The sequence below is a fragment of the Procambarus clarkii genome, chromosome 33, assembly GCF_040958095.1.
Source record: "Procambarus clarkii isolate CNS0578487 chromosome 33, FALCON_Pclarkii_2.0, whole genome shotgun sequence".
In the NCBI taxonomy this organism is placed as follows: domain Eukaryota; kingdom Metazoa; phylum Arthropoda; class Malacostraca; order Decapoda; family Cambaridae; genus Procambarus; species Procambarus clarkii.
The window spans coordinates 8,552,168-8,690,667 of NC_091182.1; the positions used below are offsets into that span (position 1 = coordinate 8,552,168).

At 46.7% G+C, this 138,500-nt stretch overlaps 1 protein-coding gene across 1 annotated transcript; it reads right to left on the reverse strand.

Moving 5' to 3' along the window:
* Positions 1–54,065: 54,065 nt before the first annotated feature.
* LOC123747794 (endoglucanase E-4-like) lies at positions 54,066–98,321 on the reverse strand. The gene is given in 13 exon segments (XM_069335295.1): positions 54,066–54,283; positions 62,471–62,576; positions 63,706–63,854; positions 64,244–64,408; positions 73,929–74,097; positions 92,556–92,674; positions 93,207–93,265; positions 93,474–93,567; positions 95,206–95,294; positions 95,798–95,893; positions 95,994–96,095; positions 96,098–96,134; positions 98,265–98,321. Coding segments are annotated over 13 exon segments (1,317 nt in total). The 5' UTR covers positions 98,289–98,321; the 3' UTR covers positions 54,066–54,175.
* Positions 98,322–138,500: the final 40,179 nt, after the last annotated feature.

Consider the following 138,500-nt stretch of genomic DNA (forward strand, 5'->3'; position numbering starts at 1 on the left):
TGAAGGATAGGGAAGGTAGTAAAAGGTCGGGAAGGTGGTGAAGGGTAGGGAAGGTGGAGAAGGGTAGGGAAGGTGGTGAAGAGTAGGGAAGGTGGTGAAGGGTAGGGAAGGTGGTGAAGGGTAGGGAAGGTGGTGAAGGGTAGGGAAGGTGGTGAAGTAGAGGGAAGATAGTGAAGGGTAGTGAAGATGGTGAAAGTGTAGGGAAGGTGGTGAAGGGTAGGAAAGGTGGTGAAGGGTAGGGAAGGTGGTGAAGGGTAAGGAAGGTGGTGAAGGGTAGGGAAGGTGGTGAAGGGTAAGGAAGGTGGTGAAGGGTAGTGAAGGTGGTGTAGGGTAGTGAAGGTGGTAAAGGGTAGGAAAAATGGTGAAGGGGTAGGGAAGGTGGATAGAGTAGGGAAGGTGGTGAAGGGTAGGGAAGATGGTGAAGGGTAGTGAAGGTGGTGAAGGGTAGGGAAGGAAGTGAAGTGTAGGGAAGGTGGTGAAGGGTAGGGAAGGTGGTGAAGGGTAGGGAAGACGGTGAAAGGTAGGGAAAGTGTGGTGAAATGTAGGAAATGTGATGAAGGGTAGAGAAGGTGGAGAAGGGTAGGGAAGGTGGTGAAGGGTAGGGTAGGTGGTGAAGGGTAGGGAAGGTGGTGAAGGGTAGTGAAGATGGTGAAGAGTAGGGAAGATGGTAAAGGGGTAGGGGAGGTGGTGAAGAGTAGGGAAGGTGGTGAAGGGTAGGGAAGGTTGTGAAGGGTAGGGAAGATATTGAAGGAAAAGTGATACAGGGTAGGGAAGGTGGTGAAAGGTAGTGAAGGTGGTGAAGGGTAGGGAAGGTGGTGAAGTGTAGGGAAGGTGGTGAAGGGTAGGGAACGTGGTGGTGAAGGGTAGACGAAGGTCGTGCTGAAGGGTAGGGAAGGTGGTGGTAAAGGGTAGGGAAGGTTGTTGTGAAGGGTAGGAAAGGTGGTGAAGGGTAGGAAAGGTGGTGAAGGGTAGGGAAGGTGATGAAGGATAGGGAAGGTGATGAAGGTAAGGGAAGGTGGTGCTGATGGGTAGGGAAGGTGATGAAGGATAGGGAAGGTGGTGGTGAAGGGTGGGAAAGGTGGTGAAGAGTAGGGAAGGTGATGCAGGGTAGGGAAGGTGGTGAAGGGTAGGAAAGGTGGTAAAGGGTAGTGAAGGTGGTGAAACGTAGGGAAGATGGTGAAAGGTAGGGAGGGTGGTGAAGGGTTGGGAAGGTGGTGGAGTGTAGGGAAGACGGTGAAAGGTAGGGAGGGTGGTGAAGGGTAGGGAAAGTGGTGGAGTGTAGGGAAGATGGTGGAAGGTAGGGAAGGTGGTGAAAGGTAGGGAAGGTGGTGAGGGGTTGGGAAGGTGGTGAAGGGTAGGGAAAATGGGGAAAGGTAGGGAAAGTGGTGGTGAAGGGTAGGAAAAGTGGTGAAGGGTAGGGAAGGTGGTTAAGGGTAGGAAAGGTGGTGAAGGGTAGTGAAGGTGGTGAAACGTAGGGAAGATGGTGAAAGGTAGGGAGGGTGGTGAAGGGTAGGGAAGGTGGTAGAGTGTAAGGAAGATGGTGGAAGGTAGGGAAGGTGGTGAAAGGTAGGAAAGGTGGTGAGGGGTAGGGAAGGTGGTGAAGGGTAGGGAAAATGGTGAAAGGTAGGGAAAGTGGTGGTGAAGGGTAGGAAAAGTGGTGAAGGGTAGGGAAGGTGGTTAAGGGTAGGGAAGGTGGTGAAGGATAGGGAAGGTGTTGGTGATGGGTAGGGAAGCTGGTGAAGGATAGGGAAGATGGGGAAGGGTAGGGAAGGTGGTGAAGGGTAGGGAAGGAGGTGAGGTGTAGAAAAGGTGGTGAAGGGTTGCGAAGATGGTAAAGGGTAGTGAAGAGTAGGGAAGATGGTGAAGGGGTAGGGAAGGTGGTGAAGGGTAGAGAAGGTGGTGACGGGTAGGGAAGGTGGTGAAGGGTAGGGAAGATGGTAAAGGGAAGGTGATGATGAGTAGGGAAGGAGGTGAAGGGTAGTGAAGGTGGTGAAGGGTAGGGAAGGTGGTGAAGTGTAGGGAAGTTGGTGAAGGGTAGGAAAAATGGTGAAGGGGGTAGGGAAGGTAGATAGGGTTGGGAAGGTGGTGAAGGATAGGGAAGGTGGTGAAAGGTAGTGAAGGTGGTGAAGGGTAGGGAAGGTGATGAAGTGTAGGGAAGGTGGTGAAGGGTAGGAAAAGTGGTGGTGAAGGGTAGGGGAAGGTGGTGCTGAAGAGTAGAGAAGGTGGTGGTGAAGGGTAGTGAAGGTGATGAAAAGTAGGGAAGGTGGTGAAGGGTAAGGAAGGTTGTGACAGGTAGGGAAGTTGGTGAAGGGTAGGAAAGATGGTTAAAAGGAGGGGGATGTAATTGTGAAGGGTAGGAAAGGTGATGAAGGGTAGGAAATGTGATTAAGGGTAGGGAAGGTGGTGAAGGATAGGGAAGGTAGTAAAAGGTCGGGATGGTGGTGAAGGGTAGGGAAGGTGGAGAAGGGTAGGGAAGGTGGTGAAGAGTAGGGAAGGTGGTGAAGGGTAGGGAAGGTGGAGAAGGGTAGGGAAGGTGGTGAAGGGTAGGGAAGGTGGTGAAGTATAGGGAAAATAGTGAAGGGTAGTGAAGATGGTGAAAGTGTAGGGAAGGTGGTGAAGGATAGGGAAGATGGTGAAGGGTAGGGAAGGTGGTGAAGGGTAAGGAAGGTGGTGAAGGGTAGGGAAGGTGGTGAAGGGTAAGGAAGGTGGTGAAGGGTAGTGAAGGTGGTGTAGGGTAGTGAAGGTGGTGAAGGGTAGGAAAAATGGTGAAGGGGTAGGGAAGGTGGATAGAGTAGGGAAGGTGGTGAAGGGTAGGGAAGATGGTGAAGGGTAGTGAAGGTTGTGAAGGGTAGGGAAGGTAGTGAAGTGTAGGGAAGGTGGTGAAGCGTAGGGAAGGTGGTGAAGGGTAGGGAAGATGGTAAAAGGTAGGGAAAATGTGGTGAAGGGTAGGAAATGTGATGAAGGGTAGAGAAGGTGGAGAAGGGTAGGGAAGGTGGTGAAGGGTAGGGAAGGTGGTGAAGGGTAGGGAAGGTGGTGAAGGGTAGTGAAAAAGGTGAAGAGTAGGGAAGATGTTAAAGGGGTAGGGAAGATGATGAAGAGTAGGGAAGGTGGTGAAGGGTAGGGAAGGTTGTGAAGGGTAGGGAAGATATTGAAGGAAAAATGATAAAGGGTAGGGAAGGTGGTGAAGGGTAGGGAAGGTGGTGAGGAGTAGAAAAGGTGGTGAAGGGTTGGGAAGATGGTAAAGGGTAGTGAAGAGTAGGGAAGATGGTGAAGGGGTAGGGAAGGTGGTGAAGGGTAGGGAAGGTGGTGAAGGGTAGGGAAGGTGGTGAAGGGTAGGGAAGATAGTAAAGGGAAGGTGATGATGAGTACGGAAGGTGGTGAAGGGTAGTGAAGGTGATGAAGGGTAGGGAAGGTGGTGAAGTTTAGGGAAGGTGGTGAAGGGTAGGAAAAATGGTGAAGGGGGTAGGGAAGGTGGATAGGGTAGGGAAGGTGGTGAAGGATAGGGAAGGTGGTGAAGGGTAGTGAAGGTGGTGAAGGGTAGGGAAGGTGATGAAGTGTAGGGAAGGTGGTGAAGGGTAGGAAAAGTGGTGGTGAAGGGTAGGGGAAGGTGGTGCTGAAGAGTAGAGAAGGTGGTGGTGAAGGGTAGTGAAGGTGATGAAAAGTAGGGAAGGTGGTGAAGGGTAAGGAAGGTTGTGACAGGTAGGGAAGTTGGTGAAGGGTAGGAAAGATGGTTAAAAGGAGGGGGATGTAATTGTGAAGGGTAGGAAAGGTGATGAAGGATAGGAAATGTGATTAAGGGTAGGGAAGGTGGTGAAGGATAGGGAAGGTAGTAAAAGGTCGGGATGGTGGTGAAGGGTAGGGAAGGTGGAGAAGGGTAGGGAAGGTGGTGAAGAGTAGGGAAGGTGGTGAAGGGTAGGGAAGGTGGAGAAGGGTAGGGAAGGTGGTGAAGGGTAGGGAAGGTGGTGAAGTATAGGGAAAACAGTGAAGGGTAGTGAAGATGGTGAAAGAGTAGGGAAGGTGGTGAAGGGTAGGGAAAATGGTGAAGGGTAGGGAAGGTGGTGAAGGGTAAGGAAGGTGGTGAAGGGTAGGGAAGGTGGTGAAGGGTAAGGAAGGTGGTGAAGGGTAGTGAAGGTGGTGAAGGGTAGGGAAGGTGGTGAAGGGTAAGGAAGGTGGTGAAGGGTAGTGAAGGTGGTGTAGGGTAGTGAAGGTGGTAAAGGGTAGGAAAAATGGTGAAGGGGTAGGGAAGGTGGATAGAGTAGGGAAGGTGGTGAAGGGTAGGGAAGATGGTGAAGGGTAGTGAAGGTGGTGAAGGGTAGGGAAGGAAGTGAAGTGTAGGGAAGGTGGTGAAGGGTAGGGAAGGTGGTGAAGGGTAGGGAAGACGGTGAAAGGTAGGGAAAGTGTGGTGAAATGTAGGAAATGTGATGAAGGGTAGAGAAGGTGGAGAAGGGTAGGGAAGGTGGTGAAGGGTAGGGTAGGTGGTGAAGGGTAGGGAAGGTGGTGAAGGGTAGTGAAGATGGTGAAGAGTAGGGAAGATGGTAAAGGGGTAGGGAAGGTGGTGAAGAGTAGGGAAGGTGGTGAAGGGTAGGGAAGGTTGTGAAGGGTAGGGAAGATATTGAAGGAAAAGTGATACAGGGTAGGGAAGGTGGTGAAAGGTAGTGAAGGTGGTGAAGGGTAGGGAAGGTGGTGAAGTGTAGGGAAGGTGGTGAAGGGTAGGGAACGTGGTGGTGAAGGGTAGACGAAGGTCGTGCTGAAGGGTAGGGAAGGTGGTGGTAAAGGGTAGGGAAGGTTGTTGTGAAGGGTAGGAAAGGTGGTGAAGGGTAGGAAAGGTGGTGAAGGGTAGGGAAGGTGATGAAGGATAGGGAAGGTGATGAAGGTAAGGGAAGGTGGTGCTGATGGGTAGGGAAGGTGATGAAGGATAGGGAAGGTGGTGGTGAAGGGTGGGAAAGGTGGTGAAGAGTAGGGAAGGTGATGCAGGGTAGGGAAGGTGGTGAAGGGTAGGAAAGGTGGTAAAGGGTAGTGAAGGTGGTGAAACGTAGGGAAGATGGTGAAAGGTAGGGAGGGTGGTGAAGGGTTGGGAAGGTGGTGGAGTGTAGAGAAGACGGTGAAAGGTAGGGAGGGTGGTGAAGGGTAGGGAAAGTGGTGGAGTGTAGGGAAGATGGTGGAAGGTAGGGAAGGTGGTGAAAGGTAGGGAAGGTGGTGAGGGGTTGGGAAGGTGGTGAAGGGTAGGGAAAATGGGGAAAGGTAGGGAAAGTGGTGGTGAAGGGTAGGAAAAGTGGTGAAGGGTAGGGAAGGTGGTTAAGGGTAGGAAAGGTGGTGAAGGGTAGTGAAGGTGGTGAAACGTAGGGAAGATGGTGAAAGGTAGGGAGGGTGGTGAAGGGTAGGGAAGGTGGTAGAGTGTAAGGAAGATGGTGGAAGGTAGGGAAGGTGGTGAAAGGTAGGAAAGGTGGTGAGGGGTAGGGAAGGTGGTGAAGGGTAGGGAAAATGGTGAAAGGTAGGGAAAGTGGTGGTGAAGGGTAGGAAAAGTGGTGAAGGGTAGGGAAGGTGGTTAAGGGTAGGGAAGGTGGTGAAGGATAGGGAAGGTGTTGGTGATGGGTAGGGAAGCTGGTGAAGGATAGGGAAGATGGGGAAGGGTAGGGAAGGTGGTGAAGGGTAGGGAAGGAGGTGAGGTGTAGAAAAGGTGGTGAAGGGTTGCGAAGATGGTAAAGGGTAGTGAAGAGTAGGGAAGATGGTGAAGGGGTAGGGAAGGTGGTGAAGGGTAGAGAAGGTGGTGACGGGTAGGGAAGGTGGTGAAGGGTAGGGAAGATGGTAAAGGGAAGGTGATGATGAGTAGGGAAGGAGGTGAAGGGTAGTGAAGGTGGTGAAGGGTAGGGAAGGTGGTGAAGTGTACGGAAGTTGGTGAAGGGTAGGAAAAATGGTGAAGGGGGTAGGGAAGGTAGATAGGGTTGGGAAGGTGGTGAAGGATAGGGAAGGTGGTGAAAGGTAGTGAAGGTGGTGAAGGGTAGGGAAGGTGATGAAGTGTAGGGAAGGTGGTGAAGGGTAGGAAAAGTGGTGGTGAAGGGTAGGGGAAGGTGGTGCTGAAGAGTAGAGAAGGTGGTGGTGAAGGGTAGTGAAGGTGATGAAAAGTAGGGAAGGTGGTGAAGGGTAAGGAAGGTTGTGACAGGTAGGGAAGTTGGTGAAGGGTAGGAAAGATGGTTAAAAGGAGGGGGATGTAATTGTGAAGGGTAGGAAAGGTGATGAAGGGTAGGAAATGTGATTAAGGGTAGGGAAGGTGGTGAAGGATAGGGAAGGTAGTAAAAGGTCGGGATGGTGGTGAAGGGTAGGGAAGGTGGAGAAGGGTAGGGAAGGTGGTGAAGAGTAGGGAAGGTGGTGAAGGGTAGGGAAGGTGGAGAAGGGTAGGGAAGGTGGTGAAGGGTAGGGAAGGTGGTGAAGTATAGGGAAAATAGTGAAGGGTAGTGAAGATGGTGAAAGTGTAGGGAAGGTGGTGAAGGATAGGGAAGGTGGTGAAGGGTAGGGAAGGTGGTGAAGGGTAAGGAAGGTGGTGAAGGGTAGGGAAGGTGGTGAAGGGTAAGGAAGGTGGTGAAGGGTAGTGAAGGTGGTGTAGGGTAGTGAAGGTGGTGAAGGGTAGGAAAAATGGTGAAGGGGTAGGGAAGGTGGATAGAGTAGGGAAGGTGGTGAAGGGTAGGGAAGATGGTGAAGGGTAGTGAAGGTTGTGAAGGGTAGGGAAGGTAGTGAAGTGTAGGGAAGGTGGTGAAGCGTAGGGAAGGTGGTGAAGGGTAGGGAAGATGGTAAAAGGTAGGGAAAGTGTGGTGAAGGGTAGGAAATGTGATGAAGGGTAGAGAAGGTGGAGAAGGGTAGGGAAGGTGGTGAAGGGTAGGGAAGGTGGTGAAGGGTAGGGAAGGTGGTGAAGGGTAGTGAAGAAGGTGAAGAGTAGGGAAGATGTTAAAGGGGTAGGGAAGATGGTGAAGAGTAGGGAAGGTGGTGAAGGGTAGGGAAGGTTGTGAAGGGTAGGGAAGATATTGAAGGAAAAATGATAAAGGGTAGGGAAGGTGGTGAAGGGTAGGGAAGGTGGTGAGGAGTAGAAAAGGTGGTGAAGGGTTGGGAAGATGGTAAAGGGTAGTGAAGAGTAGGGAAGATGGTGAAGGGGTAGGGAAGGTGGTGAAGGGTAGGGAAGGTGGTGAAGGGTAGGGAAGGTGGTGAAGGGTAGGGAAGATAGTAAAGGGAAGGTGATGATGAGTACGGAAGGTGGTGAAGGGTAGTGAAGGTGATGAAGGGTAGGGAAGGTGGTGAAGTTTAGGGAAGGTGGTGAAGGGGAGGAAAAATGGTGAAGGGGGTAGGGAAGGTGGATAGGGTAGGGAAGGTGGTGAAGGATAGGGAAGGTGGTGAAGGGTAGTGAAGGTGGTGAAGGGTAGGGAAGGTGATGAAGTGTAGGGAAGGTGGTGAAGGGTAGGAAAAGTGGTGGTGAAGGGTAGGGGAAGGTGGTGCTGAAGAGTAGAGAAGGTGGTGGTGAAGGGTAGTGAAGGTGATGAAAAGTAGGGAAGGTGGTGAAGGGTAAGGAAGGTTGTGACAGGTAGGGAAGTTGGTGAAGGGTAGGAAAGATGGTTAAAAGGAGGGGGATGTAATTGTGAAGGGTAGGAAAGGTGATGAAGGATAGGAAATGTGATTAAGGGTAGGGAAGGTGGTGAAGGATAGGGAAGGTAGTAAAAGGTCGGGATGGTGGTGAAGGGTAGGGAAGGTGGAGAAGGGTAGGGAAGGTGGTGAAGAGTAGGGAAGGTGGTGAAGGGTAGGGAAGGTGGAGAAGGGTAGGGAAGGTGGTGAAGGGTAGGGAAGGTGGTGAAGTATAGGGAAAATAGTGAAGGGTAGTGAAGATGGTGAAAGTGTAGGGAAGGTGGTGAAGGGTAGGGAAGGTGGTGAAGGGTAGGGAAGGTGGTGAAGGGTAAGGAAGGTGGTGAAGGGTAGGGAAGGTGGTGAAGGGTAAGGAAGGTGGTGAAGGGTAGTGAAGGTGGTGTAGGGTAGTGAAGGTGGTGAAGGGTAGGAAAAATGGTGAAGGGGTAGGGAAGGTGGATAGAGTAGGGAAGGTGGTGAAGGGTAGGGAAGATGGTGAAGGGTAGTGAAGGTGGTGAAGGGTAGGGAAGGTAGTGAAGTGTAGGGAAGGTGGTGAAGCGTAGGGAAGGTGGTGAAGGGTAGGGAAGATGGTAAAAGGTAGGGAAAGTGTGGTGAAGGGTAGGAAATGTGATGAAGGGTAGAGAAGGTGGAGAAGGGTAGGGAAGGTGGTGAAGGGTAGGGAAGGTGGTGAAGGGTAGGGAAGGTGGTGAAGGGTAGTGAAGAAGGTGAAGAGTAGGGAAGATGTTAAAGGGGTAGGGAAGATGGTGAAGAGTAGGGAAGGTGGTGAAGGGTAGGGAAGGTTGTGAAGGGTAGGGAAGATATTGAAGGAAAAATGATAAAGGGTAGGGAAGGTGGTGAAGGGTAGGGAAGGTGGTGAGGAGTAGAAAAGGTGGTGAAGGGTTGGGAAGATGGTAAAGGGTAGTGAAGAGTAGGGAAGATGGTGAAGGGGTAGGGAAGGTGGTGAAGGGTAGGGAAGGTGGTGAAGGGTAGGGAAGGTGGTGAAGAGTAGGGAAGATAGTAAAGGGAAGGTGATGATGAGTAGGGAAGGTGGTGAAGGGTAGTGAAGGTGATGAAGGGTAGGGAAGGTGGTGAAGTTTAGGGAAGGTGGTGAAGGGTAGGAAAAATGGTGAAGGGGGTAGGGAAGGTGGATAGGGTAGGGAAGGTGGTGAAGGGTAGGGAAGGTGGTGAAGGGTAGTGAAGGTAGTGAAGAATAGGGAAGGTGATGAAGTGTACGGAAGGTGGTGAAGGGTAGGAAAAGTGGTGGTGAAGGGTAGTGAAGGTGATGAAGCGTAGGGGAGGTGGTGAAGGGAAGGGAAGATGGTGAAAGGTAGGGAAAGTGTTGTGAAGGGTAGGAAATGTGATGAAGGGTAAAGAAGGTGGAGAAGGGTAGGGAAGGTGGTGAAGGGTAGGGAAGGTGGTGAAGGGTAGGGAAGGTGGTGAAGGGTAGTGAAGGTGGTGAAAAGTAGGGAAGGTGGTGAAGGGTAAGGAAGGTGGTGACGGGTAGGGAAGTTGGTGAAGGGTAGGAAAGATGGTTAAAAGGAGGGGAAAGTAATTGTGAAGGGTAGGAAAGGTGATGAAGGGTAGGAAAGGTGATGAAGGGTAGGGAAGGTGGTGAAGGATAGGGAAGGTAGTAAAAGGTCGGGAAGGTGGTGAAGGGTAGGGAAGGTGGTGAAGGGTAGGGAAGGTGGTGAAGTATAGGGAAGATAGTGAAGGGTAGTGAAGATGGTGAAAGTGTAGGGAAGGTGGTGAAGGGTAGGGAAGGTGGTGAAGGGTAGGGAAAGTGGTGAAGGGTAAGGAAGGTGGTGAAGGGTAGGGAAGGTAATGAAGGGTAAGAAAGGTGGTGAAGGGTAGTGAAGGTGGTGTAGGGTAGTGAAGGTGGTGAAGGGTAGGAAAAATGGTGAAGGGGTAGGGAAGGTGGATAGAGTTGAGAAGGTGGTGAAGGGTAGTGAAGGTGGTGAAGGGTAGGGAAGGTAGTGAAGTGTAGGGAAGGTGGTGAAGCGTAGGGAAGGTGGTGAAGGGTAGGGAAGATGGTGAAAGGTAGGGAAAGTGTGGTGAAGGGTCGGGAATGTGATGAAGGGTAGAGAAGGTGGAGAAGGGTAGGGAAGGTGGTGAAGGGTAGGGAAGGTGGTGAAGGGTAGGGAAGGTGGTGAAGGGTAGTGAAGAAGGTGAAGAGTAGGGAAGATAGTAAAGGGGTAGGGAAGGTGGTGAAGAGTAGGGAAGGTGGTGAAGGGTAGGGAAGGTTGTGAAGGGTAGGGAAGATATTGAAGGAAAAATGATAAAGGGTAGGGAAGGTGGTGAAGGGTAGTGAAGGTGGTGAAGGGTAGGGAAGGTGGTGAAGTGTGAGGAAGGTGGTGAAGGGTAGGGAACGTGGTGGTGAAGGGTAGGCGAAGGTCGTGCTGAAGGGTAGGGAAGGTGGTGGTGAAGGGTAGGGAAGGTGGTGGTGAAGGGTAGGAAAGGTGGTGATGGGTAGGGAAGGTGATGAAGGGCAGGGAAGGTGGTGAAGGGTAAGGAAGATGGTGACCGGTACTGAAGTTGGTGAAGGGTAGGAAAGATGGTGAAAGGAAGGGAAAGTGGTGGTGATGGGTAGGAAAGGTGATGAATGGTAGGGAAAGTGGTGAAAGGTAGGGAAGGTGGTGAAGGATAGGGAAGGTGGTGGTGATGGCTAGGAAAGGTGATGAATGGTAGGGAAAGTGGTGAAGGGTAGGGAAGGTGGTGAAGGATAGGGAAGCTGGTAAAATGTAGGGAAGCTGGTAAAATGTAGGGAAGGTGGTGAAGGGTAGGGAAGGTGGTGAAGGGTAGGGAAGGTGGTGAAGAGTAGGGAAGGTGGTGAAGGGTAGGGAACGTGGTGGTGAAGGGTAGGCGAAGGTCGTGCTGAAGGGTAGGGAAGGTGGTGGTGAAGGGTAGGAATGGTGGTGAAGAGTAGGGAAGGTGATGAAGGGTAGGGAAGGTGGTGAAGGGTAAGGAAGATGGTGACCGGTACTGAAGTTGGTGAAGGGTAGGAAAGATGGTGAAAGGAAGGGAAAGTGGTGGTGATGGGTAGGAAAGGTGATGAATGGTAGGGAAAGTGGTGAAGGGTAGGGAAGGTGGTGGTGATGGGTAGGAAAGGTGATGAATGGTAGGGAAAGTGGTGAAGGGTAGGGAAGGTGGTGAAGGATAGGGAAGCTGGTAAAATGTAGGGAAGGTGGTGAAGGGTAGGGAAGGTGGTGAAGGGTAGGGAAGGTGGTGAAGGGTAAGGAAGATGGTGATCGGTACTCAAGTTGGTGAAGGGTAGGAAAGATGATGAAAGGAAGGGAAAGTGGTGATGATGGGTATGAAAGGTGATGAATGGTAGGGAAAGTGTAGAAGGGTAGGGAAGGTGGTGAAGGATAGGGAAGGTGGTGGTGATGGGTAGGAAAGGTGATGAATGGTAGGGAAAGTGGTGAAGGGTAGGGAAGGTGGTGAAGGATAGGGAAGCTGGTAAAATGTAAGGAAGGTGGTGAAGGGTAGGGAAGGTGGTGAAGGGTAGGGAAGGTGGTGAAGAGTAGGGAAGGTGGTGAAGGGTAGGGAAGGTGGTGAGGGGTAGGGAAGGTAGTGAAGGGTAGGGAAGGTGGTGAAGGGTAGGGAAGATGGTGAAGGGAAGGTGATGAAAGGTAGGGAAGGTGGTGCTGAAGAGTAGAGAAGGTGGTGGTGAAGGGTAGGAAATGTGGTGAAGGGTAAGGAAGGTGATGAAGGGTAGCGAAGGTGATGAAGGGTAAGGAAGGTGGTGAAGGGTTGGAAAGGTGGTGAAGGGTAGGGAAAATGGTGAAAAGTAGGGAAAGTAGTGGTGAAGGGTAGGAAAGGTGATGAAGGGTAGGGAAGGTGGAGAAAGGTAGGGAAGGTGGTGAAGGTTAGGGAAGGTGGTGGTGAAGTGTAGTGAAGCTGGTGAAGGATAGGGAAGATGGTGAAGGGTAGGGAAGGTAGTGAAGGATAGGGAAGATGGTGATATGTAGGGAACATGGTGAAGGGGTAGGGAAGGTGGTGAAGGGTAGGGAAGGTGGTTAAGGATAGTGAAGAAGGTGAAGGGTAGGGAAGGTGGTGAAGAGAAGTGAAGGTGGTGAAGGGTTGGGAAGGTGGTGAAGTGTAGGGAAGGCCGTGAAGGGTAGGGAAGGTGGTGGTGAAGATTAGGGGAAGGTGGTGCTGAAGAGTAGAGAAGGTGTTCGTGAAGTGTAGGAAAGGTGGTGAAGGGTAGGAAAGGTGGTGATGTGTAGGGAAGGTTGTGAAGGGTAGGAAAAATGGTGAAGGGGTAGGGAATGTGGATAGGGTAGGGAAGGTGGTGAAGGGTAGGGAAGGTGGTGAAGGGTAGTGAAGGTGGTGTAGGGAAGGGAAGGTGGTGAAGTGTAGGGAAGGTGGTGAAGTGTAGGGAAAGTGGTGGTGAAAGGTAGGGGAAGGTGGTGCTGAAGAGTGGAGAAGGTGGTGGTGAAGGGTAGGAAAGGTGGTGAAGGGTAGGGAAGGTGATGAAGGGTAGGGAAGGTGGAGAAGGGAAGGGAGGGTGGTGAAGGGTAGGAAAGGTGGTGAAGGGTACGAAAAATGGTGAAAGGTAGGGAAAGTGGTGGTGAAGGGAAGGAAAAGTGGTGAAGGGTAGTGTCACATGGAGGTGGTTGTGGTCCGGCCGGGGCTCTGCTAACACTCGGCTGCTAGGGGCTCAAAAGGCCCAAATACTCAGCCCCTCCGACTCCTGGGATTCACCGGAGTCTCCTTGGTCACACAAGAGAGGACCAACAATGCCCACCTCCGCAGGTCTTTGCTTCCACCACAAAAGGGGTGCCACTGATTCACCCTGGAAGCCCTTCAGTCAAACACGGGGAAACTGCTGTTAACAGTTCCGGCCTAGACCCGTGAGGGAGTGAAGGAAGACTCAGGCTTACCTTATAACCATAACCTCCCTGAGTCTTGCCTGCCAAACAAAAAAGGTTGCAGGAACTCCTTTCCCGCCTGTCTTCTCTATCTTCTTCTTAGCAAGGTCGCCAGCTGGGTTATTATATCTGCACCCCAGCAATGCAGTTCAGTGGGTGTATTATATATTGTGTGTAGCCAGAAGATTGCTACTCCCATAGATCTGCTACTAGACTGTTGGCCCAGGGTACTCTCCCAGGAAGGTCTGTGTGGCTTTACCTCTCTCTAGCCACTACGTTAATAGTTGCCACCATTCAGACACCGATACTGATCGGATGGCTAAGGGTACACTTTTATGTAAGTCTGTGCTGTCTTTACCACCCTCCAGGCAATAAGAACTTCTATGGAGAACGTTGTGTCCCCTAGGTGGTACTATGATAACCTTCGTGTATGCTCATAGAGAATTATCATAAATGGAGGCACACTTAAACACAGTGATAAAATGTGTGAATTTACTGATGCAAATTACATGAACACACACACAATCACAAGTAATACATGAATATGGAAATATGGATAATAAGTCTGGAGATCGTCAGCCTCTTCTTCCACGACCTCCAACACTCCTTCAACTGAGCAGAAAGACAGGAGTCCCACACTCTCACAGGAGGGCCTCTTCACCACGGCGGCGCCTCTTCTTCACTGTCCTGCCATCAATACACACTGTCCTCTCTGACAGTCCTGGACACAAGCTGCCTTGCAGCCTATTCTACTATTAAAGTATTAAAGTCCTGCTGCCACATACATAAGTAAATATTGTGGCCTAACTAGCCTACTCACACAAGGGGTAATGGGAGGGAAAATGATCTACCTTACAGTCCTGGCTCACGACGCCTGTCCCTCGATGGTGTGAGGTTCCCACGCTTCCTGATTCGATCCTCGACGATCCAGGAACGTCCCACAGGTCCTCAGGTGTCGTGGAGCCTTCGCGTCGTCGCCGTTCCAATCCCTGAGATTCAGCTGCCCCAATCCTGGTTCATCGATGGGCGCTGAGCTAATCACTATTTTCCCCACACTCGCCCCTTCCACAAGGCGTTGCTCCTTGTCCTAGGCACGGTGTCGTCCTTCCAAGACCCTCAATGGATGTGACCCGGTCACAGCTAGGCCTGCCCGCCGCACCTTCCAGACCTCAACGTCCAGCGGCGCCGCCCCAGCGTCGTCGCCGACTATTTTCCAAGTTGGGCACTTCTCTGCTCAATGAACTTGGTTCCCTTTTTACTTCCCAGAAGCACAGGGTCTCCAATAAGTTATGGTGGGCTGCGATGGCTAGTTTAATCCACTGAATAAGACTTGTAGAGCCTCTAATCCTTGAGAGCAGACCGAGGCGCGTCCTGTCGCTTCCATGGTCGGATCAACTCTGACGTTGGCGCCGCCCGGGGCACTCGGTGACGTCATGGCGGGCCCTGATTTGTCGCCCGCGACCTACGTCGGATGGTGAAGGGGTAGGGAATGTGGTGAAGGGTAGTGTCCCTTCCAAAAGGTCATATCTGCCTTAGGGGATAATCTTTCATTTTATAACAGGGCGCCAATTTCCCTTTATTTACAACTTATAATGTAACTTCCTTCCCTTAATTGGCAGCCAGTCTGGTCGCCACATATATCATTAGACTCCCTGAACCTCAGAGAATCAGTAGGGAGAGCTGATATGACTCTTTAAGCCGGCAAACGAAAGAAATAGGAGAGGGCACCGTAACATACCCCTCCCCTTAAAATAAGAGTCATATCGGAAGAGCAGCACTCAAGAGGGCAACCTATACTCTTGCTCCCTCCGTTCCTGAAGTGTCACTCCTCCAGTTGGTGACGTGGCTCGTACCACCTTGCCAGTCACTTGCCTCATTATATCTCCACCTCGCATAGGAACGGGTGTGATGGGTGTTCTCTGAACACCTACAAGAAATCCTCTCTCCGTGGCCACGAGTGTACTCCCTCGGCTCGTTACCACTGTAAGATTCAGTGCATGCAGCGCCTCCACCGCGTCGTGCACTCCGAGATAGTCTTGCACTTCCACCACGTCCTACAGGTACTCCATGTTTCCTCTCATGATCTCCTCTTCGCCAATCTTCTCTCTTCTCGATTCCCCTTCTCCCATAGGTGCGTTGTCTCCTCACAGTGGCACTTGTAACCTGTACTCCATCCAGCAGCTTCCTCTCTTCCACACTAGGCTTTTGCGATGGCCCAATGCCCCTCTGGTTAGGCTGGCGCCTACCCTGGGTGTACCTATTCCCTGCTTTCTTCGTATTGCCTTTCCTATACCGTTCACTCCTTCGTTCCGGACGAACATCTTCACTCCTCCATGAGATTCTCTTCCCTGCAGACGTCTTCTTCGGTTCGTGGTTGGGCTCATCCACCTCCCTGTGGCTCACCTCACCTCGGTGGTTCATCTTGCACCTACCACTATTCATCTGGCTGGCATAGGGTGCACTGCGTCGTGGCTCCTCCACTCTGCCCCTCACTGCCGTTCGCTCATCCACTGAGCTTACTTTATTCACGTTTCTGTATGGAGGGAGTGCGGCCTGCAGCCTCTTTACCGCCCCAGGCGTTTGTACAGCTGCTCCTCGCCACTCCTCCACACGCATCATCAGGCTTAGTCGGAGGTCCTCGTCGGGGTTTTCCACGACCTCCGACGACCTCTCTGCACTCTCGCCCTCGTCTCTGGCGACGTTTCCCTTGGCGAAGTCGGCTTCCTCACTACCATCTGGATCGACCGATACCACACCTGGCAGGGTTGTACCGCTGCTTGCAACAGAGGCACTCCTGGCCCAATCGGGTTGTATCCTGCCTCCTCCGAGGTCATTACCCAGCACCATCTGCACATGCTCTAGGGGTAACTTAGGGGCTACAGCTACTATAGCTTTCTCGACTCCGCAGTCGGCAATCAGCTGTACTTCGTGAAGTGGCAACCTGTATTCCTCCCCCACACTGCGTATCCTCACAACTCCCACAGGTGAATCATTAAATTCCTTGGGGAGAATACTCCTGGTCACCATACTTATGTCAGCACCCGTATCTCGAAGCACGGCAACCTCCACTGGGTCTGACTTTCCAAACTTCACGTTGGCCCCGAAAACGAAGGGATGTTCACCAAACTTCATTTCCCAACCACTCACGTTGGGTCCACTATAATATGGGGTGTGCACAAAAACTCTCTCCTCTTCCAACATTAGTCCTATACTCCTTTGGCGCTCCTCACACTCGCAGGCATAATGTCCTCTCACACCACAGTTGTAGCATCGGCCACCTCCCCTGGGCGGCCACTCGCCAGTCCCTCTGGCGGTACCACTTGCAGACGTCCCGTGGGTCCTCCTTGGACTCCCCGTCGTCGTATCCGGGACTGCCGCACCTGCTCCCGAGCTAGGTCCACTGCTCACAGCTTGGGGCTTCCTCCCCGCGTCTCTTGAGCTCTTGAACTGGGTTACTTCATCGTGCACACTACTCTTGGGAGAGTCCCCACCCGTCCTCGCTCCTCCTGAACTACTAAAGTTCCCTCCCGACCTGGGGTAAGGCGAGTGTCTGGGCGGCCCCTCCCTCCTGAGATGTAGTGCCTCCTCCAGCATGTCGGCTCGGTCCGCTGCAGCCTTCAGGTCCTTAATACCTGCTTCTCTCACCCTTACTCGCAACTCAGGATGGAGCACTGACATAAACTTCTCCATTACTATCAGTCGTTTGATATCATCCACCGACTCCGCTTCCTCCGCCTTCAACCATCGTAGGAATTTCCGTTCCATATCCCTGGCGGTCTCGGCGTAAGTCTTTCCCGACGCTCATGTATACTCTCTGAACCGCTTCCGGTACATCTCCGGAGTCAGCCGGAATGAGTGGAGCACCGCATTCTTAATCGCGTCGTAACTAGTACACTCCTCTAGGTCCAGCATGTTATAGGCTTCCCGGGCCTCACCAGTCAACCTGCCCTGGACCAGAGCAGCCCAATCATCTTCTGGCCACTCCTTCAGAGTTGCTATCCGTTCAAAGTGTTCGAAGAACGCCTCAGCTTCTTGTGGTTCGAACGTAGGTAAGTCACGTTCCCTTACCTTGAGGTCATCTCGCCGTGAAGGTAGTGAGGGCAGACCACGCTCAACGCGACGCAATTCGACTTCTTTCTTTGCCTTTATCTCCTCCAGTCGCAGTTGTCTCTCTCCTTCTTCCCGCTGCAGCCGAGCTTCTCTCTCACGCTCCTCTCGCTGCAGCCGTGCTTCTCGCTCACGCTCCTCTCGCTGCAGCCGTGCCTCTCGCTCACGCTCCTTTCCCTGCAGCTCGGCCGCACGTTCCTCTCGCTGCATTTGCGCTTTTCTCTCCTCTCGTCGCAGCTGGGCTTCCAGTTGCATCTTCATTATTTCCAGTTGCAGGCTCCTCTTACTACAGCTGGACCTTCCACTGCTCCCATGTTCACTGTGAATTCTCTCCACACTGGTAGGCGCTTGGGGTGGCTCTAGTCGGGACGGTTCACCTTGCGACGGCTCTCCTCGGGACGGCTCCTCTTGAGATGGCCCCTCTCCTGTCGCCTCCTCTCGAGCTGTGAGCTGTACCATGATCGCTATCCTTCACTCCGCTACCTTAGTCGTCCTCAGTCTGATCCCAAAGTGGTTTGCCACTTGTTGGAGCTGGGCCTTGGTACACTCTTCCAAAATTCTCTCGTCCCTTGTGTCAATAAATTTCTTTACTTTGTCCTCCTCCATCTCTATATCATCGAGCATACAAGAGAGCACAGACAAGTTAGTAGGCACTAATTTCACCGTTTCAGCCCCTTAGCTGGTTGAGTAACAGTACCACATGAATTCACTGGCCACACTGTACTAGTACCCTGGCAACACTTGTCATGAAATTTGGGCCACACTGTAGCTTGATCCGCGCTTCCTGGCGAAGTTCCCAGTTCTTGGCTACCGAGGTTCGAATCCTGGCGAGGTCGCCAGTTCTCTGTCACGTGGAGGTGGTTGTGGTCCGGCCGGGGCTCTGCTAACACTCGGCTGCTAGGGGCTCAAAAGGCCCAAATACTCAGCCCCTCCGACTCCTGGGATTCACCGGAGTCTCCTTGGTCACACAAGAGAGGACCAACAATGCCCACCTCCGCAGGTCTTTGCTTCCACCACAAAAGGCGTGCCACTGATTCACCCTGGAAGCCCTTCAGTCAAACACAGGGAAACTGCTGTTAACAGTTCCGGCCTAGACCCGTGAAGGGAGTGAAGGAAGACTCAGGCTTACCTTATAACCATAACCTCCCTGAGTCTTGCCTGCCAAACAAAAAACGTTGCAGGAACTCCTTTCCTGCCTGTCTTCTCTATCTTCTTCTTAGCAAGGTCGCCAGCTGGGTTATTATATCTGCACCCCAGCAATGCAGTTCAGTGGGTGTATTATATATTGTTTGTAGCCAGAAGATTGCTACTCCCAAAGATCTGCTACTAGACTGTTGGCCCAGGGTACTCTCCCAGGAAGGTCTGTGTGGCTTTACCTCTCTCTAGCCACTACGTTAATAGTTGCCACCATTCAGACACCGATACTGATCGGATGGCTAAGGGTACACTTTTATGTAAGTCTGTGCTGTCTTTACCACCCTCCAGGCAATAAGAACTTCTATGGAGAACGTTGTGTCCCCTAGGTGGTACTATGATAACCTTCGTGTATGCTCATAGAGAATTATCATAAATGGAGGCACACTTAAACACAGTGATAAAATGTGTGAATTTACTGATGCAAATTACATGAACACACACACAATCACAAGTAATACATGAATATGGAATAATGGATAATAAGTCTGGAGATCGTCAGCCTCTTCTTCCACGACCTCCAACACTCCTTCAACTGAGCAGAAAGACAGGAGTCCCACACTCTCACAGGAGGGCCTCTTCACCACGGTGGCGCCTCTTCTTCACTGTCCTGCCATCAATACACACTGTCCTCTCTGACAGTCCTGGACACAAGCTGCCTTGCAGCCTATTCTACTATTAAATTATTAAAGTCCTGCTGCCACATACATAAGTAAATATTGTGGCCTAACTAGCCTACTCACACAAGGGGTAATGGGAGGGAAAATGATCTACCTTACAGTCCTGGCTCACGACGCCTGTCCCTCGATGGTGTGAGGTTCCCACGCTTCCTGAGTCGATCCTCGACGATCCAGGAACGTCCCACAGGTCCTCAGGTGTCGTGGAGCCTTCGCGTCGTCGCCGTTCCAATCCCTGAGATTCAGCTGCCCCAGGCCTGGTTCATCGATGGGCGCTGAGCTAATCACTATTTTCCCCACACTCGCCCCTTCCACAAGGCGTTGCTCCTTGTCCTAGGCACGGTGTCGTCCTTCCAAGACCCTCAGTGGATGTGACCGGGTCACAGCTAGGCCTGCCCGCCGCACCTTCCAGACCTCAACGTCCAGCGGCGCCGCCCCAGCGTCGTCGCCGACTATTTTCCAAGTTTGGCACTTCTCTGCTCAATGAACTTGGTTCCCTTTTTACTTCCCAGAAGCACAGGGTCTCCAATAAGTTATGGTGGGCTGCGATGGCTAGTTCAATCCACTGAATAAGACTTAGTAGAGCCTCTAATCCTTGAGAGCAGACCGAGGCGCGTCCTGTCGCTTCCAAGGTCGGATCAACTCTGACGTTGGCGCCGCACGGGGCACTCGGTGACGTCATGGCGGGTCCTGATTTGTCGCCAGAGACCTACGTCGGCCAATCCGCCGATCGGCTAGTGTCCCTTCCAAAAGGTTATATCTGCCTTAGGGGATACTCTTTCATTTTATAACAGGGCACCAATTTCCCTTTATTTACAACTTATAATGTAACTTCCTTCCCTTAACTGGCAGCCAGTCTGGTCGCCACATATATCATTAGACTCCCTGAACCTCAGAGACTCAGTAGGGAGAGCTGATATGACTCTTAAGCCGGCAAACGAAAGAAATAGGAGAGGGCACCGTAACAGTAGGGAAGGTGGTGAAGGGTAGGGAAGGTGGTGAAGGATAGGGAAGGTGGTGGTGAAGGGTACGGAAGCTGGTGAAGGGTAGGGAAGGTGGTGAAGGGAAGTGAAGGTGGTGAAGGGTAGGGAAGGTGGTGAAGTGTAGGGAAGGTCGTGAAGGGTAGGAAAGGTGGTGGTGAAGGGTAGGAGAAGGTGGTGCTGAAAAGTAGAGAAGGTGTTGGTGAAGTGTAGGAAAGGTGGTGAAGGGTAGGAAAGGTGGTGAAGTGTAGGGAAAGTGGTGCAGGGTAGGAAAAATGGTAAAGGGGTAGGGAAGGTGGATAGGGTAGGGAAGGTGGTGAAGGGTAGTGAAGGTGGTGAAGTGTAGGGAAGGTGGTGAAGTGTAGGGAAGGTGGTGAAGGGTAGGGAAAGTGGTGGTGAAGGGTATGGGAAGGTGGTGCTGAAGAGTAGAGAAGGTGGTGGTGATGGGTAGGAAAGGTGGTGAAGGGTAGGGAAGGTGATGAATGGTAGGGAAGGTGTTGAAAGGTAGGGAAGGTGGTGAGGGGTAGGGAAGGTGGTGAAGGGTAGGGAAAATGGTGAAAGGTAGGGAAAGTGGTGGTGAAGGGTAGGAAAAGTGGTGAAGGGTAGGGAAGGTGGTAAAGGGTAGGGAAGGTGGCGAAGGATATGGAAGGTGGTGGTGAAGGATAGGGAAGCTGGTGAAGGATAGGGAAGATGGGGAAGGGTAGGGAAGGTGGTGAAGGGTAGGGAAGGTGGTGAAGAGTAGGAAAGGTGGTGAAGGGTCGGGAAGATGGTAAAGGGTAGTGAAGAGTAAGGAAGATGGTGAAGGGGTAGGGAAGGTGGTGAAGGGTAGGGAAGATGGTAAAGGGAAGGTTATGATGAGTAGGGAATGTGGTGAAGGGTAGTGAAGGTGGTGAAGGGTAGGGAAGGTGGTGAAGTGTAGGGAAGGTGGTTAAGGGTAGGAAAAATGGTGAAAGGGGTAGGGAAGGTGGATAGGGTAGGGAAGGTGGTGAAGGGTAGGGAAGGTGGTGAAGGGTAGTGAAGGTGGTGAAGGGTAGGATAAATAGAGAAGGGGGAGGGTAGGTGGATAGAGTAGGGAAGGTGGTGAAGGGTAGGGAAGATGGTGAAGGGTAGTGAAGGTGGTAAAGGGTAGGGAAGGTAGTGAATTGTAGGGAAGGTGGTGAAGGGTAGGGAAGGTGGTGAAGGGTAGGGAAGATGGTGAAAGGTAGGGAAAGTGTTGGTGAAGGGTAGGAAATGTGATGAAGGGTAGAGAAGGTGGTGAAGGGTAGGGAAGGTGGTGAAGGGTAGGGAAGGTGGTGAAGGGTAGGGAAGGTGGTCAAGGGTAGTGAAGATGGTGAAGAGTAGGGAAGATGGTAAAGGGATAGGGAAGGTGGTGAAGAGTAGGGAAGGTGGTGAAGGGTAGGGAAGGTTGTGAAGGGTAGTGAAGGTGGTGAAGGGTAGGGAAGGTGATGAAGTGTAGGGAAGGTGGTGAAGGGTAGGGAAAGTGGTGGTGAAGGGTAGGGGAAGATGGTGCTGAAGAGTTGAGAAGGTGGTGGTGAAGGGTAGTGAAGGTGATGAAAAGTAGGGAAGGTGGTGAAGGGTAAGGAAGGTGGTGACGGGTAGGGAAGTTGGTGAACGGTAGGAAAGATGGTTAAAAGGAGGGGAAAGTAATTGTGAAGGGTAGGAAAGGTGATGAAGGGTAGGAAAGTGGTAAAAGGTAGGGAAGGTGGTGAAGGATAGGGAAGGTAGTAAAAGGTCGGGAAGGTGGTGAAGGGTAGGGAAGGTGGAGAAGGGTAGGGAAGGTGGTGAAGAGTAGGGAAGGTGGTGAAAGGTAGGGAAGGTGGTGAAGGGTAGGGAAAAGGTGAAGGGTAGGGAAGGTGGTGAAGTATAGGAAAGATAGTGAAGGGTAGTGAAGATGGTGAAAGTGTAGGGAAGGTGGTGAAGGGTAGGGAAGGTGGTGAAGGGTAGGGAAGGTGGTGAAGGGTAGGGAAGGTGGTGAAGGGTAAGGAAGATGGTGAAGGGTAGGGAAGGTGCTGAAGGGTAAGGAAGGTGGTGAAGGGTAGTGAAGGTGGTGTAGGGTAGTGAAGGTGGTGAAGGGTAGGATAAATCGGTGAAGAGGTAGGGAAGGTGGATAGAGTAGGGAAGGTGGTGAAGGGTAGGGAAGATGGTAAAGGGTAGTGAAGGTGGTGAAGGGTAGGGAAGGTAGTGAATTGTAGGGAAGGTGGTGAAGGGTAGGGAAGGTGGTGAATGGTAGGGAAGATGGTGAAAGGTAGGGAAAGTGGTGGTGAAGGGTAGGAAATGTGATGAAGGGTAGAGAAGGTGGTGAAGGGTAGGGAAGGTGGTGAAGGGTAGGGAAGGTGGTGAAGGGTAGGGAAGGTGGTGAAGGGTAGTAAAGATGGTGAAGAGTAGGGAAGATGGTAAAGGGGTAGGGAAGGTGGTGAAGAGTAGGGAAGGTGGTGAAGGGTAGGGAAGGTTGTGAAGGGTAGGGAAGATATTGAAGGAAAAGTGATAAAGGGTAGGGAAGGTGGTGAAGGGTAGTGAAGGTGGTGAAGGGTAGGGAAGGTGGTGAAGTGTAGGGAAGGTGGTGGTGAGGGGTAGGAATGGTGGTGAAGGGTAGTGAAGGTGATGAAGGGTAGGGAAGGTGGTGAAGGGTAAGGAAGATGGTGACCGGTACTGAAGTTGGTGAAGGGTAGGAAAGATGGTGAAAGGAAGGGAAAGTGGTGGTGATGGGTAGGAAAGGTGATGAATGGTAGGGAAAGTGGTGAAGGGTAGGGAAGGTGGTGAAGGATAGGGAAGGTGGTGGTGATGGGTAGGAAAGGTGATGAATGGTATGGAAAGTGGTGAAGGGTAGGGAAGGTGGTGAAGGATAGGGAAGCTGGTAAAGGGTAGGGAAGGTGGTGAAGGGTAAGGAAGGTGGTGAAGGGTAGGGAAGGTGGTGAAGAGTAGGGAAGGTGGTGAAAGGTTGGGACGGTGGTGAGGGGTAGGAAAGGTAGTGAAGGGTAGGGAAGGTGGTGAAGGGTAGGGAATATGGTGAAGGGTAGGGAAGGTGGGGAAGGGTTGGGAAGATGGTGAAGAGTAGTGAAGAGGGTAGGGAAGGTTATGAAGGGTAGGGAAGGTGGTGAAGTGTAAGGAAGGTGGTGAAGGGTAAGGAAGGTGGTGAAGGGTAGTGAAGGTGGTGAATGGTAGTGAAGGTGGTGAAGAGTAGGAAAAATGGTGAAGGGGTAGAGAAGGTGGATATGGTAGGGAAGGTGGTGAAGGGTAGGGAAACTGGTGAAGGGTAGTGAAGGTGGTGAAGGGAAGGGAAGGCGGTGAAGTGTATTGAAGGTGGTAAAGGGTAGGCAAGGTGGTGAAGGGTAGGGAATGTGGTAGTGAAGGGTAGGGAAGGTGGTGAAGGGTAGGGAAGGTGGTGAAGGGTAGGGAAGATGGTAAAGGGAAGGTGATGATGAGTATGGAAGGTGGTGAAGGGTAGTGAAGGTGGTGAAGGGTAGGGAAGGTGGTGAAGTGTAGGGAAGGTGGTGAAGGGTAGGAAAAATGGTGAAGGGGGTAGGGAAGGTGGATAGGGTTGGGAAGGTGGTGAAGGGTAGGGAAGGTGGTGAAGGGTAGTGAAGGTGGTGAAGGGTAGGGAAGGTGATGAAGTGTATGGAAGGTGGTGAAGGGTAGGAAAAGTGGTGGTGAAGGGTAGGGGAAGGTGGTGCTGAAGAGTAGAGAAGGTGGTGGTGAAGGTGGTGGTGAAGGTGGTGGATGGTGAAAGTGTAGGGAAGGTGGTGAAGGGTAGGGAAGGTGGTGAAGGGTAGGGAAGGTGGTGAAGGGTAGGGAAGGTGGTGAAGGGTAAGGAAGGTGGTGAAGGGTAGGAAAGGTGGTGAAGGGTAAGGAAGGTGGTGAAGGGTAGTGAAGGTGGTGTAGGGTAGTGAAGGTGGTGAATGGTAGGATAAATGGTGAAGAGGTAGGGAAGGTGGATAGAGTAGGGAAGGTGGGGAAGTGTTGGGATGATGGTAAAGGGTAGTGAAGGTGGTGAAGGGTTATCTTGAGGTTATCTTGAGATGATTTCAGGGCTTTAGTGTCCCCGCGGCCCGGTCCTCGACCAGGCCTCCACCCCCAGGAAGCAGCCCGTAACAGCTGACTAACACCCAGGTACCTATTTTACTGCTAGGTAACAGGGACATAGGGTGAAAGAAACTCTGCCCATTGTTTGTCGCCGGCGCCTGGGATCGAACCCAGGACCACAGGATCACAAGTCCAGCATGCTGTCCGCTCGGCCGACCGGCTCCCCTTGAGGTAAAGATGGTAGGGTTGGATAAAGGGTTGGGAAGGTAGTGAATTGTAGGGAAGGTGGTGAAGGGTAGGGAAGGTGGTGAATGGTAGGGAAGATGGTGAAAGGTAGGGAAAGTGGTGGTGAAGGGTAGGAAATGTGATGAAGGGTAGAGAAGGTGGTGAAGGGTAGGGAAGGTGGTGAAGGGTAGGGAAGGTGGTGAAGGGTAGGGAAGGTGGTGAAGGGTAGTAAAGATGGTGAAGAGTAGGGAACATAGTAAAGGGGTAGGGAAGGTGGTGAAGAGTAGGGAAGGTGGTGAAGGGTAGGGAAGGTAGTGAAGGGTAGGGAAGATATTGAAGGAAAAGTGATAAAGGGTAGGGAAGGTGGTGAAGGGTAGTGAAGGTGGTGAAGGGTTGGGAAGGTGGTGAAGTGTAGGGAAGGTGGTGAAGGGTAGGGAACGTGGTGGTGAAGGGTAGGCGAAGGTCGTGCTGAAGGGTAGGGAAGGTGGTGGTGAAGGGTAGGAATGGTGGTGAAGGGTAGGGAAGGTGATGAAGGGTAGGGAAGGTGGTGAAGGGTAAGGAAGATGGTGACCGGTACTGAAGTTGGTGAAGGGTAGGAAAGATGGTGAAAGGAAGGGAAAGTGGTGGTGATGGGTAGGAAAGGTGATGAATGGTAGGGAAAGTGGTGAAGGGTAGGGAAGGTGGTGAAGGATAGGGAAGCTGGTAAAGGGTAGGGAAGGTGGTGAAGGGTAAGGAAGGTGGTGAAGGGTAGGGAAGGTGGTGAAGAGTAGGGAAGGTGGTGAAGGGTTGGGACGGTGGTGAGGGGTAGGGAAGGTAGTGAAGGGTAGGGAAGGTGGTGAAGGGTAGGGAATATGGTGAAGGGTAGGGAAGGTGGGGAAGGGTTGGGAAGATGGTGAAGAGTAGTGAAGAGGGTAGGGAAGGTTATGAAGGGTAGGGAAGGTGGTGAAGTGTAAGGAAGGTGGTGACCGGTAGGGAAGATGGTGAAGGGTAGGAAGGATGGTGAAAGGAAGGAAAAGTGGTGGTGAAGGGTAGGAAATGTGATGAAGGGTAGGGAAGGTGGTGAAGGGTAGGGAAGGTGGTGAAGGGTAGGGAAGGTGGTTAAGGGTAAGGAAGGTGGTGAAGGGTAGTGAAGGTGGTGAATGGTAGTGGAGGTGGTGAAGAGTAGGAAAAATGGTGAAGGGGTAGAGAAGGTGGATATGGTAGGGAAGGTGGTGAAGGGTAGGGAAAGTGGTGAAGGGTAGTGAAGGTGGTGAAGGGAAGGGAAGGCGTTGAAGTTTATTGAAGGTGGTGAAGGGTAGGGAAGGTGGTGAAGGGTAGGGAATGTGGTAGTGAAGGGTAGGGAAGGTAATGCTGAAGGGTAGGGAAGGTGGTGCTGAAGGGTAGGTAAGGTGGTGGTGAAGGGTCGCGAAGGTGCTGGTGATGGGTAGGGAGGGTGGTGATGAAGGGTAGGTAAGGTGGTGAAGGATAGTGAAGGTAGTGAAGGGTAGGGAAGGTGGTGAAGGGTAGGGAGGGTGATGAAGGGTAGGGAAGGTGGTGAAGGGTAGGGAAGGTGGGGTAGGATAGGGAAGGTAGTGAAGTGAAGGGAAGGTGGTGATGGGTTGGGAAGGTGGTGATATGTAGGGAAGGTAGTGAAGGGTAGGGAAGGTGGTGAAGGGTAGGGAAGGTGGTGAAGGGAAGGAAAGGTGGTTGTGAAGGGTAGGAAAGTTAATGAAGGGTAGGGAAGGTGGTGAAGGGTAGGGAAGGTGGTGAAGGTTTGGGAAGGTGGTGAAGGATAGGGAAGGTGGTAAAGGGTAGGGAACGTGGTGAAGTGTAGGGAAGGTGGTGATGGGTAGGGAAGGTGGTGATTTGTAGGGAAGGTAGCGAAGGGTAGGGAAGGTGGTGAAGGGTAGGGAAGGTGGTGAAGGGAAGGAAAGGTGGTGGTGAAGGGTAGGAAAGTTAATGAAGAGTAGGGAAGGTGGTGAAGGGTAGGGAAGGTGGTGAAGGTTTGGGAAGGTGGTGAAGGATAGGGAAGGTGGTAAAGGGTAGGGAACGTGGTGAAGGGTAATGAAGGTGGTGAAGGGTTGGGAAGGTTGTGAAGTGAAGGGAAGGTGGTGAAGGGTAGGGAAGTTGGCGAAGGGAAGGGAAGATGGTGAAAGGGTAGGGAAGGTGGTGAAGAGTAAGAAAGGTGGTGAAGGGTAGGGAAGGTGACGAAGGGTAGTGAAGGTGGTGAAGAGTAGCGAAGGTGGGGAAGGGTAGGGAAGGTGGTGAAGGGTAGGGAAGATGGAGAAAGGTAGGGAAGGTGGTGGAGAAGGGTAGGGAAGGTGGTGAATGGTAGGGAAGATGGTGAAAGGTAGGGAAAGTGGTGGTGAAGGGTAGGAAATGTGATGAAGGGTAGAGAAGGTGGTGAAGGGTAGGGAAGGTGGTGAAGGGTAGGGAAGGTGGTGAAGGGTAGGGAAGGTGGTGAAGGGTAGTAAAGATGGTGAAGAGTAGGGAAGATGGTAAAGGGGTAGGGAAGGTGGTGAAGAGTAGGGAAGGTGGTGAAGGGGTGGGAAGGTTGTGAAGGGTAGGGAAGATATTGAAGGAAAAGTGATAAAGGGTAGGGAAGGTGGTGAAGGGTAGTGAAGGTGGTGAAGGGTAGGGAAGGTGGTGAAGTGTAGGGAAGGTGGTGGTGAGGGGTAGGAATGGTGGTGAAGGGTAGTGAAGGTGATGAAGGGTAGGGAAGGTGGTGAAGGGTAAGGAAGATGGTGACCGGTACTGAAGTTGGGGAAGGGTAGGAAAGATGGTGAAAGGAAGGGAAAGTGGTGGTGATGGGTAGGAAAGGTGATGAATGGTAGGGAAAGTGGTGAAGGGTAGGGAAGGTGGTGAAGGATAGGGAAGGTGGTGGTGATGGGTAGGAAAGGTGATGAATGGTATGGAAAGTGGTGAAGGGTAGGGAAGGTGGTGAAGGATAGGGAAGCTGGTAAAGGGTAGGGAAGGTGGTGAAGGGTAAGGAAGGTGGTGAAGGGTAGGGAAGGTGGTGAAGAGTAGGGAAGGTGGTGAAAGGTTGGGACGGTGGTGAGGGGTAGGAAAGGTAGTGAAGGGTAGGGAAGGTGGTGAAGGGTAGGGAATATGGTGAAGGGTAGGGAAGGTGGGGAAGGGTTGGGAAGATGTTGAAGAGTAGTGAAGAGGGTAGGGAAGGTTATGAAGGGTAGGGAAGGTGGTGAAGTGTAAGGAAGGTGGTGAAGGGTAAGGAAGGTGGTGAAGGGTAGTGAAGGTGGTGAATGGTAGTGAAGGTGGTGAAGAGTAGGAAAAATGGTGAAGGGGTAGAGAAGGTGGATATGGTAGGGAAGGTGGTGAAGGGTAGGGAAACTGGTGAAGGGTAGTGAAGGTGGTGAAGGGAAGGGAAGGCGGTGAAGTGTATTGAAGGTGGTAAAGGGTAGGCAAGGTGGTGAAGGGTAGGGAATGTGGTAGTGAAGGGTAGGGAAGGTGGTGAAGGGTAGGGAAGGTGGTGAAGGGTAGGGAAGATGGTAAAGGGAAGGTGATGATGAGTATGGAAGGTGGGGAAGGGTAGTGAAGGTGGTGAAGGGTAGGGAAGGTGGTGAAGTGTAGGGAAGTTGGTGAAGGGTAGGAAAAATGGTGAAGGGGGTAGGGAAGGTGGATAGGGTTGGGAAGGTGGTGAAGGGTAGGGAAGGTGGTGAAGGGTAGTGAAGGTGGTGAAGGGTAGGGAAGGTGATGAAGGGTAAGTTAGGTGGTGAAGGGTAGTGAAGGTGGTGTAGGGTAGTGAAGGTGGTGAATGGTAGGATAAATGGTGAAGAGGTAGGGAAGGTGGATAGAGTAGGGAAGGTGGGGAAGGGTTGGGATGATGGTAAAGGGTAGTGAAGGTGGTGAAGGGTAGGAAAAGTGGTGGTGAAGGGTAGGGGAAGGTGGTGCTGAGGAGTAGAGAAGGTGTTGGTGAAGGTGGTGGTGAAGGTGGGGGATGGTGAAAGTGTAGGGAAGGTGGTGAAGGGTAGGGAAGGTGGTGAAGGGTAGGGAAGGTGGTGAAGGGTAGGGAAGGTGGTGAAGGGTAAGGAAGGTGGTGAAGGGTAGGAAAGGTGGTGAAGGGTAAGGAAGGTGGTGAAGGGTAGTGAAGGTGGTGTAGGGTAGTGAAGGTGGTGAATGGTAGGATAAATGGTGAAGAGGTAGGGAAGGTGGATAGAGTAGGGAAGGTGGGGAAGGGTTGGGATGATGGTAAAGGGTAGTGAAGGTGGTGAAGGGTTATCTTGAGGTTATCTTGAGATGATTTCGGGGCTTTAGTGTCCCCGCGGCCCGGTCCTCGACCAGGCCTCCACCCCCAGGAAGCAGCCCGTGACAGCTGACTAACACCCAGGTACCTATTTTACTGCTAGGTAATAGGGACATAGGGTGAAAGAAACTCTGCCCATTGTTTGTCGCCGGCGCCTGGGATCGAACCCAGGACCACAGGATCACAAGTCCAGCGTGCTGTCCGCTCGGCCGACCGGCTCCCCTTGAGGTAAAGATGGTAGGGTTGGATAAAGGGTTGGGAAGGTAGTGAATTGTAGGGAAGGTGGTGAAGGGTAGGGAAGGTGGTGAATGGTAGGGAAGATGGTGAAAGGTAGGGAAAGTGGTGGTGAAGGGTAGGAAATGTGATGAAGGGTAGAGAAGGTGGTGAAGGGTAGGGAAGGTGGTGAAGGGTAGGGAAGGTGGTGAAGGGTAGGGAAGGTGGTGAAGGGTAGTAAAGATGGTGAAGAGTAGGGAAGATAGTAAAGGGGTAGGGAAGGTGGTGAAGAGTAGGGAAGGTGGTGAAGGGTAGGGAAGGTAGTGAAGGGTAGGGAAGATATTGAAGGAAAAGTGATAAAGGGTAGGGAAGGTGGTGAAGGGTAGTGAAGGTGGTGAAGGGTTGGGAAGGTGGTGAAGTGTAGGGAAGGTGGTGAAGGGTAGGGAACGTGGTGGTGAAGGGTAGGCGAAGGTCGTGCTGAAGGGTAGGGAAGGTGGTGGTGAAGGGTAGGAATGGTGGTGAAGGGTAGGGAAGGTGATGAAGGGTAGGGAAGGTGGTGAAGGGTAAGGAAGATGGTGACCGGTACTGAAGTTGGTGAAGGGTAGGAAAGATGGTGAAAGGAAGGGAAAGTGGTGGTGATGGGTAGGAAAGGTGATGAATGGTAGGGAAAGTGGTGAAGGGTAGGGAAGGTGGTGAAGGATAGGGAAGGTGGTGGTGATGGGTAGGAAAGGTGATGAATGGTATGGAAAGTGGTGAAGGGTAGGGAAGGTGGTGAAGGATAGGGAAGCTGGTAAAGGGTAGGGAAGGTGGTGAAGGGTAAGGAAGGTGGTGAAGGGTAGGGAAGGTGGTGAAGAGTAGGGAAGGTGGTGAAAGGTTGGGACGGTGGTGAGGGGTAGGAAAGGTAGTGAAGGGTAGGGAAGGTGGTGAAGGGTAGGAAATATGGTGAAGGGTAGGGAAGGTGGGGAAGGGTTGGGAAGATGGTGAAGAGTAGTGAAGAGGGTAGGGAAGGTTATGAAGGGTAGGGAAGGTGGTGAAGTGTAAGGAAGGTGGTGAAGGGTAAGGAAGGTGGTGAAGGGTAGTGAAGGTGGTGAATGGTAGTGAAGGTGGTGAAGAGTAGGAAAAATGGTGAAGGGGTAGAGAAGGTGGATATGGTAGGGAAGGTGGTGAAGGGTAGGGAAACTGGTGAAGGGTTGTGAAGGTGGTGAAGGGAAGGGAAGGCGGTGAAGTGTATTGAAGGTGGTAAAGGGTAGGCAAGGTGGTGAAGGGTAGGGAATGTGGTAGTGAAGGGTAGGGAAGGTGGTGAAGGGTAGGGAAGGTGGTGAAGGGTAGGGAAGATGGTAAAGGGAAGGTGATGATGAGTATGGAAGGTGGGGAAGGGTAGTGAAGGTGGTGAAGGGTAGGGAAGGTGGTGAAGTGTAGGGAAGGTGGTGAAGGGTAGGAAAAATGGTGAAGGGGGTAGGGAAGGTGGATAGGGTTGGGAAGGTGGTGAAGGGTAGGGAAGGTGGTGAAGGGTAGTGAAGGTGGTGAAGGGTAGGGAAGGTGATGAAGGGTAAGGAAGGTGGTGAAGGGTAGTGAAGGTGGTGTAGGGTAGTGAAGGTGGTGAATGGTAGGATAAATGGTGAAGAGGTAGGGAAGGTGGATAGAATAGGAAAGGTGGGGAAGGGTTGGGATGATGGTAAAGGGTAGTGAAGGTGGTGAAGGGTAGGAAAAGTGGTGGTGAAGGGTAGGGGAAGGTGGTGCTGAGGAGTAGAGAAGGTGTTGGTGAAGGTGGTGGTGAAGGTGGGGGATGGTGAAAGTGTAGGGAAGGTGGTGAAGGGTAGGGAAGGTGGTGAAGGGTAGGGAAGGTGGTGAAGGGTAGGGAAGGTGGTGAAGGGTAAGGAAGGTGGTGAAGGGTAGGAAAGGTGGTGAAGGGTAAGGAAGGTGGTGAAGGGTAGTGAAGGTGGTGTAGGGTAGTGAAGGTGGTGAATGGTAGGATAAATGGTGAAGAGGTAGGGAAGGTGGATAGAGTAGGGAAGGTGGGGAAGGGTTGGGATGATGGTAAAGGGTAGTGAAGGTGGTGAAGGGTTATCTTGAGGTTATCTTGAGATGATTTCGGGGCTTTAGTGTCCCCGCGGCCCGGTCCTCGACCAGGCCTCCACCCCCAGGAAGCAGCCCGTGACAGCTGACTAACACCCAGGTACCTATTTTACTGCTAGGTAATAGGGACATAGGGTGAAAGAAACTCTGCCCATTGTTTGTCGCCGGCGCCTGGGATCGAACCCAGGACCACAGGATCACAAGTCCAGCGTGCTGTCCGCTCGGCCGACCGGCTCCCCTTGAGGTAAAGATGGTAGGGTTGGATAAAGGGTTGGGAAGGTAGTGAATTGTAGGGAAGGTGGTGAAGGGTAGGGAAGGTGGTGAATGGTAGGGAAGATGGTGAAAGGTAGGGAAAGTGGTGGTGAAGGGTAGGAAATGTGATGAAGGGTAGAGAAGGTGGTGAAGGGTAGGGAAGGTGGTGAAGGGTAGGGAAGGTGGTGAAGGGTAGGGAAGGTGGTGAAGGGTAGTAAAGATGGTGAAGAGTAAGGAAGATAGTAAAGGGGTAGGGAAGGTGGTGAAGAGTAGGGAAGGTGGTGAAGGGTAGGGAAGGTAGTGAAGGGTAGGGAAGATATTGAAGGAAAAGTGATAAAGGGTAGGGAAGGTGGTGAAGGGTAGTGAAGGTGGTGAAGGGTTGGGAAGGTGGTGAAGTGTAGGGAAGGTGGTGAAGGGTAGGGAACGTGGTGGTGAAGGGTAGGCGAAGGTCGTGCTGAAGGGTAGGGAAGGTGGTGGTGAAGGGTAGGAATGGTGGTGAAGGGTAGGGAAGGTGATGAAGGGTAGGGAAGGTGGTGAAGGGTAAGGAAGATGGTGACCGGTACTGAAGTTGGTGAAGGGTAGGAAAGATGGTGAAAGGAAGGGAAAGTGGTGGTGATGGGTAGGAAAGGTGATGAATGGTAGGGAAAGTGGTGAAGGGTAGGGAAGGTGGTGAAGGATAGGGAAGGTGGTGGTGATGGGTAGGAAAGGTGATGAATGGTAGGGAAAGTGGTGAAGGGTAGGGAAGGTGGTGAAGGATAGGGAAGCTGGTAAAGGGTAGGGAAGGTGGTGAAGGGTAAGGAAGGTGGTGAAGGGTAGGGAAGGTGGTGAAGAGTAGGGAAGGTGGTGAAGGGTTGGGACGGTGGTGAGGGGTAGGGAAGGTAGTGAAGGGTAGGGAAGGTGGTGAAGGGTAGGGAATATGGTGAAGGGTAGGGAAGGTGGGGAAGGGTTGGGAAGATGGTGAAGAGTAGTGAAGAGGGTAGGGAAGGTTATGAAGGGTAGGGAAGGTGGTGAAGTGTAAGGAAGGTGGTGACCGGTAGGGAAGATGGTGAAGGGTAGGAAGGATGGTGAAAGGAAGGAAAAGTGGTGGTGAAGGGTAGGAAATGTGATGAAGGGTAGGGAAGGTGGTGAAGGGTAGGGAAGGTGGTGAAGGGTAGGGAAGGTGGTTAAGGGTAAGGAAGGTGGTGAAGGGTAGTGAAGGTGGTGAATGGTAGTGGAGGTGGTGAAGAGTAGGAAAAATGGTGAAGGGGTAGAGAAGGTGGATATGGTAGGGAAGGTGGTGAAGGGTAGGGAAAGTGGTGAAGGGTAGTGAAGGTGGTGAAGGGAAGGGAAGGCGTTGAAGTTTATTGAAGGTGGTGAAGGGTAGGGAAGGTGGTGAAGGGTAGGGAATGTGGTAGTGAAGGGTAGGGAAGGTAATGCTGAAGGGTAGGGAAGGTGGTGCTGAAGGGTAGGTAAGGTGGTGGTGAAGGGTCGCGAAGGTGCTGGTGATGGGTAGGGAGGGTGGTGATGAAGGGTAGGTAAGGTGGTGAAGGATAGTGAAGGTAGTGAAGGGTAGGGAAGGTGGTGAAGGGTAGGGAGGGTGATGAAGGGTAGGGAAGGTGGTGAAGGGTAGGGAAGGTGGGGTAGGATAGGGAAGGTAGTGAAGTGAAGGGAAGGTGGTGATGGGTTGGGAAGGTGGTGATATGTAGGGAAGGTAGTGAAGGGTAGGGAAGGTGGTGAAGGGTAGGGAAGGTGGTGAAGGGAAGGAAAGGTGGTTGTGAAGGGTAGGAAAGTTAATGAAGGGTAGGGAAGGTGGTGAAGGGTAGGGAAGGTGGTGAAGGTTTGGGAAGGTGGTGAAGGATAGGGAAGGTGGTAAAGGGTAGGGAACGTGGTGAAGTGTAGGGAAGGTGGTGATGGGTAGGGAAGGTGGTGATTTGTAGGGAAGGTAGCGAAGGGTAGGGAAGGTGGTGAAGGGTAGGGAAGGTGGTGAAGGGAAGGAAAGGTGGTGGTGAAGGGTAGGAAAGTTAATGAAGGGTAGGGAAGGTGGTGAAGGGTAGGGAAGGTGGTGAAGGTTTGGGAAGGTGGTGAAGGATAGGGAAGGTGGTAAAGAGTAGGGAACGTGGTGAAGGGTAGTGAAGGTGGTGAAGGGTTGGGAAGGTTGTGAAGTGAAGGGAAGGTGGTGAAGGGTAGGGAAGTTGGCGAAGGGAAGGGAAGATGGTGAAAGGGTAGGGAAGGTGGTGAAGAGTAAGAAAGGTTGTGAAGGGTAGGGAAGGTGACGAAGGGTAGGGAAGGTGGTGAAGAGTAGCGAAGGTGGGGAAGGGTAGGGAAGGTGGTGAAGGGTAGGGAAGATGGAGAAAGGTAGGGAAGGTGGTGGAGAAGGGTAGGGAAGGTGGTAGTGAGAGGTTGCGAAGGTGGTGAAGGATATGGAAGGTGATGAAGGTTAGGGAAGGTGGTGCTGATGGGTAGGAAGGATGATGAAGGATAGGGAAGGTGGTGGTGAAGGGTGGGGAAGGTGGTGAAGAGTAGGGAAGGTGATGCAGCGTAGGGAAGGTGGTGAAGGGTAGGAAAGGTGGTGAAGGGTAGTGAAGGTGGTGAAACGTAGGGAAGATGGTGAGAGGTAGGGAGGGTGGTGAAGGGTAGGGAAGGTGGTGGAGTGTAGGGAAGATGGTGGAAGGTAGGGAAGGTGGTGAAAGGTAGGGAAGGTGGTGAGGGGTAGGGAAGGTGGCGAAGGGTAGGGAAAATGGTGAAAGGTAGGGAAAGTGGTGGTGAAGGGTAGGAAAAGTGGTGAAAGGTAGGGAAGGTGGTTAAGGGTAGGGAAGGTGGTGAAGGATAGGGAAGGTGGTGGTGAAGGGTAGGGAAGGTGGTGGTGAAGGGTAGGGAAAGTGGTGAAGAGTAGAAAAGGTGGTGAAGGGTTGGGAAGATGGTAAAGGGTAGTGAAGAGTAGGGTGGATGGTGAAGGGGTAGGGAAGGTGGTGAAGGATAGGGAAGATGGGGAAAGGTAGGGAAGGTGGTGAAGGGTAGGGAAAGTGGTGAAGAGTAGAAAAGGTCGTGAAGGGTTGGGAAGATGGTAAAGGGTAGTGAAGAGTAGGGTTGATGGTGAAGGGGTAGGGAAGGTGGTAAAGGATAGGGAAGGTGGTGAAGGGTAGGGAAGGTGGTGAAGGGTAAGGAAGGTGGTGAAGGGTAGGGAAGGTGGTGAAGGGTAGGGAAGGTGGTGAAGGGTAAGGAAGGTGGTGAAGGGTAGGGAAGGTGGTGAAGGGTAAGGAAGGTGGTGCAGGGTAGTGAAGGAGGTGTAGGGTAGTGAAGGTGGTGAAGGGTAGGATAAATGGTGAAGGGGTAGGGTAGGTGGATAGAGTAGGGAAGGTGGTGAAGGGTAGGGAAGATGGTGAAGGGTAGTGAAGGTGGTGAAGGGTAGGGAAGGTAGTGAATTGTAGGGAAGGTGGTGAAGGGTAGGGAAGGTGGTGAAGGGTAGGGAAGATGGTGAAAGGTAGTGAAAGTGGTGGTGAAGGGTAGGAAATGTGATGAAGGGTAGAGAAGGTGGTGAAGGGTAGGGAAGGTGGTGAAGGGTAGGGAAGGTGGTGAAGGGTAGGGAAGGTGGTGAAGGGTAGTGAAGATGGTGAAGAGTAGGGAAGATGGTAAAGGGGTAGGGAAGGTTGTGAAGGGTAGTGAAGGTGGTGAAGGGTAGGGAAATTGATGAAGTGTAGGAAGGTGGTGAAGGTTAGGGAAAGTGGTGGTGAAGGGTAGGGAAGGTTGTGAAGGGTAGGGAAGATATTGAAGGAAAAGTGATAAAGGGTAGGGAAGGTGGTGAAGGGTAATGAAGGTGGTGAAGGGTAGGGAAGGTGGTGAAGTGTAGGGAAGGTGGTGAAGGGTAAGGAACGTGGTGGTGAAGGGTAGGCGAAGGTCGTGCTGAAGGGTAGGGAAGGTGGTGGTGAAGGGTAGGAATGGTGGTGAAGGGTAGGGAAGGTGATGAAGGGTAGGGAAGGTGGTGAAGGGTAAGGAAGATGGTGACCGGTACTGAAGTTGATGTAGGGTAGGAAAGATGGTGAAAGGAAGGGAAAGTGGTGGTGATGGGTAGGAAAGGTGATGAATGGTAGGGAAAGTGGTGAAGGGTAGGGAAGGTGGTGAAGGATAAGGAAGGTGGTGGTGATGGGTAGGAAAGGTGATGAATGATAGGGAAAGTGGTGAAAGGTTGGGAAGGTGGTGAAGGATAGGGAAGCTGGTAAAGGGTAGGGAAGGTGGTGAAGGGTAGGGAAGGTAGTGAAGGGTAGGGAAGGTGGTGAAGAGTAGGGAAGGTGGTGAAGGGTTGGGACGGTGGTGAGGGGTAGGGAAGGTAGTGAAGGGTAGGGAAGGTGGTGAAGGGTAGGGAATATGGTGAAGGGTAGGGAAGGTGGGGAAGAGTTGGGAAGATGGTGAAGAGTAGTGAAGAGGGTAGGGAAGGTTATGAAGGGTAGGGAACGTAATGAAGGGTAGGGAAGGTGGTAAAGTGTAGGGAAGGTGGTGAAGGGTAGGGAACGTGGTGGTGAATGGTAGGTGAAAGAAAGGTGGTGAAGCGTAGGGAAGGTGATGAAGGGTAGGGAAGGTGGTGAAGTGTAAGAAAGGTGGTGACCGGTAGGGAAGATGGTGAAGGGTAGGAAGGATGGTGAAAGGAAGGGAAAGTTGTGGTGAAGGGTAGGAAAGGTGATGAAGGGTAGGGAAGGTGGTGAAGGGTAGGGAAGGTGGTGAAGGGTAGGGAAGGTGGTGAAGGGTAAGGAAGGTGTTGAAGGGTAGTGAAGGTGGTGAATGGTAGTGAAGGTGGTGAAGAGTAGGAAAAATGGTGAAGGGGTAGAGAAGGTGGGTATGGTAGGGAAGGTGGTGAAGGGTAGGGAAAGTGGTGAAGGGTAGTGAAGGTGGTGGAGGGAAGGGAAGGCGGTGAAGTGTATTGAAGGTGGTGAAGGGTAGGGAAGGTGGTGAAGGGTAGGGAATGTGGTAGTGAAGGGTAGGGCAGGTAGTGCTGAAGGGTAGGGAAGGTGGTGCTGAAGGGTAGGTAAGGTGGTGGTGAAGGGTCGCGAAGGTGCTGGTGATGGGTAGGGAGGGTGGTGATGAAGGGTAGGTAAGGTGGTGAAGGGTAGTGAAGGTAGTGAAGGGTAGGGAAGGTGGTGAAGGGTAGGGAGGGTGGTGAAGGGTAGGGAAGGTGGTGAAGGGTAGGGAAGGTGGGGTAGGATAGGGAAGGTAGTGAAGTGTAGGGAAGGTTGTGATGGGTAGGGAAGGTGGTGATTTGTAGGGAAGGTAGTGAAGGGTAGGGAAGGTGGTGAAGGGTAGGGAAGGTGGTGAAGGGAAGGAAAGGTGGTGGTGAAGGGTAGGAAAGTTAATGAAGGGTAGGGAAGGTGGTGAAGGGTAGGGAAGGTGGTGAAGGTTTGGGAAGGTGGTGAAGGATAGGGAAGGTGGTAAAGGGTAGGGAACGTGGTGAAGGGTAGTGAAGGTGGTGAAGGGTTGGGAAGGTTGTGAAGTGAAGGGAAGGTGGTGAAGGGTAGGGAAGTTGGCGAAGGGAAGGGAAGATGGTGAAAGGGTAGGGAAGGTGGTGAAGAGTAAGAAAGGTGGTGAAGGGTAGGGAAGGTGACGAAGGGTAGGGAAGGTGGTGAAGAGTAGGGAAGGTGGGGAAGGGTAGGGAAGGTGGTGAAGGGTAGGGAAGATGGAGAAAGGTAGGGAAGATGGTGGAGAAGGGTAGGGAAGGTGGTAGTGAGGGGTTGCGAAGGTGGTGAAGGATAGGGAAGGTGATGAAGGTTACGGAAGGTGGTAGTGATGGGTAGGAAGGATGATGAAGGATAGGGAAGGTGGTGGTGAAGGGTGGGGAAGGTGGTGAAGAGTTGGGAAGGTGATGCAGCGTAGGGAAGGTGGTGAAGGGTAGGAAAGGTGGTGAAGGGTAGTGAAGGTGGTGAAACGTAGGGAAGATGGTGAAAGGTAGGGAGGGTGGTGAAGGGTAGGGAAGGTGGTGGAGTGTAGGGAAGATGGTGGAAGGTAGGGAAGGTGGTGAAAGGTAGGGAAGGTGGTGAGGGGTAGGGAAGGTGGTGAAGGGTAGGGAAAATGGTGAAAGGTAGGGAAAGTGGTGATTAAGGGTAGGAAAAGTGGTGAAAGGTAGGGAAGGTGGTTAAGGGTAGGGAAGGTGGTGAAGGATAGGGAAGGTGGTGGTGAAGGGTAGGGAAGATGGTGAAGGATAGGGAAGATGGGGAAAGGTAGGGAAGGTGGTGAAGGGTAGGGAAAGTGGTGAAGAGTAGAAAAGGTGGTGAAAGGTTGGGAAGATGGTAAAGGGAAGTGAAGAGTAGGGTGGATGTTGAAGGGTTGGGAAGATGGTAAAGGGTAGTGAAGAGTAGGGTGGATGTTGAAGGGGTAGGGAAGGTGGTGAAGGATAGGGAAGGTGGTGAAGGGTAGGGAAGGTGGTGAAGGGTAGGGAAGATGGTAAAGGGTAGGTGATGATGAGTATGGAAGGTGGTGAAGGGTAGTGAAGGTGGTGAAGGGTAGGGAAGGTGGTGAAGTGTAGGGAAGGTGGTGAAGGGTAGGAAAAATGGTGAAGGGGGTAGGGAAGGTGGATAGGGTAGGGAAGGTGGTGAAGGGTAGGGATGGTGGTGAAGGGTAGTGAAGGTGGTGAAGGGTAGGGAAGGTGATGAAGTGTAGGGAAGGTGGTGAAGGGTAGGAAAAGTGGTGGTGAAGGGTAGGGGAAGGTGGTGCTGAAGAGTAGAGAAGGTGGTGGTGAAGGGTAGTGAAGGTGATGAAAAGTAGGGAAGGTGGTGAAGGGTAAGGAAGGTAGTGACGGGTAGGGAAGTTGGTGAAGGGTAGGAAAGATGGTTAAAAGGAGGGGAAAGTAATTGTGAAGGGTAGGAAAGGTGATGAAGGGTAGGAAAGGTTGTGAAGGGTAGGGAAGGTGGTGAAGGATAGGGAAGGTAGTAAAAGATCGGGAAGGTGGTGAAGGGTAGGGAAGGTGAAGAAGGGTAGGGAAGGTGGTGATGAGTAGGGAAGGTGGTGAAGGGTAGAGAAGGTGGTGAAGGGTAGGGAAGGTGGTGAAGGGTAAGGAAGGTGGTGAAGGGTAGGGAAGGTGGTGAAGGGTAGGGAAGGTGGTGAAGGGTAAGGAAGGTGGTGAAGGGTAGGGAAGGTGGTGAAGGGTAAGGAAGGTGGTGCAGGGTAGTGAAGGTGGTGTAGGGTAGTGAAGGTGGTGAAGGGTAGGATAAATGGTGAAGGGGTAGGGTAGGTGGATAGAGTAGGGAAGGTAGTGAAGGGTAGGGTAGATGGTGAAGTGTAGTGAAGGTGGTGAAGGGTAGGGAAGGTAGTGAATTGTAGGGAAGGTGGTGAAGGGTAGGGAAGGTGGTGAAGGGTAGGGAAGATGGTGAAAGGTAGGGAAAGTGGTGGTGAAGGGTAGGAAATGTGATGAAGGGTAGAGAAGGTGGTGAAGGGTAGAGAAGGTGGTGAAGGGTAGGGAAGGTGGTGAAGGGTAGGGAAGGTGGTGAAGGGTAGTGAAGATGGTGAAGAGTAGGGAAGATGGTAAAGGGGTAGGGAAGGTTGTGAAGGGTAGTGAAGGTGGTGAAGGGTAGGGAAGGTGATGAAGTGTAGGGAAGGTGGTGAAGGGTAGGGAAAGTGGTGGTGAAGGGTAGGGGAAGATGGTGCTGAAGAGTTGAGAAGGTGGTGGTGAAGGGTAGTGAAGGTGATGAAAAGTAGGGAAGGTGGTGAAGGGTAAGGAAGGTGGTGACGGGTAGGGAAGTTGGTGAACGGTAGGAAAGATGGTTAAAAGGAGAGGAAAGTAATTGTGAAGGGTAGGAAAGGTGATGAGGGGTAGGAAAGGTGGTGAAGGGTAGGGAAGGTGGTGAAGGATAGGGAAGGTAGCAAAAGGTCGGGAAGGTGGTGAAGGGTAGGGAAGGTGGAGAAGGGTAGGGAAGGTGGTGAAGAGTAGGGAAGGTGGTGAAGGGTAGGGAAGGTGGTGAAGGGTAGGGAAAAGGTGAAGGGTAGGGAAGGTGGTGAAGTATAGGGAAGATAGTGCAGGGTAGTGAAGATGGTGAAAGTGTAGGGAAGGTGGTGAAGGAAAGGGAAGGTGGTGAAGGGTAAGGAAGGTGGTGAAGGGTAGAGAAGGTGGTGAAGGGTAAGGAAGGTGGTGAAGGGTAGTGAAGGTGGTGTAGGGTAGTGAAGGTGGTGAAGGGTAGGATAAATGGTGAAGAGGTAGGGAAGGTGGATAGAGTAGGGAAGGTGGTGAAGGGTAGGGAAGATGGTAAAGGGTAGTGAAGGTGGTGAAGGGTAGGGAAGGTAGTGAATTGTAGGGAAGGTGGTGAAGGGTAGGGAAGGTGGTGAATGGTAGGGTAGATGGTGAAAGGTAGGGAAAGTGGTGGTGTAGGGTAGGAAATGTGATGAAGGGTAGAGAAGGTGGTGAAGGGTAGGGAAGGTGGTGAAGGGTAGGGAAGGTGGTGAAGGGTAGGGAAGGTGGTGAAGGGTAGTAAAGATGGTGAAGAGTAGGGAAGATGGTAAAGGGGTAGGGAAGGTGGTGAAGAGTAGGGAAGGTGGTGAAGGGTAGGGAAGGATGTGAAGGGTAGGGAAGATATTGAAGGAAAAGTGATAAACGGTAGGGAAGGTGGTGAAGGGTAATGAAGGTGGTGAAGGGTAGGGAAGGTGGTGAAGTGTAGGGAAGGTCGTGAAGGGTAGGGAACGTGGTGGTGAAGGGTAGGCGAAGGTCGTGCTGAAGGGTTGGGAAGGTGGCGAAGGATAGGGAAGCTGGTAAAGGGTAGGGAAGGTGGTGAAAGGTAGGGAAGGTGGTGAAGGGTAGGGAAGGTGGTGAAGAGTAGGGAAGGTGGTGAAGGGTTGGGACGGTGGTGAGGGGTAGGGAAGGTAGTGAAGGGTAGGGAAGGTGGTGAAGGGTAGGGAATATGGTGAAGGGTAGGGAAGGTGGGGAAGGGTTGGGAAGATGGTGAAGAGTAGTGAAGAGGGTAGGGAAGGTTATGAAGGGTAGGGAAGGTGATGAAGGGTAGGGAAGGTGGTGAAGTGTAGGGAAGGTGGTGAAGGGTAGGGAACGTGGTGGTGAATGGTAGGTGAAGGAAAGGTGGTGAAGGGTAGGGAAGGTGATGAAGGGTAGGGAAGGTGGTGAAGGGTAGGGAAGGTGGTGAAGGGTAAGGAAGGTGGTGAATTGTAGTGAAGGTGGTGAATGGTAGTGAAGGTGGTGAAGAGTAGGAAAAATGGTGAAGGGGTAGAGAAGGTGGATATGGCAGGGAAGGCGGTGAAGGGTAGGGAAAGTGGTGAAGGGTAGTGAAGGTGGTGAAGGGAAGGGACGGCGGTGAAGTGTATTGAAGGTGGTGAAGGGTAGGGAAGGTGGTGAAGGGTAGGGAATGTGGTAGTGAAGGGTAGGGAAGGTAGTGTTGAAGGGTAGGGAAGGTGGTGCTGAAGGGTAGGTAAGGTGGTGGTGAAGGGTCGCGAAGGTGCTGGTGATGGGTAGGGAGGGTGGTGATGAAGGGTAGGTAAGGTGGTGAAGGGTAGTGAAGGTAGTGAAGGGTAGGGAAGGTGGTGAAGGGTAGGGAGGGTGGTGAAGAGTAGGGAAGGTGGTGAAGGGTAGGGAAGGTGGGGTAGGATAGGGAAGGTAGTGACGTGTAGGGAAGGTGGTGATGGGTTGGGAAGGTGGTGATATGTAGGGAAGGTAGTGAAGAGTAGGGAAGGTGGTGAATTGTAGGGAAGGTGGTGAAGGGAAGGAAAGGTGGTGGTGAAGGGTAGGAAAGATAATGAAGGGTAGGGAAGGTGGTGAAGGGTAGGGAAGGTGGTGAAGGTTAGGGAAGGTGGTGAAGGATAGGGAAGGTGGTAAAGGGTAGGGAAGGTGGTGAAGAGTAAGAAAGGTGGTGAAGGGTAGGGAAGGTGACGAAGGGTAGGGAAGGTGGTGAAGAGTAGGGAAGGTGGGGAAGGGTAGGGAAGGTGGTGAAGGGTAGGGAAGATGGAGAAAGGTAGGGAAGGTGGTGGAGAAGGGGAGGGAATGTGGTAGTGAGGGGTTGCAAAGGTGGTGAAGGATAGGGAAGGTGATGAAGGTTAGGGAAGGTGGTGCTGATGGGTATGGAAGGTGATGAAGGATAGGGAAGGTGGTGGTGAAGCGTGGGGAAGGTGGTGAAGAGTAGGGAAGGTGATGCAGGGTAGGGAAGGTGGTGAAGGGTAGGAAAGGTGGTGATGGGTAGTGAATGTGGTGAAACGTAGGGAAGATGGTGAAAGGTAGGGAGGGTGGTGAAGGGTTGGGAAGGTGGTGGAGTGTAGGGAAGATGGTGGAAGGTAGGGAAGGTAGTGAAAGGTAGGGAAGGTGGTGAGGGGTAGGGAAGGTGGTGAAGGGTAGGGAAAATGGTGAAAGGTAGGGAAAGTGGTGGTGAATGTTAGGAAACGTGGTGAATGGTAGGGAAGGTGGTTAAGGGTAGGGAAGGTGGTGAAGGATAGGGAAGGTGGTGGTGAAGGGTAGGGAAGCTGGTGAAGGATAGGGAAGATTGGGAAGGGTAGGGAAGGTGGTGAAGGGTAAAGAAGGTGGTGAAGAGTAGAAAAGGTGGTGAAGGGTTGGGAAGATGGTAAAGGGTAGTGAAGAGTAGGGAAGATGGTGAAGGGGTAGGGAAGGTGGTGAAGGGTAGGGAAGGTGGTGAAGGGTAGGGAAGATGGTAAAGGGAAGATGGTAAAGGGAAGGTGATGATGAGTAGGGAAGGTGGTGAAGGGTAGTGAAGGTGGTGAAGGGTAGGGAAGGTGGTGAAGTGTAGGGAAGGTGGTGAAGGGTAGGAAAATGGTGAAGGGGTAGGGAAGGTGGATAGGGTAGGGAAGGTGGTGAAGGGTAGGGAAGGTGGTGAAGGGTAGTGAACGTGGTGAAGGATAGGGAAGGTGATGAAGTGTAGGGAAGGTGGTGAAGGGTAGGGAAAGTGGTGGCGAAGGGTAGGGGAAGGTGGTGCTGAAGAGTACAGAAGGTGGTGGTGAAGGGTAGTGAAGGTGATGAAAAGTAGGGAAGGTGGTGAGGGTAAGGAAGGTGGTGACGGGTAGGGAAGTTGGTGAAGGGTAGGAAAGATGGTTAAAAGGAGGGGAAAGTAATTGTGACGGGTAGGAAAGGTGATGAAGGGTAGGAAAGGTGGTGAAGGGTAGGGAAGGTGGTGAAGGATAGGGAAGGTAGTAAAAGGTCGGGAAGGTTGTGAAGGGTAGGGAAGGTGGAGTAGGGTAGGGAAGGTGGTGAAGAGTAGGGAAGGTTGTGAAGGGTAGGGAAGGTGGTAAAGGGTAGGGAAGGTGGTGAAGGATAGGGAAGGTGGTGAAGTATAGGGAAGATAGTGAAGGGTAGTGAAGATGGTGAAAGGGTAGGGAAGGTGGTGAAGGGTAGGGAAAGTTGTGACGGCTAGGGAAGGTGGTGAAGGGTAAGGAAGGTGGTGAAGGGTAGGGAAGGTGGTGAAGGGTAAGGAAGGTGGTGAAGGGTAGTGAAGGTGGTGTAGGGTAGTGAAGGTGGTGAAGGGTAGGAAAAATAGTAAAGGGGTAGGGAAGGTGGATAGAGTAGGGAAGGTGGTGATGGCTAGGGAAGATGGTGAAGGGTAGTGAAGGAGGTGAAGGGTAGGGAAGGTAGTGAAGTGTAGGGAAGGTGGTGAAGGGTACGGAAGGTGGTGAAGGGTAGGGAAGATGGTGAAAGGTAGGGAAAGTGGTGGTGAAGGGTAGGAAATGTGATGAAGGGTAGAGAAGGTGGTGAAGGGTAGGGAAGGTGGTGAAGGGTAGGGAAGGTGGTGAAGGGTAGGGAAGGTGGTGAAGGGTAGTGAAGATGGTGAAGAGTAGGGAAGATGGTAAAGGGGTAGGGAAGGTGGTGAAGGGTAGGGAAGGTGGTGAAGGGTAGTGAAGATGGTGAAGAGTAGGGAAGATGGTAAAGGGGTAGGGAAGGTGGTGAAGAGTAGGGAAGGTGGTGAAGGGTAGGGAAGGTTGTGAAGGGTAGGGAAGATATTGAAGGAAAAGTGATAAAGGGTAGGGAAGTTGGTGAAGGGTAGTGAAGGTGGTGAAGGGTAGGGAAGGTGGTGAAGTGTAGGGATGGTGGTGAAGGGTAGGGAACGTGGTGGTGAAGGGTAGGCGAAGGTCGTGCTGAAGGGTAGGGAAGGTGGTGGTGAAGGGTAGGAAAGGTGGTGAAGGGTAGGGAAGGTGATGAAGGGTAGGGAAGGTGGTGAAGGGTAAGGAAGATGGTGACCGGTACTGAAGTTGGTGAAGGGTAGGAAAGATGGTGAAAGGAAGGGAAAGTGCTGGTGATGGGTAGGTAAGGTGATGAATGGTTGGGAAAGTGGTGAAGGGTAGGGAATGTGGTGAAGGATAGGGAAGGTGGTGGTGATGGGTAGGAAAGGTGATGAATGGTAGGGAAAGTGGTGAAGGGTAGGGAAGGTGGTGAAGGATAGGGAAGCTGGTAAAGGGTAGGGAAGGTGGTGAAGGGTAGGGAAGGTGGTGAAGGGTAGGGAAGGTGGTGAAGAGTAGGGAAGGTGGTGAAGGGTAGGGAAGGTGGTGGTGAAGGGTAGGGGAAGGTGGTGCTGAAGAGTAGAGAGGGTGTTGGTGAAATGTAGGAAAGGTGGTGAAGGGTAGGAAAGGTGGTGAAGTGTAGGGAAGGTGGTGGTGAAGGGTAGGAAATGTGGTGATGGGTTGGGAAGGTGATGAAGGGTAGCGAAGGTGATGAAGGGTAAGGAAGGTGGTGAAGGGTAGGGAAAATGGTGAAAGGTAGGGAAAGTGGTGGTGAAGGGTAGGAAAGGTGATGAAGGGTAGGGAAGGTGGAGAAGGGTAGGGAAGGTGGTGAAGGATAGGGAAGGTGGTGGTGAAGTGTAAGGAAGCTGGTGAAGGATAGGGGAGATGGTGAAGGGTAGGGAAGGTAGTGAAGGATAGGGAAGATGGTGAAAAGTAGGGAACATGGTGAAAGGGTAGGGAAGGTGGTGAGGGGTAGGGAAGGTGGTTAAGGGTAGTGAAGATGGTGAAGGGTAGGGAAGGTGGTGAAGAGAAGTGAAGGTGGTGAAGGGTAGGGAAGGTGGTGAAGTGTAGGGAAGGTTGTGAAGGGTAGGGAAGGTGGTGGTGAAGGGTAGGGGAAGGTGGTGCTGAAGAGTAGAGAGGGTGTTGGTGAAATGTAGGAAAGGTGGTGAAGGGTAGGAAAGGTGGTGAAGTGTAGGGAAGGTGGTGAATCAACAGCATGTTCATAAATTTTAACATGCTGTTCATTCAAGACGGGAATTTTCTCAAGTATAAATTAATATTATAATATATTAGCATATTGTGCATATATAGGCATAGGTTAGGTTAGGTGTTTAGGTTCTGTTGGCGATTATTTGTATTTGTAGTACGTGGGTGAAGCATTTATAGCGTTGTGATTTGAACAAAATTCGTCAGTGAAACACTTGTTCCGGATATGTTCGAACGTCAGCAGTTTTGAGTCGTGTGTAAACCTCTTTTCATTCATAAACAGGGGGTTTGGCGGGTGAATGGAATCACTTTTGGATCTTTGTTTGGAGGACGGGCTGGACTCACAGCAACCCGTCCTCGACTCAAGTCCATTACATTCAGCGGTCAACCCCTCAGACGCATTCATATATTTTAACATGCTGTTCATTCAAAACGGGAATTTTCTCAAGTATAAATTAATATTATAAAATATTAGCATATTGTGTATAAATAGGCATAGGTTAGGTTAGGTTAGGTGTTTAGGTTCTGTTGGTGATTATTTGTATTTGTAGTACGTGGGTGAAGCATTTACAGCGTTGTGGTTCGAACAAAATTCGTCAGTGAAGCACTTGTTCCGGATATGTTCGAACGTCAGCAGTTGTGAGTCGTGTGTAAACCGCTTTTCATTCATAAACAGGGGGTTTGGCGGGTGCATGGAATTACTTTTGGATCTTTGTTTGGAGGACGGACTGCTCACAGTTGATTTCGTTCGAACACTTCCGGAACAAGTGCTTCACTGACCAATTTTGTTCGAACCACAATGCTGTGAATGCTTCACCCACGTACTACAAAGGCAAATAATCGCCAACAGAATCTAAACAGCTAATCTTACCAATACCTAAACATGCACAGTATGTTAATATATAACAATATTAATTTATGTTTGAGAAAATTCCTATTTTGAATGAACAGTATGATAAAAATTGATGAATGCATCCTTGGGATCGACTGCTGGATGGAATGGACTTGATCTGAGGACGGGTTGGTATCCAGGCCGTCCTCCAAACGAAGATTCAAAAGTGAACCCCTGCACACACCAAACCCCGTGTTTATAAATGAAAAACGGTTTACATACGACTCACAACTGATTTCGTTCGAACACTTCCAGAACAAGTGCTTCATTGACGAATTTTGTTCGAACCACTATGCTGTAAATGCTTCACCCACGTACTACAAATACAAATAATCGTCAACAGAACCTAAACACCTAACCCAACCTAACCTATGCCTATATATATGCACAATATGCTAATATATTATAATATTAAATAATATTTCAGAAAATTCCCGTTTTGAATGATCAGCTTGTAAAAATTTATGAATGCGTCTTTGGGGTCGACTGCTGGATGTAATGGACTTGAGTCGAGGACGGGTTGCAGCATGCCAGCTGATACTACTATTTGTCTGCCACGGGTCCAGCTTGAAATAAATCTCCCCTAATCTAAATCCTTACTTTTACACACAGAAAAAATTAAACTAATGTGCTTTGATACTTTTCATAATGTTTAATTTGAACTTACAATAATTGTGAGTGGTATTCATATCGGAAAATATGTACTTGTGGTAGATGAAAACGAGGCCGTCGTCGTCGGCAGTTGTTTTTACTGTCTCAATGACTGCAGTCGTCGAGACGTCGATTATTTGTACATCAACCTAAGGGCTGCTAACACGTTAGTGGCCTCGACGAAGACAAGAAGTCGGCGGCTTGTGAAAGGTCCCATTATTTGTCCTGATTATTTTTTCAAACTGGATTTTAAAATTTAGCAGTTTTAGCATTTGCTGCCTCGGCGAGTAGGCAGTTCCGTTGGTTTATAACTCTATGGGTGAAAAAACGTCCTATTTTCTGTTCTACAATGTGGCTTGTTGCTTTAAATTTGTTATTTGTTAAAGCTTATTTGTTTTAAAGACGTGGTCTGGAATACCACCCTCCAAATTGTTAAGTATTTTAAAAGTTTTGATGATATCCGCCCTTTCATGTCTGGTTTATAATGCTGTTAGCCTGAGGTCCTCAACAATTCCTGGTATGGGAGTCGACTTAGTTCTGGGTTGATGTTTGTTACCAGTTGGTGAACTTTCCTGGAGTCCCTGTTCCACCGCCAGAGGGTGCGGATGTCAGGCCAGGGCAGCCAGTCGTCAGTGGCCGTTGCTGTGTGGTGGTTGGTTGTTGGAGATGTGGTGCGCCCGCTAAGCCGGGGCTCCGGCTGGCGGCATGGAGGTAGACGGTGGAGGCCGTGTTTGACGAGTCGATCTTGTACGGCTGGATTTTTTTCGTGCAGTGGACTGACCCATTGTGGAGATTTCTCTCCCTGGACGTGCTCCGTTTTGACGTCTCCGATCTCCTAGGGCTCGAAAAGATCTCGCCTACCCGTGTGGCGGTGTCATTTGCCACGTCGTTTATTTACCAGGAGTTTGTGGCACGCTCGCTTCCTCTTCCTGCTTCGGCTGTGACTGTGGAGATCTCGGATACCAGGGAGCCCTTAACTTTTGTGAGTGTTCACTGTGTGCTGGTGACCTTCCCCGAGGCGGAGCTCATGGCGGTGTTTATGCGGTGGTGAAGCACTGGTTCAGCACTGCGGGTTCAGTGTTTCATCATTGGCGTGCCAGATTTGATGCCTCGGCCTACGTCGACTCCTGGATGTCCGCTTACTGAAGACTTCCTACTTGTTTGAAATGCTTACTGCTTACGATTTCCGGCTCGGGAGTACCCGGAGAAGTATGAGTGATCCGTGAGTTTGGTTTATGTTTGTGTTGTGCGTATTGTTTCCCCAGTGCCTGCGTGCGCAGGTGGGTGTCCTTGTCTGTGCGTGTGTGTGGTGTGGGTGTTTGTTCCTGGCTCATGCGTGGCCTGTTTTGATATATTTGTGATTTGTTTTGTGCTTTGCCTTTGTTCTGTGTGGGTGTTTGTGTTGTGATTGTGTGCGGTTGTGGGTGTTTGGTGTTCTTTCTTTCCTGTCTTTGCGCGCGCTCCATGTGTTGGGGTGGCGGGCGTATTGGTGTGGAGTGGTGTGGTTGTGTATGTTGCTATTACGTGTGTTTGTCGCATGGGTTGTGTGTGTGCGTGATTATTTCTTTGTCCTTGGAATTGATTTATTCTTTGTACATGTTTTATGTTATTTATATTCTTATGTGTAGTGTTTGGATTTACTGTTTCTTTGTAGTAGGTGTCCTCATTTGAGTCCGGTTCTGCCCCTCTTTGTGGGGGGTCGAACTGCCCGTGCTTGTGTTTTAATTTTCTTCCCTTTTCTGTTCTTGGGGTGGTTGGCTTTCTGTACATGTGTTGTAATTTTGTGTATTTTTTCTTGTACATTTTTGTTCTTGTACTTATGTCATTTATTTGTTGTGTATTGTATGCATTCCCTGTCCAATGATGTTTGTGGATTTCTTCACTTGTGTCCTGGGTGCTTTCCTGTGACCTCTTGTATGTATTGTATGTCTGTTTCTTGGTGTTTGCTTTGTTTCATGTATCAGCGCGATTGTTTGTATTTATGTGTTGTTTTGCACTTGTTCCCTTGTTTTTGTACTTTGGTTTTTTATATATATATATATATATATATATATATATATATATATATATATATATATATATATATATATATATATATATATATATATATATATATATCGAAATAATATGTTCCAACCAGAGCATCGTAAAGAGAATAGAGGGTCTTCTGCCAAATATCCATACAACTAAACCTGAAGACAGCACACTCCTAGGAGCTCCCCTGGGGTTGAAAGCCATCGATGAGGTCCTTGATAAGAAAATCGCCGACCTTAAGAGGATGGATGGGAGGATTGAGGATATTGATGCTCATGATGCACTCTACCTCATCACCAGATGTCTGTCCCTCCCCAGGTTAACCAACTTTCTGAGGTGTTCACCATCTTACAGCAGCCAAAAACTAAGTGAGTATGACCGGTTACTGAAATCAATGCTAGAAAAAGCCCTCAACCTCTCTCTTGATGACCTACAGTGGAAACAAGCCTCTCTTCCCGTAAGACTTGGGGGCCTCGGAGTTCGAACAGCAACGCAAATCGCTGTTCCAGCCTTCCTGTCCTCCTTATCAGCATCCGACAACCTTGTGAAGGAAATTCTACCTGCCCACTTACATGAGCTGGCAGGTGTACATGATCCCAATTTTACACGCTGTGCCACAGAGTGGGCCTCTCATGCAGGCCCATCACCTCAACCACCATCCCCAAAAGCCCACAAGCAATCCAGCTGGGATGGCCCCATTGTAGACCAAGTTGCTTCAGAGTGCCTGGGTGCTGCAACAACACAACACGATATTGCTCGCCTCACAGCAGTAGCAGCCCCACATGCAGGGGATTTCCTGTTAGCAACCTCAATGTTGGCAACAGGCACGCGTCTCACACCACACGCCCTCCGAATTGCTGTGGCCCTTCGCCTTGCTGCCCCAATCCACACCAGATATAGGTGTATTTGCGGCGAGGTGGTGGCTGACAGGTACGGCCACCATGGCCTACTCTGCCAAAGCACAGGGGGATGGCACTCGAGGCACAGTGAAGGGAACGACATCATCAAGAGGAGCCTCACCACAGCTGAATGCCCAGCTGAAAGAGAGCCCCGTTACCTAACGCCCCGTAACTCTGATGCTCTTATTGGTCGCCCGGATGGTATCACAGTGAACCCCTGTAAGAATGGCAAGCAGTTGGTATGGGACTACACGTGCGTATAGACCCTGGCTAACACCTACATTAACCTCAGTGTTGCACAACCAGGTTGGCCTACAGGGAAGCAGCCAAATCCCGTAAGTATAGAGATCTGGATCACCACTACAATTTTGTCCCCATTGCTTCTGAGACACTCGGTGCCTGGGGTAAAAGTGCTACCAGTTTTTTGAAGGAACTGCATGGGTTCTAGGCTCATTGAAACAACAAGGGACCCTAGAGCTGCCAGCTTTCTTTTCCAGTGCCTCAGCATGGCGATACAGAGGGGAAATACGCACTGCATCCAGGGTTCCTGCCCGCCATCTGAGGAGTTGGAGGAACTCGACAACCTATGATAACCATCTTTGTAGCCTATATGTAACTCCTTTTTTGTAACAAGGTTCAAATAAAGCAAATATATATATGTGTACATACAAAAGAATGGGGGTGGAAGGAGAAGATATTATTAGTGTTCAGTGAGAGACCACAAGGTCTCCTCTGAATACTTTTTATTTTCTTCTCCGAGGCTATGGGTCCCCACATTGGCACCAGAGGTGGTACCCTCACAATTTTTTATATATTATATATATATATATATATATATATATATATATATATATATATATATATATATATATATATATATTTTGGTAGCAGTCTTTCCTGTAGACATATATTATTAAATATGACCGAAAAAGTAAGATTAATAATTCTAACACGAATTTTCTCAATCTTTCGTACATTTCTTTTCACTGTTGGAGGTAATTCAAAAATCAATTCTCCAAAATTCATTTTAATTTCTAGTCTGACGCGACACTTGAGCGCGTTTCGTAAAACTTATTACATTTTCAAAGACTTTACACATACACAACTGAATAGAACTCACATATCTCCGATTTGTTTATATCTACATTTGAGTGAGGTGGATGGGGTGAGGTGGTATTTAATAGGGTATTAATTTCATCAACACAAGACAGAACACGAAACAATGGGAATTGAAATGGAAGTGATTGTAGAAAGCCTATTGGTCCATATTTCTTGATGCTTCTATATTGGAGCGGAGTTTTGAGGTGGGTAGAATAGAGTTGTGCATTAATTGGCTGTTGATTGCTGGTGTTGACTTCTTAATGTGTAGTGTCTCGCAAACGTCAAGCCGTCTGTTATCGCTGTATTTATCGATGATTTCTGTGTTGTTACTAGGATTTCTCTGGCGATGGTTTGGTTGTGGGAAGAGATTATATGTTCCTTAATGGAGCCCTGTTGCTTATGCATCGTTAAACGCCTAGAAAGAGATGTTGTTGTCTTGCCTATATACTGGGTTTTTTGGAGCTTACAGTCCCCAAGTGGGCATTTGAAGGCATAGACGACGTTGGTCTCTTTTAAAGCGTTCTGCTTTGTGTCTGGAGAGTTTCTCATGAGTAGGCTGGCCGTTTTTCTGGTTTTATAGTAAATCGTCAGTTGTATCTTCTGATTTTTGTCTGTAGGGATAACGTTTCTATTAACAATATCTTTCAGGACCCTTTCCTCCGTTTTATGAGCTGTGGAAAAGAAGTTCCTGTAAAATAGTCTAATAGGGGGAATAGGTGTTGTGTTAGTTGTCTCTTCAGAGGTTGCATGGCGTTTCACTTTCCTTCTTATGATGTCTTCCACGAAACCATTGGAGAAGCCGTTGTTGACTAGGACCTGCCTTACCCTACAGAGTTCTTCGTCGACTTGCTTCCATTCTGAGCTGTGGCTGAGAGCACGGTCGACATATGCGTTAACAACACTCCTCTTGTACCTGTCTGGGCAGTCGCTGTTGGCATTTAGGCACATTCCTATGTTCGTTTCCTTAGTGTAGACTGCAGTGTGGAAACCTCCGCTCTTTTCCACGACTGTTACATCTAGAAAGGGCAGCTTCCCATCCTTTTCCATCTCGTAAGTGAAACGCAGAACGGAACTCTGCTCAAATGCCTCCTTCAGCTCCTGCAGATGTCTGACATCAGGTACCTGTGTAAAAATGTCGTCAACAAACCTGCAGTATATGGCCGGTTTCAAGTTCATGTCGACTAAGACTTTTTGCTCGATGGTACCCATGTAGAAGTTTGCAAACAGGACACCTAGGGGAGAACCCATGGCGACCCCATTTACTTGCTTATACATGTGCCCATCCTTGCTCAAGAAGGGTGCCTCTTTAGTACAAGCTTGGAGTAGTTTCCTCAGAATATTTTCTGGTATGTCAAGAGGAGTACAGACTGGATCACGATACACTCTGTCGGCTATCATCCCGATTGTCTCGTCCACAGGTACGTTGGTAAACAGCGATTCTACGTCCAACGAGGCTCTTATCCCTGTGGCTCGTGTGCCCCGCAGTAAGTCAACAAATTCCTTTGGAGACTTCAGGCTGAAGGCGCAAGGAACATAAGGAGTCAGCAGGCCGTTGAGTCGCTTCGCCAGTCTGTACGTGGGTGTGGGTATCTGGCTAATGATTGGCCGAAGTGGGTTTCCAGGCTTGTGTGTCTTGACATTTCCATACGCATATCCAGGTTTATATTCCCCAATGATCTTTGGCAGGTGGAGTCCGGATTTCTTGGCGTTCACAGTTTCGATCAGTTTGTTGACCTTTGCTTTCAATTCGGCTGTAGTGTCCTTCGTTACCCTTGGCCCGGAATGTAGAGTTGGAAATTCTGTTGGACGACATATTCGACCTCGAGACACAAAAGAAGGTCACTACCAAAGATACCTTATAAACAGAACTTATTGCAGAAGGAGGAAAGAATCGAGGCAATTACAGAAGCACCATACTGTCCCCCGAGCTCAAAGCGGCAGCTAAAAGCCTTCGTGAGAACAAGGAGATAGTTGTCAGGAGAGGTGACAAGTCGCCAATATATGTCATTCTTAAAAAAGACGAATATCTGGCGAAAATGAACCTCATACTCTCTAACCAAACTAAGTTCCAAAGGGTAACGAAGGACACTACAGTCGAATTGAAAGCAAAGTTTAACAAACTTATCGAAACTGTGAACGCCAAGAAATCCGGACTCCACCTGCCAAAGATCATTGGGGAATATAAACCTGGATATGCGTATGGAAATGTCAAGACACACAAGCCTGGAAACCCACTTCGGCCAATCATTAGCCAGATACCCACACCCACGTACAGACTGGCGAAGCGACTCAACGGCCTGCTGACTCCTTGTGTTCCATGCGCCTTCAGCCTGAAGTCTCCAAAGGAATTTGTTGACTTACTGCGGGGCACACGGGCCACAGGGATAAGAGCCTCGTTGGACGTAGAATCGCTGTTTACCAACGTACCTGTGGACAAGACAATCGGGATGATAGCCGACAGAGTATATCGTGATCCAGCCTGTACTCCTCTTGACATACCAGAAAATATTCTGAGGAAACTACTCCAAGCTTGTACTAAAGAGGCACCCTTCTTGAGCCCGGATGGGCACATGTATAAGCAAGTAGATGGGGTCGCCATGGGTTCTCCCCTAGGTGTCCTGTTTGCAAACTTCTACATGGGTACCATCGATCAAAAAGTCTTAGTCGACATGAACTTGAAACCGGCCATATACTGCAGGTATGTTGACGACATTTTTACACAGGTACCTGATGTCAGACATCTGCAGGAGCTGAAGGAGGCATTTGAGCAGAGTTCCGTGCTGCGTTTCACTTACGAGATGGAAAAGGATGGGAAGCTGACCTTTCTAGATGTAACACTCATGGAAAAGACCGGAGGTTTCCACACTGCAGTCTACACTAAGGAAACGAACATAGGAATGTGCCTAAATGCCAACAGCGACTGCCCAGACAGGTACAAGAGGAGTGTTGTTAACGCATATGTCGACCGTGCTCTCAGCCACAGCTCAGAATGGAAGCAAGTCGACGAAGAACTCTGTAGGGTAAGGCAGGTCCTAGTCAACAACGGCTTCTCCAATGGTTTCATGGAAGACATCATAAGAAGGAAAGTTAAACGCCATGCAACCTCTGAAGAGACAACTAACACAACACCTATACCCCCTATTAGACTATTTTACAGGAACTTCTTTTCCACAGCTCATAAAACGGAGGAAAGGGTCCTGAAAGATATTGTTAATAGAAACGTTATCCCTACAGACAAAAATCAGAGGATACAACTGACGGTTTACTATAAAACCAGAAAAACGGCCAGCCTACTCATGAGAAACTCTCCAGACACAAAGCAGAACGCTTTAAAAGAGACCAACGTCGTCTATGCCTTCAAATGCCCACTTGGGGACTGTAAGCTCCAAAAAACCCAGTATATAGGCAAGACAACAACATCTCTTTCTAGGCGTTTAACGATGCATAAGCAACAGGGCTCCATTAAGGAACATATAATCTCTTCCCACAACCAAACCATCGCCAGAGAAATCCTAGTAAACAACACAGAAATCATCGATAGATACAGCGATAGCAGACGGCTTGACGTTTGCGAGGCACTGCACATTAAGAAGTCAACACCAGCAATCAACAGCCAATTAATGCACAACTATATTCTACCCACCTCAAGACTCCGCTCCAATATAGAAGCATCAAGAAATATGGACCAATAGGCTTTCTACAATCACTTCCATTTCAATACCCATTGTTTCGTGTTCTGTCTTGTGTTGATGAAATTAATACCCTATTAAATACCACCTCACCCCATCCACCTCACTCAAATGTAGATATAAACAAATCGGAGATATGTAAGTTCTATTCAGTTGTGTATGTGTAAAGTCTTTGAAAATGTAATAAGTTTTACGAAACGCGCTCAAGTGTCGCGTCAGACTAGAAATAAAAATGAATTTGGGAGAATATATATATATATATATATATATATATATATATATATATATATATATATATATATATATATATATATATATATATATATATATATATATATATATATATATATATATAAAGTTGTTGAACTTTCTCTGAAGCAGGTATTTCTTTCTGAAGATGAGGTCTAAATGCTTAGATAGTAATCCAAAGGGGGGGAGGGGCATTTCACAGATTAAAAAAGTTGAATATCTACCTTCTTTTCCTTCAAGTCAAAGGTTCGCTTGACTATTCCTAGGTTGATTATTTTTTTTGCTGCAGTTCCCACGTGTTTTGCAATATTTAGTAATTTGTAGATTCTGACTCTAAGGTCCCTTTCATTATCAATCTGCTGCAGTGTGATGTAGCTTATTTGGTACTTGTAACGTGCATTATTTTCCCCCACATACAAAGTTTTCCATTTTCCGATATTTAAAAGCCAGTCTTCCGACAATTTGTGAAGTTCTTGTAGATCTGTTTGTAATTCCTCAACATTATTTTCTCTTCATATCTTTAGAGCTTAGTGTCATCTGTTGTGTGCTGGGTGTGATGTGACATTTACATATTCCCAATTTCCGGGGAACTTTCCCCTGGTTCCAGAGATTTTCTGAATAGAAGTTTCGTTGGTAGACATAGTTCACCAGCTAGTTCCCTTGCGGTTTTGGATTTAATTCCATTCACACATTAGGCGTTAGGTTCCTTTGGTTTGTCAATGTTCTTTCAGACAATTTCGCACATTATGGGAATGTACATAATATGGTGTTCCGCCGGCGAGACAAGGACCAACACTGCTATTTGATTGGTCATGGAGCAGCGGCTTGGTCCTGCGAAATATGCTAACGCTGGAACAACAGCTTAACAATCTTTAAATATTTTTGATGATAAATTAAACATACATATATATTTCTTAGCAGTGTTTAATAATTTTGCAGATAAAATTTATAATTATATGTTTGACTGAGGGTAATAATTGGAAATGTTGTAACAGTATATGAGGATAAATGAAAGAGAGAGAGAGAGAGAGAGAGAGAGAGAGAGAGATAATAGAAGCGAGAAGTGACGTTCCTGAACTATTCAGCTGTAGACAATATCAGTTTCCTAACTGAGCTGGACCAAGGCGGCGAGGGCACCGCTGTAGGCGGCGTTGTAGTCACAACCCACCTCGTTCTGCTGGTAGTTCTGGCGGATATCCTGGTATGCGCCGGTCTGGGGAAGGAAGAGAATAAATTGTGAGCTGTGAAGGTAGTCTGTTGTAAACCACAAAGTTTTCCTTAATTGTAAACTGATTCTCCTTGTCGAGGACAAGAAGGCTTACTTAGGCTTAACAACAAAATTCAGTAAAATTTAACATAATGGTAGAGTGTTTCCAGGAAGAAGATTTTGGGTATTGTGTATTTTACGTAGAGCCTCTGGGGCGGTAGATGACCCTAAACACAAGAAATTTGGATTTTGGAAGAACACTGGGTACCCGGGTCGTCGAGGTGCCCTCAAAACTAATAAAATACGACCAGGAGTGGGCGTGTGGGAGGGCTCTGGAACGTAAGTCAAAAGTACTGGGGGACACCGGAACGGACATCAACAGTACTGTGGAAGACAATGGGCGGGAGGACAATAGTAGTGAAGAGACCCTAGGAGGGACAGCAACCCTAAGGAACCCTAGAGGACCCTGGAGGAAAAGCAGGAGTATTGGGGCACCCAGCGAGGGACCGCATCACTACTGGGGAAGAGAAACCTTTTCGGAAATACCGACAACCTTTACTAACTTTCATTACAATATGCAGATAATATTGCTGCTGATTTTGTATTAACAAATTAACACAAAAGTATTTTATTTAATAATTCAAAGAAAATTAGAGTTGTGGAATTTTCCACGAGAAAATGAGGATATAACTGCAACGTCACAAGAATATACACCATTAAATATTATTCATCATTTGAAACACCAGTCTAGGGGTCAGAATTAATCAAAAAATATTCTCTAAGACGGGATCTAATAAACTTACCAACAAAACTAAGGCCTCTTCCAATTGTCAATAAAAGGGCAGAACTTGAACCGGTTTCTCGACGCGGCACATGATCAGCACAGGAGTCACCATTATTAACATCAACAAAGTCTTGCCTTCGAGCACGCTCGCAAGCTCCAGGAATATTTCCCTCTAGTTTCCAATTGTTGTGAAACGCTAAATCTTCCATTATCAGCATGACTTCACTAGCCCATATGGAACTGTTCTCTACCCGTTTGACAAATATTAACTTACTTTTACGATCATATTAGTATATTGTTTGTAGCGAGTAGATTATCCCAAAAATATACTCGCTCCAAACTCATTAGCCTAATGAGAGAAGCAAAGCTCTTCTTAGTACTAATTATGGAACTCAAACCTTTCCCTACTTCCAGTTAATATTCCTGCAATCTTTTGGAGAACGATGAGGTGTTGCCCGAGCATATAAGCAGCAGAGTAGCGAGTAATAACCTTACAGCCCCACTACCTGTGCCAGGTAAATCCACTATGGACTCACCATAGCTTATGCTACTTGGAACGTTTTGTTCCCAGTAGCTGAATCTTAAACAACAACAGAGTAATAAACAGTCTACTTGCAAGTGTGGTTTAGAACAGACACTTACGAGATACTGTACCGACTCTCAGTGCACTCAACTCGCTATCACACCATTGCTCACCAAAGTGTCACCTGCAAACTTCTGTATACTCGACCAAATATATATATATTCTCTTAGTGTCTGTGTTTTTAGTCACCATACTTTACGTAACAATTGAACTGTTACATTGGTGACCCAGTAAGTGAAAAGAACACCTTGTCGTAAACTAGACCTTCGTCATGGATTTATCTATCAGGTTTCCAGCATACAATGCAGATGAACCAGAATTTTGGTTCATGCAGATGGAAGCTATTTTCGACCACCACGAAATTACGACTGAGAAAGCCTGGTATACTTGTACCCTGCCAACACTTCCCTCGGAGACTATGCACACTGCCTTCGCTGTCATCAACGCCCCATCACCAGACACCAGGACGTACACCGCACTGAAGGCCGCTCTTCTATAGGCAGCGATGAAACACCGCATTCAACAACTGGATCAACTCCTCACTGCCAAAGGGTTAGCAGACTGACAACGCTACGTTGTTCCACCTCAGTGATACCCAGCAGACTACAAACACCCAACAACTCGACGTCCTCCAGAATCGGCGTTTCTTCCGCTCAGGAAGGACGTATCACGCGAATCCAGTATTAGGCTCTAGACGACAACGAGAACACCGAGGAGAGCTTTGTTCTTACCACCAGAGGTTCAGACACCAACCCAACAACTGTAGGGCTCCTTGTTCCTAGTCGAGAAACTACTTCTGCGGGGACTGTTACTGGCCAGTAACCCCGCCATTTCAAACACTGCACTATTCTCCATATCTGACATCATAACTAAACGTCGTTTCCTCGTTAACACAGGTGCAGCAGCTAGTGTGTTACCTCCCCCATTGGTCAAACCAACCCTCACTCCTGGTTTGGACATACGAGCCGCCAATGATACGTCCGTTCGTACGTATAGGACCCACGCCCTGGTTCTCGATTTCGCCTCTCTGGGTCGCTTTACATGGACTTTCCTCATAGTGGATATGGAACAACCCATTCTTGGATGGGATTTCCTGCAACACCATCGGCGTATTGTAGGATCCCACAGGTGCAGTACTTCGAGCCTCCCCTAGTACCTCTATACAGGGTAACAGAATCACCCTCGTCGCATCTACGGAACTTCAAGCACTCCTGGATGAATTCAAAGATGTGACCCAACCCGCCAGCCCTCGACCAGAAATGCAACATACGATTACGCATCACATTTCTACAACGGGAGCACCTACCTTCGCCAGACCACGTCATCTGGCACCGGAATGATTAAAGGTAGCACGTGCTGAATTCAACAAGCTACAGGAGGGAGGAATAATCTGCCCTTCGAACAGTCCATGGGCTCACCTCTCAATATAGTCCCGAAAACAGCCCCAGGGGAATGGCGCCCTTGTGGGGACTACAGGGCTCTCAACGTTCGTACTCTGCCAGATCGCTACCTAATACCACACATCTAGGATTTCTCCCAGGGATTGAACAACGCAACCGTTTTTTTTTTAATTTGACCTTGTGCGGGCGTTGCACGAGATCCCTGTGGAACCAGCAGACATTCCGAAAACAGCGATCACAACACCTTTTGGACTGTTTAAATTCGCCAAGATGCCTTTTGGTCTACGGAATGCAGCCCAGACATTCCAGCGCTTCATGACTAAGTAGTTAAGGACCTTTTTTTGCTACGCCTACATTGACGCTCTGCTAGTGGCCAGTGCATCATCGACAGAACATTTGCTACACCTCCGACTTCTTCTCACTGTCTGCGCCACTTCGGCTTGCAGCTCAACTTCGAGAAGTGTATTTTCCATCTTCCAGGACTGGATTTCTTGGGACACCATGTGTTAGCAGCAGGGATCCAACCACTAGAGAAGAAAATCGAGGCAATCAAGGAATTCCCACGCTTATCCACTCCAAAGAAGTTGCAGGTATTTTTTGGTGTGGTGAATTTTTATCGTCGATTCATCCCACATTGTTCGGACATCTTGCGACACTTATACGACCTCATACATGGTCTGAAACACACGACCTTTAAACACAGCTATTGGTGCTGTATTACAACATCTTATTGAAAGAGAATGGCGTCCAACTGCATTCTTTTCAGCGCACATGCCACCCACTGAAGAGAAGTACAGCACTTTTGATAGGCAACTGCTCGCCATCTATGCAGCCATACAACATTTCCGGCACTTCCTCAAGGGGCGGAACTTCCACATCCTCACAGACCACAAACCCCTCACATATGCACTGACTGCCAAGGGTGATGGCTACTCTCCTCGAGTAGCCAACCACCTGGGATTTATCTCCCAATTTACCTCGGATATCCGCCATGTCAAAGGAACTAACAAAGTCATAGCCGATGCACTGTCTCGACCCACGTGTGGGAAATTTTTACCCACCATATCTAATAATCAACTAAGAAATGTATAATATCTATATTATTTCTATATCATATCAAAATCATATCCGAATCATAATAGATTCATTATACAGCTTGATCCTAGATGACAGTGCCACTATGATCACGTACGCCATAGGGCCCTCTAGATGCCTACATGACTTTGTGCATGATCTCTCAAGGATCCAGAAGCTTCTAGAAGAATTTCTTAATTAAAAAACTATTGGAACATTAATCGCTTCCGGTAGAGATAATAAATCGAATCCTTAATAAGAATCAGTGGTACTATCAAGTACTACTTATAATCTTTAAATCCTACATCTAATTATATTATAATCACATCTTATCTCAATCATAAGTCTAGACTGTAAAAATAATTAATCAAAATTCATTGAAAGCTACCTCTCAAGGGAGAGGGAGGAACATCTCGGGAGCAAGAAGCGCCGCCCAGGACGATAGCTCGGGGGACTTCGCGTTTGTTTACAACTGAGTGAACAGTGACAGATCCTTAGCAAACATTATTTAGCTCAGGACATCTTATCTAATTATCTTTCTCACCAGTGAATACTCTCTAGAACTGGGGGAGTACCTGGACAATATTTACAAGGAAAATCCCTAGAACATATATATCTATAAGTGTAGAGTGGAGCACACAGTGACGTGGCTCTACCTTCACCATCAACTATCATTCTTCTGCAACGCAGTTAAAGAAAAATCCAAGTAGCAACGCTACTAGTACATCATACAGCAACGCTGTGAAATAAAATACCGTGCCTAAACTCGCGACAAGAGAGTTAATCAGTCTGGCACACCTGTCAGACAGGCACCCTGGCATTCAGAGAAGTATATTGAAGGTTATTTGGGTTTATAGTTGGCCAATTGTATGCTTGTGTGACTTTAATATTCTATAAATCTGTCTATCGGTTATAAAGCGAGGCAAGGCCTCATATATCAGTAAGTTTATTAAAATTGTAGTGTAGCTGTGAATCTTTATCCAAGCACTAGACCTCATGAGTGTCCATTATGTCAGAAAAGATTCAACTACAATAAGTAAATAAAACTTCATGAGTGTCCATTGTGTGGGAAAGGATTCAATCAAGCTGACTGTACCTAATCAAATAAATTGAATATAAATACAGTGCATATATACTTGAATATATAAATTAAGTTAATAATTGCTTGCTTAGTTATTTTTTAAGTTATCATATAAGTTAATTTAATTGAATAATTGCTAGTACTTAGTTAACAGTACTTAGACTACATTTAAAGTCATTTAATATACTTTTACAATTTAAATTGTTGTTTATAGTATGAGAACATATTGGCTGTTAATAGTTATGGTGCTAGGCTAGACTATGTATGTTTAAATCCCTGATTTGAACAGAGCCAGTGTTCAGTCATATAACTGAATTTATTAAATCTTATCCTTGTATAAAATACAAGCTGATGTGAGATCCCTGTCTACAGGTGGACTGGAACTTCTATCAACTAATTCATTCACCCCACCTGTCTCTTACAGCCCACAATCTGTCATTAGGAAAAGAGAAGCTAGGATTTACAACCCTTGCTAGAGATTTTAGTTGAATTAATTTGCAGACAGTAATTTTTTAATTTAGTTCAGTACAAGTCCCTGGTAGTCTCCTCTAATATCAATCCCAGCAGGTTTTTCCCACACCACGATAAACGATGTCGTGCAAAACCCGGCTCAGGTGGACTATTGTGTAATCAGCAAGGCCCAACGGGAAGACCCTGATCTGCAGCGATTACGAACATCCGACACAGCTCTCCAGTTCATCGAGATTCCCGTGGAAGGTGGCGGTAGTATAATCTGTAACACCTCACGGACGGGAGCACTTAGGCCCTACATTCCTGTCCAGTTTCGCTGGAAAACATTCTGAACATTTCACTAGCAAAGGCAGACTCACTAACAAAAACTGCCACTGCTCTACCTGTTGTTCAAGTTCAAATACCTCCAAGTTTTTCACAGATTAAGGAGCAAATCAAGAAGAAAATACTCCCAACTATCAAAAGTCGCCGCAGAGCCAAAGTAGCGGAAGGAAGATCCACTGTGATATGGTATGAACAAGGCACTGGGTACTCCTCTTTCAAGCCTGGCAAAAAGATATCCAGAGACATTGCAGTAGCCATACACAGACTCAGACTTGGTTACAAGTGCTGCTGGGAGGTAATGAACCCAATAGTTAAAGAGTGTCATATCTGTGGCACAGAAGCAGAGGCGCCACTATTGCACTACTTTCTGGAATGTGAAGCTACTGAAGCCCTGCGCATCAAACTCAACATTACTCCAACGACAGCAGCTGCATTACAACCACATTCCACCGCGACTACAATGATTAGAAAAGCCGTTGAGGACTGGAACTCACTGGTGAGCATTCTGCATCTACATTCGCTACCTAGATAATGTAATTAAAACAAGACTAAAACCAGTGCACTTAAACAGAAGCGAAAAAGAAACAAGGAAAAAGGAGGAATCCCCACCTCCATTTAAAAACTTTGACCAAATATCACAGTAACAAGGTTATCGCGAATAACCGAACTAAATTACGGGCTCACCATAGCCCATGCTACATGAACACTTCGTTCTGAGTAGCTAAATCTAAAAAACAACCACAACGAGTAATAACCAGTCTACTTTCAAGTGTGGTTTAGAATAGACAACAGACACTTGCGAGATACTGTACCGACACTCAGTGCATTCAACTCGCTATCACATCATAGCTCGCCAAAGTGTCACCAGCAAACGACAATATACTCGACCAAATATATATATTTTTTCTCTTAGTGTCTGTGTTTATTGTCACCATATTTTACGTAACAATAGAGCAGTTACAGTGTCAAGTGGTTAGGATGGTGGGCACGCCACCCAGAACGGGTAAGCCTAAATTACCTAAATAAAATCATTATTTTCCCTGATATAGCCATCATATATTGGTTGCGATTTATTACTGTGTGCCCTTTTGACAGATGAAATTGAGGGCGAAGAAATTAGCAGTACTACCTGGTACAACACGTGACACATGATGATGCTATAGCCTGACCCACGAGGAGAATCAATTTGCGTGATCTTTCGTGTCCATGTCTGGCTGACCAGGCCGCAGCCAACATAACAGCTAAGCTATACATCAATTCACTAGCCATTGTAGACTAATCTCTAGTAGTAAATTTCTAGCAATTGATTAATTTCGATTAGTTAGTCTATGTAATTAACCCCCCCCCCCTCAACTAGTGTAGAAAGCTGCTTGTGGGGAAATTTAATATCATACATTCCGCTATCGAAATAAATGAACAAATAAATTAATTATAATTAAATTATAATTAATAAATAAATTAATACATGTAATTAAATTAAATAAATAAAATCCCACGAGTCAGTTTTCCCCACAGACCTTCGGACTAGGATCAACTGTAGTGGGAGGGACAGCAATAGTACTGGGAGGGATAGCAACAGTACTGGGAGGGACAGCAACAGTACTGGGAGGGACAGCAACAGTACTGGGAGGGACAGCAAGAGTATTGGGAGGGACAGCAAGAGTACTGGGAGGGACAGCAAGAGTACTGGGAGGGACAGCAACAGTACTGGGAGGGACAGCAACAGTACTGGGAGGGACAGCAACAGTACTAGAAGGGAAGGTCCCTGGGAGAGACAGTAACAGTACTCATACTCCGGATCTTCACTTGGGCATAGCTGGAGTGATGATTGTGTGCAAAGAAAACCCTCACCTAGGAATGTATACTGAAGACTGTGCATAGTGAAGAATGAATAATGAAGTTCCTGTATAGTGAACATAAAAGTTACGTCATGGCAACACAAATAATCATATTATTCACATATTAATCAAAGGGTTCACTTCACTAGTACAAAGATCTTTGACTACTGATGTGGTGGTTGCTGTACTGTAGTCATATACGCCCCGGCAAGTGAGGTCTCTGCTCGTTGAAAAAACTACCGTATTGGCTGTCCTTAATGTAGTGTAAGCGTACATCGAGTGCTAACTTGTGGGTTGATTGGTTCTTTTGTCTTTTGTGTCACATAAGAAAACACTGAGTTTTGATCGTGACTTGCGCCTCATGAACACAGGTAAACTATAGAGGCGCCCTTACATACTACAAAGGATAATCAGGGAAAGGGACCACAAATGGGAAGACGTTTATTCGACTTGACGCACCCAAGCAATTCAAATAAAAACAGCAATTCAGAACTTTTGCGCAAACCATGTAAATGCTCTGATTACAATCAACATGTATGTTACTAGTAAGGTATTTCCCTTGTAATTGGTTCATTGGAGCACGGCCGCAACCAGATGCCTAATATGTGACCCCAAATATCCCATAAAGCGTCACATACCTTAAGTGGACCACCGACGAGGGCGCCGTACAGGACGTGGGGGTTAGGGCCCGTCTGAGTGTACGCCCACCCAAAGTCGCACACCTCCGGGGGCTCTGGACATGAGCTGAGGAAAATACAGTTCACATGAGGGAATCATGGCCTAGTCTGTTGATGTTTGAGTTAACTGCGCAGTCTAATCTCAGATTGTGCCAGTTGTTCATGGTAACAGTGAGGATCAATATTGATTTATCTTAATGCATTGGAACAAAACCAAAAAGAAAATGCTTATAATTTTAAATAGATTGTGAACTATCTATGTGGACTACTATCTGTGGACTTTGTGAGCTGCAAAAGCAAAATAAGATACAGCTGTATGTTTGAATATGCATGTGTACTCGTCAGATTGTGCCAGCTCTTAGTCCCCGCCTTTCATCTGCCGGTTGTCTAATCATTGCATTGATTCCTGTCTATGTGGACGGCGGTTTAAGGCTCTAATTGTCCTGAAGGAAGGGGAACCTATCAGGAAGAAGCGCCAAACCATTACGACTATATAGCACTTGGAAGATATAAAAAAAAAGGATTTGGGATGGGACGGGTTATTTGAGATGATTTCGGGGCTTAGTGTCACCGCGGCCCGGTCCTCAACCAGGCCTCCACCCCTAGGAAGCAGCCCGTGACAGCTGACTAATTCCCAGGAACCTATTTACTGCTAGGAGCAGGGGGCATCAGGGTGAAAGACTCTGCCCATTGTTTCTCGCCGGCGCCCGGGATCGAACCCGGGACCACAGGATCACGCGTCTAGTGTTCTGTCCGCTCAGCCACCGGCTCTCTTGCCGGTGGCTGAGCCTTGCTCCCTTCCCTCAGCCACCGGGTTGAGGGAAGTAATGGTGCCAAATCAATTGGAAGGTCAGGAATTGACCGCTGACCTGCATAACGCGTCGGGACTGTCGCTCTCATCCAGCCCAACCACTGGACGGTAGATTGTCCAGGCGAATGAATTTTTTTATATTTACTTAAGAAAGTCTATAAGGGAATTTTCGCCTACCTCATTGTCGAGCTCATTGCATTATCATATTCAGTTATTTAATCCTTATGCCCTTTTGAGATGGGGCTTCAAGACAGGGATGCAATTTCTGTGGCTGGTCTCACGTAGGTGGTGTACAGTATTTTGAATACCTCGTTACTGAGGTTTGTGAAGGCAGTTCTGATGTTACAAAATTTGTGTGCGTTATTTCGTGTGCGAGTGTACATACCTGCCGCGATGGTGGGGCCGCTCAGGGTACTTGTCGCCGAAGCCAACAACGAAGGACATGTTATAGCGGGTGTTGTCGCCCAGGAGCTGACCTATCTGTCCTCTCGCTCACTCGTTGTTCACCTCTGTGTCAACGCCTTCTTTAGCTGCCTTAACACAACAAAAAGAAAAGGAAAAGACTTGATTTTACTAGCAATAAATTAAAAACATTGGCTTTTTATTGTTTTACGGGTTTTGTGTCCATTCTTTCCCACTTTGATTAAAAAATAAACAATGAAAGATAAAATGTTTAAGGTATGGCGTCGTCTAGTGAGTTCATGAAAAGTGGTTTACAGAAAGGTAATTACATGCATTTCGATAAGATTTTTTATAAGAATTACATTCACACTTTATTGATTTTGTCACACGGTTAAATGCTAGATGGCTTCTTTCCTATCTTAAATGAAGTAACGCTTAAATTTTGTGCAATTTTGTACAATATCTGTTCAGTTCAATGTCTTTATTGATATCTTCGGAGTAGAACAAGTAGAAATACTAACCCAGAGACTGAGGAAGGCCGCATTGGCGGCGTACCTGTTGGAGCCCCAGTCAGCAAGGGCGACCAGGCCCTCTGGGGTGTAGGGAGCACTATCCCTCAGCCAGACCAGGTACGTGTTGAGGTGGTTCAGGTAGTCCTGGGAGCCGTCCAGCAGCCAGAACAGCGCCTGTGTAGGGCAGAAACAAAAATGTATGGTGTTGACAACGAACAAGCAACGCAGGGGCAACACCCGCAGCTAACGTTCAACAGAAGCATGCCTATATCATGGCAATACGTCTACCTCGGAACATCTGTTAATCATTCCTACTCAAAATATAAGTAAAAAATCAGCTCATTCTTCGTCTCGATATAAAGTACAATGACGTAAGTGTGATCTTGTGTAAAATTAGAGTAATCATCTGTTAACTGGGTATTCTCACTCCTGAACTGTACACCCTAGTGGCTCCCTTCGGCAGCCTAGTTACTGGTGCCTCTAGAGGTGTTTTTGTGGTAAATAGTTATACCATTTGTAAATAGTTAATAGATTATGCAGCTGTGTAGACAAAACGTGAGAAAAATGTGTCAATAAATTCCTTCAAGCTTAATTTTTTTTAAATTGAAGTCATCTTCTTAAGTCCTTTTTAAATTGTCATCTAATTCAATTTTATGCTGTATGTGTTTTTCAATACATTTCGCTGTTGCAATTGTAAGTAATAAGTATTTTATATGAATGTACACTCTAGTCACAACTGTAATAGTTTTTATAACTCAACAATAAGGCTTCTAAATCATAATCTAAATTGTGCACTACATAATTATAATGATTAATTGTTATTTTACTTTTATGACTTTCATGTAAATAATGCACTAAAATTTGTACTAATTGCAAACAAACTCAATTTAAAATGAACCACAATTTATGAATAAACGTTTTAAATTTGAATGAAATAATGTGGGCATCTCTTGGTCCCCAACAATGGAAAATCAGTTATGAGTCAGTCCGGTTGAACGCAATTAATTAAGTTATTTCTAAGACAGGGCTGTCTCGCGTGGGTTAATAAGCCCTCAACAGAATCAGTTTTTTCCTTTTCATTTGTTCATATTTAATATTTTGCCCAACATAAAAAACTGAGAAATTCACAAGTAAGTAATTATCAAAAGAAGGCACCAAACCGGGAAGGCTATGTAGCACCATCAAATGCGCAAAATAGTCAGAGGGCGGTAAATATCACCAAGGATGCCAATACGAGAACAAAAACGCATAAGGCGAAAGATATCAAAAGTATCCGAGTCACCAAGAATTCTATCGAGGGACAGGTGACCGCGAGGGGCGGTCGGAAAGCAAGACACACGCTCGTCCTGGAAGTCAGGACATTCAAGGAGGACATGCACGACCGTAAGAGGGACAATGCAACTAGGACAATAAGGAGCAGGGCGGCGCTCCATCAAGTGACCATGGGTTAAGCGAGTATGGCCAATACGCAACCTCGCCACAGCTGTTTCCCACCGCCGGTTACGGTGGAAGGAGGACGGCCACGAGGAAACACAACATTTAAGAGTACGTAGCTTGTTACCAGTAACAGACAACCAAGAAGCCTGCCAACGGGTAAGGACTGAGGAATAGATAACCGGGTAAAAGTCGGAATACGGAATGCCTTTACGAGAGATGGGACAAGAGCGGACAGCTTCCTTGGCGGCAGCATCGGCACGCTCATTTAAAGACACACCAATATGGCTGGGAACCCAACAAAACTCAACCGACTTAAATTTACTGTGAACAAGAAACAGCCAATGCTGGATCTCGACAACTACTGGATGAACCGGATTAAAGGACCCGAGAGCCATGAGGGCACTACGAGAGTCAACAACAACTACAAAGGAAGACTGACAACGAGAAAGCAGGAGACGAAGAGCATAGAGAATAGCATAAAGTTCCGCTGTAAAGATGCTAGTCTCCGGAGGTAAGCGACACATATAAGTGTCATCAGGAAAAACAACAGAGTAGCCATCACCGTCCGCCGACTTTGACCCATCGGTGAAGACAGAAACGGAGCAGGAGTGAGAAGAAAAGTGCTCAAGGAAAAGGCGTTTTAGAACCGTAGGAGGGGTAAAAACTTTAGTGATACGGGTCAAGGAAGTACAAAACCGCGGAAGAGGGACTCTCTATGGGGGCAAAGAAGGAACAACATGAGGAGAAACATTAGAAATACGAACGGAAAGAGAATCCTGGAGGCGAGATAACCGGACAGAAAGAGGGAGGTGGTGAAGAGGAGCAGGAACCGCAGGAGGGGTAAAATGCAGTCTCCGTGGTGTAGTGGTAAGACACTCGCCTGGACGTTCCGCGAGCGCTATGTCATGGGTTCGTATCCTGGCCGGGAAGGATTTACTGGGCGCAATTCCTTAACTGTAGCCTCTGTTTAACGCAACAGTAAAATGTGTACTTGGATGAAAAAACGATTCTTCGCGGCAGGGGATCGTATTCCAGGGACCATAGGATTAAGGACTTGCCCGAAACGCTACGCGTACTAGTGGCTGTACAAGAATGTAGCAACTCTTGTATATATCTCAAAAAAAAAAAAAAAAAAAAAGTTAAAGCACGACAGAGGCGAGAGGAAGGATGTTGTAAGGACTGCGCAAGATAGCGAAGACAGTAGCCATCACGGCGGTCCTGGAGAGACAGGAAGCCAGTGTCAACATACAAGCTAAGGACGGGAGTCGAACGAAAGGCACCAGAACTGAGGCGCAACCCAGTATGGTGCAAAGCATCAAGACGGCGAAGAGTAGAAGGAGAAGCAGACGAGTAAGCAGGGCAACCATAATCGAGCTTAGACAGGACGAGAGAGGAATGTAAAGCAAGGAGAGTGCGCCTATCTGCCCCCCAAGAAGTATGGGACAAGACCCGAAGGAGGGTAAGGGCCTTAGAGCACTCAACACGGAGGTAAGAGATATGGGGAAACCAAGACAAACGAGTGTCAAGGAATAACCCCAAAAGCTTTGTGGAATCTTTGTATTCAAGAGTGTGGGACATTTGGGGCTTGACTCTATTTATTTAATTATTAAAGTAATGAAATCAATTACGAAGGACCACCCGCTTTTATAGTAAAGAGGGAAACTAATAAAATGTGATCATTTGAAATTCCTAGAGGAACCAGCGACTATGGATAAATACTAGGAAATATAATCACTTGAATAATTAATGGGCTGTATAAATAATTTACTTGAATCAAAGCCTCAAACACCTACATTGGGGGGTTATTGCTAGAACTTCATATATGTCTAGGAACTAGTGTGGTTCGTACACCAGTTCATTGTGTAATAACCTAATCTTATGACCAATTAGAGAATCAATAATAAATTTGTCACCACTAAGAATATAGATCATAAATATCAGAAATTAATGATTATAATAAACACGTGTTACTTCCAGTGCACAGTACTCAATAATGACAATCAAGTACAGATAATTTGAATAATAAAGAAATACGAAAAAGTCTTAGCTTGAAGACGTTTTCAAAGACATCAGTCACGAATCACCCTCGGAATCTCCGGAATTCTTCGTAGAACACTGGGAGATGAATAACTCGGGTAAAGTAACAGCTTGTGGGATTCCTCACACGCAAGCTGTAAATTAAGATATATTACGTAGCAACATATTAGGCTACTAAACATCTATATTCAAGAAATTGGGAATGGAGAGTAATAGAAAATACTAACATGTGTTTTATTTATGTCGCTCGGCGTGACGACAAGCTACCCTGCTATATACAATCTCTAATGATGCATCAAAAGGGAGTTATATGTGTACTTAGCTAATAGGGCACTGTATAAGTTGAAGCTTGCCGAAACTCGCGTCCCAGGCTCTAGTGTCACAATGGCGAACTTGTGGTGGCTAGCTTGGCTTGGATGCCGACGCGCTTATCTGGCCAGTCACGATGGATTACGCAGAACAAATTGACAAGTTCCGGGCTGAATGTCAGGTTAAATCTTGCTGATGATTCACCACAACGTATCCTAGACTCTGACACCAAACGAGTTGCTCAATTCCACAACAAGTCTTAACGCCGCACTCAGGCGCCTTCCTCTCACGCTGACGCCGCCACACGTTCTCTAATGGCGTCTCTCCCTCCCCCGCGTCCCGCATTCGCCATACAAATTACTTATCACGAATAATATTATTCCATGCAGTTATGGCTAAGATGCTTTGATAAAGACTGGGTTATAATTCTAGGGAGTTAAATATTATTACTTTCTCGTCTTACGATGGTAAATGAGAAATGGAGATGATTGTAATTCTCTCCATGGCATTCACGCGTGACGTTAAATTTATTACCAGATAACAGTTTTAACTAGAAACTCTCGATTTGGTATTATTTGGGAGTCATGTTATTGGTAAATAATTATCACACAGAATACTGTTGTTTTCAGAGAATCAAACTCAATTCTCTAACACACTGGATATAAATGTGTTTATTTTGGTAGAATCTGACGCAATACTAGTGTTTGGTTACGTAAGAATTCTAGCATTATTGTACAGATACAATTATTAGTTCATGTGAACCCTACTGTTGGTTAATTTTAGTTACTACAGTAATTAGTAGATTTTAGTAATAATTAATAATAATACAACTGTATTGTATTAGTGTTGGAAATTTCCAACAAAGGGGATGACCATAAAATGACAAAGAGGGACGAAGAACAACCCATTTCCGCGTAAAAGTCATGGCACAAGTCTTAGAAGTAGAGAACTTGAAGCCATGATCGGTGGCCCAAGACGACACGGCATCAATTGCAAGTTGAAGCCGGCGCTGAAGGAGAGGTGAATCATCACCCTGACAGCAAAGGGTAAGATCATCGACATAGAGAGCGGAGAAGACACCAGAAGGAAGAGAGGAAAGAAGACCATTGAGGGCAACCAGAAAAAGAGTAGTGCTCAGAACACTACTCTGGAGCACACCTTCGTATTGCTGAAAAGAGGCAGAGAGAGCGGTACCAAGGCGCACCCGAAAGGAACGACGGGAGAGGAAGCTGCGGAGAAAGAGAGGGAGATGACCACGAAGGCCAAAAGAATGAAGTTGAGATAGAATATGATATCGCCAAGTGGTGTCGTAAGCCTTTTCCAGGTGAAAAAGGACGGCAACAACGGAGGTCTTCGCAACAAAAGCAGCACGAATATAGACCTCCAAGTTCACCAGGACATCTGTCGTGCTGCGGCACTTGCGGAAACCAAATTGAGAAGGGGAGAGGAGGTGATGGTGTTCCAGGAGCCACATCAGACGAACGTTAACCATACGTTCAAAGAGTTTGCACACACAACTTGTGAGAGCAATAGGGCGAAAGTCCTTAGGGGAAGTACCCAGAGACCCCGGTTTGCGAACAGGGAGGACAACGGCATCGAGCCAGTCCTCAGGGACTGACGACGACTCCCAGATCCGATTATACAGACTCAGTAAATACTGAGACGTGCACGGAGGGAGATGGCGAAGCATCTCATAATGAATACCATCGGAGCCCGCCGCCGTAGAACCACAGAAGGCCAGGGCAGAACGAAGTTCAGAGAGAGAGAAGGGATCATTATAGGGAAGCTGAAGATGAATGCAGAAATCTAAAGGACGAGACTCAAGGACAGGTTTACGAAGAAGAAAAGATTGGGGAAGATGAAGACCAGAGCTAACAGAAGAAAAGTGGGAACCCAGTACGGAAGCGACCTGCAACGGGTCCGCCACAAGAGTATTATGGAGGTGAAGGACCGGTGAAACATCGGGAACGAACTTACCCGCTATCTTGCGGATATGCTTCCAGATCTGGGCCAGAGGAGTTTCGGACGTAATTGTCGAGACATAAGATGCCCAACATTCACATTTAGCCGTACAGATGGCCCTACGGGCCACCGCACTCACTTTCCGAAAGAAAAGAAAAGAATCGGTCGTCTGCCTACGGCGGTGCCTCTTCCAGGCTGCACGCTTACAGCGGACAGCCCGAGCACAGTCCGCATTCCACCAGGGAACGCACTTCCGTGGACCCCGAGAGGAAGAGCGAGGGATAGAGCGGAGGGCAGCGTTGAAAAAGGAGGAGAGTGTGAGAGAGAGGCAGAAGGGAGAGGTCAGAGAGAGTAGCACTGAGGGTAAATAGGGTCCAGTCCGCCTTAGCAAACTGCCACCTAGGGAAAGAGAGGGAAGGGCTAAAAGAGAAAAAGGAAACAAGGATGGGGAAATGATCACTTCCATGGAGGTCATCAAGAACCTGCCACTGTGAAATCTAAGTAAAGAGAAGAAGAGCAGAGAGAAAGATCAAGACAAGAAAGGGTGCGACTCCGAGAGTCCAAATGAGTGGGCTCACCAGAATTCAGAAGAGACAGAGAAGAAGAGAGGAGAAACGGCTCAAGAAGGCGACCCCGGGTATTCGTCAGAACGTCACCCCAAAGAGAATGACGACAATTGAAGTCACCCAGCAGGAGCACAGGCTCCGGCAAGGAGTCAAGGAGGTGTTTCAAATCAGGAAGAGAAAGCAGGACACTCTGGGGGAGATAAATGGAAGAAACTGTGAACCATTTCCTCACAAAGATACGAGCAGCAGAACAATGGAGAGGCGAAGGAAAAAGTAAAGGAACAAAGGGAACATCAGCACGAATCAAGAGAGCAGAAGAATTAGACGCCCCAGCAACGGCTGGGGGGGGGGGAGAAAGGAATAGCCACGAAAACGACCAGGACTGAGCACCAAGCATCGGCTCCTGGAGACAGACACAAACGGGCGAAAACCGCGAAATCAGAAGTTGGAGTTCGAGGAAATTAGCGTAATAACCTCGAACGTTCCATTGAAGAATGTACAACGACGAGAAGAGAAAGGACAAAAACAGAGAACAAGGAAGAAACAAAGGCGAAAGAGCAACAGAGCATGTTAAAGAATATCAGGGTCGGGATCAGGGTCAGCAAGGTCAGGGTTAGGGGGCATGGGTAAACTGAGCAAAGACGGAAGGAAGGAAACGGGAGAACAGATCAGAGGTGGGCGAGCGGGGTCCAGAGGAGGAGGAAGAGGAGGAGACAACGGAGAGGAGCAGTCAAGGATAGCAGCAGGAAGAGGGGGGGTAGAAAGAGGGGAGCGAACCTCAGCAAGAGCAGCAACCGAGAGGGAAGCGGGGGCTAAAGAAACCTCCATAGCAGGAACAGGGGGCGCAACCACCGAAATGGGAGGGGAAGGAGCGAGAGAGGCAGAAGTAGGGGCCGAGGAAGAAAGTGAAACCTTCTTACCCGCCGGGGAGGAGGAAGGAGAGGAGCCAGGCTTACGCTTCTGACTTAAAGAGACAGGTGTCCCAGCAACCACGTACTGGGCAACGGATTCTAGCGTCTCAGCAGGAGAAGCCGAACGAGAGCACACATGACGGCCGTTTGGAGAGCGATGGACAGCAGCCCGCACCGACAGGCGGCAGGGAGAGTCAAGAGACGGAGGGGAAGGATGGGAAGGAGGAACAGAGGGAAACGAGAAAGAAGACACAGGAGACACGACAGACCGGGTAGAAAGAAGGGGAACCCCAGACAGAGGACCAGGAGGTGGATCCTTCGGGAGAGAACCCAAAGGAACAGAGGAGGGGGCAGTGGGCGTATCAGGGTCCAAGGCCCGGAAACGGTTGTGAGTCTGAGGAAGGCGGGAAGGACGAGGAGAGGAAGAGCACAACACGCGAGCATAAGAGATATTAGCATAAGGTGGGAGCCGGCGAACCTGACGTCTCGCCTCAGGAAAAGATAAACGCTCCCGGTGCTTCAAGTTGAGGACGGCTGCCTCAAGCTTGTAATGGACACACGCACGGGAGAAAGTAGGATGGGCCTCATCGCAGTTGAGGCAACGAGCCTGGGGAGAAGTGCACTCCGACTTAGAGTGACCTTCGTCACCACACAAAGGACAGAGAGAGACAGTCCCAGAGCAGCGGAGGGCACCATGCCCAAACCTCCAGCACTTGTTACAGAGCCGAGGAGAAGGAATGTACTCCTGGACAGAGCACCTGGCACCAGCAAGAATGACAGAGGGTGGAAGGGTCGTACCATCAAAGGTAATCTTCACAACCCGGAGGGGTTGACGGCGACTACCACGAGGGGGACGAGTAAACGTGTCCACCTGGAGAATAGAATGGCCCTGGGCAGCAAGGATATGTCGAATATCGTCGTGGCAGTCGCGCAGGTCCCGAACACCGGTCGCAACATGGGGCGGGAGCAGAATAGTGCCAACACTGGCATTCAACTGAGCGTTCTTCGAGACCCGAACAGGGGTCTCGCCAAGGCAGGATAAGGCAGCCAAGCGGGAAGCAGCATCCTGAGAAGGAGCAGCAACGACACGTGTACCGAGACGAGTGGGGTTGAAAGTAATGGAGGCATCCACGGAATCAACGAGATGACGATGGAGGGAGAAATCGTCAGGAGGCGCAGAATCAAGAGGGAGATCAAAATATTTGGCCCACGAAGCGGGACCAAACAAGGCTTGATAGGTAGCAGAACTGGAAGGAATCGAGCGAGGGCAGCCGTGACGAGGACGGCGGTGAGAACCCCCAGAGAGAGAGGGGTTAAAAGGCGCAGTAGTTACAACTAGAGAAGGAGCCGCGCCAGGGGACGAGGTAGTCACCACTGGGGGGCTTGGGGCTCGACCCAACCACAGAGGAGGGAGGGGAGCCAGGGGAAGGAGTCAGAGAGGCCAAAGGAGGAGCAAGGTCGGGGCCCAATGCAGCGGAGGCTACAGAGCCCGGTCCTCCATCACGGACCGACTCGGGGGCTTGGTCGCCCACCCCACGAGCCTGAGAAGGTAAAGCAGAAACAGCCGAAACAGGGGTCATCATCACTACGAAAAAGAAAATTCATTCACGAATGTGCCCCCACACCCACCATGGAGCCACAATTAGAGGCAGGACACCCAACAAGAAGCTATCGTCGATCTTGCCGGGGCCTCCTAGGGGTGCGTCGTGAGTATACGCCCCACAAACGCCACCTTAAGAAACTGACAGTCCGTCGAGATCGGGTTGTGACGAAAGGGGGATTGACAATAAAAGGTTCCCCTCGCTCTCGACGTCGGGTACTACAGTTCTACGGGTGCAAGAGTATGCCTCCTCAAGCACCCGGACGTCAAAATAGAAGAAGTCCAAGGGAAGAACCAGAACAAGCAAAAGGTCGGCAGGAAACGGCAAGCAGATAGGAGAAGAGGGGGGAGAAAAACGAAACAGAAGGAAAAGGAAAAGGTGCCCAGCAGAATTGGAGAGGACGGCAGCAGGAGCACAAGGCTAGAGAAGGACAGAGGACTGTCCCAAGCAGCATCACACTCCGGCAGCCGCCCAAGGAGCATCACACTCCGGCAGCCGCCCACTAAGCCCCCACACGGCAACAACGAGCTGAGCGGGGAGGGGGGAGAAATTTACAAGCATATATGCGTGTTGTAAACTAAAAAACATTGATAAAGAAGTTCAAAATGTACGCGGAAACAGAAAAGTAAATATTAAAATAATCTATATCACGGCCAGCTTCTCTAATACATTGTAAGATTAGCAGAAGACTTTTAAAATTGAAAGGAATTTTAGACACATTAGGTAATTTATGTTTTCAAAATATTTACCTTACTGGATCAAGCACAGCTGTCAGTGACCTGCCAGACGGTACTTAGTTGCAAGTGCCTAAGTGTATTGCCTGCAGTGGAAATGTTTAAACTGTTGAAACTTAAGAAAAAGTGTGACTCACATAGACTCCAGCCTTCTTGTCGTCCCAGGAGAACTGAAACGCTGCAGAAGACTCCAAATCAAACTCGTCCCAGTGACCCTTGACGCGGGTGAGGTAGGAGTCGTCGCCTGTCGCCCTCGCGAGCCACAGACCAGCCCAGCACAGCTGGTCACCGTACCCGCTCCATGAGCTGGGGAAGAAGCGAGTGCTGGAGTGGTTGTGCAGGAATTGTAGTTGTTGTTTTAGATTCAGCTACTGAGAACAAATAGTTCCAAGTAACACGGGTTATGGTGAGCCTGTAGTGGACTTACTTGGCACAGGAGCAGGGCTGTGGTGCAGCAATCAGTTCTCCTTATTATTATTTAGTATTTTGACGTATAATTTCCGAGCCTAAAAACTAATGTGCTCAAAATTTACGTTTTCTGTTCATGGTTTCTCGGGTAGGTTAGGTTTGTGAAATTTAATACATCAGGTTAGTGACTTTGGGAATGCTCGTGAAAACGGGCTGTGTGATCACCTAACACTAACTACTTTTGATAGTGTGGGAGTGGTGTGGCTGCCGTCAGAAGATGAAGGTGTGCTTAAATATTGCTCCCTCAGTTGGCACGCAAGCCTTGGTGCTGAAGGTTGTGTGGCTGTTACAGGGCCTGTTTGGTGCCCTGCTAGTGCATGGTGAGATTATTCAAGTATGGAGCCTACTATGCCCCCAGTGAAGTGAACTGCTGGTTTGGAGTTTTCGTCACCGGTGGACCATACGTCCGTTGGTGTTGCGTTAGTGGAGGTGCTCTGAGTCAAGTTTTTTTTTATTGAAATATAGATCCAAAGTACAAACCACATATCAAGGAAAGAACATAGAAAATAATACAAAATTGGCATATGACATAACACATGGGACAGTAACAGACAAAATACATCATCGAAAATGTAAAAGAAACAACAACAAATAGGAACATAGACAAACACCCCTAGAACATAAAGGAGAGGAAAACAAAATACAATCCTGGGTTCCCCAAACCTCACACAGAGGAGCACAAGAATACACATAAGGCATGCGCCAGATACATAGGAGCAATAAGCACATATAATATAAGTAACATAAAAAGGCATAAATAATAAATTAAGTACAGAACAAATTAAGGAAGCACACACACACACACACACACAACCCACGTAACAAACACAGGGAAGAACAGCAGACACAACAACCCACAACCATACAACCACACACCAAAAGCCCACGACCCCAACACATGGGGCACGAGCAAGGCAAACCACACCAAGACACACCCATTAAAGCAGAAGCCTATGCAGGAGCCAGGAAAGAAACACAAGTATACAAGCAGCCAATGTACAAGCAAGAAACCACATACAAAGAAAACAAGAGTACATACAGGATACACAGAAGACATGAACAAAGAAAAACACACGAATAATCAAAAGTAAAATACACATGAACATGGGCACACAATACCAGCTAAAAGCAGAACAGGTCACACAGAGAACCGTAAGTACGGGCAAACGACCAAAAGGCCGTAAGGACACAAGCATACAATATAAGCCAACATCACACCAAACACACCACAACATCAGTACAATAGTACAACCAGCCACGCATAAGACACACACAGCCGAAAGCATAAAACCACACCCAACCACACAGAACATAGAAAGACACGGACACACAAACACACACGCAAACCCCACACAAGCAAACCCAAAAACAAAAAAAAAAACGGAACACGCAGGAATCGGGTAAACAAAAACACCCCCCCCCCCCACCCAGACACACACATGCAACCCCACTCCACATCCACACACCCACGCGCAAGCAACATCACAACACACAAAAATCAATGAGAAGAATATTTCTCAAGGAACTTCCACGACGGATACTTCTGCTTATAAGCATCCCAAATCAAAATCTCCAGTTCGGTAACGGGTCGGCCCTCACGACGCCGCAGGACCTCCATATACTCAGGGATCACCACACCCGGCGGAAGCGGGCGCTCCCAATCATAGGGCGCCGAAGAGGAAGAACCCGTTAGGGGAGGCTGGAACACCGCCGCCGAGGAAGCAGGGAACACCAGAGCAGCTGGCGGAGGTTGCCGAAGAGGTAACACTGCCTCCTGACAAAGCAGGAGACACAATAGAAATGGCTGGAGACGAAACAGGGGACGGGGGAGGGGACACAGAACCCTCAGCGCGAGCAGTTTTCTTTAATACCACCATCAGGTCGCTATGCCCACTCTCAACCTCGCAAGAGGAAACCACCTCCACGAGGAACCGGAACCATCCGATGCAGGCGACGCACCCGAAGCATGAGACACAGGCCCCCAACACCCTCAGCAGGAGCCACACCATCCACCGGACTCAAACCAGCACCAGACGCACCATCGTCACACTCCACAGAGAAACAGCTCTCAGAAGAAACATCAACACTCACTGCATCCTCACACACCTCCGCCCATGCATAAGGGAGCGAAGCACCCGTATCCGTATGTGATCGCTAGGGAATAGGCTATTGGTAATCGGAGCTGTCACCCCCTGCAGGAGGCACCCGAGAGGAGCCGGCGGCAGGCCGCCCTACAAACGGGGGAGCACGACCTCGCAGAATGTCAGCTTCTACAACACGGGGGACGTGACCGCCACTCACAGAGGAGACAGGAGAAGGAACAGGCGCGACCGTGGGAGGGGAAGGGATCATCACAGATGAAGAAGCCCGCAGGGACGTCGAAGGCGACAGAGGCGCAGAGTCGGAAACAGGAGCAGAAGCCGTCGGAACCAAAGAGACAGACTGCACCACGGAAGCAACCGGATGTGGATGCACCTCCGCATCCACCGAGCGTCGAAGGCGCGAATCAGGGGGCCCCCTAGGGCCACAGAGCGTACCAGTAGGGCAGACAGATCAGGGCCAGATGGAGCGACAGCCGGAACCTCCACAGGAACCACACCAGGCACCTCCACAGAGTGAGGATCCGCCGGGGAATCCCCACGTACGAAAAGCGGGGAAAGTCAGCCTCCAGGAAGACTGAAGGGGCCACAGCACGAGGAGCGTCGCATCCGGCCGCTACGTGGCCCTCAGCACCACACCGGAAATACGTGCGGGTTTGAACCTGATAAAAAATCTGCAGAGAGAGCCCACGAAACGAAACCCTGGAAGGAATAGGGATCGTGACCCGCATGACGAGCGTATGTGCACCCAGTCAGACCCCTTTCAGCCGGCCCGCACTCAAAGTGGTGAACCGGTGCTTCACCACCGCACCAAACTGCGTAAACAACGACATGAGTTCCGCCTCGGGGAAGGTCACCAGCACACTATGAACACTCACATAAGTCAAGGGCCCCCAGGGATCCGAGATCTCCGCAGACACAGCCATAGCAAGAAAAGGAAGTGAGCGTGCATCCCAGCGAGCCACAAACTCCTGGTAAACAAGGGACATGGCAAACAACACCGCAACATGGGTAGGCGAGATCTTCTCTAGTCCCAGGATATCGGAGACGTCGAAACAGAGCACGTCCAGGAGAGAAATCTTCACAATGGGCCAGTCCACAGCAGCAGAAAAATCCAGCCGTACAGTATCCACCCGTCGAATACAGCTACCACTGGCCAGCTCCATACAGCCAGCCGGAGACCCAACTAGCGGGCGCTCCACACCTCAAACTGCACCCACTCCCTCACAACTCCAGGCAGCAACTGACAGGTCAGCCGAGCACGTCCGAACCCCCGGTGGCCAATGAGGCAAATCTATTATGTGCAATTTTTTTTTTTATTTATAAAAGTACAATATACACAATAAAAAAGAAACAAAGCCTGGCAAAGTACAAAGTAAATAACCCAAATAATTCTTAAGACAACAAGCATTAAAAAGAACAAAAACAAGAGCATTAAGCCTTTTTTTTTTGTACAAGAATACAACATAAAAAAGAAATCCAATCATGCATAACACAAGATCCACATGAGTAACACAGAAAACACAAAGGCTCACACAGAGCAGCTACACATAATAAGCCAGCGGCACAAAGACAAAAGAAAATAAATTAAAATAAAATAACACAAGGGAAAAATTACATGAAGCATGACGGATAAAAATACCCAAAAGGGCCACACATACAAGGCAGAAGCCCACATAAACAGGAGCACAGCACCGGAGCACGCAGGAACCGGTGGAACAAATGAAAAGACACACACACATACACACCACAACACAAGGACCTACGCACACAGGAGTTGGACGCAACAAAACGCCCACACAAACAAACAGGAGGACACACCAGAACGCACGGGAACTGGGAAACAAGGTCTAGAACCACAGCCAAGCGCACACACAAAAAAAAAACAGCGGAACACGCAGGATCCGGCAAAGGAACACAAAACACACACAAACCCAAACAACAAGGACACACACACAAGGAGCCACACAAAGCACAGCGCAGGCAAACACACACAACGCACTGCCGAGGAAGCCCTCAGGGGGCAGGCGGAATACACACAACCCAAACGCCCAAATGACCAAACAAGCCCACCCCCCAAATCCACCGACACCACACCAATACACTAATCAAATCCCCGACCCCCCACCAACCCCAAAGCATCACCCTGAACATACGCGTCGGTGAACCAATCAGCAAACCTCACCGGAAAAGCACGCCGCAACCACCACCATGTGAAACGCAAACGCCCCCGCAGAAAACCCAGAATCCGGCGAACCCCGTAGCCCTCCAAACGCCCAACCCACACGCAAAACACGTAATCCGCAATCAAGACACTTAGAGTGTTCCGAAGCCAGCTAGAGCACTGAGGAAACGAAAGAAACAGGAACCGTAAAACATCCCTCCAAAACCCGGGCCCACAGAACACTGCAATCACATCACGCAACCAAGCAACTAAACCCTGTACTCTCTCACAAAAATATAAGACATGCAACTGCGTCTCAACCAATCCACAATGTGCACACGTCGCAGAAGAACGCAACCCAAGCATACACAAACGATCATTCGACGGCAAGGACTCGTGCAGCATACGAAAGAGAAACTCCCGTTGTTGCAGAGCCAAATGCCGCCCACCCAAGACCGACCAAATCCCCCCCCAATCCCAGCATGGAAACAAACCCTCAACCCGGTGGCTCACACGACGAAGGAGAACCCCATAAACCCCCCGACACGACAGGGACAAAAACCCAGGAACAGGACAGAGCTTCCGCAGAATTCCAACTGCCCACGAATACACAGCAGGTGTACAAAAGGCGACCTCACACCCAGCCCCTAACTCAAGCAAATAGCTAAACCGAATTGAACAGAAATAGATCCCAAGCGCACCGAGGCCCCCACCCACCCCCAAATACTGACGCAATGACACCCAAAACAAAGCCAATGCCTTGGTAAAAACATCAGGGATGCCAACACCCCCCTCCTCCACCCGCAAAACCATGGATGAACGACGAACTGGATGATACTTCCCACACCACACATACCGATAGACTCTGCACTCTAACCTATGAGCACGCCGCCGATCCAGGGGGAAGCACTGAGCCAAAAACCACACCCTCGAAAGAACTTTGCTAGTAACAACAATCGCCCGCTGATAAACCGTCAACGGACGCGAGGATAACAAACCAACCGCCACCTCAACCGACCGAGACACCGCATCCCAATTCCACTCCAAGGATTGGGCATACGAGCTAAACCAAGTAATTCCGAAAACCCGAAGCAACCTGACCACTGGAAACCACGACCCCGCCCACACCGAACGGGAGGTCCAGCTCCCCAGCCCCATCAGACAGGACTTATCCCTATTAACAAGGGCCCCAGTGGCCAGCTCAAAACGCCGAACAAGGTCCTGAACAGCAACCACAGAGCCATCGGTCGCCACAAACAGAACCGTATCGTCAGCATACCCACAGATCGGTAAACAGAGACCAGCTGGCAGCCTTGAAGGAACCACCAAAGCACATGACTTAACCGCACGAAACAAAGGCTCCTGAAAAAGAACATAAAGGAGCATAGATAAGGGACACCCCTGCCGCACCGAACGGCGAACGGCAAAGGGGGCACTAAAAAAAACATTAATGCACACACGACTATGACATTGGGCATACAACATACGAACCCAAGAAAGAAACAACGGAGGAAACCCGAACCTCCCCATAGCCTGCAGCACAAAGCCCATCGACACACGGTCGAATGCTTTCGACCAATCTAAGCTGAGCATCGCCGCACGTAGGCGAAGCTCAGAGGCACACAGAAGCACATCACGTAAAAGAACATTGCACTGAAGCAAAGACCTACCTGGAATGCCACAAAACTGCTCAACCGAAACCACAGAACCAATAACATCCCGACACCGACCTGCCAGAAACTTCGAGACAACCTTATTATCAACATTTAACAGGGTGATTGGCCTCCAATTCGACAGAAAACGCAAATCACCTGGCTTCGGAAGCAACTGCACAACCCCATCATAATGGGATGCGGGTAAGGAACAGGTCAGGAAACAAAATCGCACCACCTCCAAAAAAACCTCCCCAATCACATCCCAGAAAGTCACATAAAATTCTACAGGGAGCCCATCCGAGCTAGGCACTCTGCCGGAACGGAAAGACCGCAACACATCCCAAAGCTCAGCCGACGACACGTCTCTCACTAAAGCGGAACAACCCGCAGCCGACGAACCAGGTGAGCAGTGACGCAAAAAGGAAGCAGCCAAATCCTCATCCACCCCTACCTCCCCATACAGCGCTCCCAATTCCTGCTGCACATACAACAGGACCCCATCCGTGTTAGACAAAACAGAACCGTCCGGACACTGGAGACCGGTGAGAAGAACCGAGTCCCGAAGGGCTTTCTCCTTCCGCAAAAGAAAAGGAAAAAGCCGTTCACCAGACACACGCTCGCCAACACGAGCCCGCACCCGAACCCCTTCAGCCAACTCTTCCCGCAAACCACAAATGCGCTCCTTACACACAGAAATAGCATCAAAACAATCAGCCCCACCATTTAGCAACACATACAACCGAGTCAATCGCGCCTGAAGAAAGCGCAACAAACCAAACCGCCCCGCCGCCTCATGCCTCGCAACCACAACAGAAAAGGACTTGCATTCCACCTTGCACCACTCCCACCAGTCCAACACAGACGAAAACTCGCACTTGCGAGCAACAAGCCCCACCCACCACCCACGAAACGCCTCACGCACCCAAGGACGATGCAACAACTGACAATTCAACTTCCACCAACCCCTCCCCACACGAACCTGACTACGAACAGCAACACGCACCACAACCAAACAATGATCAGAAAAGGCAACAGGAACCGTACGAAACGCAAAAACAGAGCCCTCCCGCCCATGAACATAAAAACGATCCAGCCTGGAACACGCAAAGGTGAATTCCAAAACGCCCCCAAACATGAGAGCAGCATCACGAAACCCACAACTCTGTAAGGTGGAGACCAACGCCCGAGAAACACTCTGCGGATGCGCACTATTGCAATCCCGTGCGAGAGTGACACAATTAAAATCGCCCCCAAAGACCATGTCCCTTGTGTCATGACGCAAGAAGTGTAACAGCCCACCCTGGAAAAACTCCTCCCTCTCCTTGCGACGCGCTGTGCCAGAAGGAGCATACACAGTCAATAAGGGAATCTCCACCCCGAGGTACCGCACACGAACGAACAACACCCGGCCGTCTTCATCCATTTCCGTGTGAAGCACGGAAATGGACGTCCTCCGGGAGAACAGCATCAGCGTGCCCCCAAAGGACATCCTCGGCGGATTAAGCACTACATGAAAATCAACAGTCAACCCAGACAAAGCACGCAAGTCACGCACATTAATATCCTGAATAAAGGCTACATCTACACGTTGCTCACGAAGCACAGCCACCAAGCCCATCTGCACAGCCAAGTCACGCAATCCACGCACATTCAACGTCGCACAAGTCAGAGAGGGCGCCATCAGGAAGGCAATGAGGACCCCACCAACCCCACAGCCCCCGTAGAAGAAGGAGCTTAGCCCCCCACATGGGAGGCAGTAGGCGCACCATCCGGCAACCCTGCAGAGGAGGGCCTCACAGGAACGTCGGCGCCCGCACTCTTCGTAGACTTTGTAAACTTCAACGTCAGCGCATCCCGTCCAGGACCTTCTGCACCAGGGGACACCACCCACTGATCAACGACAACTGCTTCTGTGGCGTCATTGCCCCCAGAGGGGGGCCCCGGGTGCAACAGACCGCAACAGGCCACCAGAGGGAGGAGGAGGGGCGCACGCCACAGCAGCTCCAGCCGTAGACCCCCCTCGCTTAACGGGAGGACCTTTGTCAGAGGAACTGTTACGGCCCTCTCGGGTCGCAACTGGGTTCTTACTCTGATGTTGTTAGAGGAAGGGTATCCGGCCCCAAGCCAGTAGTGGCTTTCAAGGGATGAGATCCGTAATGCAAGTAAAATAAAAGGGGAAGGGAAAGAAAGGCAAAAACTTAATATTATATTATGATCACCGTCACCAATAAATATATATAAACGATTACACGGGGGGGGGGGGTATAAACACTATACTACACTGTTGTCTTCTTCTGAAGACTCTGGATCCTCTCGATGCCAAGTTCTCGGTGCTCTCGTGGCCTCACGACGAATCCTTCGAAAAGCTGAGTCTACACATGTGCCGCTGAAGTAAGGCGAGTTGAGATGTACCGGCACTAAGGGGGCGATATACTGCGTCCTAGGAAACCCAACCAGGACAACCTGTTGTCTACCGTCCACACTTACTCCCTCGGGTAACGAGCTTCTCACGATCAGGGACTGGGCTGCTCCACTATCTCTGAGCACTACAACTGATCTACCAGTATGATCACTCGTTACATACCCGCTTGAAGTGTGAGGGGCGAACAAACTTGGTCCTTCCTGCGTCGTCGTCGACTGGCTTCCTGCTGGTGGTGTTACACAGCTCATTAACATCACCTCCCTACGTGGGCCGCTACCTCTTCTGCCTCGGCACATAGCAGCTACATGCCCTTTCTGCCCACAAGTCCAGCACACCATATTCCTCCTCGGACTCCGTTGTTTCGGACTGCTAGGACTAGTTCTTCGAGGGCTACTTGGGGGCGTCTTCTTAGCGCTTCGTGGGACGGGGGTCTCCTCTTCGTCATGAGGTTTGTCAAACCGGCGCTGGTAATTTCTCGGGACGTACTTAACAGACGGCCTATGAGTCAGGATGTATTCCTCAGCCATGGTGGCTGCTGCACTCAAGGTCTCTACCTGCTGTTCCTCTAAGTACGTCTTCAGGTCTCCAGACAAACAATCCTTGAAGTCCTCTAACAGTATGAGCTGCTCGAGGTCTTCTTTGGTCTCCACCTTCCGAGAGGCACACCATTCCTGAAAAAGTCGCTCCTTAATGGTGGCGAATTCGGTGAAAGTGTGCTCTGAGGTCTTCTTCAGGTTTCTAAACTTCTGCCTGTACGCCTCAGGTACCAATTGGTACGCCATGAGCACGACCTTCTTCACCTTGTCATAATCGCTGGAGTCGTCAAGGGATAACGTGGAGTAGGCGATTCAGACTTCCTTCCCAGTCAAGACTGACTGTATCATGATGGCCCAATTCTCCCTTGGCCACTCCAAAGAGGCAGCGACTTTCTCGAAGGCTGCGAAGAATTTCGAAACTTCCTTCTCGTTGAATTTTGGGACCATTTTGATGTTCCTTACCGGATCGAAACTACTGGTGTCCGTCGTTTGCCTCCGACCACCTAACCGTAATACTTCTAGTTCATGTTGTCTCTCTCTTTCCTCTCTGTCTCGTCGTTCTTGTCTGTCTCGTTCTTCTCTTTCTCTCTCTCGTTCTTCTCTTTCTCGCTCTTCTCTTTCTCGTTTCTCTTCTCTTTCTCGCTCTTCTCTTTCTCGTTTCTCTTCTCTTTCTCGTTCTTCTCTTTCTCTTTCTCGCTCTCCTCTTTCTCGTTTCTCTTCTCTTTCTCGCTCTTCTCTTTCTCGTTTCTCTTCTCTTTCTCTTTCCTCTCTTCTTTCTTCTCTTTCTAATTCTAAACGCCTCATCGCCAATTCCTTTTCTTTCATCTCCATTTCTTTATCTTTTAATTCTCGTTCTATTTCTAACTTCTTCCATTCTATCTCATGATTTATCTCTAAGGCACGCATTTTGACTGTAAGTAAACTTATATTTAGCTCACCTGCATCACTGTCAATGTCACTGCCTTTATCTTCCTTTTCAGTGGAAGCAACTTCTTCACTTTCCTTGGTACCTAGTGCCTCACTTTCTTGTTTTTCTTCGGCCTTCAAATGCCGGTGAACTTTGGATAAGATCTCCACACGGGAATCACTGGCACGGATCTTTATCTCTAGGTAGGCACTAACTAGTACAAGTTCCGGTTTGCTCAGATATTTTAATCTGGCAAGACAGTCCTCTGTTCAGAAAAGCCTGAACATCGTCCAGATCATCGATGGTAGCTTTTTCTGCCATTGTCACAGATGGAACACTTAGCACTTAACACACCGCTTTCACGTTAGCACTTAACGCACCGAGCACTGTTCTACGTCAATATTGCACTTTATCGCACTTGGCGCCTCACTTGCCAATATTGCACGTAATTACTTCGGGCACCGCACTACGCAATATTGCACTTAATCACAGCGAACACCGCGCCCTACAATATCGCACTGAATCACTGAGCACCGCACTACACAATATTGCACTTAATCACTGCGAACACCTCGCTCTACAATATTGCACTTAATCACACCGAGCACCGCACAAGACGTATAACGTCCCAATCGTCACACACAGGGGGAGTTATTTACAGGGATTACGCCACTTCACCACCCCTGTCAAACATACTTAACAAGGGGACGGATCCCGCTGGGGATGCCAATTATGTTACGGCCCTCTCGGGTCGCAACTGGGTTCTTACTCTGATGTTGTTAGAGGAAGGGTATCCGGCCCCAAGCCAGTAGTGGCTTTCAAGGGATGCGATCCGTAACACAAGTAAAATAAAAGGGGAAGGGAAAGAAAGGCAAAAACTTAATATTATATAATGATCACCGTCACCAATAAATATATATAAACGATTACACGGGGGGGGGGGGGGGTATAAACACTATACTACACTGTTGTCTTCTTCTGAAGACTCTGGATCCTCTCGATGCCAAGTTCTCGGTGCTCTCGTGGCCTCACGACGAATCCTTCGAAAAGCTGAGTCTACCCCGGCCACAGGCCAGCCAAAACACAGTTCCACTGGGGGCACCGCCGTGGAGGCTGTCAACCACAAGTCCAGCAGACAGCTGGCAGGTTCCGGATCAGCAACGCTGGTCAGGCCACTCCACGAGCGATACTAGGGTAGCGCCCTAGTCAGGAGCCTCGTGTGATACCACAGATCACTCTCCTGTCCACAATACCCCAGTGGTTAATCGTCTCCACCAGTCAGTCCCGGGTATGACAATCCTTCAACTGCCGCTTCACAGGCAGGGTAACACCACAGTGTTCATCCGGGAGGCGACTCACAGCTGCTGCAGCAAAACACTTGGTGTCGAGACGGCTGCCTTGGGTAGACTGACTCAACTTCCCTTACAGCAGTCCCAGGTCGACTCTGTAATCAGACACGTCATCAGTAACAGGGACACACAAAAGCACCTCACTTACAGGCTCAGACCCAAACGCCCACCTATCCACTCCATAGATGACGTTGTTGTCTGAGCACCACCTCACCAGAGGTCAGCAGCGGCTGTGTTGTGAGCTGAACAGGACTGGAAACTGGCCCTTGTGGCCAGTACACCTCGTCCTCACCAGGTGTCGTCGTCCATTTGGAGGGGGTTTCGGGAGCTGACCCACAGATGGCGCGGTCGTCACTGCTCCATGCTCGGACGCTGGATTCGGGTCCGTAACAGGAACGCGCCCGTGCCTCCCGCTTACGACGGGGCTGGTCCGACGTCGCGACCGGGGAAGGCCCTCTAGAGCCACGAGAGGACCGCAGCGCCTCCGGGGCAGCAGCAACCACGTCGGATGGACGGCCTCCAGACGAAGGAGCAACCCCACACGAGGGGCTCACAGGATCGCCACTCCCACCCACACATGATGGAGCAGCTTCCACAGACGTACCTGTCTCCATGGCAGCAACATCTGAAGCCTGATGAACCTCCGCAGTGACGACGTGCACAGGAAGTGAAGGCGCCGCATCAGACACCAACGAGACAGGTGGGGCAAACTGCTGAACAGCTGGAGTAGGATCAGTCGAAGCAGAAGGCACCAACGACGAGGAGGGGCCGTGGGGGACAAACACGGTCTCTGCAACACCTGGCCTGGCCGCCCCAACCCCCAAGGGGGGAAAATCACCCTCCTGGAAGATAGCTGGTTCCCCCATCCCGGAAGCAGTGCAACCGGCCGCAAGATGCCCTCGCAAACCACACCGAAAACAGGTGCGTGGTTGATCCTCATAGAAAACCCGCATGGTAAAGCCGTAGAACTTGACCTGAGAAGGAATATCACGAGTCAAGCGCATGCCAAGGGTCCGCACATTGGTCCTCAAGCCCGACAGGCGGCCTGAGCGGAGGCAGGTTACACGGTGAGTGAACACAGTACCGTACCGAGAGAAGCAGGTGCGAAGGACCTCCTCGGGAAAGTCCAAGGGAACCCCATGGACACTGACAAACGTCGGCGCCACACACCGGTCCGACACTTCCACAGTACCAGCAGAGCCCGGGAGCAGATGAAAACGCCCAGCAAAATCACTCACAAAACGCTGGTATGGACCAGGGGCAGAGAACTTGACCACCACACGCTTGTCAGAGATCTTCTCAAGGCTGTAAACAGTGTGCAGGTCCACCTGGAAAACATCCAAAAGCGTCACTTCCACCAACGCCCAATCAGCAGCCGCCGAGAACTGCAATCCTGCGGAATCCACCCTCCGAATCCGCGTCACCGACGACGCCATAACGCCAGCCGCCCCCACAGGCTAGCCGGCACACCACACACCAACAACAGCGACCTGCTCGCACCAGACGTCAGCCAACAACTAAGAGAGCGCCAATGCCGTGACCGCACCCTGCAACGAGCCTATTATGTGCAAGTGATATCTTTTAGTCACATGTAAGTATAACAAAAATACAGTGACAGTCATAACACAATAATCTAACTTTCTGAGTCAAGTTGGGGGATTTGGTGTACATTCAGCTCATTCGAGACCGACGAGTGGTGGTCCAATTTCTGCAGCAAGGTGTGTTCCAGGGGGTCCTCGATCGATGTGAGGGAGACTCCCTCCCTTTGCCTGACGGAGCAGGCGCACCAACAAGGTAGTTGACGATAACGTATGTGGCTGTGCCTGGAGCTCTGTTTGAAATGATGGATGGGCTTTTGGCCCGGCTGTTTGGGCAGTTTGGGAAAGTGCTCAACATAGGTGGAACAGGGTCTCTGATGGCTATTGTAATGGGGTTGCTTGTTGGCACTAGACTATGACGATGTCCCTGGCACGGAATGTACCGTCTTCGATATCCCTGATAGGGGTATACCTTCCACTGTCAGTATTTAGACCAGCTATATACATGTTATCGTTGTAGGCTGCCGGGTTACCTGGTGGCGGCGTGCTCGGTTGGTGCAGCTGACCTGGTCAATATCTTCTGGGTGGGTGATTTTCCACCTCTCAAGACCCAGGAACTTTCAGAGGGAGCGTTAGCTGGTGGTGTTGTCCTGTCTCCAAGCCATTCCGAAGATGGGGCTGTGTGTGTGAGTGTCTCAGATGCGTGAGAGGTGGCGGTGGTGCGTCCTATAATACCGGGGTTGACGGACGCCAGTGTGTCTGGCTGAGGATGCGTTTGCAGGGCTCATCCTCACAACACAGGCCACACATGTGCAGCTTCATGTGCCAGTGGAGGTTCAAAGTGTGCCTATTGCTGTAGTGGTGGTGGAGGCTCCCCTGGGGTGTCCCTTTCTGCTTTGGAGTGCGGTTTAGGTACGATTGTTCCGCCTGTGGGGCCTCTTTGGGTGGGAGTTCCCACTCACTCCTCGGGTGGCATCCCCGCCTGCCTCTCCTATGGAGGGTGTGCAACCCTCTACGACGCTTAGAGGAACCATCGCATTTGGCTATGCTTGTGTCTGAGCAGAAACGGAAGAGGTAAGCAGCCTGGATGCGATCCCATGGTTGTGAGGACAATGAGGGGCCAGATTGATTGCTTGATGAAAATTAAGCCACCCGAGAGGTGGCACGGGCATGAATAGCCCGTACGTGGAGCATATGGAGGATGAGCAGGGTGTGGTGGATGCAGCAATGGTTGTCGCAGAGCAGAGACGGGGTGAGGTTGCTCCCTTGCCGGTATTGGCTTGTGGGCCCCCCTGTGTGGGTGTGTCGATGTGGGGGGGGGGGGTTAGCCTGGTGACGGTGGTTGCAATGAACATGATTTGAGAATGGTGTTGAAGAGGGGGTCTAGTGCCCCTCCTTTAGAGGATTCCCCGTCTTCGATCGCCGTTCTGTTGGTGTTTCCCAGGCTGGTGTTCCAGTACATTCGGAGCTGCAGCCTCCCGATGGTTAGGTATTAATTAATGGTTTGTGAGCTGTCATGTTGCAAGGATCAGAGGTGTTACCACTTCTTGCTGGCTTCAATGGGGCTGTGATTGTGTAGTGAGTGGTGTTCAGTTTTTGTCTTTGGAATGTTGTGCAATCTAGTTTTGTATATCAATTTTATCTCACGGTATACAGTTTATTGTTAACTTTAATTGTGAAATGCTGAATGTCTGTTACTGTTGAGAATTTCTTATAATGCATTTTTAGGTTTATTATGTTTCTTGTGTTTTTTTATGTTTTGGTTGGTGGTAACGACTTCTGTTTGTTGAGGTTTCTTTTGTTTATGTATTATTTCATTATCTTTTTCTGTTGTGTGGTGTTTGTGTTCATGTTCACGTACCTATGCTCTGTTTCACTTGTGTGGATTTAAGGTATAATTTTTACGCGTCTGTGCACGGTTCCCTGGATATGAGTGTTGCTGTATTTGAATTTTGTTTGAATTCAAATAGAATTCTATGAATTCTGTCATAGCTTTGGTTTGAAGCTACGTTCATGTGCTGTTTCATGTGATGTTTATGTACTGTTATGGTGCTCCGGTACCTTTTGTTTTATTATGTATTTATGCGTTGTTTTATATATCAAAGAAAAAACTTATGGTAATCGTGAGGAGAATTCATCCATTAACCCAACAACCCGTTCTCGCACTTGGTTATAGTCAATATTGGCTTATTTAATAAGTGCATATGTGACATACTAATAATACATACTAACATCCTAAGAAGGTTAGGTGAGGTCGGTGTTTTCTATGAAGCTTTTCAAGGTAAACTAAAATATTCACAATCAATTAGTATGTCACATATGCACTTATTAAATAAGCCAATATTGACTGTAAGTAAGTGCGAGAACGGGTTGAACCCAATGAGATGTACACATAATCCATTTAGATGTACTCATAACCAACAGAATGCTCATATATCTTTCTAACAGAGCCTTCGATAGAAGACCGACCGTAAATTACTAATCAGTCTTCCGTGTGGCACTGTATCAAAAGGTTTGCTTAAAACTACATGTCACAGTACTTTCCACTATCAACTGCCTCAGTTGTGCTGGAATTGAATGACAGCAAATTTGTCAAACATGAGTGGCTCATAGTAAAGCCATGATGTGAATCAAATATTAATCTCATTTTCAAGATGTAGACGAATGCCTTTCGCAATTACTGATTTAAGCAATTTTTCTCGCAATTGGCATTAAAATATTTAGCCGAGAGTTCAATACAAATGATCCATTCATCTTCCTGAAGATTGACACAACATTTGCAACTCTCTACGTTTGCTTCACTGTAATGATTTCATAAATATGAAAGTCAGGAGATCTGCGGGGAATTTTCCCAGCTGGAATTTATTTTATTTATTAACGATTATATTTATTAACTTATTAAATTTAATTTAATTTATTATTATTAATTAAGAATGGACTGTACATGTGAATGAGGACTGTATATGTGAATATGGACTGTATTTAAAGATTATCCTGCTAGGTGTTGTCTTACGGGCTCACCATAGTCCATGCTACATGGACATTTCGTTGTGAGTAGCTAAATCTAAAACAACAACAACAAATAGGTGTTGTCGTACTCACAAGTTTGGAGGGGGGATATATGTGCGTAGCCTATCACACCAATATATGGGTAATGGTAATAAACTACTGGATGTTAATTTTACTGTGAATGGGTTAGTAAATTATAACCATTTCGTGTCAAATTAGTTGATATAGCCTGATAATAGGCACTGAGCATCCTTCAGTCACGAGTGTGGGAAAGCATTGAGTGGGTTCCGAAAGGCGACCATGACTGTCTCGTGGTGTGATAGAAGGACTCGATGTTATTTCTTTCTCTCTTGAACTGCACCCGCCAAGTCACTTATAAGTAGACAACTGCTGCCACGATACACAGTATATATTCTTTGAAAAAATATCTAACTGACATAGGTTTTACCGGTTCCAGGTGTCTCGCAGGCATCATAACCGGACTACAAAATACAGAGAATTAAAGGCTATTGAAACTGATGTATTCTACTTGTTGACTGGGGTAAATAGTTTCCAAAGGAGCGAAATCGTGGGTTGATCGGACTTCTGTGGTTCCATTCATTACGAAATTCGCGAGAAGTATGGATGATACGTACACGTGTTGAGTATTAATGAGAGGTGGTGCATATTTGGGTCTAGACGTCCATGCACACAAAAGCACAATGGCGTCTCTTGACTTCGCCTTCCCCGACCCGGCTGTGGATGCAACCATCAGCACGGTTCTAAGTTTGTCATTATCGACTTAGGGAAGCGGACGTTTGAATTGTGTGTCATTTAATTAAGTTTAGCCATGGGGAACACCTTTTTATCACATCTAACCTTTAGACCAGAGGTTTTGTGTTTTCACAATACATAAAAAATATTGTACGTAAATAGCGGATTTGCTGACGTGCTAACATCCCATTTTCTCTGAGAAACCATTTAACGGAATTCTTTAATGATTCTCTAGTGATAATTAGTAGGGTAGTAATATTAGTATGTTCTTAACACAACAGCATTTGATTTGTGTGTCAGGGTTAAATATTGTTTGTCGAAAAATTCCCGATTGGATCATTTAGCTCTTCCGTACATTCTTTCAGATCATCCAAAGACATTGCTGATACGTAGATCATCCAAAGACATTCCTGCCGCTCAGATCATCCAAAGGCATTGCTGTCATTCAGATCAACCACTTAGGAAAAACTACAAGACATTGATGATACTCAGATCATCCAAAAACATTGCTGCAACTCCGATCATCCAAAGACTTTGCTGCCACTCAAATCATCCAAAGACCTTGCTGCTTCTCAGATCATACAAAGACATTACTGCCACTCAGATCATCCAAGAACATTACTGCCTCTCAGATCATCCAAGGATATTACTGCCACTCAGCTCATCCGAGGACATTACTGCCACTCAGCTCATCCGAGGACATTACTGCCAATTAGATTTATATTTTTGCCTTAGGTATACAGCTGAAGAACAATCGTCTTAGTGTCATGGGCAATGTGGTATCAGCTGGCGGCTGTCACCAGTAGGCGCTGTAGTGCAGGAGTCCCTGTATCTGTCGCGCTGGCATTATTATGTTCTTACAAAAATATATTTACCTAAACGGGCTTGCTGGGTTGAGTTATAACTCCTGACTCCTTCCTTTTCGACTGTCTAATGCAGTGACTCCCGACGATCCTTTTTCCAGGTGTTTGAAATTATTTTTTATATTCGCTCTCTCTCTCTCTCTCTCTCTCGCTCTCTCTCTCTCTCTCTCTCTCTCTCTCTCTCTCTCTCTCTCTCTCTCTCTCTCTCTCTCTCTCTCTCTCTCTCTCTCTCTCTCTCTCTCTCTCTCTCTCTCTCTCTCTCTCTCTCTCTCTCTCTCTCTCTCTCTCTCTCTCTCTCTCTCTCTCTCTCTCTCTCTCTCTCTCTCTCTCTCTCTCTCTCTCTCTCTCTCTCTCTCTCTCTCTCTCTCTCTCTCTCTCTCTCTCTCTCTCTCTCTCTCTCTCTCTCTCTCTCTCTCTCTCTCTCTCTCTCTCTCTCTCTCTCTCTCTCTCTCTCTCTCTCTCTCTCTCTCTCTCTCTCTCTCTCTCTCTCTCTCTCTCTCTCTCTGTCTCAGAGAGAGACAGAGACAGAGACAGAGACAGAGACAGTCTCTGTCTCTGTCTCTGTCTCTGTCTCTCTGTCTCTCTCTCTATCTCTCTCTCTCTCTCTCTCTCTCTCTCTCTCTCTCTCTCTCTCTCTCTCTCTCTCTCTCTCTCTCTCTCTCTCTCTCTCTCTCTCTCTCTCTCTCTGTCTCTCTCTGTCTCTCTCTCTCTCTCTCTCTCTCTCTCTCTCTCTCTCTCTCTCTCTCTCTCTCTCTCTCTCTCTCTCTCTCTCTCTCTCTCTCTCTCTCTCTCTCTCTCTCTCTCTCTCTCTCTCTCTCTCTCTCTCTCTCTCTCTCTCTCTCTCTCTCTCTCTCTCTCTCTCTCTCTCTCTCTCTCTGTCTTTCTCTCTCTCTCTTTAAGCTAGTTTATTCGCTCACTACTCACTATTATTACGCTAAAAGAATTCCAACACCCTGTGACTTATCTAAGCTTTACGGTTCCATCCGTCACCAAGAACATACCGGTACCAGTTGTAGGCGTCGGTGATGGACTGGTCGTAGGTCAGTCTGAAGTTGTCAGCGAATTCGTAGAGTTCCTTGGCCCCGTCGAGCAGCTGAGTGGCGTATTCTGGGTCGACGTCCTGGTGAGGACAGCAGCCAGGTGAGAGATGCAAAGGAATTGTCATGGCAAGAGTAACAAAGTGATGATGTATCTAGGGGTGTGTTAAGATCTGACGGGCACACCTCACCTCGCTAAGGTGAGATAAGGCAATTACTGGATGGGTGACCTGGCGTTCAAACTCGCTCAGGGACTAGGACTCCTCGATAAACCTAAGAGGCTTCCTGACTGACAGTGGTGAATCGTACTATATGAGAAAATCTTCCCGGGAAGTGGCTGATATGACGAGGCAAGTGGTGTGGCGAGGTTGGCGTGGTGATGTATGCTTGTAGGAATGTGAACAACAGGAATCAAAAGTATGTAACAGTAGAACCAGAGCCAAGAAAAATGACAAAGGAACTAAAAATGACAAGGAGAATAAATAAAAACACAGAAGGCAAAGTTAATGGAAAGTAACATGCACAAAACAATAAGTTAACAACAGGAGAATACCTCACAAAAGAAAAACAGGATGCACACGAGGAAGGGTAAACAAGGCACTTGGAATCACTTGCCTTGAAGACCATGTAGGAGGCGGCGAGGGCGGCGGCTGTCTCAGAAGCCAGATCGGATCCTGAGAGAGACAAGGAGATAGGTTATTGAACACGAGTGCCAAGATGCTTTTAAATCACTCACTTCTACCTATATATGAATGAGTTAAGGTTATATGTGTAATCATAACAGGTGTGGGAAGAGACCAGGTCCCAGTAGGTAAGGTATCGAGGATATTGAACATACAAATTTAGGGTGAAGACATCACAGTGCTTGGGTGGTTGACTAACCCGGGTTCTGCTCGTCGATCTTGTAGGAGGGCCGCTCCATGGTCATGTACTCCGGTGCCCCCCACAAATTGTTGTCAATCTCCCCATTCCCGACCTGAAAATTTATATATATATATATATATATATATATATATATATATATATATATATATATATATATATATATATATATATATATATATATATATATATATATATTAGTATATTTTGGTAGCAGTCTTTCCTGTAGACATATATTATTAAATATGACCGAAAAAGTAAGATTAATAATTCTAACACGAATTTTCTCAATCTTTCGTACATTATGCTTCACTGTTGGAGGTAAATAAAAAATCACTTCTCCAAAATTAATTTTTATTTCTAGTCTGACACGACACGGGCGCGTTTCGTAAAACTTATTACATTTTCAAAGACTTCACAAATACACAACTGATTAGAACTTACGTATCTCTGATTTTATATCTACATTTGAGTGAGGTGGGAGGGGTGATGTGGCATTAACACAAGACAGAACAAGAGGGGATATTAATAGGGTATTAAAAGTATCAACACAAGACAGAACAGAAACAATGGGTATTGAATAGAAGTGTTTGTAGAAAGCCTATTGGTCCATATTTCTTGATGCTTCTATATTGGAGCAGAGTCTTGAGGTGGGTAGAATATAGTTGTGCAATAATTGGCTGTTGATTGCTGGTGTTGAGTTCTTGATGTGTAGTGCCTCGCAAACGTCAAGCCGCCTGCTATCGCTGTACATAGATACAGCGATAGCAGGCGGCTTGACGTTTGCAAGGCACTACACATCAAGAAGTCAACACCAGCAATCAACAGCCAATTATTGCACAACTATATTCTACCCACCTCAAGACTCCGCTCCAATATAGAAGCATCAAGAAATATGGACCAATAGGCTTTCTACAAACACTTCTATTCAATACCCATTGTTTCTGTTCTGTCTTGTGTTGATACTTTTAATACCCTATTAATATCCCCTCTTGTTCTGTCTTGTGTTAATGCCACATCACCCCTCCCACCTCACTCAAATGTAGATATAAAATCAGAGATACGTAAGTTCTAATCAGTTGTGTATTTGTGAAGTCTTTGAAAATGTAATAAGTTTTACGAAACGCGCCCGTGTCGCGTCAGACTAGAAATAAAAATGAATTTTGGAGAAGTGATTTTTTATTTACCTTCAACAGTGAAGCGTAATGTACGAAAGATTGAGAAAATTCGTGTTAGAATTATTAATCTTACTTTTTCGGTCATATTTAATAATATATATATATATATATATATATATATATATATATATATATATATATATATATATATATATATATATATATATATATATATATATATATATATATATGAGAAAGCTGCATGAAACCTTTAACCACTCAGAAGAGAATAAAAAGTATTTAAAGGAGACCTGAAGGTTCCCACAAGTGCAGCCTCACCTGTTTTCATCTGAAACTGTATATTACTTCATAAATTATTTGAGCTTTTTCTTCAGCAATCGTAGGATCGTAGGATTTTTTCTTTGATCATGTTAGAACAATGGTGATTACTCAAGAGGTCAGTAAGTGTGAACTTACTGATCTCTTGAGTACATTCAATTAAAAATGACCTTTTTTGGCAATGTTAGTTCCTTCGCATTTGTCAGGCCCGATCACGCTAAAGAAAGGAAATTAGTAAGTTTCTAGTCTTCAGTGAGCAGAGAGGGCGGCCTCACCTGGCCCCAAAACTCGTCCGTGGAGGTGTGACACTTGAGGAAGTAGTCGGTGGCCCACTTGATCGCTGCCTGGGCGTATTCAGTCTGCCCTGTAAGGGAGACGCACAAGCGTTGTGCATAAGATATGTCTAAAGAATCAGGGAAAGTGTTCTGTGATTCATTTGTTCAGAGACATTGTCTGGTGTAACATATATTGTTCTAGAGTAGGCAGCATCAATTGTAAAGTTATTTACTCAATATCCCATGACCAGGGGACAAGGATTATGTAAGGACATATGCAAAGGTAATTCCATAGCCTATTCTTTAAGAAATATTAATCAGTACTATCAATAGAGATAAGTTTTGGCATAGTGCTTTACAGATGGTTCCATCCTGGACAAATGAGATTGTAGCGTTCCATTATTATTCATGACAAATGAAGTTAAGTGGGAAGAGAAAGCGAACTGGAAGAAAAGCATACAGTGCGGAAGAAAAAGTCTTTTCATTCTCTACAGGAGACAAAACTGACAGGCGTATAATACATGATATTTTCTAAATACAAAAATGTTACAGAACTAACAACAGGGAGAGATGTGTCAGTACAGAGTCTCACCGGTTGTACTGTAGCCGTCGGGGAACTCGATGAGGCCCCAAGACAGCATGGTCGTGGTGAAGGCCATCGGGAAGCCGAACTTGACCAGGTCGCCGGCTGACGGACGAGGAAGAAAAGATGACAGAGTTATTAACTATTCAGAGGACTGTGTGTTTGGTAGTCATTGTAAGTTCCTCCTTTCTCTCTCACTCTTTACCGTCATAATAGCCACCAGCAAGGTCGTGGCCCACATCTGAGCCGTCGTCCAGGGCCGAGTCGCCTCGCCAAGGGACCCGCATATCGTCCGGCAGGGGACCCGACGCTGCGCCTCGTAGAATACGAACGACATGCACAGTGCCTGAGGGTAGTGAGGAGATGGAGGTACAGTGGCTAAGGGGAATGAGGAGGTGGAGGTACAGGGCTGAGGGGAATGAGGAGGTGTAGGTACAGTGGCTGATGGGAGTGAGGAGGTGAAGGTGCGGTGGCTGAGGGGAGAGAGGAGGTGGAGGTACAGTTCCTGACGGGATTGAGGAGGTGGAAGTAGTGCCTGAGGGGAGTGAGGTGAAGGTACAGTGCCTAAAGGGAGTGTGGAAGTGGTGGTATATTGGCTGAGGGCAGTGGCTGAGGAGTCGAGTGAGGAGGTGGGAGTACAGTGCCTGAGGGAAGTGTGGAGAGGAGGTAAAGCAGCTGAGGGGAGTGAGGGAAATAAGGAAAGAAGGAATAGGGGTGATAGAGCCAAGTAATGTGTAACTTATCTACAGAATTTCAGCTCTCTTCTCATGATTGTAAATAGTAAACATATGTTAATTAATTGTTGTATGCACCTAATACATATGTTTGTAAATATTACATGTCTGTAAGAGAATGTTTCTCTGAATTAGCTGTGAAGAGCCAAGTGTCAGGGGTTGCAAGTGCTGCTAAATTTTCAGTCAATAAATGACAGAGAAAAAGGTTTCCTAGTGCCTGGTATTTCCTGCAACAATGTTAATTATTTCTCCGGTACCTATTTTACTGCTAGGTAACAGGGGCATAGGGTGAAAGACACTCTGCCCATTGTTTCTCGCCGACGCCCGGGATCGAACCCGGGACCACAGGATCACAAGTCCAGCGAACTGACCACGACATGGCAGCCGTGTGCAATAACCACACACAATTGCCGCATACTATTCAGGGGCAAGTCGCTAAGCTATAATCCCACCATTCTAGTGTCAACGAGCGAAAAATTGCTTGACGTAATTTCTCGGTAAACTTTGGTGACCTAATTTGATAATGGTGAGAGATGGATCTCTCAGAGCCCAAAAATATTGCTTTCATAAGTGCTTGCAAGAACTAATTTCGTTAGTTGGTGTCCAAAGTATGTCAACTTAGATGTATATGGACTCCTCTCATCGAGAGGAGTCCCAAGAGGTAACTGGTTGTGACCTGAGTCTACTGGATCTGTTGCAATAGAGTCGGACCAGCTACCACATCAAGCCTGGAGTACCAGTACCCAGGGGATATCCATATGGGGAAAAATTTTGCTAACGAGTGTAGTGGGATGGTGAGATAGAGGCCCTCTCCTCCAGAAACGGTTGGAAGTAAGGACCACAAAAACCCAAACTCGTTCTCGACTCATATCTATTACATCCAGCGGTCGACCCCACAGATGCATTCATAAATTTTTACATGTTGTTCATTCAAAACAAGAATTTTCTCAAATATAAATTAATATAATAATATATTAGCATATTGTGCATATATAGGCATAGGTTAGGTTAGGTGTTAAGGTTCTGTTGGCGATTATTTGTATTTGTCGTACGTGGGTGAAGCATTTACAGCGTTGTTTTTTGAACAAAATTCGTCAGTGAAGCACTTGTTCCGGAAGTGTTCTAACGAAATCAGTTGTGAATCGTGTGTAAACCGTTTTTCATTTAGTCCTTCATAGTCCAGTCCTAGTATTTCATATAGCCAACAACAATTTTTGCACAGCTTGAGATTACTATGGAAGCTTGCATATGCTGTAGTCGCAGGGTGTTATGTGTCAGGGAGTGACCCTCACATGGCTGTAGTCGCAGGGTGTTATGTGTCAGGAAGTGACCCTCACATGGCTGTAGTCGCAGGGTGTTATGTGTCAGGGAGTGACCCTCACCTGGCTGTAGTCGCAGGGTGTTATGTGTCAGGGAGTGACCCTCACATGGCTGTAGTCGCAGGGTGTCATGTGTCAGGGAGTGACACTCACCTGGCTGCAGTCGCAGGGTGTCATGTATTAGGGAGTGACACTCACCTGGCTGTAGTCGTAGGGTGTCATGTATCAAGGAGTGACACTCACCTGGCTGTAGTCGTAGGGTGTCATGTATCAAGGAGTGACACTCACCTGGCTGTAGTCGTAGGGTGTCATGTATCAAGGAGTGACACTCACCTGGCTGTAGTCGTAGGGTGTCATGTATCAGGGAGTGACACTCACCTGGCTGTAGTCGTAGGGTGTCATGTATCAAGGAGTGACACTCACCTGGCTGTAGTCGTAGGGTGTCATGCCGGTCTCTGCACATGGGTTTGTGTCAGCTATGGCGGCATCTGTGGACGAGGCAGCAAATAGGAGAATAATTGAATATGTGATGGATGGGATAATGAAGGAGTAAGGGGGAGGGGATTGCTGCAGAGATAGAGATGGTGAAGTAGGTTTAGTTGATTTGGAGGAAGACCAAAATGTCTTTTCCGCCATTTTCGAAATAAAATATTACAAAGTAGATCGTTTTTTATTGGGAGCTCTTCATAAAAAAAAATTATCTTTATAGCAGGAACTTTGGGGATTCGGAGTGGCCGTGACAACACACTCAGCCTGGGGGCAAGATTCACGAAAGCACTTACGCAAGCACTTACGAACGTGTACATCATTTCTCAATCTTTGACGACTTTGGTTACATTTATTAAACCGTTTGCAAACATGAAAACTTCCCAATCAACTGTTGTTATTGAGATAAACAACCTCCTGGTGCTTCGGAACTCATAAACTGTTTAATAATTGTGAACATAGCCGCCAAAGATTGAGAAAAGATGTACACGTTCGTAAGTGCTTGCGTGATTCGTGAATCTGGCCCCTGGAGATTTTCAGGGCAAGTTTGCCACTCGGTTGTTATTAGTGCGCCTTGTGTCAGGTCACTCATAGTCTGGACAAGAATACGGTCTCATAATATTAGAAAAAATAATATTGTTAATCATAGCAACTACAAACTGAGAAATCGCATTAGCCATTTTAACAATTGTCATAAAAAACATTTCGCTGTTTTTTTTCTGATTGAGTACTCAATAAGTCACTAAATGGGTTACAATTCTTGTTGGTAATGTAAAAAGAAAGCCCATGGCTTCGGTCAGAAAAGTAAAATTGAAAAATCAGGAAGGACCACTATCTGATGATTCCAAACCACAACTTGACAAACCTGATGGCCCTGTAGCCACCAGTGCTCGGTTATAACCCACCTTTTTGTTTCTCACCTTGCATGCGAGATGCAAGTTTCATAGCAAGAACACTCCGAAAGAATGCTCCTTTCTCTTACCTATTCATGTTTTCTACTGGTGGAAAAGAAAGAGTTGCAGACTGTGTGTGTGTCCCTACATTCTTGAAAGATGTGCACCTCTGTTTGCAGCCTTATTGCACCTCAATCTCAAGCTTACATTGACCAGCAAACTTGACCACTAATCAGGAAGACGTTTTGAGAAATTGTTAGGAAAACCTTGGAAACAGTATCTGAGGAGCTAGAAAATCATCTTCATAAATTTGCTGACAAGTAACTCATTTTAGAGATAAAATAAGTCCATCAATTATGTTACTGTCCAATTATTACAAATGAAACAAGAGCTTTGTCACTGGACAGAATAATTAAGCGAGCGTTGGATACTGTAGGAGTATTTTGTAGGGTATGGCAAAGATGAATGATTTGTAAAGTTAAGTGACTTGGCATCAATCCACTTGCTCACTGCACAAGATCTTTTCAACATCCCTATGGATAATTTAGATTTCTAGTTTCCATTCATGTGGAAACTTGGTCTTGTTCATTCTTGACATTTATGGTCTTTCCACTTCATCAATGCCTCTTAAAATCTTGTACATATCGTAATCACGGCGGTTTTTGTCATATCTATTCTCCTCTCCTGTGCAGGTCTCCTGAGACATAGGGTCTCCTGTAACCAGTTGCATAGTGCTCCTGGCAGTATGGGTTCGAGTCACTTCTGGGGTGTGGAGTTTTCAGTTGCATATACGCCTGGGGACCATTCAGGCTTGTTCGATTTGTGGTGCTCACGTGGCCCCCCAAAATGAGGTGATTTGATAAATTACCTTGGTCAATATTACCATCAGATCCGGCGGAATGATAGGCAAATAGCCTCGGCTACCATCATCTTTTGTCCAGTTGTGACGGTCGAGAGGTTAAGGTCTCCTGTACACCAGTTGCATAGTACTCCTGGCAGTATGGGTTCGAGTCACTTCTGGGGTGTGGAGTTGCCTTTGCTCAGTGTCCAGCGGAGAGACAGCCCCGCAACTTACTGAACTGTGACTCTGTTAGCTTTGCCGGCCGACCAGACGGAATCACACTGCGTCCGTGGAAGGGTGGCAGACAGTTGGCATGGGACTATACTTGTGTATCCACCCTGGCAACTACATACATCAACCTCTATGCCGGCACAGCAGGAGCCGCGGCGACACGCAGAGAAGGAGACAAGTCAGCCAAGTACAGGCAATTAGATCATCAGTACAACTTCGTTCCAATAGGGTCTGAGACCCTAGGCCCATGGGGAGAGAGTGCAAGAAGGTTTCTTAAGGATCTTGGTTCCAAGCTCATTGACACCACAAGAGACCCTAGAGCAGCAAGTTTTCTCTTTCAGCGCCTCAGTATCGCCATCCAGAGGGGGAATGCTCGCTGCATCCTCGGTTCCTGCCCGGCGTCGGAGGAGTTCGAGGAAATCTACAGCCTCTAGGAAGCAAACTTTTTTTTGTGTCCTCTTAATGTTAGTTTTTTTTTTTTTTTATAAAATCAGATATGTAACTGTATAACCTTGCATAATAAAGTGTACACCATAAAAAAGGGGGGGGGGGATGGAAGGAGAAGCGAACACTCTTACGTATTCAGAGTTAAATGGCAAGTTTTTCCCTGAATGCTCTCTGTTCCCTTCTCTGAGGCTGTGGGTCCCTATAATTGCACTAGAGGTGGTACCCCCCCCCCCCTATATATATATATATATATATATATATATATATATATATATATATATATATATATATATATATATATATATATATATATATATATATATGTCGTACCTAGTAGCCAGAACGCACTTCTCAGCCTACTATGCAAGGCCCGATTTGCCTAATAAGCCAAGTTTTCCTGAATTAATATTTTTTCTCTAATTTTTTTCTTATGAAATGATAAAGCTACCCATTTCATTATGTATGAGGTCAATTTTTTTCTTATTGGAGTTAAAATTAACGTAGATATATGACCGAACCTAACCAACCCTACCTAACCTAACCTAACCTACCTTTATAGGTTAGGTTAGGTTAGGTAGCCGAAAAAGTTAGATTAGGTTAGGTTAGGTAGTCGAAAAACAATTAATTCCTGAAAACTTGGCTTATTAGGCAAATCGGGCATTGCATAGTAGGCAGAGAAGTGCGTTCTGGCTACTAGGTACGACATATATATATATATATATATATATATATATATATATATATATATATATATATATATATATATATATATATATATATATATATATATATATATATATATATATATATATATATATATATATATATATATATATATATATATATATATTAGTATATTTTGGTAGCAGTCTTTCTTGTAGACATATATTATTAAATATGACCGAAAAAGTAAGATTAATAATTCTAACACGAATTTTCTCAATCTTTCGTACATTTCTTTTCACTGTTGGAGGTAAATCAAAAATCAATTCTCCAAAATTCATTTTTATTTCTAGTCTGACGCGACACGAGCGCGTTTCGTAAAACTTATTACATTTTCAAAGACTTTAGTTCACAAATACACAACTGAATAGAACTTACGCATCTCCGATTTTATATCTACATTTGAGTGAGGTGGAAGGGGTGATGTGGCATTAACACAAGACAGAACAAAATGTGGTATTAATAGGGTATTAATTTCATCAACACAAGACAGAACAAGAGTATTAATAGGGTATTAATTTCATCAACACAAGACAGAACACGAAACAATGGATATTTAATAGAAGTGTTTGTAGAAAGCCTATTGGTCCATATTTCTTGATACTTCTATATTGGAGCGGAGTCTTGAGGTGGGTAGAATATAGTTGTGCAATAATTGGCTGTTGATTGCTGGTGTTGACTTCTTGATGTGTAGTGCCTCGCAAACGTCAAGCCGCCTGCTATCGCTGTATCTATCGATGATTTCTGTGTTGTTTACTAGGATTTCTCTGGCGATGGTTTGGTTGAGGGAAGAGATTATATGTTCCTTAATGGAGCCCTGTTGCTTATGCATCGTTAAACGCCTAGAAAGAGATGTTGTTGTCTTGCCTATATACTGGGTTTTTTGGAGCTTACAGTCCCCAAGAGGGCATTTGAAGGCATAGACGACGTTAGTCTCTTTTAAAGCGTTCTGTTTTGTGTCTGGAGAGTTTCTCATGAGTAGGCTGGCCGTTTTTCTGGTTTTATAGTAAATCGTCAGTTGTATCCTCTGATTTTTGTCTGTAGGGATAACGTTTCTATTAACAATATCTTTCAGGACCCTTTCCTCCGTTTTATGAGCTGTGGAAAAGAAGTTCCTGTAAAATAGTCTAATAGGGGGTATAGGTGTTGTGTTAGTTGTCTCTTCAGAGGTTGCATGGCTTTTCACTTTCCTTCTTATGATGTCTTCGACGAAACCATTCGAGAAGCCGTTATTGACTAGGACCTGCCTTACCCTACAGAGTTCTTCGTCGACTTGCTTCCATTCTGAGCTGTGGCTGAGAGCACGGTCGACATATGCGTTAACAACACTCCTCTTGTACCTGTCTGGGCAGTCGCTGTTGGCATTTAGGCACATTCCTATGTTTGTTTCCTTAGTGTAGACTGCAGTGTGGAACCCTCCGCCCTTTTCCATGACTGTTACATCTAGAAAGGGCAGCTTCCCATCCATTTCCATCTCGTAAGTGAAACGCAGCACGGAACTCTGCTCAAATGCCTCCTTCAGCTCCTGCAGATGTCTGACATCAGGTACCTGTGTAAAAATGTCGTCAACATACCTGCAGTATATGGCCGGTTTCAAGTTCATGTCGACTAGGACTTTTTGCTCGATGGAGCAAAAATTTGCACCATCGAATTCTGTCTTGTGTTGATGAAATTAATACCCTATTAATACCACATCTTGTTCTGTCTTGTGTTAATGCCACATCACCCCTTCCACCTCACTCAAATGTAGATATAAAATCGGAGATGCGTAAGTTCTATTCAGTTGTGTATTTGTGAACTAAAGTCTTTGAAAATGTAATAAGTTTTACGAAACGCGCTCGTGTCGCGTCAGACTAGAAATAAAAATGAATTTTGGAGAATTGATTTTTGATTTACCTCCAACAGTGAAAAGAAATGTACGAAAGATTGAGAAAATTCGTGTTAGAATTATTAATCTTACTTTTTCGGTCATATTTAATAATATATATATATATATATATATATATATATATATATATATATATATATATATATATATATATATATATATATATATATATATATATATATATATTATTAAATATGACCGAAAAAGTAAGATTAATAATTCTAACACGAATTTTCTCAATCTTTCGTACATTACGCTTCACTGTTGGAGGTAAATCAAAAATCACTTCTCCAAAATTCATTTTTTATTTCTAGTCTGACGCGACACGGGCGCGTTTCGTAAAACTTATTACATTTTCAAAGACTTCACAAATACACAACTGATTAGAACTTGCGTTTCTCTGATTTTATATCTACATTTGAGTGAGGTGGGAAGGGTGATGTGGCATTAACACAAGACAGAACAATAGGGGATATTAATAGGGTATTAAAAGTATCAACACAAGACAGAACAGAAACAATGGGTATTGAATAGAAGATATGCGTATGGAAATGGATATGTGTATGGAAATGCGTATGGATATGCGTATGGAAATGTCAAGACTCACAAGCCTGGAAACCCACTTCGGCCAATCATTAGCCAGATACCCACACCCACGTACAGACTGGCGAAGCGACTCAACGGCCTGCTGACTCCTTATGTTCCTTGCGCCTTCAGCCTGAAGTCTCCAAAGGAATTTGTGGACTTACTGCGGGGCGCACGGGCCACAGGGATAAGAGCCTCGTTGGACGTAGAATCGCTGTTTACCAACGTACCTGTGGACGAGACAATCGGAATGATAGCCGACAGAGTGTATCGTGATCCAGCCTGTACTCCTTTTGACATGCCAGAAAGTATTCTGAGGAAACTACTCCAAGCTTGTACTAAAGAGGCACCCTTCTTGAGCCCGGATGGGCACATGTATAAGCAAGTAGATGGGGTCGCCATGGGTTCTCCCCTAGGTGTCCTGTTTGCAAACTTCTACATGGGTACCATCGAGCAAAAAGTCTTAGTCGACATGAACTTGAAACCGGCCATATACTGCAGGTATGTTGACGACATTTTTACACAGGTACCTGATGTCAGACATCTGCAGGAGCTGAAGGAGGCATTTGAGCAGAGTTCCGTGCTGCGTTTCACTTACGAGATGGAAAAGGATGGGAAGCTGCCTTTTCTAGATGTAACAGTCATGGAAAAGGGCGGAGGTTTCCACACTGCAGTCTACACTAAGGAAACAAACATAGGAATGTGCCTAAATGCCAACAGCGACTGCCCTGACAGGTACAAGAGGAGTGTTGTTAACGCATACGTCGACCGTGCTCTCAGCCACAGCACAGAATGGAAGCAAGTCGACGAAGAACTCTGTAGGGTAAGGCAGGTCCTAGTCAATAACGGCTTCTCGATTGGTTTCATCGAAGACATCATAAGAAGGAAAGTGAAAAGCCATGCAACCTCCGAAGAGACAACTAACACAACACCTATACCCCCTATTAGACTATTTTACAGGAACTTCTTTTCCACAGCTCATAAAACGGAGGAAAGGGTCCTGAAAGATATTGTTAATAGAAACGTTATCCCTACAGACAAAAATCAGAGGATACAACTGACGATTTACTATAAAACCAGAAAAACGGCCAGCCTACTCATGAGAAACTCTCCAGACACAAAACAGAACGCTTTAAAAGAGACTAACGTCGTCTATGCCTTCAAATGCCCACTTGGGGACTGTAAGCTCCAAAAACCCCAGTATATAGGCAAGACAACAACATCTCTTTCTAGGCGTTTAACGATGCATAAGCAACAGGGCTCCATTAAGGAACATATAATCTCTTCCCATAACCAAACCATCGCCAGAGAAATCCTAGTAAACAACACAGAAATCATCGATAGATACAGCGATAGCAGGCGGCTTGACGTTTGCGAGGCACTACACATCAAGAAGTCAACACCAGCAATCAACAGCCAATTATTGCACAACTATATTCTACCCACCTCAAGACTCCGCTCCAATATAGAAGCATCAAGAAATATGGACCAATAGGCTTTCTACAAACACTTCTATTCAATACCCATTGTTTCTGTTCTGTCTTGTGTTGATACTTTTAATACCCTATTAATATCCCCTATTGTTCTGTCTTGTGTTAATGCCACATCACCCTTCCCACCTCACTCAAATGTAGATATAAAATCAGAGAAACGCAAGTTCTAATCAGTTGTGTATTTGTGAAGTCTTTGAAAATGTAATAAGTTTTACGAAACGCGCCCGTGTCGCGTCAGACTAGAAATAAAAAATGAATTTTGGAGAAGTGATTTTTGATTTACCTCCAACAGTGAAGCGTAATGTACGAAAGATTGAGAAAATTCGTGTTAGAATTATTAATCTTACTTTTTCGGTCATATTTAATAATATATGTCTACAGGAAAGACTGCTACCAAAATATACTAATATATATATATATATATATATATATATATATATATATATATATATATATATATATATATATATATATATATATATATATATATATATATATATATATATATATATATATATATATCCCAGAAGCAACGCAACTGGTATGTACAAGACGCCTTAATCCACTTGACCATCACGACCGGACAAAATGAGGTGATAGCCGAGGCTATTTGAACCACCCCACCGCCGGCACTCGGATAGTAATCTTGGGCATAGCATTTTACCAAATCACCTCATTCTTTGGGGCAAACGTGAGGAACACAAATGCGAACAAGCCTGAATGGTCCCCAGAACAATATGCAACTGAAAACTCACACCCCAGAAGTGACTCGAACCCATACTCCCAGAAGCAACGCAACTGGTATGTACAAGACGCCTTAATCCACTTGACCATCACGACCGGACAAAATGAGGTGATAGCCGAGGCTATTTGAACCACCCCACCGCCGGCACTCGGATAGTAATCTTGGGCATAGCATTTTACCAAATCACCTCATTCTTTGGGGCACACGTTTTCAGTTGCATATTGTCCTGGGGACCATTCAGGCTTGTTCGCATTTGTGTTCCTCACGTGTGCCCCAAAGAATGAGGTGATTTGGTAAAATGCTATGCCCAAGATTAATATCCGAGTGCCGGCGGTGGGGTGGTTCAAATAGCCTCGGCTATCACCTCATTTTGTCCGGTCGTGATGGTCAAGTGGATTAAGGCGTCTTGTACATACCAGTTGCGTTGCTTCTGGGAGTATGGGTTCGAGTCACTTCTGGGGTGTGAGTTTTCAGTTGCATATTGTCCTGGGGACCATTCAGGCTTGTTCGCATTTGTGTTCCTCACGTGTGCCCCAAAGAATGAGGTGATTTGGTAAAATGCTATGCCCAAGATTACTATCCGAGTGCCGGCGGTGGGGTGGTTCAAATAGCCTCGGCTATCACCTCATTTTGTCCGGTCGTGATGGTCAAGTGGATTAAGGCGTCTTGTACATACCAGTTGCGTTGCTTCTGGGAGTATGGGTTCGAGTCACTTCTGGGGTGTGAGTTTTCAGTTGCATATTGTCCTGGGGACCATTCAGGCTTGTTCGCATTTGTGTTCCTCACGTGTGCCCCAAAGAATGAGGTGATTTGGTAAAATGCTATGCCCAAGATTACTATCCGAGTGCCGGCGGTGGGGTGGTTCAAATAGCCTCGGCTATCACCTCATTTTGTCCGGTCGTGATGGTCAAGTGGATTAAGGCGTCTTGTACATACCAGTTGCATTGCTTCTGGGAGTATGGGTTCGAGTCACTTCTGGGGTGTGAGTTTTCAGTTGCATATTGTCCTGGGGACCATTCAGGCTTGTTCTCATATATATATATATATATATATATATATATATATATATATATATATATATATATATATATATGTCGTACCTAGTAGCCAGAACGAACTTCTCAGCCTACTATGCAAGGCCGGATTTGCCTAATAAGCCAAGTTTTCCTGAATTAATATATTTTCTCTAATTTTTTTCTTATGGAATGATAAAGCTACCCATTTCATTATATATGAGGTCAATTTTTTTTATTGGAGTTAAAATTAACGTAGATATATGACCGAACCTAACAAACCCTACCTAACCTAACCTAACCTATCTTTATAGGTTAGGTTAGGTTAGGTAGCAGAAAAAGCTAGGTTAGGTTAGGTTAGGTAGGTTAGGTAGTCGAAAAACAATTAATTCATGAAAACTTGGCTTATTAGGCAAATCGGGCCTTGCATAGTAGGCTGATAAGTGCGTTCTGGCTATTAGGTACGACATATATATATATATATATATATATATATTATATATGAATATATATATATATATATAATATATATATATATTTATATATATATATAATATATATATAATATATATTATATATATATATATATATATATATATATATATATATATATATATATATATATATATATATGTCGTACCTAGTAGCCAGAACGCACTTATCAGCCTACTATGCAAGGCCCGAATTGCCTAATAAGCCAAGTTTTCCTGAATTAATATATTTTTTCTAATTTTTTTCCTATGAAATGATAAAGCTACCCATTTCATTACGTATGAGGTAAATTTTTTTTATTGGAGTTGAAATTGACGTAGATATATGACCGAACCTAACCAACCCTACCTAACCTAACCTAACCTATCTTTATAGGTTAGGTTAGGTTAGGTAGCCGAAAAAGTTAGGTTAGGTTAGGTTAGGTAGGTTAGGTTGTCGAAAGACAATTAATTCATGAAAATTTGGCTTATTAGGCAAATCGGGCCTTGCATAGTAGGCTGATAAGTGCGTTCTGGCTACTAGGTACGACATATATATATATATATATATATATATATATATGTCGTACCTAGTAGCCAGAACTCACTTCTCAGCCTACTATTCAACGCCCGATTTGCCTAGTAAGCCAAGTTTTCCTGAATTAATATATTTACTATAATTTTTTTCTTATGAAATGATAAAGCAACCCTTTTCTCTATGTATGAGGTCAATTTTATTTTATTGGAGTTAAAATTAACGTAGATATATGACCGAACCTAACCAACCCTACCTAACCTAACCTAACGTATATTTATAGGTAAGGTTAGGTTAGGTAGCCAAAAAAAGCTAGGTTAGGTTAGGTTAGGTAGGTTAGGTAGACGAAAAAACATTAATTCATGAAAACCTGGCTTATTAGGCAAATCGGGCCTTGAATAGTAGGCTGAGAAGTGCGTTCTGGCTATTAGGTACGACATATATATATATATATATATATATATATATATATATATATATATATATATATGTCGTACCTAGTAGCCAGAACTCACTTCTCAGCCTACTATGCAAGGCCTGATTTGCCTAATAAGCCAAGTTTTCATGAATTAATTGTTTTTCGACGACCTAAACTACCTAACCTAACCAAACCTAACTTTTTCGGCTACCTAACCTAACCTAACCTATACAGATAGGTTAGGTTAGGTTAGGTAGGGTTGGTTAGGTTCGGTCATATATCTACTTTAATTTTATCTCCAAAAAAAAACAATTGACCTCATACATAATGAAATGGGTAGCTTTATCATTTCATAAGAAAAAAATTAGAGAAAATATATTAATTCAGGAAAACTTGGCTTATTAGGCAAATCGGGCCTTGCATAGTAGGCTGAGAAGTGAGTTCTGGCTACTAGGTACGACATATATATATATAATATATATATATATATATAATATATATATATATAATATATATTATATATGAATATATATATATATATATATATATATATATATATATATATATATATATATATATATATATATATATATATATATATATATATATATATATATATATATATATGTCGTACCTAGTAGCCAGAACGCACTTCTCAGCCTACTATGCAAGGCCCGATTTGCCTAATAAGTCAAGTTTTTCATGAATTATTTATTTTCGACTACCTAACCTACCTAACCTAACCTAACCTAACTTTTTCGGCTACCTAACCTAAGCTAACCTATAAAGATAAGTTAGGTTAGGTTAGGTGGGGTTGGTTAGGTTCGGTCATATATCTACGTTAATTTTAACTCCAATAAAATAAAATTGACCTCATACATAGAGAAAAGGGTTGCTTTATCATTTCATAAGAAAAAAATTATAGTAAATATATCAATTCAGGAAAACTTGGCTTATTAGGCAAATCGGGCCCTGCATAGTAGGCTGAAAAGTGCGTTCTGGCTACTAGGTACGACATATATATATATATATATATATATATATATATATATATATATATATATATATATATATATATATATATATATATGTCGTACCTAGTAGCCAGAACGCACTTCTCAGCCTACTATGCAAGGCCCGATTTGCCTAATAAGCCAAGTTTTCATGAATTAATTGTTTTTCGACTACCTAACCTACCTAACCTAACCTAGCTTTTTCGGCTGCCTAACCTAACCTAACCTATAAAGATAGGTTAGGTTAGGTTAGGTAGGGTTGGTTAGGTTCGGTCATATATCTACGTTAATTTTAACTCCAATAAAAAAAAATTGACCTCATACATAATGAAATGGGTAGCTTTATCATTCCATAAGAAAAAAATTAGAGAAAATATATTAATTCATTAAAACTTGGCTTATTAGGCAAATCGGGCCTTGCATAGTAGGCCGAAAAGTGCATTCTGGCTACTAGGTACGACTTATATATATATATATATATATATATATATATATATATATATATATATATATATATATATATATATATATATATATATATATATATATATATATATATGTATGTAACTCATGGCCTAACTATGCAAGGCCCGATTTGCCTAATAGGCCGAGTGATTTTTTTATTTTCAATAAATTGGTTCCAATGAGTTTATTTGAATTATTATTATTATATTATATTAATAACATAAATTATTGACTTAATTGTGTTAGTTTAGGTTAGGTTAAGATAGGTTAGGTAGGATTGATTAGGTTAGGTCATATATCTACGTTAGTTTTAACTCAAATTTAAAAAAATTAACTCATAGATAATGAAATGGATAGCTGTATTACTTCATAAGAATAAAATATTGAAAATATATAAATTCAGGAAAACTTGGCTTATTAAACAAATCGGGCCTTGCATAGTAGGCTGAGTATGACGTTCTGGCTACTAAGTACAACATATGTATTTAGCAACCTCAGTAATCAGGGCGCTTAATGAATTCCCCAGAGCAGCAACCTGGTCCGCCTCCCAACTCGTGCCAAGAACATCAGCCGCAGGAGGCGACCAACAATAGCTTACCTGAGAACCACAAAATCAGAGCACAGATCACTAGGAAAATAGAGGAGGGCAATACCACAGGTGCCATCAGAATCATAACCAGCGATGATATTATTGCCCCGAGGAACGCCACGACAGCACGGGCTCTACAAGACAAACACCCACACAGAGCCCCAGACAGCAGCAAGGATCCCCAGGAAAACAATACTGGCATAGAACCCTTGACTGTTCGAGAATCTGAGGTGCACAAAGCAGCCATGTCTTTCCCAACAGGTTCAGCAGGAGGCTTTGCAGGCCTAAGTCTCCAGCACATCAAACAAATGCAGAACCTAGTGCTTGGAGATGCCGCAAAAGACCTTCTGGTGGAACGTCCCAAATTCTCTAACATGTGTTTGGCTGGCGGCATCACCGAGGACATCAGGCCTCTCTTTTATGGAGCAGCACTCTGTGCTCTGAAGAAGGATAGGGGAATCAGGCCCATTGCCGTTGGCAACACCCTCCGACGCCTCGTACTTAAGGCTGCAGTAAGATCTATCAGCCAGGAAGCAGCCACCTTGCTGAAACCTAATCAGCTCAGGTTTGGGATCCCCCTAGGCTCTGAAGCTGCAGCACATGCAGCACGAGCTTACATTGCTGATCTCATGGCCTAGAAGGCACTAGTAAAGCTTGAATTTAAAAAACCTTCAATCAAGTTAGAAGATACGCTGTCCTCAGGGCTTATCTTGAGGTTATCTTGAGATGATTTCTGGGCTTTTTTTTAGTGTCCCCGCGGCCCGGTCCTCGACCAGGCCTCCACCCCCAGGAAGCAGCCCGTGACAGCTGACTAACACCCAGGTACCTATTTTACTGCTAGGTAACAGGGGCATAGGGTGAAAGAAACTCTGCCCATTGTTTCTCGCCGGCGCCTGGGATCGAACCGAGGACCACAGGATCACAAGTCCAGCGTGCTGTCCTCTCGGCCGACCGGCTCCCGGCTACACACAACTATTTCCGTCCCTTTTACCCATTCATCCAATCGTGCTACAGTGGGGACTCCAAGCTTTTTGGGGGGGAGCATGAAATAGACTCCTGTGAAGGTGTCCAACAAGGTTATCCCTTAGCCCTCTCCTTTTCTGCTTAGCTATCAAAGAAGTCACTGATAGTCTGACAAGCGAGCTAAACATCTGGTACCTGGATAATGACACTCGCTGGAACTCCGGAAACCATTTTGGAGGATATAAGGAAAATCCAGGAGCAGGGAGCAGCCTTGGGCCTCAATCTCAATGCATCCAAATGTGAAATAGTCTCCCGCAACCCAGACATCACTGGTCAAATAAAAAATGTTCTTCCAGACATTCTCGTTGTCAAGCCATCTGACTGCACCCTCCTGGGTGCCCCCATTGGCTCGCAAGCAATCGAGAAGGTCCTGGATGCAAAAATCACTGATCTAAAGAGAATGCTTGGCAGGATTGACACGTTTGATGCCCGTGATGCTCTCTTCCTCCTCACAAGATGCCTATCTCTCCCTAAGTTGACCTACTTTCTCAGATTATCTTGAGAAGATTTCGGGACTTAGCGTCCCCGCGGCCCGGTCCTCGACCAGTTACACCCCCCCCCCCAGGAAGCAGCCCGTAGCAGCTGTCTAACTCCTAACAATAACAATATTTATTGCTAGAAAACAGGGGGCTAGGATGAAAGAAACAATTTGCCCATTTGTCTCAGCCTCCACCGGGGATGGAACCCGGAACCTCAGGACTACGAATCCGAAGCGCTGTCCACTCAGCTGTCAGGTGCCCTCCCAGGCTCTCTCTCAGGGCCTCTCTATGGCTTCATAGAACCAACCAAAAAACATAAGCAGTCCAGCTGGGACCACCCATTAGTGGAAAAAGTAGCTGATGCCATGCTCAGCGCTGCAACATCAGACATGGAGAGAGCCCGCCTCAGAGCTGTGCATCCCCCCCCCCACCCCATGCAGGAGACTTTCTTATGGCAGTTCCCATATCGGCAATGGGCACGCATCTAGATCCAGAATCCCTTCGTGTGGCAGTGACCCTCCACCTTGGCGCCCCATGTGAGGGAATGGGTTTCACCAGCTAAACTTCCACTGGTTTTACATGCTTGTGGTGTCAGCCGGTGCACTTTGCAAGTGCACGGCAAGTGCATGGGCCTAGTCTGGTCACCCGTACCTGAAACATCTTGAGCTTGGGCTCATCTGAGAGCCCAGTCATCAGCAATCCAAATATGTTACAATGGCCGTTGTGACGCATTTGTGGACATAGTTGGAGTGAGCAGCATCTTTTATTGTTTATAGCTTGGAGGGAGACAGTTTGCGCGGGAGAAGGGAGGCTTGGAAGCGTGTGGGTGGCCTACCTCCCACCCGTCAGCCTTGTTCCCATGGCAATGCCACCGGCCATCTAGGGCAGCTATCTTGGTTGGCCATCTTGGAGTTGTCCTGCAGCTATGGGAGCTCATCTCTGATTGGTGAGAGGGTAGGCAGCTGTGTGCCTTCCTCTGATTGGTTCTATTGAGGAAGACGCGGGAAGTTGCCGGCATCTCTGCCTCAAGCATCATTCTACATCCAGCCGCCACCTGATGCTTGAATTGCTCAATTCGGCCAAATTGAGTAAAAAAAGACGTCGTGACGGTTGGCTACTCTACAAGTTCCACCCTCCTCCCTCTACTACGACGTCGTCTGAACAGAATCCAGTGGGGCGTCCTATTTGGAAGGGGAGAAAGACAGGGAGTGTAGTGAGTAGATAATCGTGAATGTGGGTAATTGTTCGTATGAGCGGTCACCGTGCACGTGGGTCCCCGCTTCATGATATTACAGACGTTCTGATTCCTGCTAGTGCTCTACAGCAGTCGAGTGAATGGGGAAATATCTTGTCAATGTTCAGGGGGCAGGTTTTCCCATAGAAATTCGTTAGAATTTTGAGTCATAGTGTTTGCCACCATCCGTGTATTAACGCACCGCTTCACCGGTGGGTGGGGGTGTACGAACCAAGCCGTGTGTTGTGAAACGGGTAACGAAAAATACGCCGAGCCATCCGTGTACGAACGCCACCGCACGAGGCTATACCAGCCTAGCCTAGCTGCCGTGACCAACCACCTACAAGCAAGGGGCCTGTGTATGGTGGGACACTTGGGTGAATGGATGTGAGCCGACTGTGTAAATGAGAGTAAGTACCTTGTGTGTGTTTTGGTGATATTATCTCTAAGACTGAATTCGAGGTCAGGTGTTCCGTCCCATTGTCTCAAAGCACCTGTAGGTGAGGTGAAGTGGGAACGTGTGAGATTTTTACCCTAATTAACATTTTGTTAGTCTCAGAGGGATTTAGCCTGGTGTAGACTGGTGTCCCTGTATGTGTGTGGATGTGTTCAAATGGGAACAGAATATACATAGATTAGCCAAGGACTGTGAGGGATGTCCTAATAATTTATATTCCACTCTGGTAGAATTTATGTTAATTCATTCTTGATGCTTATCTTATTCCATGTGGTGTAATCTTTTGCAGGTGTGGAAATCCAGTACTGGTCATAAGTGCACAGGTAAAGTGTCAGTGTGTAACACAAGGGATTCCTGGCATTTGATTATTGTGGAGTGACACCAGAGTGTGGTTATTTCTCTTCTTGTGTTCCCCAGGGATGTGACAAGTGTGATTATATGTGTGGTTCCGTGGTTGATGGTTAACGTAATTTTGGTAGATTTTTGTGGTGAGTGACGAGGCTGTCTAGAGTGACAGCTGTTCGCTCTGTTGAGTAACGTAAATTCTCGGGGGGAATTATCGATCCGTAGGATCACTAATCACTCAACCAAGTTGATTAAGGAGTGTGTGTGATCTCCTTAGTGTCTCCATTAACGTTTTGATAGCTGAAGGTTACAGGTGTCAGCAGGTACATAATTATATATAATCGTAGTGCCACAAAGCTTAGTGTGATTAGTGTGTGTTATTTACTGTGGTTGCCGTATGGTGTTATTGCAACAGGACAGTAAAGTATTGTGCAGTGTTCTAATATATTTGAAAGTAGAGCATTTGTCATGTGTTTTATTGCAGTTTTTTTTTTATTTTTACATGCAAAGCATGCAATTTAAATACAATAAAAACAAGAACAGAACAAAATAAAACAATAGACCACCGGCCAGAAGGGCCGACAGCATAGCACAACAAAACACAAACACGATAAATACATAGAAAAATACAGCACACATCAAGGCACAAAACATAATACAATGGCAAACTAGCAATCACAGTAACATCACAAAACAAAACCTTCATAAAACAAAACATACATCAAGAGGCATAACAGGGAACATAACAGAACAAACACAATACATTCCAAACAAAACATAAAGAACAAACACGAACAACAGGTAAAGCAATATGAAAACACCATGTCAAACGTACAGCACAGAAACAATACAGGAATAGAAACACACACACCAAGCCATCCACCCCGTAACAAACAAAGGGCGAGGCCAAAATAAACAATAAAAATAAACAAGCAAAACACGCAAACCTGAAAACAAAACAGGTACAAGAACAACAACATACATGCACTGGCCTGAAGGACCGAGAATATAACACAACAGAAAGTACAACAAGAAACATAACAAGACACTTCAGCACAAAACAAATCAATACAAATTTACACAAAGACACCAAATACCGGCCTGAAGGGCCGACAACAAGAACACAACAATGAAAATAAACATAATGAAACACAGGAAAAAGAAACAACAATACCGGTAATACAAGAAATACAACAAAACAACGGTCATGAGAACAAACATAACACCGGCCTGAAGGGCTCACAATTGATACAACACATTGCAAACAAACCACAGGTCCAAGCACACACCAAACACACAGCAAGCACACATACTACTCAAATTTCTCATACTTATCCGGCCACTCTGCCGGCGGGAATCGAACACAATACGCCTCCCAAAGTAACATGACGTCCTCCGGAACAGGTTCATTATGAACCGTACGAGGATCAGGCATCAACTCCGGCACACCCACAATAAAACACCGAGCCCGCTGAACCCAGATGGAAGAAGGGCACCACGGAACAGGACGCACGTGGTCAACAATTTCAAACCGCAAAGGATTCTTATCATCATACGCCACGCCGGAGGCCAAGACGAGAGGGAGAGGCTCCTTCCCACGAGGCCGGGCAATGGGCAGCGCACTAGGAGCCTCCTCGACTGCCTCACAGGGCCCCGCGTCAACCACCGGACGTTGTACCTGCAGGGACCCCCCACGCTTGACATCCTTCTTCAGCACCAGCTTGAGGCCTCGGCTCGCACCAGAACCCTCACCACCCACGTCTGTAGGAACAACCACCCCCCACTACGGAGAACCTTCTGCAGGAGAAAGAACAGGAGGTAAATCAGACGCACAACCATCGTCAACAGGAGACACATGGACGTCAGCAACCACCAGCAACGTAGAGCGCGATGCACCCGGAATCAGCCCAAGCAGTAGAAGAACGCCTGGAACGCTTGGGCACTGGCCGCACATCCTCACAGCCGGAGGCGAACCCAGAACCACGGGCCTCACAAACCGGGCGAACTGACGCCCGTCGCAGTACGGCAGCAGCCTCAACCACAGGGGGAACCGGGCCGCACACAACAGGACGCTCCGAAGCTCCCCCAACACCCAGCACAGCCGTAACACCTGGCGAGGGTGCAGGACCAGGCGCAGCAGCAGGAGACGAGGAAGATGAAGACGACTCGCAGAGACCATCTGGAAGACCCTTGGGAGCAACTGGCAAAGCGAATTGACCAGCGACAGGAGCCACCGGAACACCCGGAGGAGGGACAACAACCACCAGGGGCATGTCGGGTGATGCAGGGGGGGGGGCCGCATCAGCAGTGAACGGGACCTGCCCCTCTTCATCTCCGGAATCCACGCCCTGAGGGAGCGGCGGGAAATCCTCTTCTCGGAACAAGTTAACAGGTGCAGCAGGGGCCTCAGAGCACCCGGCAGCCTGATGCCCTAACTGGCCACATCGGAAACAGGTACGGGGCTACCGGGCATAATACACCCGAACGTAGTAACCCAGCAGCCGGACAGAAGATGGGATATCCGACCGCAGGCGCATACCTAAGGTACGGATGTTCGTCTGCTTCCCAGCATACTTCCCCGAGGAAAGCGTGTTCACCCGCACACTGATGACTGCACCATACCTCCCGAAGAAGCGCCGGAGAAGGTCTTCAGGGAACTCCAGGGGTGCACCGTGTACACTGACATAAGTCAGGACACCACTGCGGTCCGAGACCGCAACAGAGCCGGCGCCATCCGGCAACTGCAACGAATGCCCTTCGTACCGACGGAGAAGTCCCGATACTCCTCCTCCCGCACGAACTTGATAATCACCCGGTGGGCCGTAACAAGCTCAACTCCGTAAACAGCCTCCACCGAGACACGAAGCATGTCGCACATCACCAACTCAATGGCTGGATAACCAGCCTTACACGAGAACTCCAGTCCCACGGAATTCACCCGCAGAACAGGAGGAATTGCAAGGCCCCCCATGTCAAAACTGGCATTTTATTGCAAAGTGGTTGTAATTGGTCCATGATTGTTGCTAGTGTAGATCAATCACAGTGTGTGTTATTGCAGCCAGTAAGTCAAGGTATGGGCTGTGTTCTTGAGAGTAGTACCATGAGTGTTATTTACTGGTGTTCTGCAGTACTGTAATTGCAACCGGATTGTAACGTGAATCACTGTGATTTGTTAGTGTGATTTATCATTGTCATGGGTGAAACTCTGGCATTGAGCCGGTTGATACATTCTTGTACAGCCACTAATACACATAGCGTTTCGGGCAGGTCCCTGGAATACGATCCCCACCGCGAAGAATCGTTTCTACAACCAAGTACCCATTTTACTGTTGAGTTAAACAGAGGCTACAGTTAAGGATTTGTGCCCAGTAAATTCTGCCCGGCCAGGATACGAACCCATGACAAAGCGCTCGCGGTTATTCAGTGATTGCAAGGCAATTATTGTAACGTAACCAAGGGAACACCCATTGCTTATAGAGAATTTGTTCTTTAACAATTTGAGTAATGTAAGATGCGCTTGGGTTAATTATTTCCTTGGAACAGCTGTGTTAGTCTCTCAGGGAGCCGAGCAAAAGCCAGACATGAATTGTAGAATTCCGGGAGGGTCGAATCCTCCATTTCGAGTATTGTCTGTTGTAATTGTAGGTCAAGGGACAGGTAATTAACGGGTTCCAGGAAGTCGAAGTAATTAACTTCGATCAGTGTGGATCGACTCACACGATGGCTTCATTTTTCCATTAACGTAACGTCGGCTATTGATCTGTCAGAGGACAGGAAATTTGATTGACTCGTGGGAAGAGTAACGTCATTGTAAAATAATGTAGACGTTTTGATTAATTGTGTATATAAGTCACCTGAAACCGTTGTGGTATGGAAGGCCTAGACGGAGTTCACGATTTTAATGTAAATTGCTGAACCATTGTGAAAGGTTACGTATTTGTATTAATAAATTATTGATCTTCAGGATAGTAATTAATTGCTCGAGGGCATTCAAGAGTGATTGCCGTTCTCTTAGCACTTTGGACATTGTGATTGGAGTAAACTATCGCCCATAACTCGTGCAGAAATTAATCAGGTGTCTGGAAGTACAAGGATTAATAGGGATTACTCACTGAACTTGATGGGTAGAGTGTTTGTGTAATTTCTGAGTTACTAGTGACAGTTGTACAAGTTTGATTTGTCTGTGAGAAGACAAGATTAGGTTAACTTAAATGTTACTTTGATTTTAACGTAAATCAATTTGTTATTGATAGTTGATCGTCCAAGGGACGAAGAGTTAACGTACGAATTTAATTGAGGGGGGGTTGCTGGAGTTGCCAGTAACCCTATTAGTCATTGTCATTTCATCGATAGGCTACTAATTTGATTGCATTGTAACCGTCATTGCAGGTGTAAGCTTCAGGAAGCGTAGTGAACTGATAGGAGGTTATTGGAGGCGTGTCTCCTAGCCTACAGTGTCATTGGTGTAAAAGTGATTATAGATTAGTATGTCTTGCTTGATTTGATTCCTCTGTATTCACTCAGTATGTTCAAGTTAGTTCATGTTGCAGCCCACGGGGCTGGTGTCTAGCTGTCAGTGAAAGAGTCACAGGAAGGATTTCGAGTAACGTCATTGATATTTCTTTCGTTGTTGTAGTAGTTAGTACTTTGTTGAATAAACTGTGTTGTTATATTGAACACTTTCTTTTCATTACACCCCACACATTTTATTGCACTACCAAAGTTCTGCTACTCGATAGTTAAATTGAGACTGCTTCATGAGCTTAGAGGTGATTTCATAGCACAACACAACCTAAATTCTATTGTGAGAGCCCAGGACCTTCTCGTTAGTGTTATGATCTCAGCCTACAGGAGAAACGAGTCTCCCTCCTTGAGAGTTATTCAGCAAGCCTGATCTAACTGGAAGGTCTAGCAAATATTGAGGTGATAACCCATATGTAAAATGGTTGGTTGGATATGTGTAACAGTTTGAGATTATGGGCAATGCAGAAGAAAATAGATAAATGACTGGCTAGGAGATGTGGACATTTTGCTGGAGGCGTGAGGCTCGCTTCTGGAGGACCTTGACCTCACTTGAGTGCCAGACATCGCAGGGGGAAGCCGCGCTCCGTTGAGCTCCCGTCAGAAGGGAACCCCTAGTGATATATCTCTAAGAGAAGAGAAGTGTGCAGACGTACCAGCTGTGGAATCGAGCTGGGAACGTTGTGGTCTCAAGTCCTGGTCGACGAGCAGATATTAAATCGCCCAGAAGCATTATTGTGGGCTGTGTGGAGCGCCCTGACCAGACGCCGTCAGAGGGAAAGCGCCCTCGACCAATTAATCTGTGGTAAGCACGATAAACGCCAGTTCATAGTGATTGTTTGTAGTTGGTCGTGTGCCCAGCGACAGTAGCGATGTTTATTTATAAGTTAGACATGTTTTAATAAGGCAGAAGGCCTGAAATAGGAGAGTGAAGAGGGAGGAACACGGAGCGACGTCCGTCCTCTCTGAGCGCTGGCGGACGACTGAGGGAGCCGGCTCCGGATGGAGGAAGACCCTCCCAGCGAGTGAGGACGCCGCCGCCAGGCGAGGTGGAGTATGGACCCGCCCAAAACGGGGGAGTCCACTCTCACTGTATGTAGAGGACAGATAGAGGTTTGAGGCAAGCATATTGTGTGGTTATTTTTGTTTATGTGTTAAAGGGGAACATTTTATTGGAACGTCGATGGGTTGCAGGTTTGTCTTTTGGGGAAGAAGTTGCTGAGAACTTCGAAGCCAGCAGATGAAGTAGCTGATGAGACTCCAAGGTAGTGGAGCAGAGGACCTCGAGCTGTGAGGAGAAGCAGCAGTGAAGAGGAGTGTCACGTGCTTCTGTAGAGGTGGTGAAGCACCATAGTTACTCGAGGAAACTTCATGGTGTAGCAGCCAAGAGAGCTGTGGAAGAACCTAACAGAAGGGTGAAGCACCGAAGTTGCACAAGGAAACTTCATGATAGCAGCCGGGAGGAGCTGCAGAGGATCCTGGTAGTGAAGCCCGGAAGAACCTAAGGATATTAGGGTTGTGAACTTCCAGAGGTGGAAGGGGAAGTTCTGGTGGATTACTAGTAGGGAGTTGATAGTGTTTGGTTGTCATTAGCGTGCAAGACGCAGTGAGAGGTGAGTGACTGTTGGCATTCTTATGTCAAGGAGTTTTTATACTGAAGTATCAATGAACATTTATACTGGTATATGTTATTGCATTCAAATGCTGATTTTCTATATATATATGTTATCTTGCTGATGGTGCAACAGTGTGTAGGCTTGACCAACTTGAGGAAGTTAATAGTATCAGGTGGTGAACCAGGAGGTAGGATACCACTTGATAAGCTGATAATAGAGTTCTGATGGTGTTGGAGTGCAACCTGATTGTGATATTATAGAGTATAGGATTCATTATTATTACATGTGTGTATGTATCGTGTATGTGCTTTGTTCAGTAAATGTGTCACAATTTGCTGGTGTTTTGCCCTTGTCCTAGTGAGGCTTCCCAGGAGGTAGTAAAGAAGGAGAGAGAGAGAGAAAGAACCAAGGACCACTGCTGTGGACAGGGTAGGAGGTAATACTAGTAAGTCATAGGGGATTGAGGAGATCATATCTCATAAGGAGAGAGTGGGGAGTCACAGCGGCTCGAGTGGGTGTGTGCACGTGACAACGAGGCTAAGTGTTGGAGCCGCATCCCCTAAACGTGTGACGTTGAGCCCCTCTCCAAGAGCCAGAAGCGCCAAGGGTGATCTCCTAGTATAAGCACTCTGCCGAGTTGTGGGTTGGGTTGTCCATAGAGAAGGATCAACGACGACAACACCAACCAACCCACAGTCTATAATAAATTGGGGGCCCGTCCGGGATAGTGAACTGACACACCCACACCCTGTCCAAGAGTGGATTTGTACACCCTTGCTGAAATAAACTGTGTGACCGCAGGTGTATATTCTCTCTCTTGGGAAGACTCACAGGACAAAGATGGATAAGGTGCAAGCATTGGTGGAGTCAGGCAAGCCTGAGGACTTGGAAGGTTGCACGAGGGATCAATTGAAACAAATAGCAGAAAAATGTGGCATCAGGTTGAAAGCATCTAAAGTAGCTGGGATGAAGGATGAGATCCTGAGGCAGTTGAGAGCCAGAAGTGAAGCGGCAGAACAAGGAGCCCAGGAAGGAGCTGAAAGTAGAAAGGAGGATGATGGGCAGGATGACGTGAGATCCCAGGGATCGAGTAGGAGCAGCAAGAGTAGCCGCAGTAGTAGGAGTAGCCGGAATAGGAGCTTGGAGAGATTCCAGTTAGAGCTCCAGATGCAGCGTGAGGACAAGGAGAGACAGTTCCAGCTGGAAAAGATGAAATTAGAACTCCAGATGAAAAATGAAGCCGAGAAGGAAAAAGAGAAAACCAGGCTGGAAGTAGAGAGAGCGAGACTAGAGGTGGAGAAAGAAAAAGAGAAAACCAGAATAAGAGAACTGGAGTTGGAACAAGAGAAAGAAAAAGAAAAAGCCCAGGTCGAAAAAGAAAAAGCCCAGGTCGAAAAAGAAAAAGAGAGAACAAAACAAATGCAGATAGAAGCGAATAGAACCTTGGCTGAGCAAAGGATTGAACATGGGTTGCCAGAGAGCACCACCCAGGTATCACACCCACCAGATGTTAGGGTTAGGGAGAAGGACATTCCCTTGTTTGTTCCCGAAGAGGCAGAGAGCTTCTTCGAGCATTTTGAGAAAGTAGCCAGCATCAAAGAGTGGCCACAGGAGGAATGGGCCCAGCTGGTCCAGTTAAGATTGACCGGTGCAGCCAGGGAGGCATACACCCAATTGTCACTGGAAGAGTGCCAGGATTATGCCACGGTAAAGAGCAGCATATTGCGCTCGTTTCAGTTAACCCCAGAAGCTTATAGGAAGCGCTTCAGAGAAATGATCAAAGTTGGAGCATGTACGTTTGCTGAGACAGCAAGAGATCTGGAAAGACGATTCCAGAAGTGGATTGAGGCTGCTGGAGTTGGATCTTATGCTGACCTGAAGCAACTGATGGTCATGGAGAAGTTCTTGGAGATGATGCATCCCGAAACAAAGTTCAAGATCCAAGAAGCAGGGATAATGGAGGTGAAAGATGCCGCAGATAGGGCGGATATGATTACTGAAGCATACAAGAGCTTGAGGGAGAACAGAGTGAGAAGTGAGGCGAGACGCAGCAATGGCAGATCCAATGGAGTCTGGGGAGGAAGAAATTATGAAAGACCCAGAAGAGTCTGGGGTGAGAAAAATTTTGATAAATGGGCAGATAAAAGTAAGTACCCTAAAACTCAGAAGAGTAGGTCGCGCACTTCATCTGAAAGTGAGGATGGAGGAGCAAAACGAGAAACTGATCGTTATCCAGGAAATCAAGAGTCCAGTAAAGCTCCACAGAGTATGAGTAGTACGTCTGGCCCGAGGAACTCCAATACGAGTGGGCAGAGTCAGAGCTACTCTGGTACATATAGAAGAGACTTTTCCCAGATGAGATGTTACAATTGTAACGGATTGGGTCACGTGATGCGAGATTGTCGGCAGGGCAAGAGAGTTGTGACCCTGGCCATGTGTGACCCCCGAGGTAAATATACTAATGTGTTCGAAGACAAACCACAGAGAGCGAACTTAGTGAACGAGAGGTATAGGCCGTTCATGAGCAAAGGTTGGATCAGTGTAGGAGGCCAACCTGAGGTAGAAGTTGGTATCTTAAGAGATACCGGAGCTAATCAGAGCTTGATTGCGAGAAGCCTGATTGGGAATGATCGACGGTTAGCTGGCAGTGGGAAGATGAAAGTATATGGGTTGTTGTCTGAAAGTGACATGCCCGTTTGTACTGTCCAGCTAAGGTCGGAATATGTGTCGGCGGAGGTGATGTTGGGAGTGTGCCCCGACATACCTATTCCAGGAGTCCAAGTGATCCTGGGAAATGACTTGTGCGGGACAAAGGTGTTGCCAAGAGTCATAGCGGAGACTGTGCCAGAGGAGTGCCCAGAAGGCCATGGCACGGGTGGGACACCTGAGAGTGTGAACCTGACTGACATCCGAGGGGATGAGTCAGGAGACCGCCAAGCCATTGAATACCCTGTCTCGGTAGTGACGAAGGCAGAAGTGGCCGACGAGGAAGACACTGGAGAAGGTGAGACAGTGTCGATTCAACCGGTGGAAGATATCGACGTAGATATAGCGTGGCTGTTTGATGAAGGTCCAGCCCAGGAAAATGAAGTCTCGGTGAGGTCAAAAGTGAAGATGGCCCAGCCGAAGAAGAATCGTGTGAAGAGAGCGGACCTGAGTAGAGCCCAGACTGCTGAAATTAAGAGTCGGAAGGTGAATGCAACTGTGCTGAGTAGGAATGAGGAAGGATGTGGACATACAGAGGACGAGAGTAGAGCGTCAAGTTGTCCACGAGCACAGAGGCATTTGGGTAGTAGAGTTAAGTTGTGGGAGATGTCAAGAGTTGACATGTTCCACAGGAAACGTGAAGAAAAGATAGTGAAGAAGAGTAATAGCCGGGAAAATGAAAGGAGAAGAGACAGTATGTGTGAAGAGATGCTTACGAGCACTCTGGGAGAGGCAAAGCGACATGTATGGTCGAGTGCTGTTGGTTGTAGTATGGTGCCCGAAGAAACTTTTAGGGAACGAAGAAGAGTTGAAGGAGAAGAAATGGAGTGGTATAGAGGTGAGAAGTGTGGGAAGAGGATGATGATGCAAGCATGGAGGAATAGAAGAAAGCCGAGGACTCGATGGAGGTCAAACAAGACGATGTCTTGGACAAATGAGGAGACGAAAAGGAGGAGCGTCGGTGAAGACGAGGGAGTGAAGTATGATGACAGGAGACGAAAGTATAATGGCAGTAGATGGAAGTGTGAAGACGACAGAGGAGGTACAGACAGTAGATGTCTGACTCTGGACGAGAAGAGAAGAAGACGAGGAAACGGAGGGTGGAGACAATAAGTAGAGTGGACCGATGGAGTGCAGGCGTCCAGGGAGGACAGCCTAGCTAAGAGGTGTCAGAGAAGTCAAATCGTTTGTGAGAAGATCATATTTCTGGCGAGTTGTGAGCCAGATGTTGCAAGGAGCAACGAACTAGTTGTAGACTCCTACGGGAGTATGTAAACAGACTAACCGGTCGAACCAATCGGTTGAAGAACGAGACAGTGTAGTGGCGGATGTATTATCCCGAGCCTAGCCACTAGAATAACTCTCAAAAATAAGGGGAGGGGAGTGTTATGATCTCAGCCTACAGGAGAAACGAGTCTCCCTCCTTGAGAGTTATTCAGCAAGCCTGATCTAACTGGAAGGTCTAGCAAATATTGAGGTGATAACCCATATGTAAAATGGTTGGTTGGATATGTGTAACAGTTTGAGATTATGGGCAATGCAGAAGAAAATAGATAAATGACTGGCTAGGAGATGTGGACATTTTGCTGGAGGCGTGAGGCTCGCTTCTGGAGGACCTTGACCTCACTTGAGTGCCAGACATCGCAGGGGGAAGCCGCGCTCCGTTGAGCTCCCGTCAGAAGGGAACCCCTAGTGATATATCTCTAAGAGAAGAGAAGTGTGCAGACGTACCAGCTGTGGAATCGAGCTGGGAACGTTGTGGTCTCAAGTCCTGGTCGACGAGCAGATATTAAATCGCCCAGAAGCATTATTGTGGGCTGTGTGGAGCGCCCTGACCAGACGCCGTCAGAGGGAAAGCGCCCTCGACCAATTAATCTGTGGTAAGCACGATAAACGCCAGTTCATAGTGATTGTTTGTAGTTGGTCGTGTGCCCAGCGACAGTAGCGATGTTTATTTATAAGTTAGACATGTTTTAATAAGGCAGAAGGCCTGAAATAGGAGAGTGAAGAGGGAGGAACACGGAGCGACGTCCGTCCTCTCTGAGCGCTGGCGGACGACTGAGGGAGCCGGCTCCGGATGGAGGAAGACCCTCCCAGCGAGTGAGGACGCCGCCGCCAGGCGAGGTGGAGTATGGACCCGCCCAAAACGGGGGAGTCCACTCTCACTGTATGTAGAGGACAGATAGAGGTTTGAGGCAAGCATATTGTGTGGTTATTTTTGTTTATGTGTTAAAGGGGAACATTTTATTGGAACGTCGATGGGTTGCAGGTTTGTCTTTTGGGGAAGAAGTTGCTGAGAACTTCGAAGCCAGCAGATGAAGTAGCTGATGAGACTCCAAGGTAGTGGAGCAGAGGACCTCGAGCTGTGAGGAGAAGCAGCAGTGAAGAGGAGTGTCACGTGCTTCTGTAGAGGTGGTGAAGCACCATAGTTACTCGAGGAAACTTCATGGTGTAGCAGCCAAGAGAGCTGTGGAAGAACCTAACAGAAGGGTGAAGCACCGAAGTTGCACAAGGAAACTTCATGATAGCAGCCGGGAGGAGCTGCAGAGGATCCTGGTAGTGAAGCCCGGAAGAACCTAAGGATATTAGGGTTGTGAACTTCCAGAGGTGGAAGGGGAAGTTCTGGTGGATTACTAGTAGGGAGTTGATAGTGTTTGGTTGTCATTAGCGTGCAAGACGCAGTGAGAGGTGAGTGACTGTTGGCATTCTTATGTCAAGGAGTTTTTATACTGAAGTATCAATGAACATTTATACTGGTATATGTTATTGCATTCAAATGCTGATTTTCTATATATATATGTTATCTTGCTGATGGTGCAACAGTGTGTAGGCTTGACCAACTTGAGGAAGTTAATAGTATCAGGTGGTGAACCAGGAGGTAGGATACCACTTGATAAGCTGATAATAGAGTTCTGATGGTGTTGGAGTGCAACCTGATTGTGATATTATAGAGTATAGGATTCATTATTATTACATGTGTGTATGTATCGTGTATGTGCTTTGTTCAGTAAATGTGTCACAATTTGCTGGTGTTTTGCCCTTGTCCTAGTGAGGCTTCCCAGGAGGTAGTAAAGAAGGAGAGAGAGAGAGAAAGAACCAAGGACCACTGCTGTGGACAGGGTAGGAGGTAATACTAGTAAGTCATAGGGGATTGAGGAGATCATATCTCATAAGGAGAGAGTGGGGAGTCACAGCGGCTCGAGTGGGTGTGTGCACGTGACAACGAGGCTAAGTGTTGGAGCCGCATCCCCTAAACGTGTGACGTTGAGCCCCTCTCCAAGAGCCAGAAGCGCCAAGGGTGATCTCCTAGTATAAGCACTCTGCCGAGTTGTGGGTTGGGTTGTCCATAGAGAAGGATCAACGACGACAACACCAACCAACCCACAGTCTATAATATTAGATACACTCCTGCGAATGACAAAGGTCAACGGCCTAAGTGGAGGGGATTTCAAACTTTTGAGGTCTAGTCAATTGCTCTTCTATGGTCCCAAAGTGAGGAATGAGCTGCTTACAACACTTGGTGTGTTAGCTAAGCAAGTCCTTCCTCATGCGACCCATCCAGACTTTCAAGTAAAGTCGATGGATGTAATAGTAGAATATCACGACAGGAATAAGGGTAAGGATTTCTTTTTTAAATTATCAAATTCAATTCCAAATCCATAAATTCCAAACTCAAAAACTCTCACACCCCAATTCACACTGAATACAAGTGTATTTGCAGAAGGGTGAGCGTAGACCAATATGTACTGCATGGGTTGTATTGTAGAAACACAAAGGGCTGGCATGCAAGACACTACGAGGTCAATGACATCATCAAGAAGAGCCTTGTCTCAGTTCAGTACCCAGTGGAGAGATAATCTCGCATCCTAGGGGACCAAAACCCGGATTTACCCACACTTCGCCCTGATGGCATCACTATATACCTTTGGGAAAGGGGCAAGCAGTTGGTGTGGGACTACACATGTGTATCCACCCTGGGTGACACTTATGTACACTTCGGTGCTGATCCATCCCGTCCGCTTAAAAATAACATCGCTTTTGGCTCATATGCGCGCTATGGCCAAAAGTGGACGTAATTTGAAATGAAATCGGCTCACGAAAGTGACGTACTGTCCCGTTTTCTGTTTGAGTCGTCCGGCTTACTCGGAAAGGTTAAGAGAGGAAACTTTAAATTAACGTTTTTCATAACGTTTTGAAACTTTATGAGAATTTCCTGCCCACCTAACCTATCAGAGGACCCTTAACTAACTGTTGTCGAAAAAAAAATCTCAAATTTATTTTCATTTTCGAATTTCGCCCACTTTCGGCCATACGGGCAAACGGCCAAAAGCGACGATATTTTTAAGAGGACAGGTTGGCTGATCAAGCAGGTGGGGCGGCCAACCAAAGGCAAATAGCAAAATCAGTCCAATACAGGCGATTGGAAGGTCAATACACCTTTGTTCCATAGTTTTCTGTAGACACTAAACTTTAGTGAAAAATGTTCCCTATGAATAAGTACATCTAGGAATGATAAACATTCATAAATGATAAATGTTTGTCATAAATGACAAACACTGATAAATGTTTGCCATTCCTAGATGTACTTATTCATAGGGATAATTTTTCACTAAAGTTTAGTTTCTACAGAAAACCTGTAGTAATGTTCAAATTACTTTCTTTTGTGATCTGTATCAAAGCAGATTCAATTTTGTTTCTGTTATAGGTGCTTTTACAGTTCGTTATTGAAGAAGCCATCTCCCAATCAATTTGGTGACCAACTTCTGACAGATGAACAAACAAAGCATTAGACAACTGGCCATGTCTTACAGAGTATTTATGTTGCGAAATTCTACATTTGAAATCTTTAGATGTTTGCCCAACATAGAACTTATTACAGTCCTTACAAGGTATTTTATAAATGACACAATTATCCCTACGAGGGCTGTTCCTAACTAATAGCTTACCAATAGTATTTTCGTAGCTAAACAATACATGTATATTAAAAAGTTTCAAAGGCCTTGACAATATTCTCAAACCCAGAGAAATATGGTAAACATAACACATTCTTTGGGCGAATTCTTTCACTGCATATATTATTATAATATGTACAACGTGCTTTGCTACGGCAAACTTCCAAAAAACTCAGTTGGTAACAAACCTTGAGACCAATCGAATCAATATTCTTAAACTCTTCGTCTAAAAATTCTGGACTCACAACTCGAAGAGCTCTTAGATACATTGAAGAAAAAAATGACTTTTTCACATGGTATCTATGCCCTGAAAAATAATGAGCATAAGATAAATTATTCGTAGGTTTTCTGTAGACACAAACTTTAGTGAAAAATCTTCCCTATGAATAAGTACATCTAGGAATGGCAAACATTTATCAATTTCAGTCTCCATAGTAAATTTTATAGAGGTGACTTGGTCATTAAGTTTGGCTACAAATTCGTCTACTTGCATAGTAGGCTGAGAAGTGCGTTCTGGCTATTAGGTACGATATATATATATATATATATATATATATATATATATATATATATATATATATATATATATATATATATATATATATATATATATATATATATATATATATATATATATATATATATATATATATATGTCGTACCTAGTAACCAGAACGCACTTCTCAGCCTACTATGCAAGGCCCGATTTGCCTAATAAGCCAAGTTTTCCTGATTTAATATATTTTCTCTAATTTTTTTCTTATGAAATGATAAAGCTACCCATTTCATTATGTATGAGGTCAATTTTTATTATTGGAGTTAAAATTAACGTAGATATATGACCGAACCTAACCTAACCTATCTTTATAGGTTAGGTTAGGTTAGGTAGCCGAAAAAGTTAGGTAAGGTTAGGTTAGGTAGGTTAGGTAGTCGAAAAAACATTAATTCATGAAAACTTGGCTTATTAGGCAAATCGGGCCTTGTATAGTAGGCTGAGAAGTGCGTTCTGGCTACTAGGTACGACATATATATATATATATATATATATATATATATATATATATATATATATATATATATATATATATATATATATATATATATATATATATATATATATATATATATATATATATATGTCGTACCTAGAAGCCAGAACGCACTTCTCAGCCTACTATGTAGGGCCCGATTTGCCTAATAAGCCAAGTTTTCCTGAATTAATATATTTTCTCTAATTTTTTCTTATGATATGATAAAGCTACCCATTTCATTACGTATGAGGTCAATTTTTTTTAATTGGAGTTAAAATTAACGTAGATATATGACCGAACCTAACCAATCCTACCTAACCTAACCTAACCTATCTTTACAGGTTAGGTTAGGTTATATAGCCGAAAAAGTTAGGTTAGGTTAGGTTAGGTAGGTTAGGTAGTCGAAAAATAATTAATTCATGAAAACTTGGCTTATTAGGCAAATCGGGCCTTGCATAGTAGACAGAGAAGTGCGTTCTGGCTACTAGGTACGACACATATATATATATATATATATATATATATATATATATATATATATATATATATATATATATATATATATATATATATATATATATATATATATATATATATGCAATTGACGATCACAAAACACTGATCATTTTATGCGGAAAATCCACAGAGAAATATGAAATGAGGTGAACGTTTCGGCTTTGTTAAAGCCTTTGTCAACACCAGACTGACTAAGGAGAAGGGAGAAGGAGGGAAGATATATAGGCCGACACCTGACCACCCCATCCCAAGGGTTGGTCAGGTGTAATTAACCAAAAACAGGTATAGCTTAGCTTAGAATGGTCAAAGAGGATTAAGCGGTCAGAGAATAAGGATGAAAGATAAAGAAAAGCCTCATGAACACACAATATATGAATATACAATTATAATGAGACATTGTAAGCCTCTCTATCAGAGTTGTTTCTTAAACTGTTGTGCAATATTATAACTTAAAAATGGATCAAGTGTGTACATTCCAGTACTAACATTAAGAAGATTTGGACACTGATTAGAGCAGACTCAATCAAATTCCGTTCCACGAAATCCCCACAATTGGTAATGCTTTTTGCCCCATTCCAGTTAATATTGTGATCGCATAAACTCGTATGTAGATACAATGCATTAGACGTTTGGGCAGTTCTAATACTATAAGCATGTTGTGACAACCGCAATTGTAAGGACTTTCCTGTTTGTCCAAGGTACACAGAATCACAATCATTGCAGGGAATCGAATACACACAACCTGCTGTATCAGGGGAGTTTTTTATTAAATTGGATTTGATCGTACTATTAGTGAACACCAAATTTATATTAAGTTTCTTAAAAATCAGAGACAATTTTTCAAGTCCACTCGCATAAGGTACCACCAATGAGTTAATAATTTTTGGTTTCGCCTTAGGGACGTGATTATAAAACGTACGCTTGGCTTGTACAAACGAGAAATCCAAAAACCTCTTAGGATAGTGTAAACTCTTCCCAATTTCATATATATATAAAGCACTCGGATAGCACTCGGTAAAATGCTATGCCCAAGATTACTATCCGAGTGCCGGCGGTGGGGTGGTTCAAATAGCCTCGGCTATCACCTCATTATGTCCGGTCGTGATGGTCAAGTGGATTAAGGCGTCTTGTACATACCAGTTGCGTGGCATCTGGGAGTATGGGTTCGAGTCACTTCTGGGGTGTGAGTTTTCAGTTGCATATTGTCCTGGGGACCATTCAGGCTTGTTCGCATTTGTGTTCCTCACGTGTGCCCCAAAGAATGAGGTGATTTGGTAAAATGCTATGCCCAAGATTACTATCCGAGTGCCGGCGGTGGGGTGGTTCAAATAGCCTCGGCTATCACCTCATTATGTCCGGTCGTGATGGTCAAGTGGATTAAGGCGTCTTGTACATACCAGTTGCGTGGCATCTGGGAGTATGGGTTCGAGTCACTTCTGGGGTGTGAGTTTTCAGTTATATATATATATATATATATATATATATATATATATATATATATATATATATATATATATTTTTTTTTTTTTTTTTTTTTTTTTTTTCTTTCAATAGGGAAGGGAGTACCACCTCTGGCTGGAAGAAGGGGGACCCATAGCCTCGGAGGAAACCACACATAACGCATTGGAGGGAATGTAGGTCCCCTCCAATACAGTTTCTGTGTGCTTTTCTCCTACCACCCCCTTCCCTTTTTTTTTTCCTTTATTGTGTATTTAAAGGTTACAAAACATACAAGACAAATGCCTAAAGGTTATGGATCTCTTGAAGCTCCTCCGCTTCTGGACAGGAACCGAGGACGCAGCAAGCATTTCCCCTCTGGATCGCCACACTGAGACGCTGAAATAAAAAACTGGAAGCCCTTGGGTCTCTGGTGACGTCAATGAGCCTGGAACCCAATTCCTTGAGAAATCCCAAGGCACTCTTGCCCCAGGGGCCATGCGTCTCAGACGCTATGGGAACAAAGAGGTATTGACCTTCCAATCGCCTGTACTTGAGTGATTTTGCTGTTTCCCTGTGGTTGGCCGCCCCACCTGCTTGATCAGCTCCGAAGTGTACATAGGTGTCAGCCAGGGTGGATACACATGTGTAGTCCCACACCAACTGTCTACCCTCCTTCCATGGGTATATGGTGATGCCATCCGGGCGAAGTGCGGGGAAATATATATATATATATATATATGCCTATACTTGCATAAACCACAAGTGAAGATAAACAATCTTTGGACAACACCCACCAGTGGGACTCGAACCCAGAAAGCACAACTACCTTCCAGTAGCCGGCATAACTAGTATGCTTTAACCCACTACGCCATCAGACCTTACAAAAGAAGTAGATAGTTCGAGATATATATATCTCAAACATCTCTACCTCCCGAAGGCACCAGATGAGTGAGGGGTCAGTCTGCAATTTTCGTCAAGCCACTGTCAATGTGAGAGAACTCGTGTCCAGCTTATAAGCCTATACTTGCATAAACCACAAGTGAAGATAAACAATCTTTGGACAACACCCACCAGTGGGACTCGAACCCAGAAAGCACAACTACCTTCCAGTAGCCGGCATAACTAGTATGCTTTAACCCACTACGCCATCAGACCTTACAAAAGAAGTAGATAGTTCGAGATATATATATCTCAAACATCTCTACCTCCCGAAGGCACCAGATGAGTGAGGGGTCAGTCTGCAATTTTCGTCAAGCCACTGTCAATGTGAGAGAACTCGTGTCCAGCTTATAAGCCTATACTTGCATAAACCACAAGTGAAGATAAACAATCTTTGGACAACACCCACCAGTGGGACTCGAACCCAGAAAGCACAACTACCTTCCAGTAGCCGGCATAACTAGTATGCTTTAACCCACTACGCCATCAGACCTTACAAAAGAAGTAGATAGTTCGAGATATATATATCTCAAACATCTCTACCTCCCGAAGGCACCAGATGAGTGAGGGGTCAGTCTGCAATTTTCGTCAAGCCACTGTCAATGTGAGAGAACTCGTGTCCAGCTTATAAGCCTATACTTGCATAAACCACAAGTGAAGATAAACAATCTTTGGACAACACCCACCAGTGGGACTCGAACCCAGAAAGCACAACTACCTTCCAGTAGCCGGCATAACTAGTATGCTTTAACCCACTACGCCATCAGACCTTACAAAAGAAGTAGATAGTTCGAGATATATATATCTCAAACATCTCTACCTCCCGAAGGCACCAGATGAGTGAGGGGTCAGTCTGCAATTTTCGTCAAGCCACTGTCAATGTGAGAGAACTCGTGTCCAGCTTATAAGCCTATACTTGCATAAACCACAAGTGAAGATAAACAATCTTTGGACAACACCCACCAGTGGGACTCGAACCCAGAAAGCACAACTACCTTCCAGTAGCCGGCATAACTAGTATGCTTTAACCCACTACGCCATCAGACCTTACAAAAGAAGTAGATAGTTCGAGATATATATATCTCAAACATCTCTACCTCCCGAAGGCACCAGATGAGTGAGGGGTCAGTCTGCAATTTTCGTCAAGCCACTGTCAATGTGAGAGAACTCGTGTCCAGCTTATAAGCCTATACTTGCATAAACCACAAGTGAAGATAAACAATCTTTGGACAACACCCACCAGTGGGACTCGAACCCAGAAAGCACAACTACCTTCCAGTAGCCGGCATAACTAGTATGCTTTAACCCACTACGCCATCAGACCTTACAAAAGAAGTAGATAGTTCGAGATATATATATCTCAAACATCTCTACCTCCCGAAGGCACCAGATGAGTGAGGGGTCAGTCTGCAATTTTCGTCAAGCCACTGTCAATGTGAGAGAACTCGTGTCCAGCTTATAAGCCTATACTTGCATAAACCACAAGTGAAGATAAACAATCTTTGGACAACACCCACCAGTGGGACTCGAACCCAGAAAGCACAACTACCTTCCAGTAGCCGGCATAACTAGTATGCTTTAACCCACTACGCCATCAGACCTTACAAAAGAAGTAGATAGTTCGAGATATATATATCTCAAACATCTCTACCTCCCGAAGGCACCAGATGAGTGAGGGGTCAGTCTGCAATTTTCGTCAAGCCACTGTCAATGTGAGAGAACTCGTGTCCAGCTTATAAGCCTATACTTGCATAAACCACAAGTGAAGATAAACAATCTTTGGACAACACCCACCAGTGGGACTCGAACCCAGAAAGCACAACTACCTTCCAGTAGCCGGCATAACTAGTATGCTTTAACCCACTACGCCATCAGACCTTACAAAAGAAGTAGATAGTTCGAGATATATATATCTCAAACATCTCTACCTCCCGAAGGCACCAGATGAGTGAGGGGTCAGTCTGCAATTTTCGTCAAGCCACTGTCAATGTGAGAGAACTCGTGTCCAGCTTATAAGCCTATACTTGCATAAACCACAAGTGAAGATAAACAATCTTTGGACAACACCCACCAGTGGGACTCGAACCCAGAAAGCACAACTACCTTCCAGTAGCCGGCATAACTAGTATGCTTTAACCCACTACGCCATCAGACCTTACAAAAGAAGTAGATAGTTCGAGATATATATATCTCAAACATCTCTACCTCCCGAAGGCACCAGATGAGTGAGGGGTCAGTCTGCAATTTTCGTCAAGCCACTGTCAATGTGAGAGAACTCGTGTCCAGCTTATAAGCCTATACTTGCATAAACCACAAGTGAAGATAAACAATCTTTGGACAACACCCACCAGTGGGACTCGAACCCAGAAAGCACAACTACCTTCCAGTAGCCGGCATAACTAGTATGCTTTAACCCACTACGCCATCAGACCTTACAAAAGAAGTAGATAGTTCGAGATATATATATCTCAAACATCTCTACCTCCCGAAGGCACCAGATGAGTGAGGGGTCAGTCTGCAATTTTCGTCAAGCCACTGTCAATGTGAGAGAACTCGTGTCCAGCTTATAAGCCTATACTTGCATAAACCACAAGTGAAGATAAACAATCTTTGGACAACACCCACCAGTGGGACTCGAACCCAGAAAGCACAACTACCTTCCAGTAGCCGGCATAACTAGTATGCTTTAACCCACTACGCCATCAGACCTTACAAAAGAAGTAGATAGTTCGAGATATATATATCTCAAACATCTCTACCTCCCGAAGGCACCAGATGAGTGAGGGGTCAGTCTGCAATTTTCGTCAAGCCACTGTCAATGTGAGAGAACTCGTGTCCAGCTTATAAGCCTATACTTGCATAAACCACAAGTGAAGATAAACAATCTTTGGACAACACCCACCAGTGGGACTCGAACCCAGAAAGCACAACTACCTTCCAGTAGCCGGCATAACTAGTATGCTTTAACCCACTACGCCATCAGACCTTACAAAAGAAGTAGATAGTTCGAGATATATATATCTCAAACATCTCTACCTCCCGAAGGCACCAGATGAGTGAGGGGTCAGTCTGCAATTTTTTTACTGGAAGGTAGTTGTGCTTTCTGGGTTCGAGTCCCACTGGTGGGTGTTGTCCAAAGATTGTTTATCTTCACTTGTGGTTTATGCAAGTATAGGCTTATAAGCTGGACACGAGTTCTCTCACATTGACAGTGGCTTGACGAAAATTGCAGACTGACCCCTCACTCATCTGGTGCCTTCGGGAGGTAGAGATGTTTGAGATATATATATCTCGAACTATCTACTTCTTTTGTAAGGTCTGATGGCGTAGTGGGTTAAAGCATACTAGTTATGCCGGCTACTGGAAGGTAGTTGTGCTTTCTGGGTTCGAGTCCCACTGGTGGGTGTTGTCCAAAGATTGTTTATCTTCACTTGTGGTTTATGCAAGTATAGGCTTATAAGCTGGACACGAGTTCTCTCACATTGACAGTGGCTTGACGAAAATTGCAGACTGACCCCTCACTCATCTGGTGCCTTCGGGAGGTAGAGATGTTTGAGATATATATATCTCGAACTATCTACTTCTTTTGTAAGGTCTGATGGCGTAGTGGGTTAAAGCATACTAGTTATGCCGGCTACTGGAAGGTAGTTGTGCTTTCTGGGTTCGAGTCCCACTGGTGGGTGTTGTCCAAAGATTGTTTATCTTCACTTGTGGTTTATGCAAGTATAGGCTTATAAGCTGGACACGAGTTCTCTCACATTGACAGTGGCTTGACGAAAATTGCAGACTGACCCCTCACTCATCTGGTGCCTTCGGGAGGTAGAGATGTTTGAGATATATATATCTCGAACTATCTACTTCTTTTGTAAGGTCTGATGGCGTAGTGGGTTAAAGCATACTAGTTATGCCGGCTACTGGAAGGTAGTTGTGCTTTCTGGGTTCGAGTCCCACTGGTGGGTGTTGTCCAAAGATTGTATATATATATATATATATATATATATATATATATATATATATATATATATATATATATATATATATATATATATATATATATATATATATATATATATATATATATATATATATATATATATATATATTTTATATATATATATATATATATATATATATATATATATATATATATATATAAATATATATATATATATATATATAAATATATATATATATATATATATATATATATATATATATATATATATATATATATATATATATATTATTAAATATGACCGAAAAAGTAAGATTAATAATTCTAACACGAATTTTCTCAATCTTTCGTACATTTCTTTTCACTGTTGGAGGTAAATCAAAAATCAATTCTCCAAAATTCATTTTTATATCTAGTGTGACGCGACACGAGCGCGTTTCATAAAACACAACTATATTCTACCCACCTCAAGACTCCGCTCCAATACAGAAGCATCAAGAAATATGGACCAATAGGCTTTCTACAAACACTTCTATTCAATATCCATTGCTTCGTGTTCTGTCTTGTGTTGATGAAATTAATACCCTATTAATACTCTTGTTCTGTCTTGTGTTGATGAAATTAATACCCTATTAATGCCACATCTTGTTCTGTCTTGTGTTAATGCCACATCACCCCTTTCACCTCACTCAAATGTAGATATAAAATTGGAGATGTGTAAGTTCTATTCAGTTGTGTATTTGTGAACTAAAGTCTTTGAAAATGTAATAAGTTTTACGAAACGCGCTCGTGTCACGTCAGACTAGAAATAAAAATGAATTTTGGAGAATTGATTTTTGAATTACCTCCAACAGTGAAAAGAAATGTACGAAAGATTGAGAAAATTCGTGTTAGAATTATTAATCTTACTTTTTCGGTCATATTTAATAATTTATGTCTACAGGAAAGACTGCTACCTGTGGCCCGTGTGCCCCGCAGTAAGTCAACAAATTCCTTTGGCGACTTCAGGCTGAAGGTGCAAGGGACATAAGGAGTCAGCAGGCCGTTGAGTCGCTTCGCCAGTCTGTACGTGGGTGTGGGTATCTGGCTAATGATTGGCCGAAGTGGGTTTCCAGGCTTGTGTGTCTTGACATTTCCATACGCATATCCAAGTTTATATTCCCCAATGATCTTTGGCAGGTGGAGTCCGGATTTCTTGGCGTTCACAGTTTCGATCAGTTTGTTGACCTTTGCTTTCAATTCGGCTGTAGTGTCCTTCGTTACCCTTTGGAACTTAGTTAGGTCAGAGAGTATGAGGTTCATTTTCGCCAGATATTCGTCTTTTTTAAGAATGACATATATTGGCGACTTGTCACCTCTCCTGACAACTATCTCCTTGTTCTCACGAAGGCTTTTAGCTGCCGCTTTGAGTTTGGGGGACAGTATGGTGCTTCTGTAATTGCCTCGATTCTTTCCTCCTTCTGCAATAAGTTCTGCTTGTAAGGTATCTTTGGTAGTGACCTTCTTTTGTGTCTCGAGGTCGAATATGTCGTCCAACAGAATTTCCAACTCTACTTTCCGGGCCATCTCACTCGGTCTGGACATAACGTGACAGTTTATGCCCAGATTTAGGAGAGTGAATTGGTCCTCATGAGGTCCTTGGTGAGGACCAAGTCACAATGTTTTTATCACAATGTGGTAGATGTTTATCCATCTCATCATCAAACTGAGCCTCGTTTATTTCCGAATTCCGTTTCCTACGCTTGAGCATTTGGCACTGAATGCAGGTTTTTTTACAGAACACATTGAAGTCCACAACCATGCCTGTTAACATTTCCACTAGGAAAGCAGTGCTAATTTGTGAATAAGGGCTCCTAGATCCGCTAAAGGACACATCAATGTTAAGGAAGCCATCAATTGGGTCTATATTTAACTGTTTTTTATATTGGTCAAATATTATACGGCGAGTGTTTTCTTGCACTTCTTGCCATCTCATATTAATTACATTTCTTGTATGATTTTCACACCTTCTATACACCAGTGGTGACACAAATTCCATTCCATTTATGGCACACATACTCTTGTAGAACATGTATCCTTGGCCATTTAGCATGTTGAAGTACACTAATGTCTTCAGAATCTCGTAATTTCCCATCAACTCTCGTAAAACTGTATGATTACATATGCTACAGCTTTCCATCACTTGCACATCATGTTCATCAACCCTGACTATATGACGTAGTGTATTATGCGAGCAATAATGGCATAATTTTACATAATTATTATCTAAGTACTTTTCAAGTTCCTTGTCTGTCACCATTAGCACTGTCTCACGTGCTGTTACTTCTTCACTGTTTTCTTCTGTATCCTGTCTAAATAATTTCAATCGTTTTGTGGCACTGCTCTCGGTATCTTTACGTCTTTTCAAACCACTGGAAGTACCTACAACATCATCATGTTCGTGATTTTCAGTCAATGTTTGTGTAACTGTAAGTTTACAATGACTACAGTTTTTTGTTACTGTACATTTATCATGTTGATCAGATATCTTGACTGTATGATATAGTTTATCATGTAAACAATCACACACATAATTAGAATCAAGGTACTTCTCAAGCTTCCTATCTGTTA